At 39.5% G+C, this 136757-nt stretch overlaps 3 protein-coding genes across 10 annotated transcripts; 1 reads left to right on the top strand and 2 right to left on the bottom strand.

Moving 5' to 3' along the window:
* Nucleotides 1–35158: 35158 nt before the first annotated feature.
* Nucleotides 35159–40424, bottom strand: HHEX (hematopoietically expressed homeobox). Its single transcript, XM_053983646.1, has 4 exons — nt 40027–40424; nt 38247–38425; nt 37967–38017; nt 35159–36383 (listed from the first exon to the last, which is right to left on the bottom strand). The coding sequence occupies exons 1-4, from the start codon at nt 40403–40405 to the stop codon at nt 36150–36152; spliced, it is 843 nt and encodes a 280-aa protein (XP_053839621.1). The 5' UTR covers nt 40406–40424; the 3' UTR covers nt 35159–36149.
* Nucleotides 40425–59019: 18595 nt separating this feature from the next.
* KIF11 (kinesin family member 11) lies at nt 59020–82838 on the bottom strand. 3 transcript variants are annotated; one of them, XM_053984008.1, is made up of 25 exons: nt 82700–82838; nt 81337–81482; nt 78916–78990; nt 77749–77902; nt 72758–72890; nt 72564–72661; nt 72404–72482; nt 71889–72074; nt 71684–71808; nt 70217–70307; nt 69731–69973; nt 69522–69617; nt 68796–68884; nt 68213–68300; nt 67265–67453; nt 65885–66092; nt 65464–65636; nt 65068–65190; nt 63880–64038; nt 63334–63473; nt 62416–62695; nt 61078–61300; nt 60699–60853; nt 60268–60384; nt 59020–59584 (listed from the first exon to the last, which is right to left on the bottom strand). In XM_053984008.1, the coding sequence occupies exons 5-25, from the start codon at nt 72797–72799 to the stop codon at nt 59462–59464; spliced, it is 3027 nt and encodes a 1008-aa protein (XP_053839983.1). In that variant the 5' UTR covers nt 72800–72890; nt 77749–77902; nt 78916–78990; nt 81337–81482; nt 82700–82838; the 3' UTR covers nt 59020–59461. The 3 variants fall into 3 exon arrangements, with proteins under 3 accessions (XP_053839983.1, XP_053839984.1, XP_053839981.1); XM_053984009.1 differs by having other exon boundaries at nt 81337–81383; XM_053984006.1 differs by lacking the exons at nt 77749–77902; nt 78916–78990; nt 81337–81482; nt 82700–82838 and adding an exon at nt 75944–76253.
* Nucleotides 82839–82890: 52 nt separating this feature from the next.
* Nucleotides 82891–135791, top strand: IDE (insulin degrading enzyme). 6 transcript variants are annotated; one of them, XM_053984407.1, is made up of 26 exons: nt 82891–82995; nt 83278–83394; nt 91376–91560; nt 92925–93132; nt 93953–94122; nt 95051–95173; nt 96598–96710; nt 97112–97274; nt 97892–97984; nt 98516–98607; nt 100173–100253; nt 102257–102360; nt 109082–109184; nt 110148–110270; nt 110906–110988; nt 115037–115181; nt 117785–117895; nt 119190–119310; nt 120823–120914; nt 123178–123289; nt 124348–124515; nt 126473–126745; nt 128700–128761; nt 130135–130207; nt 131891–131958; nt 133132–135791. In XM_053984407.1, exons 3-26 carry the CDS (start codon nt 91401–91403, stop codon nt 133225–133227), a joined length of 2937 nt encoding a protein of 978 aa, XP_053840382.1. In that variant the 5' UTR covers nt 82891–82995; nt 83278–83394; nt 91376–91400; the 3' UTR covers nt 133228–135791. The 6 variants fall into 6 exon arrangements, with proteins under 6 accessions (XP_053840382.1, XP_053840381.1, XP_053840377.1 ...); XM_053984406.1 differs by lacking the exon at nt 83278–83394 and having other exon boundaries at nt 82925–82995; XM_053984402.1 differs by lacking the exon at nt 82891–82995 and having other exon boundaries at nt 83013–83300.
* Nucleotides 135792–136757: the final 966 nt, after the last annotated feature.

Raw genomic sequence — 136757 nt, 5'->3', positions numbered from 1 at the left:
TTTTTCCTGAGCCCCTCAATTCTTCCTTAGCTACAGGGGTCATTGCAGCACCGTTCCAGGACCAACATCCTTCACCTGGGCATCCCCAGCACAACCTTCTCACCTAGACAGGTGTTTATTTGGGGAGGCTCTGTGGGCACAACACAGCTCAATCCACACATCCAGTGTCCTGCTGTACTGGGTGGCCTCCTTCCTCCTGACCACTGGGACCTAGCATGGCTTTTGCCATGCCCTGGGGCACGCCCAGGCTTTGCAGCAAGGAAAACTGGTTGGTACAGGTGACAACTGCCAATACAACAAAACAGACATTGCAAGTCTCTGCCCTGTCCTGGTGCTCAGCCCACATGGATGCAGGCAGGCAGATGATCATGAGCTCAGACCCAGCTGCACCCAGGATACTGGTGTGACCACTGTCACTCACAAGTACAAATTTTCTAAGGATCACAAAGTTGGAAATCCACCAACAGGCACCATTTCCCCAAGAGTGTACTAGGAAGGATCTGCTGAAGATTCACCCTTGTAATCCCTGTCTCTAAATATCCCACCAGGTCAAAAACCTTCCCAGGGTCTCAGAACAAATTAACCAGGCTCTCCTCCCTCAAAAACTTTGCTGAGTCAAGTCATGGGGAAAAAAAAAGAAAATATTTTCTCAGTATTTAAAATCCCCACACCCAGCTGTGGGAGATGCCTATGAGGAAGGTAAGGAAAGAATCAGGAGAAGCACAGGCCTCCCTCTGCTGCATAGGGAAGCCAAACCTCCAAGGTGGCCACCACGTGCTGCTCCAGCCTGCGCTACATGTGTCTTGAAGCTGGATTTGGGAATTGTGTGGGTTTCCCAGGCTGAAGGACTCAGCAATAGAGGAAAGGCTCTCCCTGCTGTGTCTCTTCCTAGAAATTCTCATTTTGTACATTAGGACAAGCTCTTATCTTACAGAAAAAAATTAATTTTTGTCACTTCTGTTTTCTATCATGAGGACAAGGACATAATGCCTTCTGATTTTGTGTGATTACCAGGAAACTGCTAAATGACTTTGCACATCTGATGTTCCCAAAAGTTAACATGCAAATTTGTTGATGTTATTAGGACACTGACTGCAAAGAATCATATTCATCTTCTGTCCCTTCTTTCAGAAAGTTATCCCATCTACTTTTCCCTTTTTTTGCCTTATAGATTTTGAGACAGTGGAGTTCACATTTATAGGCCACTGGCTTCTTCTGGTTAATTCTTTTTAATGTTAATTCTTAAATTTCTTAGGACAGCAACATGGAAGTACTTTGTTGAATTCAGAAATGCCTGGTTAAGAAAGCAGAAACTTTGCATTTCTCCTCTTCACTCCCTGTATGATCCCTTGAGAGAATCCCAGCTATATTAACTGTAGCTGTGATCTTCTCATTACACAAAACAGTGTAATGGTGTTTCTGCAAACTGATTGTTCAGATCCATCCAGGGAACTTTGAAAATACAGAAATACTTTCCAGGTAAAACATTCAGATTGCATTAGTAATATAACTGGCATCAAATAATCAAATGTATTGAAGCATCTGTCAGTAAAACGAAGATGCACAATTCTCTTCAGGTTAATGGCATTTAACAAACAGGTTGGCTATGTGCATAGAGCTGACATCTTTTAGACAAGATCAGAACTGTTCTGCTCTGCCTAAGTCCCTTACAGGTTGTGCATGAGCTTTTTAATTAGATTGTTTTGATGTCATGGTTACACACAGTGGTGCAAAGGGACACTGCTGGTATCTCATAGCTGGAGGGAGAAAAGAAAGCCCTGCACTAAATATAATAAAGCATAGCTAAGGGAACCTGGGGCTCCTGGTTGATGGCAAATTGGGTAAAAGTCAGCAGTGCCCTGGCAGCCAGGAGGGCCAAGCGTGTCCTGGGGGGCATCAGGCATAGCATGGCCAGCCGGGCAAGGGAGGGGATTGTCCTGCTCTGCTCTGGGCTGGGGCAGCCTCACCTCGAGTGCTGGGGGCAGTTTTGGGAGCCACAAGATAAGAAAATTATAAAGATATTAGACAGCACCCAAAGGAGGGCAACAAGGATGGTGAAGGGCCTTGAGGGAAAGCTGTATGAGGAGTGACTTGAGTCACTTGTTCAGCCTGGAAGAGACTGAGGAGGGACCTCATTGCAATCTACAATTTTCTGGTGAGGGGAAGAGGAGGGACAGACACTGATCTCTCTGGTGACCAGTGAGTGACAGGACCCAATGGAACATTCTGAAGCTGTGTCAGGGGAGGTTTAGGTCAGATATTAGGAAAAGGTTCTTCACCTAAAGGGTGTTTGGGCACTGGAACAGACTCCCCAGGGAAATGGTCACAGTATCAAGCCTGACAGAGCTCAAGAAGCATTTGGACAATGCTCTCAGGCACATGGTGTGACTTGGGGATGTTCCTATCCAGGGCCAGGAGTTGGACTTGGTAATCTTTGTGGGTCCCTTCCAATTCAGGATATTTTATGAATCTATGATGATTCTGGCTGGTGTACTTGTATTTAACTTTTGATAATGGCACAGTCCAGCAGACCTGGTAAGAGATTCCTCACTGCACTTGCTCATTAATTTAAGAGTAAATCATTCATTGACTAGTGCCAAAAATTCAGAGTTAAGGATTGAGATGGCATTTATGCAGTTAACCAAGTCTATACACACACTCAGCCATCAGTTGTTTAAGTGCTGGACACTCCCAATTTCTAGAGGTCTAGACAGGCTGTAAAAAAGGGAGTGTTTAGCAGAATCCTGGTTTTTATAGGCTTAGAAGCACCATACTCAGAAACTGGAAGCAGAGAGATCTACACAAACAGGAGTACCCTCAAAAACCAAACCAACCTCCAAACTCAGTTCCTCAAAACGGCTTTACAAGAAGATTTTGAAACAATGATTGGTGTGAAGAAAGTTTGTCACCCACAAAAACTCTTGTCTAGCATAAACCCCCACATTTTCATAAATCAGACAGTTCATAACCATGCAGGCATATGTCTTCTATACACAGTTGACCAGATGTGAACTTACTCCGACAAGGACTACTGTCAAACTCTTAAAAATTGTGGAACTAACTTTGAACTTCTCAATGTTGGTTTATATTCAATATCAAATCCAATCTTAGGACCTCAGCCAACTACTTCTGTAATGCAATGCAACTGTTCAGAAACACATGTGGCCTATGCATCATATCCAGTCACAGTCCAAACACGTTTGCTTAGGTTTTCAAAGGTCTCGTGTCAATTATACATCACAACACCTTGGTAACCAATAATTTTTTTTTTTTTTTTTTTTTTTTTTTTTTTTTTTTTTTTTTTTTGTTTCTGGCAAACATTCATCTAAGAATGATGAGTGTGCCAAGTACTGAAAGCTACATCATCTTAGTCCAGCTTACTCAGCTTCTGGTTTTCTTAGTGCTTCTGAAGCAGCTAGTAACAATTCCAGGTTCCAGGTTTTGCATCTATGACAAAAACACTCAGGCTGGATGTCCAGTTGGGTTCAAATTCAAAGTAATCTTTAATTTGTCATTAGAACACATTGCAATGAAAATGCCTTTGACCTCAACTTCAGTCTTTTTAAACTCACATGTGCATACAGATGTTCTTTCTTGTAGACAGTTTTTCAAACACCACATAGCATAAAAGTGGACAATACTATGAAAATTTAAAAACAGAATAATACAGTAATTCTATGATGGTAATATATTCATACAGGTACATAGCTAAGATTCAAAAGATAGTTTAGTCATTGTCTAATGATGAAGGCAAATGACTCAGTGAGTACAGCAGCACATAAAGAGTTCAGTCATATTTTTGAGAATAATTTAAAAATTATTCTTCTTAAGCACAATGGAGAAATATGTAAACCATTACACAGCAATGTTATAATAAACTTTGATACTTGTCTTTTTTAACTGCTGAGGCAGCTGTGATTAATTTTTTTCTAGGAATCTACTTGTGAGGCTTTCTTTTGCAATGTGCTTTGCTGAGTAGTTTGCTGTAATTAGTTTTGTTTGTATTGTTTGAATTTCTAACTAATGGCATATCCAGGATTAAATGTTTTAATTTTTGTATTTATTTAGCCCTTTCAAAAATTTGACTCAGGAAATCTAGCAGGATATATTCAAAGTGCTCACTCATGAAAAGAGGCAATGTGTTAATAATTTGTTATTCATACCTGTAATAAGTTGCACCCTTGCCTCCTAGTATCTTTGGACTGATGAAAGACCATGGAATTTGATGTGGTCTTAATGTAATAACTGAGCATTCTTGTAGTGCTAAAAAATCCTTGTCAACACCTGGCTCTGTGCTACACTTCTATTAATTTTTGTAAATACAAGTTCTAAAGAGCAAAACTTTCATTAAAACTGGCAGGTGAATTGATTCATAATTCCCCAAGATAACAAGCACATTCTTCAGATCATTAACTGGAGCCAAGGTTGATTGTGGCTGCCCTGCAGACATTCATTTATGTCCCACTTTTCAAATGTACTGTTCTCCTGTGCATCTGGGAATACAGCTCTCCATGTGCAGAACACTTAGACTGGGTCACCAGAAACTGAGTATGTGAGATGACAAGTTGATCTACAGAGCCAGGATCTCTAATCTTAGGGTCAGATCATCCCTTCCCTGCTTGAATTCAAAGCCAAACATGTAGCTTATAGATGCACTGCCCAGCAGGTCACTGCTGAATACAAAAATGAATATACTCTTTGCTCAAGATTTGGTGACTTTTAGATCTTAAAGAAAAATTACAAACGTCTTACTGAAGACAGTACATCTCCAGTGAGTCCCTATAAAAGGCCCACTGAAGACAGGCTGTGTGGCACATCCCACTCGAGGTCACCTGGCCAGGAGTGACACTGTCACAACACACACACAGAGCTGCTTAGGACTGGGATAATATGTCTCCAGAAACAAACATTACAGCTTGTTCTCCAGCAGGTTGAAACAAGATAAAAATAATGATTTGGGAAACAGAAACTAATGCTATCTTTATTTAAATGTGACAGCATTTTGTTGTTCTTAAAGAGCCTCTCTGTGCTCACAAACAGCTCCAAGCACCACAGCAGTGTGGAACCACAGATTAACTGCTGGGAATCACAGAATATTCTGAGTTGGAAGGGGCCCACAAGGACCATTGAGTCCAACTCTCTAGTGAATGACCTGTACGTGGATTGAACCTGTGATCTCCCTGCTCCAACCAACTTATTGCTCCTTTGAGGGAAGGAGATATCAGCTGTTTCACACATGGGTGCCTGAAGCATAGACTGATTGCATCAAATACCTTATCCGATATCAAACGGCAAAGGAGTGGCAAAGCAGAAAATTGAACCCAGATTTCCCAAGCCCAGGATTCTCAGCACAAGTAGATCTATGCTTTGCAAAAGTGGGTGTCTCTGATTTATTTCTGGTACTTTCAGGTTCTGATGAGGCTGGAAATATTCCAGCAAAAGAAGGAAGTGGAGATGAGTATGAAAAATGAAACAAATACACATGTAACCAAACTTCTTTGGCAACCTTAAGCTTGGTTTAAATTTAGAAAGTTTTTTTTCCAGGACAAATTAATCTCTAAATAAAAGTCTATGACTTGTGATATGAATTTCCTTTTTAAAGCAGGTTAATAACTGTACCTAAAAATATGAAAGAGAAGAAAGCAATTTAGGAAGTCAGACATTTGAGGTTCAATCCTAACTTATTGCTGAGCACAATCTCATAGAGCATTTTGCCAAAATGTTGGATCTGTTGCCCAGGACAAAAATTTCCTGACCTCTCCATAAACTGGATCAAGGAATGAGAACAGCAGAAAATATATTGGATACAACTGCTTTTCTTTTGTTTGTCCCTCTCTTAGCTGGCTGGCTGCTGGGTCAGACAGCCATTGCTCCTGGTGCACAAAAAGCAGCAGAAAGTTGTGGCACAAAGATTGGAAGGGGACTGTGCTTTGTCATATCATGTAGCTGCCACAAGTCGCTAATCTAACACCAAACTCCATTGAGTGAGAAAAATGTGGTCCCACGTTAAGGTAGCCATTTCTTTCGGATTGAGATGTAGAAGGGCTTCTGTCCTTTCCTCTTATTTACCTGAAGTATTTTTCCAGACTGGTACCACCATGACTGTGCAAATGTTGTGGTCTTCTGAGTAGCTACAACTTCTGTAGGATAGGGAAATCCATCTCTGACAATCATTGAGTAAAAACGGACAAACTGAGGTCGTGGGTCCACCATTAGGCTGTGTTGTAGGGTAAATTCAGACCTGATCAGGCATGATGTTTATCATGATCACATACATCTTGGTAAATCTGTTACATTTAATCTTTTAAAAAGAATAAAATATATTTAACATTTACAGAAACACTGCGTGCTGTGCTTTATGTTATGGATCCTACATTTGTAATCAGGTACAAGGCTCCAGGAACTCAAATTTATCTATTGGAACCACAGACAGAAATTTACACACATTGTATAGAAGCTTGTCTGCATACTCCACTGTAATTGCTTCAGCTTCCAGAAGGCAGCAAATTGCTAAGATAGGTGCTTTTCAGTTTAGCACCATGCTCCCAACAAGATGAAAACAGCTTGTGGTAAATATAATAGCTAGCAGCCAGAACAATGGCAATTAGGACAACAGCCTGAGTCCTGTGGTGGCTCTGGAAAATGTGTGAACGGTCTTGCTAGTGTAGTGATAAGAAGTTTAAATTAACATTCATTAGCATCTCTGGGAGTCCTACAGCAGCCCCAAGCCAAGAAATCATGAAGCTGGTGTTTCTTCCTCCTGGCTAGCTTTGGTTGGATTTAAGCAGAGCTGACATCACCTTACATGCTTCTCCAAGCGGAGACGTGGGGCTCTGAATCAAGACCGAAAAACCCCAAACTGGATGACACTAAAGCTATGCCCCTCCCCCCAAAACAAATACAACCCCTCTAAAAATAAAATTAAAATAAACTTTCTATTTAAAGGCACTGGCTTAATTAGAACGATTAATTAGTAATTCACTTGTTCAGACCTTTCATGCCCACTCGAGACCATGAGCCTACAAGCCATAGACTCTCCAGAGACGTGGACCTGCTGTACATCCTCAGTGACATAGGGTACCATCTTCTATTTAAACACTTAAAACTTTATGAATAAAAAAAAAAATTCAAAAAAGGGGCAGGGGAGTTGTAGAGTGCAGTTGTAGGGTAGTGTGAGATTTCACAAAGCAGAACTACGCAAAACTTCCAGTTTTCACTGTGCAAATGTGTGTATGTGAAAAACTATATGGTTGATTAGTAGCTGTAAAGTCTTTTTCACAGCACTGATTATCCATATTGACTAACAAAAGCAGGGTTTCCCTCACGCCCAGTGAAAACAGACATATTCTTCATGAGGCAACAGTAACAGTTACTTCCTGCAAAGTACTGTTATTTTCGAAGTAAAACTATTTTGAAGAACAGGACAAGTTTTTTTTTTTTTGAGGTAGGTTCCTGACTTTCACTTTTGCTATATAATCTAACTGAAAGAAAAAGGGAGAAAAGTTCAACTTCTAAAAAAAAGTCCTTGGTTTTATGCATTTCCCTGTTTTCTGGCCAGCAGTGAGAGTTCATTCCTCACAAAGGACTGGCAAGGCTCAAAATTACAGCACACAGCAACATGTCCTGCATTTTTCAAAAATTTCCTTAGCTCTACTGAGTGCTAAGGCCCCCACCATCCCTTCTGTGGAAAAAGTGGTAGGAGGCAGCAGCCAAAGGCAGGAAGAGAAAATGAAGTGCCTCTCAGGGTTTCCTTGGCATAGTGAGGCAGAGTGGAAACCAGTGGAATTAGAAAACTCGATTATTTCCTAGATTGCATTTAAGGATTGACAGGATTCTACCAGCATCCCTGCAGGTTTGGGCTTTGGGGCTCCTTTGTTCAGATGGGATGGCTCTGCTCGGGTCACATTGCTGACTGGCTCCCCCAGCAGCTGCCTGATGGGATTTAGAGCAATCTCCTGATCACGTTCATCAACTAATACACAGTTAAAATAATTGGAAAAAGGAGAAGGAAAAAACCCTCAATCAGTTTCTGTGTCCACTTTCTAATAATAACAACTTTTTTTTTTTTCTTTCACAGGTAAAGAAAGAGATATGAAGAGAGACTTTTACTTTGTCTTTTACTGCTGAGTAATTTAAACCTTTTCTTCCTCCCTTGTATAGTAGTAGAAGATTTTACTAACCAGAGGGCATGTTACATCATGGACCTGAGAGTGGATACTGTCTTAATTTCATATTGTCATGTTTGCATCTATCACGTGGTTAAAACATACACCAGAAGTGTGTATGGGAAGGAGCAGAAGTGGATCTGAAGCTGCAGCTTCCCAGCCTGGGCTGTGCAATGCTACTTATCAGCCAGCATGGAGCCAACTCGTGTGGAGCAGGAGGGCCAATACAGCTGGGTAAGATACTGCAAGGGGCGTGGGACAGGGTGGTGTTAAAAACCAGAGTCAGCGCAGAGGAGCTGCTGCTGGGAGCAGAAGTATTGCTCCACAGTTTGAATAGACTTCCTGTGGCTGCCCTGAGACAACATCTGGCAGTGCAGCCTGCTCTGCTGGAAAGGGAACTCCTCTGGCAAGCCTGGAGAAAATAGAAACAGAGCCACGAAGGTGGAAAGCAGGTTCGTAACCTGTAACCAACCTCCTACAGTAACTGCTGGTATTTGTTATAGCCTCATTAAGCTCATTTGACACATCGTTGTCTAGATAACCATCTACCATTTCAGATTTGTGGGAACAATAGCCAGCTGAAAATACAAGGGTTCAAAACTTTAGAATTCTTTATTTTGTAACGTAAGCAGATACTCCAACAGTGTACACCAAGTAAACCCCATCTGAGTCCGGGGTTTTTGAGTCTTTTTGATTGTAGAAGCAATATTTTTGTTTTCATTGTAGTTTACATAGTAAAAACAGACAAACCATGCCACTGTTTAAAAAGTGGTAAATTTAAAAACAAGAAGTGAAACAGTGCAGATACCTGAAACTACACCAATTCTGCTAGCTTTGCTACACTACCAACAGAAATAGTCCTGTCCTGTTTAGATAGACTTTGTTTTGCTACATGACTGCATATGCAGCGAAGTGATATCAAGTCCTGAGGGTCCACTCCTTTGATGAGTTAAGCACACAAAGGCCCACATTTTGATGCAATCTGATATCATATATTTAAGTCCTAGACAAACTGCAACTGTGAGGAAGTGATAAACAGAACTTCCTGCACAAAGCTGCCTGAGATAACACTTTCCATGGACTGGAAAAAAAGAGACATGATTGCTACAGAACTAAAAGGGAACTGTTCTGCTCTTAATAAATAACCCTTTCTTTTTCACGTGGCTGTTGCAAAAGCCAAAGCACAAGTGACTAAGATTCAGTAAGCTGTGAAGCAGTTCTACTCACACATTGCTGAAATGATTCTTTGAGGAACTACACTTAATTCTGAGCTCCACATCCATGTTCTCCCAGAGGCTTCTGTGCTGCAGCTGCTGCCCTGCAATTCAGAAACCTCCTAGCTAATATTTTTACTTACATTTTAAAGAAAATTTTAAAGAAAACTAAACTAAAAACTTTAGTCGAATGAAGGAATAAGGAGGGACTGTTTAAAGAATAAGGCTAGATTTGTCTTCTATGAGGGAAAAACCCTGTAGGAAATAGGATTAATTCCTTCTCATGGAATTTCCTCCCAATTTTGCATCAATGTCACCTCAAACTCCAAGAAATTTATTATATTTATAATCACTTTGAATTCATTTTGTGATTCTTTGAGCAGCCAAGTTTTCCTCATGCTGAAAGTCATGAGGGAAATGAGCTTCAAATGAAAGTATTTATCATACACCAGAAGTTGGGGTTTTTATTAGAATTTAGAAAATGTTTCAAATATGGACGTATTTCTTCATATACAAACTGACTAGAGCACAAAATAGAAACCCATGGAAGTTAAAGGTCCAAAGCACAAGCAATTTCTAATACAATGTATCAAGAATTCATAATAAACTCTTCAAGGGTGAACCAACACTTGAAAAATACTTACACATTATCAAAAGCACAGAGAAATCACTGAATCCTGGAAGATTTTCCACAGGTGCTTCTACAACAGCTCACCTACTATGCAGACTCTACTCTCACTTTACACGGGGGTGTCCTAGAACCAGCCTTGACATCGAGTCCTTCTTCTGAGACACCAGAAGGCTCCAGACTCCATTACAACCTGTTCTTTATAAAGTATTTTTGCTAACATTCATCAGTTCTGTGCATTTCTTTTTAACCTAATGTTTACACTATTTTTTTAGGAGCTCAGATTGTGTTACAAGTGGGAAAAGCAACTGCAGTATATTAAAAATCAATCAAATGCTACCTATTTTTGAAACATTTAAAAAACTTCTGCTGCTATTGCAAGTTTGAGAAGAAATAAGGGAAGCACAATCATCAATTAAATTAATGTGACATCTACTAGTGATATTCTCAAGGACTTGCCCTGTACAGTGTTTCTTGACACATAAAGAGCCATAATATCATCATTTCTTCTGGTCCCTTTTGTGCCCCACACGCTGCTGGCTGCGCCTTCCCAGCGTCCGTGCAGGCGGCTCTGAGCGTGCAGAGCAGTGCTGAAAATGCCCACAGCACAACCGTGCTGAGCCCAGGCAAAACGAGGCAGAGCTATGCAGGGCTTTCACTCTGTGAAACACCAAGTTATTAAAAACAAACCACCCTTTCAGCAGCCTTTTCATTTGTCCCCTTTCAGAAGGCTGGGCTAGAGCAGAGCCACAGCGATGGGGCACTGCCCTGGCAGTAATCGGTGCGGCAGGCAGGGAGGGGAAGAGGAGATCAGATTTACTCTGGAGAATGTGAAATGAAAGCACAGTCCAGTGATTGCTGATAACTCTGCTGTCAGGGTGTGTGGCTGCAGAAAATAGCAGGCCTCGTGATTCTTTTTCTGATAGCCTCTTAGCCACACACTTGAGCAAAGAACCAAAAGCTATGGATGACTACAGGCTTCTTGTGATTTATGAGACAGTAACTATCATAGTGGCAGCAATAAGTAAAAATTTTTAATATAAATAATAAAATACACAAGTGCTTGTCAATTTAGGCATTTTTCCATTGTCTCTACATCCTATTAGAAATATGGAAACTCACTCATTTTTAATCAAATTCAAAATTGATTGCTTTCCCTTTAAACTTGCACACTTACTAATTTTATTTTGAGCTCTTGTACATTCCCTTTCCTGGAAAGATTTATCTTGCAGATAAATTAATGTAATCAGTTAGATAACAATTTATATGTTTCAGGTGCAAGTTGTTTTTGAATAAAAAAAAATTAAATTACTTTTTTTGGGGGGGGAAGTCCAGGGCTGCTTATTCACTTGGGAATTATGGTAAAAATTTTTGAACAAACATTTTTATCGCTGTCAAAACAAGTTTCATTTTCATTATACTAAGTTATCTTGAAACCAATATTTAGTATAACACTTGAGTGACTAGCTTATTGTTACTTAGATAGCACAGTGATAGGCACCTCAGAAAGAGCAAAAATAGATAGTAGACTAAACTATAAGTGGCAAACATTCTCAGTCTCCTCCTCCTTTACTATGAATACAACTGAAAATCTTCACATTGGTGGTAATCTCTTAATGGGCTTGAGCTCTTTATCTTGGCTATGAATTAATTATTGATTTTTCAACTGCAAATATGAGCCTGCTGTGCAGACACTTGTGACTACAGAAAGAGTGCTCATCTGATGTGAATCAGTGGACAGAGGAATATTGTGCGTCAGCAACCAATCCTTAAAATAAATAAAATGTCACTTAAATATTGTAAAAACAACAAACAAAAACCCATTTGATTTTTAGTGTTGCAAATGGAACGCTGTGCCAACTTTGCTCTGCATAACAAGTCTCAAAAACCTCTCCTGGGAATGTTTATATTGTGTTTCTATCCAGACTTTATATTTGCTTTGAATTGTGACAACAGTTTGACCGTTTTCATGTTAAAAGTTTCCTGCCTTTGTCATGAAAGGCGCTTTTCATCAATATAGACAAGAGTCATAACAGGAACTCAGGGATACCGCTGCAAACTTTATGAGCACCTGCCTGGAAGTGCTTGAGCCCCAGTACCACCCCTACATCCCCCTCAGTCCATGTCCTCAGCCAGTGGCAGGACCCTAAACGCCCCTGAGAGAAAGCAGAGGGCACCCAGACCCAAATCCTGCTGCTGCTGCCCCTCTGGCAGGGGCAAGGGCCGGCGGGAGGCGCCGGCTGAGTCCGCAAGTGGAGGGACAGAGAGAGCTTGGAGCAGGAATCTGAGTGCCAGGATGGCAGAGAAAGGGCTCTGCTAAAATGCTCTTGGAGATGTCTGTCCCACACCCCAGCCCATTTTGGTCAGCATTTATAGTTATGAAGGTGGTTCTATTAAATATAGTCTGACAAAGGATTTTAAAATGGACTGTAACTGTCCTGCTAATCTTAACTGCACATTTCAGAGCCACTGACAATGCCACAGAAATGCTGATAACTTTAACTAGCTATGCTATCAGTTATTAAAGATAGCTACGTGTTTAAAAATCAGGGGAAAAATATTGTTAGTTTTCTGTTCTGGTATGATAGAATAAGAACTTTGGCAGGCATGATCAGATCCTTCTGCACTGGGAAGAGCAAGCAGTACAAAATATTTTAGAGAGGTTTTTATGTACCTCAATACACATACATTTGTATGCATAAATGGAAAAATCTTGGAAATGAAGAACTCTCACACAAACTTGCGTACCAGTTTGTGTTTTGATTTTTTACATTGAACACTGCAGAGCAGTTTGCTGTTTCCACACATACACCCCAAGTCAAGTAAACTATTCATGTCCCAGTATCTTGAAATATATTGACTTCCCCTTATGGAAAATTCTACTTGAAAGATAAGGCCATGCACAAGACTGAAATAATACTGATCAGGCAGAAGTCACAGTGTGTTTGACTAGAAGAATTAGTAACCTCAAAATTCCATTGCAATGAAGAGAAATCAGAAAGTATGATTGGCCTTTTAGGTTGTTTTACTTGAGTAACGAATAGACTGAACTTCCTTTTTTTTTCAAAGTGTAGTCAAATAGTGATTATGCAAAGTGTACAATTCTAAACAGCTAATTAAGCAGCAAACCCAAATCTTTACAGCTGAATAAGCTGCTTAAAAAAAGAGAGGAAAAAAAAAAAAAAGAAAAAAAGCCAGAAAACCTGTGTCTTGTGTACAAGTTTTAAAAAAAAAAAATCATCAGCTTCTCTAGCAGTTCATCTCTCCACACAGTTTTATCTGTACAAAACCCAGTGATCTACAGGATTCAGTATATTTTCCTGTCAAAGCACTCTCTGTCTGAAGCACCCAGGGGAAACACTGTTTCCTAATCAAGAAAGTAAACCATCAAGAAGGTAAAAGAATAATGCAAACTACTGTGACACAACTCAGCTTTCCAGTATCTTTGCTCAGGACTAAAACCTAATTACGTCACAGCGAAGAAACGAGAGCATCTCAAATTTTCCAAAGGTCATTTTAACATGACCTATGATTTGTGTATACTTTCTTTCCATCATATACATACAGAAAAAGGAACAAAATATAGAAATAAGTTCAAATAATATTCACATAATTTGGGAGACATTTGGCAGGATCTCCTAATAATTGCATAGTAAAATATAATTTTGAATATTTTCCTTGAAGTAGACTAGACTTCTAGAACCATGTCATTCCACTGGGTTCAGAGAACTATTCAGCACAGTGAAAAAGCATACTCCAAAACTGGTGTATTTGCCTATGCTTCCTACACAGTGACCTTTATAATGTTATCATAGACTTACTCTGGTAAAGCCAAGAGTAGTGGCAGGGTTTGTTTTCAGTGCCTACTTGAAAAGTCCTGGAATTCTCTGGACATTGATCAGTCGAGTGTAGTTTCTTTAAACTTCAGCAAAAAGCTACCAACTGTCATCTTGTAGTACTTTTTTTGAAACCTGAAGAGAACCTGAAGTGAATCAATTCTTGGTCAAGCACCACATTAGTCCGTCACAGAAGTTTAGCCCCTCAACTGTGTCATTGAATGCCTTTAGCTGCTCATTATGCACACTAATGGACACACAGCTATGAGAAAGCAGCCATCACTACCCAGGACCTGTTTTAGCAGAAATAGCATTTGCAGTACTTTCTTTTTAATCACATGTGGACTATTTCTTTCTAGCTACCATTGTTGTAGGCAGTTGTGTTCAAAGCTGAACAAAAACTAGCAAGCTTCACACAAAGGCACCAAAACCCCTTACCTCTCTCTCTTACTTTATGAGGGAGCACTTATTAATTTCTTGTCTGGATAGGGACACTTAGTTATTAAACCTATTTTATCAACTTCATTTTCAGAAACCTCCCAGCATTTGTTTAAATCTTTTATTCACATTTACATTTGTTTAATGGTGCACTAGGTTATGATGCAAGTCATCCATTGCTGTTAGAGTATATACACTTCTAAACAAAAAAAACAAAACAAAAACAAACAAACAAAAAACCCCACAAACGTAAGTCTGAAAAAAATACTTCCGTAATAATAAAAAAAAGATAACACTTTTCCCATCTTTTATGATAGAAATACCACTTTGGATAATGGGCACTATTGCTAGATCTTTACCTTAGCAGCCAGGAATGCTGATTCAAGTACTTTGCTTATATTATCCTGTTATCTGGGACTGGGGGTCTTCAGCAATACAGAAAACTATGTGAGACATTCTTGATACTCTATTTAACTTACTTTACTATGTCTCCAAGGTGTTAAGTGAAGTCTGTCACTGTCCCAGAAAAGTTCCTTAACTCTGTGGCTTTCACAAACTTATATAACCCATTTATCTTCCAATTCACCTGGGGATTACAGAAAACCTCAGCTGAGTCGCAGCTTTTAATGAGCTTACCCGGAGCACAGGGCTGAGATATCGAGATTGCTCCTCCTCTGCAAGGCCATAGCTCAGACAGGGGTACAAAGACAACAGTGTCAGAGCACAAGCCAGATCTGCTTCCCTTCTTCCTCTAGCCAGACAGCCAGGAAAAGGCTCACTATACGATTTGTGTGTATCACTGTTTCCTAAACATGGTGGATCACTGAATAACCCACAACAAATTTTCACCTGTGCTGAAGGTTAAGATGCATGGTTAACAGGCGCTGTGAGGTTACATGCCTCAAAGGGCTTGCTCAGGTTACCTAGCATTACCTGGAGAAGTGTTGCTGAGAATTAGATTTCCCAGCAAATTTAAGCTAACCTGAATGCATGCAGTGACTGAAAGATGCAGCCCTGTACCTGCTCAGAGGAGAGTTCTTAGCGTGCCTCTTCTGAGTATGAGCAGTCAGGAAACGATGCAGCCATTTAGCTCAGGGAACTTCTGCTGAAAATTAACCTGAAAAATACAAATAAAGTGGTTAGTTTTCACTAGCGTGAGCCTTCACAAGGCGTGTGGGAACAATGACTGGGGAGAAAAGGGCCAGAAAAACTACTTTGGCTGCAACTTCTTAAAGGAATGATGGTACCATCAGAAAGGAACTGAGAGCTATGCCCGGGCTTAGTGGGAGCTCTTTGCCATGACTTAAAACTGGGTTGTTTTGAAATAGTATGTTTGCCGTATGTTTCTACGCTGCCTCCTGCTGAGGATGCTAAAGAGCTCAGCAAAGCTCACAAACAGCTCCTTGGTAGGTATTATCACTCCTATTTTACAGGATTGAGGATGTGGACAGACTTTGGATCGTTTGCCTGAAGCAAAAAAGCAAGTTAGTGGAAGGCAGACAAAAACAAAGCCACTGATCCTTGATTCCCACCACAATGTTAATTAATAAATCGATTGTGACCAACATGCAGAACATTAAGAAATGCCCCCTGAGCATTTACTAGCAGGTTAGGCAAATGAGCAGCTGCATAGCCACACCAGTGCTTGCTCTGCTGCACAGGCAGAGAGAGCAGAGCGTGCAGGACCAGCACCCATGGGGCTCTGCACCCTCCCTGTAAGTCTGGCGAGAACAAACAAGGGTAGGCAACCCAGGAAAGGCACAAGGTATGATTTAGACATGGATATAACCCCAGCAGATCCTAACATCAGGTTCACATCTTGAGGGTGCAGGGTATTGGCAGGTCTCAAGCTTGTCCTGCCCATGGTGGGGCTCTGCACCCTGCACAGAGATACAGGAGAGAGCCACAGTTTTGTCATCCCTGTCAAGTCAAGAGGAGTGTGCATAGCCCTGTGTGGCTGTTGTTAAGTTACACCACTCCCAGCTGGGAAAACTACTACAACTATAATGCTATTGAAGGAGGAGGAAGTATTTTATTTTATTCCGTTTTACAAACATACATTACGAAAGGGTACAAAAATCTTTGCCTTAGCTTTAAAGCCCGTATGAATCCTTGCAAAAATTTATATTGCAACGGAGAAAGCAATACTTCACTGCTTTTATAGAGTGGTAACAATCAGATTAACACCCACTTTATCATAGTTTCTGACCCTGCACTTCTGCCTTTCCTTCACACCACTTTGTATTGACATGAAAGATGGCACACACTGTGGGTAATGGATATTCAGATCTCACCTGTTCAAAAGAGAGTTGCTAGTTGGCTGTTAAGTATTTTTATCTTGTGGTTTTATAGCCTCCCCTACAACAAGCAAACAAGATGCTTCTGCCCTTGAAACCATGAAGGCTGCCCATTGAGGTGGCACCAGAGAGGTAACAAGAGCTGATGTGCACAAAGCATGTGTCCACCAAGTAAGATTTGGTGTGTAGTGACTCATTTTCATCTGTTTTAAGTATTAATAGTGGTGTTTGTATGTATTTTCTTCTTTTTGCAGAAGCCATCTTAACATCCTAATGTCCAAAATTCTCTTTTCATCTCTCAAAAATTTTCAGCTGAGGACCCATTTATAACCCATATGCTTAATTAAAAAAAAAATCCTAACTCTTCTTTCAGCTAGTTCCAAATGTGCTATATTTCATTCATCCAGACTTTGGGCAATGTCTACAGTTCATTTTTGGAAAAAACATCACACACAAGAAAGACTTGGGCAGAAAGGAGGCATTGAAACTTAAAAGTGTGTAATGTATCTCCTTCCCCTAACAGTTGGGGCAGATTTGATTTCCCTGGCATTGACCCTTTGCTGTGTGTATGAGCAGGCAGGCCTTTCCCAATCTGACCACTGCTGCCTGCCTCAACACATCTTAGATATCTTGTCTCACAAGTTTTCTATCTGATGCTACAGGAGGGCTTTTTTTACTCCTCAAAAGCATTTCTAGACACTAATAGAAGTGCTGGTTTATTGACCCAGAAAACTGACTCATCAGAATTCAGGTATTTCTGTGAGGACCTTGCAGCAGGACAACAGTGATGGCAGCCATGGGGGATGAGGAGACTACCACACAACAAACCTGGGGGCTCCAGTGACACATTGCATCAGGACATTCTCCTTGTGTCCAGCTCGTTCACAGGGGCTCACAGGTTTCTGCCGTTGTTCTGCTTTGGCAGAAGCCCAGGAGTGAGAGCAGTGACAAGGATGGGACAGTGCTTTGGAGGAGAAAGGTAACCTGTGTCCTGGCAGACAATAGTTCAGTTCTTCATCACTTCCCAGACTCCAGGGGAACACCAGTCTGGAGATCTTAATCAAGGAAGCATCTGGTTGTCCAGTTTTACTGCCTTTCCCAACTAGCTAGCATGCCAAGGGCTTCCTTTCAGTTCCTACACCAGGATGTGCATGAAACTGACCCATGACATTTAGACAAAATAAAGTCATAAAAGGGAGTGGAGCAGTGTCAGAAACCATTCAGTGGGCATGGATTGCCATTGAAAATGATGTACATTATGAGAGCTTTTCCAGACAGGAAGAGGAGCTGAAAAGGTAGGCTCCAACATCTCTCAGTGCCACAGGGTTTAGCAGCTCTTCTTTCTTTAAGTTTCCTGCTGCATAATACCCCAGGCGCAGACACTAGCAAACATTCTGAGAGGAGTGACAATAATAAATAATCTGTATTAATCACAGAACTGTGTAAAATAAAATAAACACTGTAAGAGTAATAATTTCCTATGTCATTTTATCCTCTGAATTTTCTGGACTTGGTTGAACTGGCATTTAACAAATATTTGCTCCAGCTTGATTTCCGATGCATCCGCATGGATTCAGAATAAACAACATAGAAACAGCACAGGAACTTTGAGCTTCTCTACCATGACCAAGAGCAGAACATAACCCAGTGAAGGACATCCTGAGGCCAGACTTGGGAAATGCTTAGAAGATCCAACACAACCGAACCCTTTCAGGCAGGAGTGCCATGCTATAAACAATATATTAAAGGCAACTTCCTAAACCTTTCCTGGAAAGAAATTTATGTCATAGTTAAAGGCATTTCCCAAACATTTTCATCTTTGTTCTTTCAATCTTTGATAGTGTGGGAAGGAAATCAGACAGCTTGTGGATATTGCTGCTACCCTTCAATTCTACTGATAATAGTTGTGGAAACATACACATAAGAATAACTTCCTGAATGAAACAATATTTAGCGCATATAGAAGTCTTTGTTCTTGCTGCCTAGAGAATATATAGTTATACACAATTATAGTGACTTTTACATGACCACTAGGATGTGTGAATGCTCTCTCTGAAAAAAGCAAAGCAGCCAAATCAGGTGGGTTTTTCCACACAGAAGGGACAAACAGATACGTGCTAGCTGCATTTTTCTTAAGCTAGTTTTATCATAACAGGAAGTATTGCTCATTTTAAAATTGATGATGAATTATCTGACAAAAAAACTATGATGAACAGTGGACAGAGCTTTCTCCTTTTATTTTAATACCTTGAACAGATTATTCAAAAGAAGCAGCCAATGTGTCACTAGCTGAAACACATTCAGTCACAGGACTGAAGACATAGGAGTTTGATAATCCAGCCCTCACAATTATAGAGAATCTACATGATGTTTTTTTGACTTGAGCATAAAAAGAAGAGAAATTTATGACAAATATACCTGTCACAGCAAGATGATAAAAAATACCAAGCAGTTAAGTTTTCCCCTGTGTTTACACTTTCTAATCTTGTAAGACAGTAATAACTGGGGAATATAAAAATGGCCATATTGGGTCAGACCCAAACTCCACAGAAGCAAGTAACCTCCAGCAGTTACAACTGTGCTGGATAATTAAGAGGGCAAGAACAAAACAATGGGAAAATAATAAAACTAAGCAAAACAGAGCAAGGTGAAATAACTTCTTACAACTGTATACACTTACCTACTTATTTAATCAGAAAAGCTGAAGGACAAGAAGGACCCAAGCACTAGTCCTCATAGAAGGTCTCCAGAAGGAAAGCAAGGGAGCAAACTGGACCAGAAGAAGTAAATTAAGACAAAAGGGACAACAGGTGTTCCTTATTTTTGTTTGAGGCAGGTCAGTAGTAGGATTGTCGTTTCCTGAAGCAAAACTCAGATCCCATAAGAAATTCTGGGGGGTGTAATATTAAGCTTAGCTTTTCCCTCCTCTACACTGGAATATGAAGAGATTATTATTTTCTCATGTTTCACCTGTACTGTATATTCAGCAATTTTATTTTCCAGGCTACATCATTTTGACCTCACACATGTTAATGCAAAGTGCTGTTGTTATGCCTTTTTAATTTCAAATCAATACAAAATTCTGATGTTACCTAATGGGTTAAAACCCACATAATTTTCCCCTTCCAAGCCACTATATAACATAGTTATCCAACACATCTCAACAGAATGACTTGAGTCTGACATTGAATGGAAACAAAGCACAGTTTTCCAAGTTTTAGTGTATATATATATATAATATATACGGTATTTAAGATTAAGTGCTTTTTTTCCCTTTTTTTTCTCCCTTTTTTTAGTTACTTTGTTTTAGTTCTTTGCTTTAAAGAGGGATTTTATTCACTTTATTTCTGCTCTGGCTGCCAAAGTTAAGAGAAGTCTTCAGTTTCTTATATCAGACATGACAAATTTCAAGTACAAAGATTCTAATTTCCCTCACTCTGCACACCTTGCATAGTTATTCACCTTTATCCTATGTCTGAATTCATTGCATCTGATATTTATCAAATTAAATACATCAGAAATTAGACCTGCAGATTTAAATCTACACTGTTTTAAGGTACTTTATGCCTCATCAGAGAACCATAATAGACTTCACCATGTAACGAAACCAATGTTTTATTTAATTTATTTCGGCCTAAGATGACAAGGACATAATCATATATGTTTCTCCATCCTGCCAGTTGCCTGGGTAAACAGTAAGCATTTAAAATATTGAGGCATGTGAGGAACAGTGTCTCTCAGGGTTTAATTAGAGAACCAAATCAAAAATAACCCTTAGCATTAAACGAACCTAAGTGTTTTTATATTGAGGTCTGTAAAACATCCTGATGACTGTTCCTTTATTCTTTCTGAGTATACTTGAGATTATAACCTTTATCTATATTTATAATTTTATTCTAAATCTTAACCTAAGGATGTCTCTTCCTTTGATTTCCTGACTGGAAGGCTGACTGTGTTATTATGGGGATGAGACATTGCTGACACTCAAATCTTCAGGAGGAAGCCAGGATGGCTTTGTCCACCACATAGGCAGGGAGGGATTTTATTTAGAAATTCAGTGGAGGCAGTTAAGCTAAAACCAAATACTTTTGAAAATCTCATCCTAGTCAGACTATTTCATCCTCTGTTTTGCTCTATTAGGTGAGTAGTAAATAATACACTGGCCAGCCACTACGCTGGCTCATCAGCCAACGAGTATGGCACCAGCAGCAGGGGTCGTGTGGGAAATCAAAGGAGACAAGAAGTGAAAAAAGAAGTTTTGTGAGTTCTTCCTGCCCTTGGTTTGTGTCTTTTTTTTTTTTTTTTTGGTGACTCCACCCACATCATTGCCCTATTGAAGCTGTGGCCAGGGCAACCCTGAGAACTGTGCATGTGAACAGGAGCATCTTCAGCACATTAGAGGACTTCAAAGCATAACATGCACCATTTCCAGTAACAATGTTAAAACTGTGAGTTGCCCTGTTCCAGAAAAGTCAGAAAATTGAGAAAAGCATATTTGTTTTACACATCACATAGGTTCTTGTTTTCATTATGATACTTTTAGTCCCTGGCTGTACATTTTCTAATTTCTCTTTGACAGTGTTACAGGGTTTTTGCACTTCGGTTGTTTTGTTTGTTTGTTTTTTTTAATGAAAGTCCAGATTATCACACAACAGCAAGACACGAGACTGAAAATGAAGTCTAAAGCCTGGTGCAATAAAGAGTGCACTGCAAAGAGCTGGCGACACCTCTGTTGTGTGACCCTGGGCAAGCCTGTGCCTTTTTGCTCCCTTTCCACTGAGTAAATAGATGCCAGAGGGGCAGCTCTCTGTGTACCAAGCTCACATGTGAAAGCTGCTGAGACAGTGAGATCACAGAGACCTTTGCTTTGGTGTCATCATCCTGGAAAGACAGAAGTACTGAATCAAAGGCATCAGGTCTTTCATGTGAATAAAGTGCTGATCCCACAAGCTCTGAGGCCTCTGCTGACTGGCACTGCTGAGCACAGAAGAGCTGCCTTTCCACCAGGTCAGCAAACAAAAGGTGCTGTTCCAGTGGTCCCAGAGGCTGATGCCACCTCTGCAGGTTCCCATGAGAATGTCAATCTCCACGGTAGCACAAGTGCTGACCTCAACCTACAGCACAGATAATTTTGTCTTGATGATGACCCAGAAACATGTGTTATATTAGAGAATTTGTAGCTCCAGTTGGGCCTGGAGCACAGGAGGAAAGCAGATACCTGGACTTGCCAAACACATACCATGTGAGTTGGTGTTTGTAGAAGGGAAGCTCTTTATATCACTTTTAGCTACACAGATGACTCCATTTCCTAGCTGGAGGAGGACTCCTGGCCCCCAGAGCATCTCTGCCCCTCCTCCTAGACCCTGCAGGGAGGACAGGCTCTCTGACAGCCTCTGATGCTGCCACAGCATCCAGCAAAGGCAGAGCCACTGCACCCCTGGGGACAGCGCAGAGGGCGGAAGGGTGAGCCCAGGGAAGGAAGGAGTGGGTGGACTGCAAGTATGCACAAATATGCATGACTCTCCTCCCACCTTCTAGTGGGTCCTACTAGAGATTTTTTTTAATTCCCCATCTTCTGCCCTTCCCAAAGCAGAGGGAGAAACTGAAGCCATGTGGTCCAAATCGCCACTGGTCGCAGGGGAGGATTGTCGTACCCTTGGGCTGGTCACACTGAACACTATCAGCAAGGACAGGCCAGGAACAGAGAGAAGTGGCACCTGAATTTCTTGAAATAGGTTGTGTCCTCAGATTTCTGACATCTCCACAGAGTATAAACTGTCAGTGCTGGAACTATTTTTCCTTCTGTTTTGGTGGGGAAAAAATTAATTTATGCCCGTACATTGAAAAGCACTGTTTTCAGCATCCTGAGTAGCTGACTGCACATACTTTCCTTACCAAAATCCAGCCACCAAAGGTAAATGCTCGTTTAGCTCATGTAAATGCTGGCATTGGCTTCAGTGGGATCAATCAGGGAAAAAAAGGAAAAAAATGCACAGGATGAGTTGTACTCTTTACAAGTCAGCGACTTGACTGTCCTTGCACTTCAGGAGACAGGGCAAAGTTCAGGCTTGACCTGAAATTCTCCAATTCATTTTGTTTAGATAATTGTAAAAATATGCCAGTGTTCCTAAACAGACACACGTATCATATTTCTAATGGTATTACTACACTGGACACAGAGGCTGTTGTGCAACTCACTCACTAATTATCCAAGAGGGCTTCAGCCAGTCCTGCAGGAAGCCATTCCCTGCCAGTGCAGGTGAGGGAGCAAGCACTGCTTGTTTGAGTAGCCCTTCTTGCTGGTGTCACCCTTGGTTTTTTATTATTAGTTTACTCATTTTGAAAGGACTAGTAAAGCTCTAATTCTGTGAGCAGAGCCTGATGAAATGGAAGGTAGCAGGGGAGGAACAGAATTCCCTGTCTCGTTTTTAGCTCCTCAGGCTGTCCCAGCTGTCCCAGCAGTGCTGCAGCCCAGTCAGCAGATGGGGGACACAGCATCCACTTCTGAGCCCACAAAAGATGGAGGTGGATTAGAAATAAGTGTTAAATGGTTCTGCTGCATTTATAACAAGATATTCCCAATGCAGGTCTTTTGAGCACAAGGTACCTGGCACTGGCGTATCCACATTATATATAAGAGCTGGGGGCAGGGAATGTGTTGTCCATTCTGACAGCCCTGCCTGGGTAAAAGCACACACCTGGAGGGGGGTTTAGAACTAGAGAATTCTCTGGAATCATCTTGTCTGGTCAGCAGGGACCATATAATTTGGGCCATTTCAGTTTTGCCATTTTTTGTGGAAAACTTTTTTTCTTACTACCAGTGCATAAAGGAAATTTTTAAAAATGCCCAAGCAAGGGGAAAAAAAAGGTCCTATGAAGCAGAAACTAAAAATAAGGGAAGAAATGAAAAAAAAAAAGTGGTAGTTTTAGCTCCAGTTTCAGCTACCTTGACAGAAAGAATGCAGTATTTAGATAACTTTTGGCCACCTAGTCAATTTAAGCTATTTTTATACCATTAAAACCTGATCTATAGTCTAAAACTTATCTACTGTAATAGGGCTAAATGAACTTTAGAGATCAACCTGTTATAAAATTATCAAAACCAAAGGTTTTAGGCAAAAGACAACTGATCCCTCTCCATAGCAGCACAAGTGCTACAAGAGGCAGCTGTAATGGCATAAATGGACATTTTATCAGCTTTCTGTCAGGGACCGACAAAATCATGTCAAATGAGGCATTAAAACTCTAGTTTTGAAAAGTGTGATAAATACCAGCCAATCTACTGACATAATATATAGTGAGTCAAATATTTAGTTTTGCATTAAATCTAAATCCAACATTAGAGCATTTCCTCTTGATTAAAAAGGATAAAATGTAGATGTTATTTTATGCTTCAGTTCCCACATGTAATTAATGCTCAACATTCAGAGCTCTTTCTTACATTATAAATGTGTTAGTAAACATGTCAAGGAAAGAGGGGAGGCACAAAGGAAACAAGTGCAAAATCTATATGCTTAATTCATATTCCTCCATTTGCAGTGGCTAATATGTTATTGCAGAGACTATTTGCAGACACTTGCCCTGCCAGTGAGCAGCTAACTTCCCTGATTGCTTGTATAAACAGTCTTCCAGATCAGGAGACAGACGTTGTAAGGGAGTTCATAGTTAATTTAATTTTAGTATCATTAGGAATTAAAAGCAGGGCATCAATAGATTCACAATAAATGTTGGCTAGGCAATATAAGCATTGCATTATGTGATTATTAAAAGCCTTAGTATTTGTGAGTAATCACATGGAAAATTTATTGTCTTGAGAATAAGATGTACCAAGTTAGAGAAAAGATTACTGCTGAGATATGATGAAACATTTCAGTGTTTTTGTATCATATACTACTGATCGTAGTGGGCAAGGGAAAATTCTGCTTTTAAATGTACACATATGTATAGGCTAGTTAATGACCTACTCATATCTAGAAATAGAATGAGACAAATCCTCATGAATCACTGAAATATCTTTATTCATTATACATTTTATTCCCAGCATTATGCTTTAACTGATTCTCGGAAGACAGAAGTTTGAGAAATGTGTTTTATAAACAAGTATTATGACCTCAGACTCATGTAGTTTCAGAAAACACTGCACTGTAATTGCTCCTTTTCTAGAGAATATGTTTTAGAAAACTTAAATGCAATCTAGTGCTGTATAAGCTGGCATGAGCTCAAATCAACTGAAAAACAAATGAAAAACACAAAATAAGTAAACACCTGCCAGCTTCATTTTAGGAAATATGCTGATTTATTTTTTAGGGAAAAGGTCTCCCTAGGCTGACACTCCTTGCTAAGTTTGACACATAAATCAGCATTAAGTGCAACCTGCAGGATTTGATATAGTTCATGCTACCAGAAAAATAGTTCTTCCTACTCTGAAGAACATGAAAAGTCACTGAAAATAAGAACAAAATAAAAATAAATAAACACACAAACACAACAACAACAACAAAAAAAAGAAAAATAGAAACTAAGGAGATATTAAAACTACTTCAGAATTAAGTACTCATTACATTGAAGAAAATTACACCTTGATTCTTCTGTTTTACTTCAAAAATAGAAATTAAATGGATTATTAAATGGATGGCTGTGTATCAATGTGTAATCTTCAGGGTGCAGGTTACAAGATATTTGGAATCTAAGAAGCTGCATGAACTTTAATGCCAGTCAAACACCTCAAAAGTTGTTTACCAAGAGTAGCAAGGCAGCCTCTGCCAGTGCACAGGTCTGCAAGGGGGAGGAGACGGCGTACAGAAGTGATACCCTCATACAAGTCACCCTTTTGGTGGGTAGATGTTTTTATTCAGTTTCCTCATTTTCTTATCTCAAAACCACAAAGACCCTAAGCAGAATGATAGTTCAGAACAGTTCTGCAAATATTTGGCCCCAGGCACTTTCCTGAGCTGGCTACTATAGCTTTTCCCTGCAGGATCTCCTGGTGCGCAGGGCTCTGCTCACAGGAAACCTTCCAGGCTCTCCTTTCCACCATGATGGCTTTTCTGGCCCACTTACCAAGTAGGAAGTCAACCCAGTGTCGATATCAGCTATCACCAAGAATTACCTTTGAATCAGTGCTTTAAATGTTTTAATTGTTCCTGTAAAAAAGTCACAGTCAGATTTACTATCATTCCAAAAACTGCAGCTGTAAACCAAGTTACACAGGCTCTACCCCCATCCAAAAATGAGTTTGTGCCATTTTAACCTGAGAAAGGTTGCAGCACCATTTTGGACAGACACAGTAACACTGGCACAACAAACTTCTCTGGCTTGACAATATGAGTGCATCTTGGAACAGCTCTACACATCTTCTACTCTTTCTGCACAATTCCACAGTCAATAAACAACAGTGCAGGGCCAAAACATCCCCCTCCCCACACCCTAAAAAGGCAATATCCAAAAAAATGGAAAACAAACCCAAACTCCAGACCCTGAGTAATTTTGCCTTCTGAAAGACTTAAATCAATGTTGTTTTCTTTAAAACTGGTTTTTGTCGTTTTCATGCCCATTGTCTTGTGTTACAACACAAAATACTTTCTGGCACCTACCTAATATTAAGGAAGACTCCATGTGAATGTCCTCAAATTTGGGTTGATCTCATAATTTATATCACTGTCTTGTGCAGAATGTAATTGCCAATTTACATGACATCAAAATGCAACACTAGCGATTTTATTTGCCTTGCACTTTGCACTTCAATTCAAGTAACTAAAAACCTAAGTAATAGCCATGCCAGTAGTTTAGGAGCTACTGATGTATGGGAACTCCAAGCAATAATAGGTAATCATAGGAAGATAATTATATTTCCTGAGAAGTTTGGAGGCATGTGCTCTAAGGCTGGGGAACTGGCACACTTCCTTGTCAGTGCTGTGTGCTTTTGTCCCCTTTTCATATTTTGACAGTCATTTTTCACTCCAAAGAGATTTTAGATGGCATGTGGACTGGCACAGTACCAGAATCAGACATCAGTGGGAATATCCCAAAAAACTGGGAAATCTTAGTGCTACTGAATTTCTTCGAAATTATTTCTCTACTACTACTATGTCTAATTAACCCCCTCATTAAGTGAAGGGGGAAAAATACAACCCAGGTCTTCCCTCTTTCTCATTTTGGGACTTGTTCATAAACTCGTTACATCTTTGCACAGAGAGAAAAACATGTCGAGCTCCTTTCTGAGAGTTCATCAAGTTCATGTGACTGAAGTCACATTGCTTGCAGGAATAAAGAAATTCATCCCAGATTCCTTCTACATGGAAACCAGCTGTCTTTCTCTGAACTGATTTAAAAACCAAACGAAGTACCCGAGGACAGAACCCTCACCACACAGGTTTTGAAAAAGGCTTCCTACATAACTCTATGACTATTGACTGATCACTTACCTTTTCTGGGACAGGCATCCTGCAAAATGAAAATGCGTTAACCTGAAAGAATGTCTTCCTATGATGTTTGGAAATACAAAAAATGCCACTGATTGCTAGCAGTGATCACGTCTGTACTGTGCACACTGGCATATAGAATCCAGGAGGTGCTATGCAATGTCCTGTACCAGCAACTTCCAAAGTAACAAAGGGAGGCCCAGGATGAGTTGTCCTTGCTGCTCTGGAGTCCTCCTTGTACTGCCAGTCTGGCATCTTCAGCCTTTTCACAGCATGGGGCTTCTTCCTCCACAGAGATGCCAAATGCTCTCTTAGTTTATATTTATTCTTAAAACAGCCTCTGTTACGTGACATGCACTGCAAAATTTCTTGCATTTATATTTGAAACAGCTTTAAATTTTTATTTTTTAAGCTTTAAAAAGTCGTTATTTCCTACTTCTATTTTCCACCCTGCTGATAAGGTTAGAATAGAAGAAACCTTAAAATATTTAGAAGTTTAAGGTTCATTTAAGCAAACATAAAAACACATTTCATATCCTTCTTTGCCCTTACATACCTGGTGCATGGTAGTAGTTCAAAATCTCTCACATGGAGAAAGCTTATTCAGATGCTAAAAATATCACATGTTTACACTTGTAAATCGCCATTAGCAAATGATTTTCCTAATGCTTTAGACAATATAGTAGCAAAGTGCAGCTGCTTCAGCCAGAACGGTATTTTAGTGATTTTTAAGAACTTAATGAGATCAGGTAATTGACTAGTGAAGCTAAAAATTTTACTTTCAATTAAACAATCAACAGTTCAGTGCATCAACATAATCATCTTTGCCCCTCCACCTCTCTGTTATTAAATCAATATATGGGTAGCAGTTGTCTAAGAAACCACTTCCTCTGTGTTTCTAAACCAGTGTTCAGGACCCATTTTAAAGCATTTATTCAATCTGTCTGGTGTAATTTGCAAATAATGGAAAGTATGTAGTAATGCAGATTCCGTAATCAACTAAGAAAAAATAAGGCCTTAATCAATTTGCTATTTAATGGCATTATTTATCCTACATTTGTTCTGGTGCAACCAACAAATAACTTAATACTTTACATACATTTTTAAGTATCATCATGTGTGCCTCATTTGCCAGTACTAGATTATTCCTCATATATATAGGAAATAAAATTGTACGGGTTGTGTTAATGAATTCTTTGATTGATAGCTCAGGAGACAGTCATGAGGCAAAAGTATCAACTTGGAAAAAAATACAAAATAACAGAAAATAATTTTGTCAGGAAAACACTTCCAAAGGTTATATAACAACACAGCAATCTCATTTTGGAGTGGTTGATGATGAATCAATATAAACCGTCCTCTCCAACCACAACTGTGCATTCAAGGTGTTTATTACTTTAAGCACAGGGAACTTCTGCTATCTTGCAAAAGACTCTGAAGTTGACCAGTTGCATCCTACCACACACAACTTTCAGAGGAGTTCTGGTGTCATGTCATCCACAGGCCTCTGTGGCATAATTCTCTTCCCTAGAAAAAGCATTTGTTTCCATGTGTAGGTAGCATATATTTTGCTACAGCAAAAAATATCAGGAGAAAGTTAAAAAGGGAGAAAAAACTGTACTTTTCCATGTAAGTTTTTTTTTTTTAAATTAAGACATAAATATATTTTAACGCATACTGATATTCACCATCTGAACTTTCTGTGAGTATACCCTGACTGCTCAGACACACCCAAAGGCTGTGGGGTCGGGGTAGCTGGTGGAGCAAACCAGCACAAAGCAAGAACAATATTCATTATGAGAGTAACACGGGCAGAAAATGGGTGTCTTTTATTCAGCTATTGCAGTGTCAGCATTCTCTTCCCGTACCACAGTATGGGAAGTGGTGAACACAAAGACTATCTGCATACATTTCTGACTGAGCTTTTCAAGAGCAACTAGTGATCTGATGGGGTTCAGTCCTCCCTAAAGCAGAGTTACCATAAAGAGAAGTGATTTTGGGGAAGTGCTGTACATCTTCTGCCTGTTAACAGAGGTGGGTTCAGGTGGCAGAGACTGCCAAGAGCCGCCATCTTTGCTGCTGCCACTGTTGCTGCTATTCCACTGAATCAAATTAGGCTGCTTCACTTGGAGTAAAATGCTCATGAAGTTGCAGGGGGTATTGCACCACGGGGACAATATTATACCAGGTGCATTACTGGTGACCAAGCCAATGTCTGCGTCAGCCTCCAGGGCCAAAGCCACAGGAAAGGGTTTAGCTCTGCAGGGCAGACCCGATCCATCTCCTAGGGATTGCACTGACCAAAATCTTACTTGAATGGAGAACTTCAGTCTGGTCCCTGACAGACTGTCAGATCAGTCTCTGCCCTTTACCCAAACCAATAATTTTCCATTACCTGACAAACTTCAGAAGAAATTTTTGGTTTTCTCCACTGCCTGCATCAGGATGCCATGGGGCTGCAGAGCTACTGTCCCATCCCATAATTTTTGCCTCTGAGCCCCTGAAGCCTCTACTACTACACCTCAACTCCCTTGGCTGTCCTCACCCTGACTTATACAGCCCTGTGTTTGTTTTCAGCCAACAGAGCAACTCATTCACAGTTCCTGCCCACATCTAACTGGCATTGACATGCTCAGAGATAAATTTAATCTGGTGTCTTACTACCATGGAGCCCAGAATCAACCAACGAAACGCCCTCAATGAGCCAAACTTTCTCTGAAGCGCTGGCAGGGCTGCAACACCCATCAGCCAAAATGAACCAAATTAGTGCAGACCTTTTCCTTAAAGCGTTATTGTCTCTAAACTCCTTACAGCAACTTGGGCTAGTTCCAAGGTACCTTTGGGAAGAACTTCCAGGGTAAGTGCCTGGAAAGTAACCTCAGCCACCGGTCCATCCTTTTGCAGAACTGGGTCCTTCGATACCTTAGGACTACAACAGGTCTCTCTGATTGACTTTGTGTGCTAGATTAGGTTTTTGGCTGTGTAAGAAGGTTCCTTATTACACAGAGAAGGAAGTAGAAGAACTGATGTGTGTAAAATAAAGTTACTTCTTCCCCTTTTAACCTGTGATTTTTATCCTGATAGCTGCCATAAGTCATTGAGATACAATTGCAGGGTAGTGGGCAGTCCTGACTCATTTTAAAACGGCTCTGCCCTCATGTGGGTGTATTCCAGGACAAGAACTCTCAGTATGTCTAGACTAGGATAAAAGTTGTGTTTTTAAAGATACTAACTAACAAGGTTTGACTACCATGATTTGAAACCTTGCATAGACAGGACAAGTCAAATGCTAAAAGGTGTTTAAAAGTGTTTGTTAAGTCATTCTAAAAATACCGCTTTTATACTTGTCTAGACAATGACAGAATACTGCTTACAATGGCATGCCCACTGCAACAGCCAAGGACTATAGGAAAGGATCAGCAAGAATTTTCTCCACATAGGTCTTCAAAGCAATGGCACATATTGAAGTGCAGGGAAACCCTGAAGGGTCTGTCTAGAGAACAAGGGAAAAAGGATCTTTTTTTTTTCAGTAGATTTAGTTCAGTCAGGAACTCTTTTTTCAAAAGCAAGACCTACTAAGAGTCTACTGATATAATCTGCCAAGTTTTAGCAGGTCATATTCTGGGCTCCTTGCTGACTGCAACTCAGCCTGCTAAAATCGTGTTAAAAGTTTTGAGGTCTATGTGTCTGTCAGATGGGAATTTTAGTCCTTAAATAAGCTTGATTGAATTAGGCCTCCTGGAAATGGCCCCTTCCCTAAGGCTGATGAGATGGCAGCTCATTTTTCATGCCCATTCAATCTTTTAACCCAAATCATTTGCCTAAACTGTACAATAAATGCGAAGTTTGTCTTTAGCGTCAGTATTTCTAGCTGACTGTGAGCATCGATTCATTTCCTACAGGCCACCACAGCAATTCGTTTTGACTTTGACTTTGTTTTCACTGAAATGTACTCAGACAAAACCCTTGAAAAATCTGCTTCTTTGAACAGCTACTTGAAAATGTCTAGGCCACATTCTTGCATACATACCCACTCTAACAATTGTCTTGTAAAAAGTCAGCAGATAAATTCTTAGTCATTAATACATATCCTTACACTGGTTTGCTCCTACCAAGTTTACTGGAGAGTGAAAAAATCAGAACATCTCTTTCCCAAAATTGTGGTAGTATCTTTGACATCTTGAACAATTCTTTCAGGAAAGACAAAAAAAAAAAAAAAAAGAATGAAAAATGAAAAAGTCACTATGACAAGTATAAAACAAGCATAAGTACAGCCTCTCAGACTGTTTAATATCAGGCTCTGTTTTGCTATGTAAAAAAAAAAAAAAAAACAAACCAAAAAAACCCAAAAAAAAAACCCAAAAAAAAAACTCCACAATGACAACAAATCGAAACAAACAGAAACAAAACCAAATAAACAAAGCAAAAAACCAACAAACCCAAGCAAACCTATTACTCTATTACTTCTATTTATTATTAAGGCTTAATGACATAGGTGCGTATCAATTTGTCAGGTAAAAAGATCTACCTCTCAATTAGCCCCATTAGAGATTATGTCTTTAAAACATGGGTGGGTATCTAACATTCAGGGGGAAATTCACTAGTCACCAACTCAATTGAAAGACTCCACCAAATAATAATTTGCTGGTATAACTTGAAGTGACCAAAGTAACACAGTCTGGATGTGCTTGAGACTCCCGGGGTTTAGTAGTCATTTGTCAATAGCTCTCAGACAATGGAGTCGTGAAACGCAGCCACTTAAGTTAACATGATAAGGCTTTTACACGACTGTCTGAAGTTTTTTTGGCCTTGACATGCACCATCTGAAATATTTTAGAAATACACATTGATTTCCTGTTTTGGATAAATAGGAATAAGCAAACCTCCTGTGCCCAGGTGGCCTGGAGCCAGTCCATGATTCAAAATAAGACAGAGATTCAACTGTCGGCAAAGGCTTTTTGGTAAGCTGTTGTCACCTGGACAAAGTCCTTACTAAGCCCAAACCACTGCTAAACGTTAATGAGAAGTTGATCTGAATCAGATCAGCATGCTCTGACCTGCTGTTCATGCTTCTTTCAGGTTTACAGCTCTGTCTGTCTTGATACTTTCTCATGTGCTAAAATAATGTCTTCAAAAACTAACATTTTGCATATATATGTATACATATATGTATATACATACATACATAGCTAAAAGACAATAATACCCATGCACAAATGTTATTGTTTGACTGGTGGGTTTTTTTTTTGTATATGTTTTGTTGTTGTTGTTATTGTTGTTGTTGTTTGGGTTTTTTTTCTTTTTTATCCTCTGAGGAGACATTTAAGAGCAGATGTCTTCCAGGCCTGATAACATTTCTTGTCATCCACTAAACTGAATGGATGAATAAAACTCCTTTTATCCCATATGACCAGAGGAAGGTCCTTTTCAGCGAAAGCAAACAATTAGCAGCCCTAAGTTATTATTTCCTATTATTGTGCAATAGAAGAGGCTCTGGACATTTCAGTGTGAAGGATTAAAGTGACCTGCTTTGCAAACATCGCGTATCCGCCTTCCTCCTCTCCCCGCCCCCGCGGCAGCGCTGGCGGCGGGCGCGAACGCGCAGCCCCACGCGTGTCCCGGCCGCGGGACGGGCTCGGCTGTCCCGCCCGTGGGCCGACTGCGCGGGCCGGGGCGGCTCCGGCCGCTGCCACGGCTGCCCCGGCCGGCCCCTGCGGGACGCGCCCCGCCCGGCCGGCGCTGCCCGCGCATCCCGCGCTGCGCCCGCCGCGGGCCCGGGGACCGCGCTGCACACGGAGTCAAAGTACACAGCGGCTCGGTCGATAGCCTATTAGGCTAGAAACAGTTCTGCATATCAAAGGCCGACGAACCTAATGACTAAAAATATAAGTACCTGACCCGGAGGATTAATCACACACTGTCAAGCTGGAATTGGTGCAATTCTTCCAATCATTAACGTTTTGCTTACAAAAATGTGCTTTTCTGTTTGTTTTTCTGCTAAATGATAACCATTTTCAAGTTGAATCGGCTGATAAAAAAGTCAAAAACAAGACGGGAGTTGTGCTGGAAAGGTCATACGTGCCAGTTCGGCATGGAATAGCCAACGGGCAAATAAACAGGACAGAGCAGGGTGGCACGGAAGGGGCTCGAAGGTTTTCCCGAACGGTGTAAAGTGCTTTGGCTGTTTTTCTCCTGCCAAAGAGAAGACACTGCCCTTGGAGGGACACTCGTCCGCCCTACCGTGGTCATCCCCACGTGGGTCTTCCCCGCGTGGAAACGAGCCGGGGGAATTAGGGACAGCTGCTGGGGGATTACTTCTGACCGGCAGCTCGGCCGGCCCCGCCGGTGTGTTTTACCTCCCTAAGCCCACCTCACCGGGTGGGCGGGTGAGCAAGGGCATATCGACTGCCCAGCCTGGGTTACAGCGCTGTTTGTCACTTGTCGCGACACCCTGGAAATCCACATCCCTGGCCAGGCGGCTGCAGACGGCGCATCTGCGCTCCTCACCTGCAGGGAGCCGTCAAATCCCTGCCACGGCGGGGAAAGCGCCTGGGTTGGCGAGCCCGGCTTCCCTGGAGCCCATTACATCTCCCGGGACGCGACCCCGCGCAGTCCCTCGGGCAGACCTCCCGCCCCGCCCATCGCATCGGGCCCGGCTGGCTCCCGGCTTCTCCCGGCCGGGGAACGCCGGCATCAGCCCTCGTGGAAATGGGGCTTGCCCGGCGTCCACTCTCACGGGCCGCCGCCGGCTGCCCACCCGCACGGCCGCTCTGTTCCACGCGTGTTCTCATCCCCACGCCAAAGTACAACCATTACACGAAGTCGCGTTGAAGAGGTGACGCCAGTTTCGTGCACCTTGATACCGGTCGAGACAGATAAACAGATAAAGAAGAGCAGATGCGGACGGCGTCTTCCCGCGCGCTCCCTGCTCTGCTCCGGCCCTCATAACTTCATCACCCTCGCCCCGCAGCTCCCGGGACTCACGGTGGGCTGTCCCCGTCCTCGTCGGGACCCGCGCTGAGACCCGGGACGGCAACCCAAGCGAGGGAAAGCCGAAGGATGGAGAAGGAACCTCCTCAGCGCAGCCCCGCTATTGAGCCGTCTGCGCCCTCAGCGATTCCTCGCATGGCGCTCACCGCGCTGGGGCTCGATCCCGGCGCAAAGGCGGAGAGGAGCCCCAGGGACGCCCCGAAGCTCCCTTTGTCACGTCAAACCAGGGGCCGGTGCCCGCGTCCCCGGGGCCGCCCGGCCCTGCCGCGGCCCCGGCCGGAGCCGCTCGGGGACGGCCAGAGCCTGTGCACGGCGTGCACGGGCAGGGGGCACAGGACCACCCGATCACTTCGTCTTTTTGGGCCCCGTGCATGAGCGCGGTTTTCGGGTAAACCAAAGTTATAGCCACTTATTCAGAAAACTCAGCTGATGTTTCTGAAAGAATTAACTCACTTAGAAGCAATAGCTTGTCTGCTCTAAGGGCCATTTTCCCTTGCCAGTTGCAATATGTTGCTATCACTTGTTCCTATCTAAAAGCATTTCTTTGCACTAAAAGCCTCTGTGACACTTGGCCGGGTGTAAATCCCTGGTCCCTGGGTGTTCACTGTGGCACCTGGAGGGGCTGAATACCCACGCGGGTGCCCACCCAGGACGCCCGCTCCTGGGAGCAATTCTCATATCCCGGTTCCATGCTCCTTCCCCGAGTCGCCGTAGTCATTTCGGAGCAAAGCCGATGAATAACCACTGTTGACTCAGGTGGGTCAGCGTCTGCCCCGGCTGGGGTCGATGCCCGGCCCCGAGCAAACCCTGCCGGCCCCGCTCCTCCTCCAGCCCGCACACCTCTCCGGCTCCCAAGGTCAGGGCGACTCGGGGGTAAATACCCACGCTTCCAGCCTGGGCTTGCCAGCCAGGTTTTCCTCCTCCTGCCACAGAGCCCGTTCCCGTGTGGGCACAGGCACGGGCAAAACCGAAACGGGGGGTGGGAGGTTGAAACACAGAAAAAAAAAATAGCAGAGAGCCCACACGAGACTCCTGCAACCAAGGGTGCCCAGAAAGCGGCGGGGGTGGCTGATGGCTGGCATAGTACGGAGGGAAAAGCTGCTTACAACACACCTGGCAGAGCAGAGGTTTGCGTTTTCCCCTGCCAGTAACTGGACGGCCAGAGTGGCGAGTGTTGCAGAGTTTAGGTTTATTTCACAGATATGTCCATCAAAAATTAAATACCAAGTTTTGCCTTTTTTTTAAACACTGAACAAATATGTACAAAATATGAACAATGTGAGGTATAAAACCACAAGACTTTTAAAGAAAACTAGTATGTACAGAAGCAGATACGCGTACGATAGGCATTATCTTCCCACGGCTGCGTGCCTCACTTATGCCCTGCAGCTGATGCCAGTTTCTGTCCTGCAGCAGGGCCCTATCACTCCCTGCATTTTCTTCTCAAATATGAAATCCATAAAAAACAGTGCTAGAGATTATTAAAGGAGAAAAAAAAAATTTTCTGCAAATAAAACCATCCAAACTGTGAGGCAAAAATCTCAAAAATCTGAGAAGGCACATTTCATCTCACACAAGAAGAAAAAGGAATCTGTCTGACAGCTCTACCTGACAAACAGAAAGATGTCTCAGTAGAGAGCACATAAAAGCGTGTGAGTATAAGGCACTTCTCGGGATGGTCAAATCCCTCCCTATTTCACAGAACATGATTCTCTGCTTACAAAGGGCGTTTAAATTTATCTATTTGAAGTACATTTGTTTGCACATATAAAGGGCTTAGTTCTGCAATCCATACTCACTTCCACACTAGATAGAGTTTTGCCTGATCACTGACAGCAGCTGATTCAGACCCTCTCCACCACCATGAGTAAGGACCCGGTGCAGGATTATATTCCAGTTAGAACAGTGATTATTGTACAAACATATCTTACAAAAAATTAAATACAAACCATGGTCCTTTAACCAAATTAGACATGCCAAAACTGAACTGTTTGCAGAAAATACATCTTTCTTTCTTTGCTTGTTATAAAATTAGTCTATTTGGTGATGCTTTTTTCTTTCAATGCAACGGTGAAAGTTTTCTCCTGGAGCACAATATTCTTTCAAACCAGCCCTTGGTAAAGTGCAAGCCGAGTTAGGTCCGCTCTCTGCATGGGACTGTTAGTGGGCAGCAGTGTAATAGCCTTTATCGCCTTCAATGTCCACTTCTTGGTCAGAGTCATCAGAGACATCTGACTCCAGGTCCTCCTGTGAGGCTGGTGAGGGGGTGTACTGTGAGCCATCCAGAGAGACCTCCTTACCCTTCTGCTCAGGGCTCTGGCAGCTCTCCGGTCTTTGGTCACTGTGACTGTCAGCACCTTCTACTTCTTCTTTTTTGGTGGCCTGGGGGTTCTCCTGCAATGAAAGAATCCTGCTTGGTACAGAACTACAGGCCACAGAGACAGGAGGCCTGGGAATTCCAGCTGTGCTGTGTGGGAAAACCACCTTGCAGAAAAAGGCAGGTGTCCTGCTACCTCCCTGGGCCTCCTGCCTATAAAGCTGCCCAAGTGGGATAGGGCCGGGCGAGGGCTCTGATCCCACTCCCTCACAGCCACAGGGGCTGCTGCCGTGAATAAGGCTCCTTGGCGATGGTTATCGCAGCCACTTCAAAAGAGTCAGGAGCTGCTGGAGCCCAGGAACCTCTGAACTTTTGTCTTTAGCAAAGCAAATGTTTATTATGAGTCTACAAACACCGACACACAGCTTCCTCCTGCCCTGATCTTTCTTTAATTACACCCGACAGCAAGAGGAGGGAGGTTGAATCCATCAGTGGTCCAAAAGCAAATGGAAAAAAATTACTAATTAAGCTACAACTCAACTTTAAAACACTCACCACTAAAACCAAACCAAAACCCTGTTTGTGAAGGCAAGAGTAGCCCTGTGTTGGCACCTGTCTGGAGAGCCCAGTCCCCTAAGGGGGCATGAAATGCTACGTGAAAGAAAAAGCACGCAGAGACATGTACCCATGATATAACCGTGCGGGCTTGGAGAAATGGATGTGACTGAATGAAAAGGAGGAAATGACTTAAAATGGCCGAGATCCCAAGCGAGCTCTCCGGACACTGTGGCATGGGCTGGGCCCTAGGTGGCCACTTGCCAGAATAATAGGACTTTATTAAAAAATCAACTGAAGATTGAGTTAAACTCAGGCAAAGGTCATAGAAAAGATTTATCTAGATCATGGTACTGTGATTAGTTTTCTTTTCTTTTTACTTTTATTTTCAAGGCGAATTTGCCAGTAAAACATGTGCATCCATGTCACACTTAACTGAAGTCAGACTCAGGCCAAAATGTTGGAATTTTTCAAACATATTTGAACCAAGGGACCTCACTTTTGCTGAGTCCCTATGTGCCATAAAAACCCCTAAATAATTATCTGCTTGAGCAGCATGATTTCTAAGGGAAGGGAAACTGCTTTAACTTCTTACACTCCTACGCTGTAACTGCTTGTGAAAGAAGGTTAAAAACTACTCAATTTTCCATGTGGCTCCTCAAAACAAACAAGGTATTTGTACCTGCTTTCTCTCAATGTTAGCAAAATACATCGACTTGTTGTTTATTAAGAGAGGGCATTTTAAAACACCAGTTAATATTCTCAAAAAAACCTGCCTAAGTAATTTACTGACAATTACTTATCTTCTCCACGTTAATTGGCTAAACAACATATGGGTTTACAAAACAATTACCGTGGAGTTTTAATAGGTGGTGTGTGAAACTCGGGCATAATTGATATAGGAACTGCATTAGAAGCTTTTAACGTTAGTGCTGCCTGAACGAGCCCTCATGGATTCCAGCATGACTATTTGTCTTTTTAATCAAGGTGAAGAGGTTAAACAGCCTTTCAGATGACTTCTGCATACAACCTGGAATAGGCGAGCACGGCGTAAGATAAGACAATTAAAATACTTATTTCTATAGAAACAGAAACATCTACGTACCTGCTTTAGACGCCTCCATTTGGCTCTGCGATTCTGAAACCAGGTTTTGACCTGAGCAACGACAATGAGAAAAGGTGCGCGGTAGTCTTGGAGCTAGTTAGTGCCCGGAGCCTTACCCAAGCCACAAGCAAAAAGCAAGAACCTGCCAAAAACCCCTTCCCCGCCAACCCCGAGCCGGCCAGGTGCCCGAGAGCGATGCACCGACAGCAGCTGCTGCACGGCGGGGCCTGGAGCGAACGGGAAGGGGGTGCGGTTCCCCGGGGCGGGGGCACGGCCTCACCTGCCTCTCGCTGAGCTGCAGCATCTTGGCCAGGCGCTTCCTCTCTGGCGGGGAGAGGTATTTCTGAGTCTCGAACTTCTTCTCCAACTCGATGGTCTGGTCGTTGGAGAAGCGGACCTGCCCCCCCTTCCTCTTGTGCAGCGGCCGCTGGATGAAGGGGCTCCACAGCAGCGGCTTCCCTACAAACACAGGCACAGCGCCGAGGGTCACTGGCCGGCCGCGGACACGCGTGACTGGGGGCGGGGGGGCCGCCCGGGTCCAATAGCGTACCAGCGTAATAGGGTCCAGGGCTCGCTAATTTCCTTCGCCTGATTTTATTTCTCTCTGTTCCTACTTTGATCTTTCCCCTCTCTGATTTTTTCCCCTCCGCCAAACGGAGAGACCAGTTAAAGTCACTTTACGGGCTTTGGCAACATTTCCGTCAATGTGTTTCCTGTTGGTCTATCTCGCAAAGAAAGAGACCAAAAAAAAAAAAAAAAGACCTTTGCTTCCTTCTGCTCTTTCACTGCGATGCCCTAAAGAAACCGTCTCCCTTTCTCTGAGCCAGTGCCCGGGTCCCTGCGGACAGCGGGGACATCGCGGGGCTGGGCAGGGGCGATGCGCCAACAGGAGGGCACTGGGCTTCTAGGAAGAAGAGCCCGCATGTCCGCCACCCTCGGCTGGGGGTTTGCCCGCCAGAGGCCGCGGGGTGCCCGCCAGGCTCACCCGGGGCCGGATGAGGGGCGAGGCGGTGCAGGCAGTGACACGCCGGGGAACCGGCCCCGCTGCGGAGCCGCGGCCGCGTCCCGGGGCAGGAGGCTCCGGCCAGTGCTACTGAGTCACGCTGTTTGTCTTTCTGCCTGCACCCTTTGCAATTTGCTGCATTGTTTTTCGAGATTTTGCTTGCGTCAGGCTTTAGTAATTCTGGTGCAAAACAGACTCAAAAAATAGGAAGCAACTGGTTATTTTAGCTGTCATAAAGTCACATCCCACACAGAGGAAATGAACAATATCAGAAAAACGGATCCCGGCTATCAGAAGTCGAGTGTTTCCTGAATTTGTCTGTATTGAGGATGTCGATAAAGTAATCAGCAATGTGCACGACTCCCGGGGAAGAGCCTGCTTCAGGCGGCCAGGAAAACACTTAACAGCTTCTGAAACCAGATTTACTCCTATCGAGAGCTCAAGGTTTCCTGTATGAACGGAAAGGGTCAGCCTCTTTCACTGCACAAATGTGGTGAGTCAGGTCCAGTTTTGCAATCACTAAGAACAAGTGCTGCAGCCCGGGCACGGGGCTCAGCCCCCGCAGAGGGGTCGCTTCCCCCGGCCAAGGGCGCGAAGTAGTCGCCGGGGCTCCCGACCCGGCCCGAGCCGACCCGCAGAGGAACCTCGAGGGCCCCAGCGAGTGGAGCCGGCCTCCTGACTGTTTTTCAAGTCATCCGCAGGAAAGACTGAGATCTGCCATGCGATCTCCAAGCACAATTAAAACTCCCCACCAAAACCACACGCGACATTAATAAGGACACTCTCAGAGTCACTTGGTTTGAAGGAAAACAAATCTGAGTCACCGCGGCCGCGCACTGTGGTCTCGCTGTCAGACCCGGAGCACGGCACGTCTCTAATTTACTGTAAATCAGACGGGGACCGGAGAGAGCCGGGGGAATACAGAGAAGCGGCAGGGTGGGCGGGAAAGGGGACCGCTTTCGGGTACTTCCCATTTATCCCTGCCCCGACAGCGGGATGGGGACGGGACGAGAGCTGCGCCGCAGCCGGGGAGGGCGGAGGGGGGCACATGGCTTACCCAGGGGGTCCTGCCGGATCAGGGCGTGCGCGTAGTCGCCGACGGCGCGGGGGAAGGAGTAGAGGGGCCCGGCGTAGGCGCCGGTGCCATAGGTGGCGGCGAGGTGGTGGGAGAAGGCCGGATGGACGGGGGTCGGCTCGTAGATGGGGGTCCGGTACGGGGACACCAGGCTGGTGAAGGAGGAGTTGGGCGACGGCAGCGTCGGCGGCGGCGGGGCGGGCAGGGAGTGGGGGGCCGGGGCGGCGGCGGGGCCGCGGCCCAGGATGTCCTCGATATAGAAGGGCGTGGGGTGCGCGGGCTGGAGCAGCGGCGTGGGCGCGTACAGCGGGACGCCGACGCCCAGGGCCGCCGGCGCCGCGCCCGGCGGCTGGTACTGCATGGCGCGGTCGCCGCCCGCGCACCCCCCGCGCCCCCGGCCGCCCCTGCGGAAAGCCGGCCCCGACCGCGGCAGCTGGGTGCTGGCACCGCCGCCGCGGGTTTCTCTGGGCTCGGGTTACCCTTCGATAGGTTTCTATTGGCGCGGGGCGGAGCCCGCGTGGTCTCTGTCCCCTTCCTGCCACGGCGCCGTCTGGCCAATGAGCCCGGACAGGGAAGGGGGAAACCACCCCCCGCCGGCAAACACTCTCCCGCCTCCTCGAGCGAACTCCCCGCGGCGCCAATCAACCACCGCCGCAGCCCGGAGGAACCCGCGGCAGCGGGGCGCGATCTGTCACCCGCCAGGCCCCGACGGCGCAGGGGCCCCGGCGCTTCCCGCAGCGGTTCCCGCTCTCTGCTGGCACACGGCACAGCGTCAGCCGGGGCTCGGGCTTCCCCGTGGGGGTGCGCGCTGACCCCTGCAGCGTGGCCCTGGCGCAGACCGAGGGAGGAGGCAAGAAGCGGACGGCCACCCCCCGCCCGGTCCGGGGACCTCTCTCTTGGAAAAGTCCGCGCGGGCGCTCCGCCTGACTGCATGGACCGGGAACGAGTTGTGGGAGTGCGTGGGCGGCGGGGCCGCACCGGCTCCTGCCCCGTGCTCAGGACAGAGCCGAGAGCACGGCGTGGCGAAGCAGGAAGTGGCGCCGCGCTGCTCGCGTCCCGCCTGGCACCGACGGCCAGCACCGGGCGGCAGACTGGGGGGCGATGTGGCGGCCGAGGGCCGCGCGGGACTGGGGACCCAGTGCCCGACAGCCCGGGCTGGGAAAGCGGCATGACGGCCCGAGCAGCGCCACCTGGGCTCCATCGATTAGATTTTTAAGATCCCTCCGGGTGATGCCCCCTGCCCCGCAGCCCCCAGCGGGAGACACGCGCTCTGTCTGGGCGTCGCCGACTCCGCTCCGCAGGGCCGCCCCTCGCCAGCACCGCTGTCGGCCAGACTTGGGCGAGGAGTGGTGGGAGGTGTGAGGAAGGGGCAGAGACCCCCGCTCTGCCCGCAGCCCTCAGGCACCCGGGGCCTCGCCCCGGCGGCAGCGGCTGGTGCCGCCTCTCCTCCCTTTCCGTGCGAGCGGAGGCGACAGGTGCACCCTGCGTGTCCGCGGACCCCGCCGTGTCCCGTCTCCCGCACACGCCCCCGTGCTGACAGCGAGCACGGAAAGCTGTTAAGGAATAGCAGGTGCTGGTATAACTCTGCTTAAAAAAAAAAAAAAGAGAGAAAAAAAGAGAAAGGTCTCCAGTTCAAACCCACGAAGATCTTAATAACTAAGAGGCTCAGAGCGAGACGAAAGGGTGTTGGTGAAATGAAAAACAAAACAAAAAAAATCTATTTTAATAATACAGAGAGGTTGGGTTTTTTTTTCTTCACATTGTTAACAAATGCCAAAACTCACCTTTAAAGCGTGGTCTTGTGTCTTGTAAATATCAGGTACACGTAAAGCGAGCTGACAGTTTTGATTATTTTTTCTCTGTGTTCAGTCTCCCAGGCATTGCTCTTTCCAAGGGGTTTAGTTAATGTTTTCATCTGGAAGTGTTGGATTTGCAGCTTGATTTACTTAATAAATGTACAGTAAACCGATGACCTGTTGCCCTCTGGAATAACGACGTGCATGATATGAGGCAGCAGAATGGAGGGCCCCCACAATATTTTACAAGCTGTCGATTCAAAATCTTGAGAACAAGTTTATGCAAAAAGAAAAAAAAAATTTGCTGTGTTATTGGAAAACAAATAAATAGAGGAAGAGATTATTCTTTTCTGACTTTTATACAAGCAATAGGCCTTGTTAAAAGGAAGTTTTAATGACACCGTTATTACATTCCACTACCACTGCATAATCCCTAACAAGAAAAATGAAGCACTTAATTTTGCAGTTCTACAGAACCGCCCCTTTCAAATTCAATTGTTAGACCTCAGCCTTCCTCTTTCCACGGGTTGGAGACTATTAAATCCGCATTCATGAAATGTCACATTTATTGAACTACATAATTTTTTAATATCACTAGTGCAGGTTTTATAGTTGATTTTATTGTTTTTATGGCCATTCGGGGCTCTAAACCCGGATTTTTTCAATGTTGTCCTTATAATTTTTTTCACACAGTCAGAACTAATAAAATAGAACAGTTGTGACTTTTTAATGCAAGGGGTCTCGGAGTTTCAATATTTTCACTCTGCTGGATACTAAAACCAATAAAAATACATGAGATTTTAATTATTTTCTGGATTAAATAAAACCTTTTCCTTTTCGCTTGGAACATATATTTTGTTTGTAGTTTCTGTCGTGAGGGAGACAATGCAACATCAGACAAAATACTTTATTACCAATATTGTTGCAATGAATACAGTTTTGACCGGATTTTACAGTCTAACGGGCATTTAAAGAAAGGTACTGTAGATCGGGGCAACCAAGACAGTGCTTGAGTATTTCTATTATTTCTTCTCCAGATTCCCTCTGGAAAGCTCTCCAATTTATCTGGAAAACCCTGAGCGGGGGAGGGAGGGAAGTGGGGGGGATAGAGAGAGACGCCTTGGGAGAGAAGAGAAAATATACGCCTTTCTGGATTAAAAAAGGAATGCTTTCACATTAATTTTCTTGGTATTCACTTGAAACACCACCAAGTTTTCCTGCTAATCTGGCGATTTCTGGAGGGCGGCGGGGCGAGATGCGTGCATCCCCGCACTGGCACGGTCTCAGCCCGGAGGAATCGGCTGGAGAACTCATTATTTTGTGTAATAACTTCGGGGCCCCGTCTTCCCCTTCACTTTCCGTGAAATCACCCGCCTTCGAGGAGTTCTGAGCTCAAGGAAAAAATAATAATAAAATCAAGGCCCCCACTTGCTGCAGGCGGCGCCGCTGCCAGCCCCGACGGCGGAGCCGGCCGGGACCCGGCTCCGCCGCTGCCGCCGGGGCGCGCTCCTCGCGGGGCGGACAGAAAGAGCGGCTCTGGCCGGAGGAAGCCGGCCAGGGAAGTGCTGCTTCGTGTGTCCCCTCAGGTCGGGGGCTGGCGGGCAGGGGTCGGACGGGCTCCCCGGGGGAAGCAGCGGGGTGCTGGCTGCCACCCCAGGAGTGATGTTGCCGCGCTGGCCTCGCAGGACGGTTGCACCCGGGGCTGCGCCGCAAGCCTGGCCCAGCCTCGCTCACCGGCTGCTCTGAGGCGATTTCCCTCCCCTCCCAGCCCTTGTCCTGCGTGGAGCCCCGGGCAGCTTTCCCCAAGGCCAGCGCTCCACAGGTGCCTCGAGTGGCGGTGAGGGAAGTCTTTGCCGGCGGAAGCGGCACCCACGGGCTCCGGTGGGGCTCTGGAGCCTCCCGCCGGCCGCCGCCGCCGCCGCCTCCGTCCCGGTGCTGCGGGGAGTCGGCGGCCCCGCGGTGACGGGGCCGGGGCCCGGTCCCGCTCGGCGACCCGGCTGCGGGTGGTCGGATCTGCCTCTGCCCCAGCCCCGGGGCGGGGGCGCAGCACCGCTTTAATTTAGCGTTTATGTGTCACCGTGTTCGTGAGCGGCTTTTACGGGGCGGCGGTAACGCGAAACACCTGGACGGCGGCACCGCGGGCGTGCACGGCGGGGGTGGGCGCGGGCGGCTGCGGCGAAGGGCGCTGAGCTGTGCTGGCCTGTCCTCAGGCCGGTGCATTAAAATAAAATAAGAATAATTTTAAAAAATCAAAACCTCAATCCCCCCCACTGTCAGAAAATCAGGAAATGAAAGCTTCCAAAACCAGCGACACACGCCAGGCTGTATTTCCACCGCACCCATGATTATCTATGATAAACGCCCCGATAAACAGAATATTCCTGATTTCTGGGGTGGTTATATGGGGCAATACATAAGCCGGTCAGCAATTTATAGGTGAGTGTGTCTGGAATCACAGAACACTTTCTTTTGCCTCACGGATTGTTGTCACTAACATGTACCTAGCCGGTTTCTGCTCTCCAAACTGGGATTTTCACCCACAATCGCACCCTCTGTGACACTACAGCCTTCGGCAGAGTTACACCAGAGATGGATCATTCCTAGCTGCAGTAACTGCATTTGGCTGTACAGAATTAGTGAGCAAATCAAAAAACTCCATCTTTTTTAACAGCTGGAGCAGGCTACCAGCAGCGTCATTCCCTAATGCTACAGGGCGCTTTCCAAGAGGATCCAGCCCACAGCCATCTCACCCCTTCTCATTACTGAAAATATTTCAAGACTCTTCCAAGAGAGGTGAGGCCACAGCCTTGAACATCTTCCAAGGAGGAAATAGGAGGGAGTTCACCTCTCTGATTTTCTCTAGCATCATGGAAGCCAGACTGCTCCAGACAGAGGCACTGCATATTGCAGGATGATGTCAGTAGGTGCTGCCTTCTTCCAGATAACTCATCTGTTAGATAGTCACTTCTTACAACTTCCTCCTCACCATCATCATTTGATTTAATAGATGAGTTACAACTGTAATAAACATTAAGGCAAGTTTGTCTTAAAGGCATTCATTAGATATAGCAGAACAAGACAAATCTTGGTCTAAAAAGGGGTGGACAACATATAAAATATTATTCTAGGCAGAGCTAGCAGGAGCTTAACAGTTTTTGTTCTACATCTCTATGATTTTGCTAAATTTAAATCATCCAAGTGAAAAAAAAATCTGTTGTGAGGGAATCTCCATCATGCTGAGTACATTTAAGGTTTCAGCAAAATGGGATCAGCTGTTTCTGAGCATTGGGTTAAAGGAAAGCAAATTTTTTCCCCTGGCATTTAGACATCTTCGCCTTGCCCTGAAAACCTGCAGAGCCCCATCACAGGGAAAACTTCAAGAGATGAAAGCAACTGGCAAAAAGTCAACCGGGGGTGTCTCTTCAGTTCCTCCTTTGCTCTTTTACTTGGGGTCGTGGTTTAGAGTCGGGCAAAATAAAGACCCCAAATCTCTGCAGAGAGACAGAGGGACCTCAGGAATGTTTAAACAATTCATTAACGTTAAATGAATATTTGTGGGTATGAGAGATGTGCTGCCACCAGCAAGGGCGTTTTTCACCTATGCTGTCACAAGCTCTGATGAAAAAAAAAAAAAAGAAAAAAAAAAAAAAAAAAAAGAAAAGCAAGCTACAGAAAAGCTTTAATGGTGCTTTTGAGTCTTGTCAAGGATTTCCAAGGCAGCACATGCCAGACCCTCAGGGGAACAGATTGTTAAGGTGCTTCCATTTCCTGTAGCCCCCAATATCATTAATATCTCTTCTGGGATACCTTGACTTGCAAAGTGGAATATGCAACATTTATAGCTCTGTGGTAATAGGAAGGAACACATGGCCCCACATTATAAACATAGTTAATACCACTTTCTTTCTGGACTGGGCTGTCTTGTGACACAGTATCTCTAAACCAGTTTAATTCAGCTGAAATGTGAATTCACCATAGTTTTTTTTCTGAATTGCAAAGAGGCATCCTATTAAACTACATAAATTGTAATGTTTTTTGAAATGCACTTTTCTAACCCTTCCTTGGTCTGAAAACTTTCTTATCTGACCTTTATGAGAATGTGGTGAACAATGCTATGAAAAACAAAGCGATATATTTTTCCTTATATATCCTTTTCCTATCTATCTGCCACCAAAAACATGAGCTATTCTGGATCCTGCCTATAAGTGCAACTGAAAGCTGCTTGTTTAATTATATTTATTTGGGGTGATGGCAACAGTAACATGTTAAAACTTCTCTATATTGTTATGTGTTGGCTACACACATAAAGATTACGCCCAAAACCATATATAATTCCCAGGGGCTAGATTGCCTCTCACATCTTGCACAATCATTTACGTAAGTGCAAACTGAATCTAAAATGCTGCTAACACAGACTGCTGGCTACTGTACACCCACTCTGTGTTGATATAAATGACTATAACAAGACACCAGACAATGGAGAATCTGCCTAAACTACAGTGATGACAAAACTTTTTTTTTTTTTTTTAACAGAGCAATCGGAACACAAATATTATATGTTTCAAAGAGGACTTGTGCAGCAAGATTTTTCACAGTAACAGTTCCAATGAGTCCAAAGTACACACAGCTAAATTTGATGTCAGTAGGAATTAGGTATGAATAGGGAGTGTTACTTAGTTATTTTTGTTAATGTTTTCCAGAGCTTACACATTCACTCTACATTTTTTAGCAAACTTTATCATTTTGGCATCATAAAATCAATCCCTAGATAGGTTTGTTCTATATGGAGCAGAGACACACAGTTGTGGTTAACAGTCAAATACAGAAGCTTACAGTAACCATCTAGCTAACTATTAATGGTTGTTTAACAGAGGAAAGGAAAGGAAAGGAAAGGAAAGGAAAGGAAAGGAAAGGAAAGGAAAGGAAAGGAAAGGAAAGGAAAGGAAAGGAAAGGAAAGGAAAGGAAAGGAAAGGAAAGGAAAGGAAAGGAAAGGAAAGGAAAGGAAAGGAAAGGAAAGGAAAGGAAAGGAAAGGAAAGGAAAGGAAAGGAAAGGAAAGGAAAGGAAAGGAAAGGAAAGGAAAGGAAAGGAAAGGAAAGGAAAGGAAAGGAAAGGAAAGGAAAGGAAAGGAAAAGGAAAGGAAAGGAAAGGAAAGGAAAGGAAAGGAAAGGAAAGGAAGGAAAGGAAAGGAAAGGAAAGGAAAGGAAAGGAAAGGAAAGGAAAGGAAAGGAAAGGAAAGGAAAGGAAAGGAAAGGAAAGGAAAGGAAAGGAAAGGATAGGAAAGGAAAGGAAAGGAAAGGAAAGGAAAGGAAAGGAAAGGAAAGGAAAGGAAAAGGAAAGGAAAGGAAAGGAAAGGAAAGGAAAGGAAAGGATAATTTTTCCCTAAGGCAGATGTCTCCCCTTCTTGCTCCTGCCCCTGAGCTGAGGTCTCCCTGTAAAGGAAACTGCTTAGCCCAGAATCAACTGAGAAAACACAGCAGGATCAGTCACAGACAGTACCCAGCCTCGAGTCTCTGAGTCCAGAGATCTCATCATTTCAATTACACTGTTAGTTCATGCCAGAGGTGTCAGGAGAGTTAGACAACACAACTTCCACTTATTTATACTGCTTCTCATAAAAGCCAAGAAAAAATAAGTTATACTTGACATGAAAATAAATATGCCAATATAAAATCTGTATATTTTATATATATACAGATTTTACATTTGCATATTTTATTTTCATAAATATGTATTCAAAATATTACAGTACCTTCCAAATACTTTAAGTATTGAACTTGACTAACTTTTTGGAACAGCTGTTCTTTCCTAATCCTTCCTTAGTTTGTCCATCTCACAAATTGACCTCATCTCATTACTGGAGTTGGAAGTTGTAGGTGTAGACACAGAAGTTTTTAGTGTTGAGTAGAATCTAAACCATAGCCCAGATGTTCTCTTGAAGTCAAACCATGACACCAGAGTCAAACCTGATATAGATGCTTATTGAAATCTTGATCTCTAACCATACTCTGTTTATTTTAAAATGCTTACTTTAAAATCTTACAGCAAAACTAATATGAAAAGATGTAAATAGATGTCTGAATAGTATCCTCAGCAGACACACAGGTGACACACAGCTGCACTTCAACCCAGAGCTTAGTGCTACGTCCTCAAAGGGACAGCTTGTTACCTGTGAAGCTCAGCTGTAATTCAGTAATTCAGAGGCAGATCTATAGTCCACACTTCTGCACCTAACTCTGCTGGAGCAGACACATGCAGGAAATGCCTGGAGGAGGATTCTGCACTACACTGGGGATCCCCTTCCCCAGCACTGTCAGTGAATCCCCACCATTCCAAAGCATTTTTGCTGCCAAGGTCTGCAAGGCAGCCACAGACAGTGCAGTTGTGGGGGTCATTCACACAAAGAGCAATGAGAAATGTTGTGCATATGGGGCACATGCCAGTCCACACAGTTCTTCACATGTCAAGGTACAGCCAAAGATATAATCTGTACAAAAATGGGCTTCTAAAAATCTGTTCAGACTCATAGAACATTTGGAGAGGAGATGCAGAAAGCAGACTGCTCATCAGGACAGACTTCAGAGATCCTGTAGATAGTGGGAGAGGCCCCACTAATTATAGCATCATAATCAACCCAAAATTATTCCTTGTATAATATCTTCATTTAGAATAACAGATTCCACACTGCTCTCTGTGTAGCTGTGTGTTTTGATTTTGTGTAATCTTTGGGAAATCTGTGCATTTTTCAGTGATTTTCTTAAGAAGGTAGTGCAAATTAAAGTTTTGGGATTAATTAACATTATATAACCAATTAAAACTGTAGTAAGGGTAGCTCACATCTGTCCTTTGAAGAACATCCACCAGCCTGGGAGGAGCAGTATGAACTCTTTCTGACTTTTGCCATTACATTACCTTCTAAGAGATTTGTTCTTGAAGAAAAGAGATCTTCAGTCTCAAATGTATTGGCCATAAATAAAGGCAGGTTTTAATGGACCATGATTACAGAATCAAGTCAGAATACTCTACTTTTGGAGATAAATAATTAATTTCATATTAAAAGGGTGTCTAAACTAAGTCCTCTGTATCATTTAATTTCTGTGGCTTGCCAAGGTGTTTTTTCTACTGTTTTTGTCTCTTCCACATCATGTTACATTTCCCCTCAGGACTGAATCTATTGGTAGACATGACATTGCTCTTATGTAGCCTTCATAGCTCCCATGTGACACCTGTAAAATAATAAACTGTAAGAATGTGGGTTAAAGTCAGTTAGCCAGGATAAGTGTGTTCTACAGATAAATGGGTTTGTTTGGGAGAGAGAAGCACAGCCTTCTGTCTGTATCACTGAAGGGTAAATTCCTAAAGAGTCAGGATGCTGTAGATAACCATTAAATCACAGAAAGCAGCAGAAGGAAGTCCTGTCACCCACAGTGCACCCTCCTCAAACCCTGCTGCAATTGAAACTGTTGCAATACAATGCACTTTCAATTTTGCCTGTTGCATTTTCTACAGTTTTCTTCATATTTAGTTCACATATGGGCTTTGACTACTTAAGTCTCACTGTCTGGAGGTTTCATGATGTGAATAGTTTCTTAGGGACTATCAATAAAGCCCAAGCAGGATCAGTCTTTCCATGTCTGCCTATACCCTAACTTAGATCCAAACACAGATCCAGGGATCTGCTTTCACCAGAGAACACCTGAACCAAAGTTCTGCCAGCATTGCCAGAGACAGTAATGCAAAGGGGACATGAACTGTGCTTCTGTTGCTTTTGGGACATACAAGCAACTCTTGAGCCCCTCTTAATAGTGTGGGCAATGGCACTGCTGAGTTTGTGGCCACAGTTCTCTCTGCTGGGCAAGAGCATCACAATGTGTGTGCTCCTGGCAAACATTACATACTGAGACCAGGAACACCCAGGTCAAACCCACACATGGGGCAAGGCCAGGGATGATAAAACCTTATTATTACATTTTCTTTCTGTTATGTTTGTCACTACCTATGCTAGTCTCTTGTCCCACACTAACCTAGTTCCTCTCATTCCTGCAGGTTTACGATTAAAACATTACTTGACAGTTATTATGTCATCTTACTCCCTAAGTGTTGGTTAGCACTGTGCTGTCAGCTCTTTGTACTTTTGCAGCTCTTCCAAGCATATAGCTACAGTTGGCTCTTCTTCTCTGAACTTCCTCCAGCTTGGCTTCCCAGTAATGAGGTGCAGAGAACTGCACTCACCTTTCCCAGATGCTATCGCATGTCAGTTCCAAGAAGAGAGACTCACTCGCTCTTTCCCTGTGGTGTGTCTCCATGAGAGCCCCAAATCATATTGATGTTTCTAACTGTCACATCACCTAGAAAATTCAAATGCAAATTCAGAGGCCCTCCTTGTTCAGCACAGCAGTCACCATATCTTGTCTTCCCTAACAGAAAAGGAAGACCTCATCTTTCTAACAAACATTACTATTTCTGTAGAAACCTCAGATTGTTTTCTAACTTTTCACACTCATCACGTGAATTGGCTTATTTATGACAGGGAGAGGAACAATAGGAAGTATTAACTAACCCTGTACTGGTGGTCAGAGTAAAGCAAAAACAAAGCTGGTTTCCAGTTCTCTGCGCTGAGACTGATTTTCCATTGTCCTTCCACATTATCTTCCCATTTAAGTCTGCTCATGCAATTCTGTTGTGCATCCTGTAATTCTCTTTTAGTAGGTTTAAAACAAACAAAAGGAAGTACTTTTTCACACAACGCATAATTAAATTATGAAACTTGTTGCCATGGGAAGCGCTGGATGCCAAAATCTAAATGGGTTCAGAAAAAGAAAAGAGAAATTAATGGAGGATAAGTACATTGATGAGTATTAAACATAGTACCTTGCTCACTGTGTTTGGCTCAGGAAGCCCTTTCAGAGATGTTTGATGAAAGCAGGAAGGGATTTTTCTGCTGGTGCCTATTTCTCCCACAGCTCCCCATAGCAGCCTCTTCTGGTCACTGGCAGGAAGAAGACATTGGAGTTTGTGGACTTAGCAAAGCAGCTCTAGTGCTCCTCTCCTAACGAGACACACAGATGCCTGCACGTTTAAAAATTAGAATCTTTAAGCCAAAAATTGACTTCTCTTTCTATGTTTTTATCAGATCTGATTGAGCTAACTTTAATACATGCTGTTTACAGCAAAGCATATGACTGAAATGGGGAATTTTAAGGTTTCAGAATGGATAGATTTATTGGCCCAGCCAAAAGTTTGATTTTGCAGATATTATAGATTGGATCAACTTCACTGGGGACTGATGGCAAGAGGCAACCTGTTATCTGTACTGTGAAAGTTGTACCTGCTCCTGGAGCTCTCTCTCCTCACTGAACAAATGCTCCCACCGCCCATTGTGGTGCCATCTCTTCTTGTTGACTTTGCTCTGTAATTGCTGCTTTATCAGTCCCTCCTCAGACTTCTCAGTTTGTCCTGACTGACACGCAAAACGAACAGAGCTCTGTGTGCACACACAGGAAGGACAGGAAGGCAGGCTGGTGAGGAGGGAGAGCAGGGCAGGCTGCTGAGACAGGGAATGAGCCCTGGCCCTTTGGCTGCCACCCTTGCCTGGGCAAAGAGCCTCACCCCACAGGCTGCACCTGCTGCACCAGTCCATGAGGGAGCGAAAATTGGCCCTAATTTTGATATTATTGTGGGTTTCTTTAATTTCTTCTGTGTTTGGCTGCAAAACATGTTGTCTGATTTAATCTGTATTGCTTTGTCATGGAGGTGTCTTTCTTTCATCATTTAGAATGACAATATCTCATTTTGGTCACAGCCTTGTTTCCAAATGTCGCCTGCATTAGCTCAGACTATGTGTAACTGCCTTAGTTACCGCAGAAATATTCACTTTGGCATTGTAATGAATAGACTGAAGTGATTTATTTCTATTGTTCAGAAAACTGTATGTGTTTATCTACATTGTGTTCTCAAAATGCACATGGTTAAAAGCCAGAAAACAGTCTGTTGGCTGAGGGCCTGCCTCACTTGGAAAGTAACGACAATGCAAGATAATCAAATTCAGAGGCTTAATTTTCTCTTTTTCACTAGAAGCCCCAAAGTACAAAACATTGCCTTTGATTTTGTAGAATATTTCAGATCCTTTGGTTGCAGGAAGGAGGTCAGACTGCGCAATCTGACTGAATTAGCCACCTGCTGCTGTAGCTCCATCCCATAGTACTTTAGCATCTCAATGTTATTGACTCAAATTTCCTAAACTTTGCTATAGTTCATCATCTTGTATGACTCCTGGAAGTATGAACTTGCAGACTTCATGAAAAGAAAGCTTACATTCAAGCAAAGTCTTAGGAGCAGCACTGATTCTCTTTTTTTGTCTGAGTGGTACCAGGATGGAGAGCATGAGCTCCCTGGAGAGATGCAGCAGTGACTCCAGCAGCACTGTGCTGCCAAGTGAGAGGAAGAGAACTGTGGTTCAGCAGCTCTGGATTGGAAACTGGGGGCCTGGACACCTACCTTTGTCACATTATGCTGTTGGAGTTCATGTCACCACATCCATGCCAGTTTGTGCATGTTCACCTGCTCCCCAACTTTTAGACTAAATTCTTCTACAGGTATGATCACCATTCAGTGTATCTGGATGGGAAGCTCTTGGAATGTCCATAATTTAAGCATTAATTAAAACACAAAAGCAGCGATCTAAATGTTCAGGCCAAAGTCTTGAAAAAAACTATTAAAGTACTTATGAACCCTGCTTCGCTAACAAGTTAATATGCCCCCATGAAAAACTATGATCAAGCTTTAATTCTGTCAGTCAGTTATTAAAATGCCAATCCTCATTTTTTCCAGTGCCAATTATTATGGTGTCTGCAGACTGGGGTGCACTGCTCATGCTGCAGAATATTCCTTAGAAATAATAGGTTAAAATAAACAGCCAACCCAAGCCCAAAGGCAAAGAGCTAGTCCTGGACAACAGGCAAGATAATCAGGGAATAACTAACATGGATAATCAGCAAATCATTCAAATGAATTGATTTGGCTCTGGCTGGCGTCCCTGTTTCTGCCTGAAAGCTTCAGTGAAATCTAAATAAGTGGCAGTTATCTTACTGTCTCTTCCTGTTATCTGACTCTAATGACAGCAGAGGAGAGAGGGGAAATCATGTCTTTGAATAGGATCATGGCCTTTCATTTAAAGTAAATACTGCATCAAAATGGAAACTGCCTGAAGAGTAAGTCTGTCTTGGCTTAGTCCTGAGCAGATTAAGTAATGTATTAAAACAAGACAATATCAGTTTCTTGCAATGGCTTCAGCACCTTCACTGCAAATGTGCACACAGAGAATCAGAAAGTGCTATTTATAACGACCTGAAGGTGGCTAACAGTGTGAGGTAGCTGTGAAGAGTTAAAATTCAGCCAAGGCATCTGTATTTCATGTTTCAATAAATGCCTTTACCATTGGAAAAATCACAATAGGAAAATTTAAGGGGAGTGATGCTTATCCCAGATTCAGCAACGCACTTGTAGCATCCAAGTTAAAATCACTGCCTCCTTAGGCTCCCATATAGTTGATGAGAAGCACACAGGGCACCTAGCAATGAATCATCCCCTGAGGTTCCTGTTTGCCTCCCCTGGCTGGAGAGATCAGGGTATCGAAGGTTCTGACTTGGGTACCTCCATACCAGAGCCTAAATGAACATAGAAAGGCTGAATTCAGGCCATACCCTGCTTTGGGGGGGAGAACTGGGGACCAAGAGGTGGCGTGACCACAAGAGGACAATGTCCAACAAAGCTTCACCTGGACTGCTGAGCTCCATCAAAATGAACCACAGCTGTTGAAGAGGTGGTGAGGACTGGATCCTCTGTCACACCAAACTCCATATGGGTTTGAGACTGGGCCCCTCAGCACAGCAAGTGGAAATGCTTGCAGCTCCATGAATATAAGACCGAACTGTGGTGGCATTGGAAGAGGAACATGGGCTGTGCTTTGACAGCAGCTTTTGCTGGCAGGCCAGGGAGGCAGCTCTCAAAGCATGGCAGCATGAATTGCCATCACTCCTGTGTTCTCACCCTTCTCACTTTCACCAAGAGTGGGTACTCACTTGTCAGGGGCTGCTCACGCAGCAGGAATTGCCACAGAGAGGAGGAATTTCTCTGTAATACTTGGATCCTGGCCGTGCAAGATTTGTACTTTCCCTTAGAGCAAGAAGCAAAGGTCCAAATTAACTTCCTGAATAATACTCTTTTTAATTCTTAAAACCCCCTAGGTGTACAATTTTATTGTAGATCCAACATCTTTTTCAACAGAGTCTGAATAATTTCATGACAAATATGAGAAATGACAGGATGACATCATACATTTGTACTTAAAGATTTAATTTGTTTTATTTTATTTCTACAACTGTAAAAATGTTTTGACCCTGTTTTATTGGAAAGAAAATAAACTTTTAGTTTATTATGAGGTTTCAACCAAAACAGTTTTTCACAGCAGTAGGCATAAACTCTGGGAAATAACATGAAGGCTAAAAATGTTCAGGGACTATTAAATGTAATGGAAAAAAAACCATCTATCACTTAACTGAATTTTTGCTGCTAAGGCAGTTTAATGTTTGCTATTGTCAGGTACTAACATTTATTATAGTAACCTTTATAAAGTCAATTTAATTATCTTTATCTTTTTACAAATAATAAATTTAGTTGTCCTACAATGAAAATCAATTGTCAACATAAGCTATGGTTAACATCTAATAAAACAGCCCTCTGTAAATCCATGATTAATAAGATTGGCTTCTGTATTAACTAACAGACATCATAAAATTTTCTTCCTTGCAATAATTTGTATATTCAAGGTTCATCCTGCTGGACTGAGTTTCCTAAAATAAACTGTTAGAGTGAATGAACAAAATTTTGGCACCTATCATTATTATATTATAACCATTTAAATATATATCTGTAGCTGAATGGTTTCCAAATTCATGTCATATTTTAATTAAGTCAGAGAAGATGGTGGCTATAGCAAATGATAAGTGATTCACTTCTTTGTTTCCTTTACCTTCTGAACATAATGATAATGTGGCTTAGGTTTTAGCTTGAGCGTTAGAGGAAGCTAATTGAAATGTGAAAAGCCAATTTCCCAAAACAATCTTTACATATGACAGGGATTACTTAAGCTCTTCCGTGTCACCAAAAATACCCCAAACCAACAACAGAACAAAACAATCCACCCCCCCCAAACCAACCAACCAGCAAAAAAAAACCAAAAAAAACCCCAGCCACCAAACTCAAAATCCCTCCAACACCCAAAAAGCACCCTATTTGGAATTTACTCCCTTAGAAACATGTTCACAAATGTCTACTTCCAAAGTGGGAGCAGGTGCTCAGATTCAGCATGAAGTTCTGTACCATAAGCCAGAGGGTATCTCTGCCCTCCCTGTGATACACCCTTTGCCTAAGGACTGGTGGGATACAGTGGCCACTGCAGGCAGTGCTAAGATTCAGTTCAATTAGGGTCTAGTTTTTAAGAGCAGAACAATAACTTCACACCAATCCTGAAAGATCCCAAAGTCATTTTACAAAGTAGGATAAGTAGATATGCTTGAAGCATCTGTAAAAGAGCATACAGAACTAGGCATGAAAACTACTTTCCCCTTGCCCAGAAAAACCCTTCCAAATGCCATGGAATCTTTTGGCCATAGAGACCTAACTGGGCCATGATAGTATTGTGGGGTTTTAGGCCTCATTTTCACTCTCAGTGTGTACTTTGGAAAACAGAGATTCTGATCCTTCATCTTACTACTTTACTGTAAGTCAAGTAATTGCAGCAGAATTAGCAAGACTGGACTTGTACAGTGGGAAATCCGTCCTTGGAGAAGCACCAGTCATTATTATTACTTGAACAGAGGAAGAGAAGTATCTCACCGTGTATTTAATCAGTTTTAAAAATGCTTTAAAATGCATATATTAGCATATATTAGTTAGCATTAGCATATATTAGTTCCTAGTTGTCATAGTTTTCTTCCCAAAGCTTCCATGTTAATTAGGGGAAAAAAATCTTTAACATCTTTATTGCCATGAAAATTCTTTATCACATAAAAAAGTAGCCTTAGTGCTCTGGACATTCTCAGAATAAAATGTTATATATATATTTATATATGTTGACAAGAACTAAGAAGCTCTGAAAAAAAATCGAGTGTACTTTTATGTGATATTTCTGTTCATTTCATTCCTTTATTTGATCATTTTTAATAAAGGAAATGCACTTATCAAGCTCAAAGTTTTGGTCATTTTGCTTCACGCTCTGAAGTATAATGATTACATTATAAACAGACCAGGAGTGACAAAAGCATTTCAAGTATAACTAAGGAATTTATATTTATATAGGTTTAATATTTTGGAAAAAAAGAAAGCAATCCAGTTGACTTCATTATTTTACAAAATTTAACTTCATGCCACCTGGAACCTGACAATCGTCTCATAAAGCTGTAGAAAGCTGAAAAAATTGTACCATTTTCAGACCTAATATAAAAGAGACAGCTTATTTCTAACCTCTTCCCTGATGAGAGACTGCTAGACCGAGCATTTGCTCCTTTTTATCTGTCTGAAGAGCACTTGTGTAGCTCTCTAACCATGCCCTCCTATTGGTAGCTAGCCCCTTTTCTAGGGAGCCAAAGAGTATATTAGAAGTATAGAAATATAACAGAAACATAGAAAGGTAAACATTCACTTCACTGCATTCGCTGTGCTCCTACTTTTAACGATTTCAAGACTGAGCACAGCAATGCTGCTTGGATTGAGCTTGTGCTCACCCTCCAAGGACAGCCTGCTTTGCTAGGTGGTCTGCATCTCACCTGTAGAACCCTGTCACTTAAAGCCTATGAATGCAAAGCATAGCATGATTTATTGGTGTTTCACTTTATAAAGTAACTGCATGGGTGGGCATGCAGTTTATAGAGCATTGCCATCTACCATAAAAAGTAGTTTGTAACAGGGAACGAAAAAAATTAGTAGTCAAATGGTTGTAAACACTTGTTCAAAATGCATAAATTAAAAAATACATAGTTAGTGAAAATACTTAATTTTCCTGTTTTTAATGCTCTCAAACATTAGAAGTTTCTTTTTTCCCCTTAAATCTCTTTTTTATGAAAAAGGAATGTTAACTTTATTTTTCCAGTTCTTCCTGGATTAATTTTTCTTTTATCACTCTAAAGAGTTAAAGGCTTCCTCTTGTTTCCTCTACACTTTTAACAGCTAATTGCAATGCTGACACCTAACAGAAAAAAGAAAAGCAGTCTAGCAACTCTGCACCTTCTCCTCACTCCTCTCTAGCCCCATGCAATTGTTTGATACTCAAAATAAAGGCAGTCATCAATAGCAGCCAGTCAGCTTAGTCTTCTTTTCTCTCTTCAAATAAACATTGCATCCCCCAACAAGTCTGATGCAGCAAGTGCTGCAGCTCCCTGATTTCCAGGCGGAAGCAGGAAGTTTCCTTTCCTTGCTTTCCTCCTGGCTGCTCATTTTTCACTTGAAAAGGAAGCTGGGCTGACTCTCAACTGTCTGTGCTTCTTGTGGCCCTATTATTGTTGTCTGCATTTCACCCTTCACATGCATTTAAACTTATTTTTCCTTACTTCACTTCCCCACATTGTATCTAAATTTGTTGTTAAATCAAGAGCTGTCTCACTTAATCGTGAATCTAGAATCCAAACAGTACTCATGAGATTAATTAGAACATGGCCACACACTACAGCCCCAGTCACTACAACGCTCCCTCATGCTCAGCTGGCTTGAGTCCGTGTGGGTGTGACCTGGCTAATTATTCTCTGGAAATGGCTTTGTACCCTTCTTGTACAGGATAAAATCAAAACACCAATAAGGTAGTCTGGACAGTGCCATTTCTTCTCTCTGGGTTAGATATGTGATTACAAGGAGTGCACAAGAAACAACTGTTGCTTTGTTTTTCTTTCCCTTCTTTTCTCCTTGTCATACATCATACGTGTAATACCCCAAAACAAATTAGTGCTGCTTTCTGCTTTGGGCAATGCCCACATGGTAGGAAACAGAGAGCAGGCCAGGACAAGAAATTGGTTAACCAAGAGGGTCTAGCAGCCCTGAAGTAATGCAGACATGCACTAGATCATCTTTTATACAAATGTAACTCCACGTAAAGTAACCCCCTACTTAAGCTTGAGTATAGAATTCTCCATATGGAAACATAAATTCAGTATTAGATTGTGAAACTTTTTTTGACAGATACTTGAGGAAAAGCTTGGCAAAACCCGTATTTCCCAGTCCTGTTTAGCAGTCAGTACCTGAGCTCAGACCAACCTTTTGTGTTAGGGCCACCTAGTGGGAGAGGAGGCACAGACAGGGAGGCCAGGACATGTTCTGCATCTGGATTTTTCATCCTATTCAGCTTTGGTGTGGCATCCAGATGCCTGGGCCAACAGAACAATGACCAGCAGATCACTGCCAGCATTGCAAACAAAGGATGACACGAGTTTGAGGGCTACTTTAGAGAAAGCGTGAAGCAGCCCCTGAAATTTGTACAGCTGCTAAGGAAAGCAGGCTGTCCCCATGCAGCAGGAACCAAACAGTCAAGGCAGAGAGTTTCAAAGAGGATAAAGACAGGGAACACAAAATATGGCATGATTTTGTGGATGCAAGCCTGCTGTTACTGGGTATTCCAGTTTGTTTGCTCATACTAATCCAGTCAACTCCACAGGGAAAATGTAGTAGGGTGAAGGGCTTGTGCAAGCCTCTCCCACTTGGCTTAGGCTATTCAATACAGCTGTGGGATCAACCTTTAGGGCTGATTTTTAGTTAATAAAGGATTTCTTGAACCATTGTGGAAGATTATGTTAATATCTAGTCAGAGTTAACAGGCATATAGTGCATGAAAATGGAACCTAGAGGCTGGAGAATTAAGCCCATTAAGTTTTAGGTGCCAGAATTTGCACCTGCAAGTTAAGAGGAAGAACAGTGGGGTTCAAACAAACAAAAAGCCTTTACACACAGCAGTAAGACTTCACAAAATGAAGAGGCACTGAAATAAAGCAATTGTCTTTTGTGAAACAAGGGAGAGAACCATCCTCTTCTGACAGCACAAGACTGATGACATAGCAGATCATGTTTTAGCTAAATTAGACCTCACACCATAAGAAAATTAGGTAAATTTTTACTCTGAGAGAGGTGCTTGTACACTTGTTTTCCATGTATTAATTTATTTGAAGTATCACAGTAAAAACAGAAACTGGAATAAAGAGCAGTTATAAAACCAGAACACTTATTTACAGCTAATTAATACATAAAATGGTAACTTATCATGTTGACAAAGCATATTTCCACATCCCTTTCTGGTATTTTAGATCTACTGAGAAACAGAAAATTTCTTGCTTGACCACATATATATATATATATTTAATATAACAGCACCATAATCTGCAGGGTTTTTTTTTTCTTAAAACTTTGCAAGCTGCAACATATAAAAACGGAACCAAGGCATGAGATTGAGTAGGTAAATATTTTGATTCAACTTTGCATCACTATATCACTACATAGAGACACTGAGAATACCAAAAAAAGTTGTGGCTCAGTAAGACAATAAGATAGAAATATCTGAAAACAGGGATCTGCAGAGGATATATCTTAGTTCAGCAATCTTAAAGGATGCTTTGATTTCTGAAGAAACTCTTCTGTCATATCCTCCATTTTGTTCTCCACTGGAGCTGCAGATTTGTTCTCTTTACCCTTTTTGAGACTTCTTTTGTGCTGGGATTTAAAAAAAATACCCAGTGTTAAGAGAATACAAAGAAATCAAAGACTTACTGCTCATGTGCAATGCAGTACATAGTGTTCTGAGGAAAAAAGTTGACGTAACTCCTGAAAAAGGTTCCTAATATATTGCATTTACTTAAGAGATTTGACTGTAGACATACAGAAGCTCAGCAGCTATTTTTAAAGGGTCCACAACAAGAAAATATGCTCTCCCCAGCAAAAAAAAAACCCCTACAATAATATATAAGAAGTTTACACTGGTACATTGGTAGAGCAAAAAGGCCAGAATCAAGTAGGTAAAAAAAGCCAACCCCATGAAGACTTAAGCATGCAAATATTTCTGCCAGGCCTCTAAGAAAATACTCCATGTACTTTCAATTCTTCCATTAACACGTCTAGCAAATTATGACAATTTTTTTCATGGAGGATTATTTGCTGAGAAGTTTTCAACTGTCTGCCCAGCTTGTCAGAAATCAGCATTATTTTATCCACTATTAAACTGCTATCAGAATCTGCTGTTACTTTAGCACAAGGTTAACAAAGCATTATCTACAGGATTTGAACAAGTTGTGAGACTATCCTAAAACGTAAGAAGTGACTAGAAACCACAGCACTGTTATGGAACAATAGCATTTCTTCTCAAATGCACAGCTGTTTTGCTTATCTGGGGAAGTTACCTGGAAAAAAGGAATGCCACCATTTGTGTGGCAATATACATTTGTATCCATTAAGTATTTGTCACAAGCAAGGCTTTCACTGGGTTCTCGCAACTCTCCTTCCTCTTCCAGCACGTCCTAAAACAGAAGTTTTCCAGAAAGATGTATTTAATGTCTGAATTTCCTCAATGAATGTATTAAGCATGATCCTACCTATAAAAGACATGGAACTTCTGTTTTTGAAAAACAAGAATGAAATCTTAATTATTAATATCATTGCTTATTTTTCAACAGATGGTTTATGTCAAAAGCTCAGCATACTTGAGTCCAAGTACACTGTAAAACACAGAGGCTACAACAGCCCTGGGGGTCCAGTCAACTCTCCAAAAGGGAAAAACCTCAAATATGTGAAATATTCATTCAAGGGCCTCATTTGCCATTTATATACATACCTGACCTGCATTATCCTCCATCTCTTTTACCACACTGCTTAGCATAGCATCAAGATTTGGTTGCTTTTGCCTTAATTGCTCCAGAAGTAGTTCCCGGGGCTCTGTTCTCACAAGTGTGACAGGATAGAAGTAGTCTTTTCTCTGTGGAGTTGTCCCTTTAATGAAGATGATGCACTTTTCAGTGTTTGCTTTAATTTCAGATCCTCAATGTTACATTGACTCGTTACAGAAATCATGCTTTGTTCACACACCATTCTTTGGATACATCTTAAAAAAGGTGTAAGGCTGCCAGGCTATGTCCCCAATAATTTCCACCTATGAATTCTGGAACTCAAATTATTTTCTGTAAGACCATTCTGCCCCTGACCTGATTAAATACCTGTTGGAACATCCAGTTTGAGATCCTCTTGCAGGAAACCATTAACCTGAGTTAGTCCATGCTGTACTTCTTCCTGAAGTGCCAGCTTCTGCTCCACAAGTATCTCCTGATCCACCTTTATCTGATCCAGAAGGCCATTTAGCACTTTCCCCTCAGCAGCCTTTTGTCTGCCAATGTGGTCAGCAATTTCAGCTATTGCTTTATCACAGCTTTCTTCATTTTTCTGAAAATGAAACAAAAAACCAACCCAACTAAAAACACCAAGTTAACAGGAAAGGTAAGACTATGGCCTCTTTTCTAAGATGTGGTGCATGATTAGTGACATGACCTGAAACGAAACAACTGAGACCTCAAACTGAGAAGTTTCAGTGCCAGTTTTACACTCTCATTTTGAGAGCTATCTTCACAAGAGAGTCAGTTTCTTAGAAAGTATGATCATTTTAGAAAGCTAGTCACAAGAATAAAGATGATGCCATCTAGCTCAGACCAGACTCCTCATGCTTCTATGCACAAACCCTGCACAGAATTAGGATATTCACCTGAATATGAAAACCCTACAAGCACTAGAACCTTTATGCATTTGTAGGGGAAAAGGAAATTGTGTTTTCAGCCATTCCCGCTGAAATGAACCTCCTGAAGTATTCAGCAGGTACAACAGATACAGAGGTCTTGAGACTACAAATGCTTTTAGTTTAGAGCTGGACTTGGTCCTTGGAGATCCCTTCCAGCTTAGAATATTCTGTGTGAAGAAAGTTTCTAGTTGAGTTTTTCCTTCTGAAAGTTCACAAAATATTGGATTTGCCTATTTTATTGCCTATTACAACAACAAAACCAGGGTGGATATGAAGTTTGTGGTGGAAATTAAAAAAACCCCAAAAACATGAGAGAGAAATTTTTAGATAAGAGGCCAGAATTTGTATATACTTAGAAGGAATACTTTCTCCCATGTTGATTCAATCTGACCAATAAAGCCATATGCATCCTCCAGAAAATAGCCTGCATTTGATCACTGTGCATCTCCCAAGGACAGTACTGTTTTAGAATTAAACACCACCAAGATGATATAAAACACTCAGATTACACGTACAAATTTGCTCTGTGGCATTAGCCATGACACCGTTTTTTGAGGTTATGGGCACTTGAAGTTCAAAGTCTTCCTCTTAATTTAGGTTTCTGATTTCCTCTAATTACATCTTCTTAAGCTCAGTAACATGAGTCTGCTATAAAAAAAAAAATATCATAGTTTTGTTTTGACTAGAACTTTTTTCTCCCCTCTACGAATTCTGCAGTAAAGTTTGTCTTCGGATGTTGCATTAGACTACAAATGACTATAAGTACCTTTTGTAAATACTGAAATTGCTGTTTCTCATCCCTGAATGACAACAGGTGCTGATTAGTAAAGTTGACCATCTGAGCAGTTGTAAATTCACCCCATGTACTGGTATGTTGAGACACATTCTTGAGATTGCTGAGAAGATGTTGACAGTGGTCATTGGATTCTTCCAGCATTGCCTTGTTTTCAGCATTTATGCTCCTGAGCTCTTGAGAGAAATTATCCAGAGATGCAGTAAATTTGCTGTGATTGAAATTTGTACTGCTGACTAAGTCTGTAGTTTTCCTGCAACAACATATTTGTAAGAGTTTAGAGATTCTGAAAGGTAGATTTCAACACAGTACACTTTTAGAAATATGAAACCAGAGCCAGTGAAATAGCACAGTTCTATCAAACCAGTTAATTATAGTATTATTGTTCTGCTTAGTAAATTCGCAGCACTTGCAGCAGTAGGTTTGCTAAAAAACAAAAATAACCCCCATCAATCAAGAAAACCCCAAAGAGAACAAAAAGACCCTAACCACAAACTAAAACCAACTTCAGCAAGACCTTAGTTATTCAGTCTGCAATTGACTGAAACATATTGCAACAGATACATTATTATGCTTCAAGCTAAACCTTTATAATATGTTTTGAAGTCCAGACACTGAGGGATACTCCTTAGCATATTGCTCCCGAAGTGATACTTTCTTATCACAACATGCTCAGGAGACAAGTTCAAGGGCAAGCCTTTTAGAACTACTGTTTACTCTGGGGAAAGGTCAACTATGATCTACTTTCTGTGGCAGAAGCCAGCTCTAACATACAGGCCATGCCCAGCAGGCTTTATAAGCACATTTATATGGAGAGCATCCAATTCTGAAGTTCTCTTCATATAAATTTTATCTTGCGTAGGTGTACAGCAAAAAGATCGTGCTCCTTACAGGTGAACGTTTTCTTGCATAGCAGTGATGGTGGTCTTCAGGCTTCCATTTCTTGTGAGTACATCAGTTAAATTTTTCTGAGTCTCCTGAGTAAAAAGGTCAAGCTGGCTTTGCAGTGAAGACATCAATTCGGCTGCACTCTAGCAAGAAAATTACCACAAGTTTCACTGTTATTCTGCACTTTTTTAACAGTCTTAAAGAGTACTTGAATGCCTGAATTAAAAATGCAGAAGATGCAGAGTTCTGCAATTCTAAAGCATAAGGTGTAGTTTTTCATTTGTGTAGTGAAGATACAAACACTTTGCTTTTGGAGACATATGTAAATGCACATGTACTGGACATGCAGCAAGGGGAAAGGGGGTTTTGCTACATTCCTACATAAACTACTTAAAGCAGCCTAACAAAAGCTGAATAGAATTAGGATCAAGTTACTGTCCTCCTAACATTTTTTCTGAATCAAGTACAATGGTTTACTACCACATAAGAGTTTAAATCAAAGCAAGCAATCACACTTGGTGTTAGTATGTTTTCTTACTCTAAGGATACCTTTCTATGTGCCAACCTCATCATTTCCACTTCTTCTTTTAAACTGTCACAATTGTGCTGGAGCTGAGCAAAGCCAGTGGCTGTTTGTTCCTGTATTTTTTTCAGAGTGAGAAAAAGATCTCCGAAGAAGGTATCCATTTCCTTTTTATGGCCCTCCATCTTAAAAAAAAAAAAAAAAAAAAAAAAAAAAAAAAAAAAGTTTTACTTAGTTATTTTTTTTTATCTTAAGAAACGGATATTTTTCCATAGCATAACTGACATAGAAACAAACTCTACCCCAAGGAAATTGTCAAAAGGCATTAATAAAGCATTGTGCATAAAAGGCAGAAAGTCACACTTGGAACAATCTAAAGTTAGAGACTGGAACTTAGTGTGGGGGCTATTCCAAACACAAAATTTGACATGCAAGGTAAACAAAACAGAAAAGTAGACAAGGAACAGCAAGAGCTCATAAGCCACAGACTATCTACTGTCTAAGTCTGAAAACCAATAAAAAGCTTCCAGACAAGGGGAGTTGATTTCTTATGAGCTATAATTGACAGGAGGGGAAAATGTTTCAGTAAAAGCAACAGGTCATCAGAAACCAAGACTTGTTTCTGAAAAAAAAGGGAAAAAAAAAAAAAAAAAAAGAAAGAGGCCACAGTTCTACACAAGTATCATGAGATAGACTAGAACTCTAACTTGAAGCAAAGGACTTCAATAAGTGCAGTATTGTTTGCACTTACAGTTGTTAACAAGATAAAGCATCACGATCATGTTCCCCAGGAATCAAACAGACTATGGAAAAAATTTGGTATGAAGGCAGAAAATTTTTGGAGTGGTAAAACTTGCTGCCTAAGTTGACTTTTTTTTTTTTTTCAGATTTCTAAAATACAAGGGGAGAGTATATTAAATGTATCATCAAATATTTGTTACATAAAGATTTAATCATCCATGTTTTACCATTCTACTGTTGTACTTAGGCAAGCAGTTGTGCCAATATAGAGAACAAACAAATTTACCACCCTCAGGAGAGGAAAAAAGTCTGAAATAAAGTTAAAAGATGGAACTCATGGGACAAGATAAAGGGAAATAGGCCAGACAAGAGGTGGAAACACTCTGACATACTGCAGAAAAACAAAGAGCATATTATCTGTAAATTAAATAAAAATAGAAGAGCAGAAGGTAGAGACAGGTTATGTGCATTACCTGGTCAGCCACAGCAGAATATTTCTTCATGTTACTCTGGAACTGACAGTTTAAACCCAAGACAAATTCTACCATTGGTGTCAAACTATTTACTGCTCTTCCTAATCCAGTTTCATGTTCCTCCTAGGAACAGAAAAAAAAATTAAACCAGAATATGGCTGTTCCTTCATCCACATTTGTAGGAAGTTACTATGTACATATCCATGTGCTCTATTATGGCAGTATATGCTATTTAGTACATTACAGCTTGTGGGGGTGACATGGGAGGGACAATCATGGTCAGGTGGTGAAGCAGATACAGGTAAAGAGCATCAAAAAAATGCTATACATTTACAGAACCCCTTTTGATCAAAACCAGTTTTAAATATTTAAGTAGGAGTATGCAAATGTACTAACAATTAATCTCAGCAGCTCCGCTTTACAATCAAGCGATAGATTCTCATGCTGTGTTATTTTTTCAGACATGTGAGAAACTTCAGTAGACACCAAGTCTTTAAGAGAGGCAAAAGATGCTGATACAACTGATGCAAGAATATCTGCTGTAGAAGAACTGGTAGACAGGAGGTCACCTACAAAAGAAATCCAGAGTTACAAACTTTTTAAAAATTCCCCTGTAAGATAGTAACTCTTTTTATTACTCATCACCTTATTGCCCCTTACAGGAAGGCTGTGGATCATCCCAGACACATTTTTACTGGTGCAACTGTAATCATTATGTCACTTAAATAAAGCCACATCTTTCCTAAAACAGATACATTTTAGGATGTGGTCTTTGAGATCACTACAGGATGACTACTAATACAGGTATTACACTTACCTATAAAATTTGTGTAATATGTCAACATCTGTTGCTGCTTTAAACTGTTTTCAGTAATTGAATCTTGTATTTTGCTGAATGAAGCGTTCATTTGTCCTGCAAATGTATTTTGGACAACAGCATTGTGCTGATCAACAGCTTTCTTACGGTCCAGTTTCGCATGGAGCCCAGACACATCTCTTGTAGTTTCTTCAACTGTACTTAGTAACTAGAATTATTAAAGTTATTTCATTAAGTCTTTAAACAAGAAGTCCAGCACACATCATATAAGGAAAAGCAACAACAGTTCTGAGTTAAAGAAGTTATCTCTAGGAAGACAGGTATTTCCCTTTACATCATCAAAGCACAACTGTTCTGGACCCTGGTATTTTGTCATTAATGCTTTTAGAACATCGGAAAAAGTTACCTACTAGAGACCATTTGTTCTGCTTTAAAATCAAAGCATTAATGAATGACTTCCTCAGTATTTATGGAATAAAAGTATAATTTATCCTAGAATAGTAACTTAAAAATACCTGAGTACTTCAACTTTTTTCTAAACAATCTGACAGTAAATATATTCTTTATTATAGTACTAAAGCAAGAGGTTTTTATCACTAGTCCTGTGATAAATAATTTAGAATTCATACAAATAGTGGAGTCCTGGTTTGTACTGAGCATATGTAATTTCTGTATCTATTTGTCACAAACACTCCACAACACACATGTAAAAACCAGGCATTCCCTCCTAATCTTACAGGATACAGACAGCAAGAAATTGTCAAGGTGCTTGAAGATACAAGTTTCATCACTTTGCAGTTTAAATAGCAGGACACACACTCCCTACCTCAAGTCTGTTTTGATAATTACAACTAATCTACAAACACATCAAAGCCATACCCTAAAACACAGAGGTGAAAGGACAACATTACTCAAAGCTTTTTCCTATTTTCCTACCTCAGTTCACAGAAAGGTTTGGGTTGGTAGGGACATTAAAGACCATTTAGTTCTAAGACTCCTACCACGGGCAGGGACATGTTCCACTAGACCAGGTCCTTCAGGTATGTACAACTTACTGTTTTGCAGGACCAGTCATAAGATTTTGAAAGAAAACGACTTATTCTGCAAAAAAACTCATGATAATAGATACTGCAAAGCACTGGCACTCCCATGACAAACTGGCCTGAGGCAAAGTTTGTTCCAGGTGAACCAGAGTGTTTAGCAGTCAACTGTCAATACTACCACAGAGAAAGGCCTGCAATCTAATCCTAGTTTTCCATCTTAAATTCAGGTCTTGTCTTACTCGCATCACGCTTTAGCAACAATTGGTTTTCTTCAATAGCCCATGAAACTCCCAAAAATAGGAAGCTGTTTTACAGTAGGTATAAGAACTGTGACAACCTTGCTAGCTGTGCCAAGAAGCTTTTGTTCAGTATTTTCCAAAACTGAAACCACATATTCCTCTTCAGCCAGCTGAACCTTGGTTTCTTGCAGATCTTTTTGTGTTTCTTCCAGTTCTTTCTCCTTGATCTGCAAATCTGTTTTACACTGTTCGAGTTCATTTTTACTGACTCTGAATAGTTCAGTGACCTAAACAGGAAGACAATCATCAAAAAGGCAACATCACTTTTTATAAATGTGACAGTCTCATTTCACATCTCTCAAATTATGTGACAATGACAGAAGGCAAATTGTCATCTAGCAATGTAATCTCAGCTGTAGGACTCAGGTCTTAAACCTAAACTACAGCTTTGTAGAGACCTTGTAATCACTGAAAATATAAAGCCAACACCATTCTCACTGTAATAATCACTTGCTTCCCCTCTCAAAATATAAGAGCAAACTACCATTACAGCACAAGGAAAAGAATTCCACTGAACATATATAACCAGATAGACTGAGAAGAGCCAGTAAAGCTGATTACATATACCAGCAAATTAGTAGCTACATTTCTCTTAAACATGGAGCTCCAATTTTTGTGTAATTTGTTAAAAGGAAGCTCATGACCTCTCTACCCTCATTCTTTGTTTGTAAGCAGATAGATACCTGTCAACTGAGATATCATTTTACAAGCAGATTTTTTGCTGAAAATTCAGCAAAGAAAATTATAGTAGTGGACATGAAAACATTTTAAAAATAAGTACTGCAACCTGCAATTTTATATACATTATTTCAAGTTCCTAACTTCAAGGACTAGAAAGCTTCCATTCTTGACTAATTGGGGAACTTTAAGACCAACAACAACAATCTTCTGACTGTTCTTTCTTCCAATTTTCCTCCTTTTGACAGGAGGAATGAATTTCTTACATTTTTGGCAGATTTAAGCCACAGTTGAGAAACATCACTTACCCTTTTCATTTCTTCTTCCATGACACTGATTTTGTCAATATACTCTGTAATTTGTTCTTCCTGAACTGTCAGCTTTCCATTAAGGGCTCTCAAGCAAGGATTAAAATAAACAAACAAATTAGTCTAGTAAGAGGTAATTTCAAGATTTACACTACATTTTCAGTAATTTTGGAAAATGCTATATGAGTAGCAAGTAATTTTCACTTAAGGCAGAGAAGATTAAAGATAATTTCCCCTTGTAAACTTTCTGTGCAAACTAGCCCTATTAAAAGTGAAGTTAAGTATATCAAGTTTACTTTCCCATATTAGCTTCCACTGATCCTTTTGGCTGCATGTGTAAATCTGCATGCTGGCTAATGTTTATGGTAAGTTCCACACAACCATAAATTCCTCAGTGCAAGCCTATTAGATTTTATCTGTATAATCATTAATTTTGAAAGAACAAGTTGACCAAACAGTTAAGTTTTCCTAAGTATCTTCAACTTCCTGGATTAAAATACATCTGAAAGTATTTCTGTATAAGGCTAGGTACCAGTATGTGAGATTTGTTGCTAATTATTTTAGAGTAATTTTGCAGACATACTCATAGTTCTCAACAGAAATATAGATTCCATTTTTTTCTCGAGCAGCAGCAAGGTCTCGCTTCAGACGTTCAATCTCTTCAGTGTATTCCTGCATAAAGAAACAATCACATGTAAACACGAACATTTCTATTTTGGTTTTGATATTCAGCTTAACAGATACTTCACAAAGTTAGTGCTCTACAGAAGTCTGGCATAAGCACAAGAGCAAAGCACTTCAATTCTGTTCTAAATTCAGTACAGCACCATTTAAATTCATATCATTGGATATATATTGGCTATATGTAGAGCATTGAAACCTTCCATTTGAAGGTCATACTTGGTTGCATTTAGCAGCTTACAATGGGAATCACAGCTTGCTTAGGGGTAGAGCTACTTTACACTGGTCCTTCACTTGTACTTACTGACAAGTTCCCTTTAGTTCAGGCACTTTCCAGAGAAAGTGCAAAACTGCAAACATGTAATACCCACAGTCATAGCTAGTAGCAATAGCCCTCTGTTCAACTTTACTTTTATTAACAGTTCCAGTCTCTGCAGGGACCACTGCTATATCAATGCAGCTCTAGTTTAAAAGCATCAGTTCAGTAATTAAAATCACTTCAGAAAAGCACTGCTTTCTGTGTTACAGCTTCTCCCATACTCATAAACTCCTGCACAGCAAAGGCTACATTAACAAGAAGTCATGCCTAAACCTGTAACTTCATTTTTTAAGAAATATGTCTAGTTACCTTAATAAGAGCTTTTTTTGTTAGTTTCTGATTAACTTCAGGCTTGTTCATGATGTTCTTTGCTCTATGGGCATATTCCAGTGTACTCAATGTTTCCTGTGAAAAACAGATGTAACACTAGGTCAAGCTGAGGAATTAACTCATATTTTTGTATCATTAGCAAAATATACTACTTATTTTAGGAATAGGTTCTCAGACTTTAAATTTACCTCAAGATTTACAGATGCAGGCGAAATTGTGGCAATTATTGATGTTTTTGTCCGTCCTCCAAGAGAGTCTTGAAGGATTCTTGTGAGTTTAGATTCCCTGTATGGAATATGAGGGGCTCTTTCCACTAGAGCAGTAATAACTCTTCCTAGGGTCAGCAGAGATTGGTTGATATTTCCAGCTTCACGAGCTCTTTTGTCAACAGCCCCAGATCGACCAATGTTTTCACTTCCTGCAAGATCAACCTGAAAGGCAGGTTATGCTTCTGTCTCAATTGCCCTGAAGAATGCTTGCCCCAAAGTCTTCCAGAACACATGAAAGAGATTACCAGTTTTTTAGGAGACACTGGGGTGACAAATGGGTCTGATATTTTTCAGAGTGACAAACATACTTAGTATCACTTTATGAGAACAATATCAGGAAAAACTCTAATAAACTCTAGTACATGGCTAAAAATTCTATCAATGACTCTTAGTTCAAATACTTACCAAGTTTAGCTTTCCAATTTTAACAAGTTCTTCTCCATCCACTGTTGTTTCTTTCATATGGATGGTAATTGAAAACACAGAGTGGGAACGGCTGCAAAAGAAACCAGTTTCAGATGTTCTATTACAGCCAAATATCTAGTTGTTATATGACTGCTGCAAGTTCTGTGCTCTTGATAGAGAATACATTTAGCCCATGAACTACAAGTTACATTTTCAATACACAAAGTTATTCTGCTAAGTATAATTTTGTGTGTGTATATATGAATATGTATTTAAAACCAGCGATGAAGCAACTGGTTGACATTTGACTCATTCAATCCTATAGATTTCCTCTTATTTCAAGGAAAAGCAAGAGAAATGTCTTGGTTTTGCTTACATTTGAGTATTCTCAACACACAAGCATCACATGAAAACTTACTTGCAGATTTCTTTTTCAGTCCTATGTTAAGAACAGTTTCACAGAATGTGAGATTAAAGAACATAGCTTTCTTTATGCAAGCTAAGAAAATTCAGCAATTAGCTGAATCCAATATTAAAAGTTTAGAAGTTCAATTAATTTTGCAATCAAAAATAGTAATACACAGAAGATAGATCACAGAATCATAGAATGGTTTCATCTAGCTCCAACCCCCCCTACCCTAACCCCACCATGGGCAAGGACACCTTCCACTAGGCCACGCTGCTCAAAGCCCCATCCAACATGGTCTTGGACACTTCTAGGGATGGAGCACTCACAATTACTCTGGGCAACATGTTCCAGTGTTTCACCACTCTCATAGTAAACATGATTTTAGGTTGAGTTTATTCCTTTAATAAGTTTTTACTACAGGAAGCTAACATATATAGAAAGCCATAGATGTCAAATTACATAAAACAACACCTCAGGCACAATAAATTCTCAAAATTCCCTGGAATCTCAGACAAAATGGGTTCTGTGTTCCAATCAGTGGTGTAGAAAATACCCATTTCCTTCCACCAGTAGACAGACATGCTCGGTATATCTTGAAATTAAGATACAATACAGACAGGATACATTCCTTACTACTGCAGCACTGGATCACTACTTGTTCACAGTGATACAGATTTCACATCTGCAGCTCAAGAATGTGAAAGCAGTAATAAAAAGAATGCTATTTCTGACCCAGGTGCCCCTATGACATTCTATGACCTGCACCCATATGAAGCAGCCCTTATTGCCATAGAATCTTATCCCCAACTTCCACAACCCAGTTTGCAAATTTTACAGAAGCTGGCTGGGGTTAAACCATGACAGCCCTTCATACGCCTATCGCAATCATCCCACAGCATGTGGTAAAGAAGAAATGGAACTCTGGCTTTCTAACCAACGTTTGACAGTCTGCACTGTGATAGATATGATGTCATGTTTGCACTAGCTGCTTACTTCTTCAGTAAGATTCTGTTTAAGAAAGAACAAAACAAGGTTTCTGAAATGGGGAAGATTTTTACCTGGAATATGCATTCATGTAAGTAGCTGCAGTTGTTCTTTTGGCTGCACCCCTTTCCAGGATTTGGTAAACTTGATTTTTGTTGTGTACAGTTACTTCTTCCAAGCCTTTAATAATTACACCCCTCTGTCAGAAATTAATACATGCTTATTATACATCTCTCAACAATCCTGAAAGCCTCAAGACAACAAATTTGTAGCACTAACCTTGTTTCGAGGATCATCAAACATCTGCAGTCTTTCTCCAACATCAGGAGTAGGATTCAGAAGATCAAAAAGCTCCTCATTATAGATTTCCAAAAGAGAGACTTTCACTGAAAATTCAGTACCATTCTCTGTGAGTTTTTCAAATATTTGATGCAATGTACGGGGTATGATACCTGCTAGGGGATCCTATAAATTAAAAAAAAAAAATTTCATTTATAAATGTACTGAAAGATCTGAAGCTAGGGGGTAGAGTTTCAACTAAACAGTTTGACTGGATATAAACAATAAAGATGACCTTCCATATAAATGTTGCCAAGAGCTGAATGCAATATATTAAAAATGTTAAATTGTCCTTTTCATATAAAGGAAGGAAATTATTTGTTAATCTACAAACATTTAAGGAAAGTCAGCTTCAGAATTTGAAAGGCATCAACTTTTGGTTTTCTTTAGCCTTCTGCAGTTTCCAGCTTTGAACTAGAGTACAGACAAGAGAAATTTCACAAGTGATAATATACCTCTTCCCAAGTATATTCTTCATTGGGTGACCGCTCCCCTTCCATTGTGAAGGTCTTACCAGTACCTGTTTGGCCATAACTGTGAGAATAAAAATAAAAATGTAAACAAGAAACTAAAATACAAATAAAATTTCCTAATACTATTTATTGGCTTACTTACGCAAACACTGTACAGTTGTAGCCCATAATAACTTCATCCAAAATGGGACACACAACACTCCGGTACACATCAATCTGCTTTGCCTGAGCTCCAAAAACCTATTGACACAAGGACAATGCATCCCATTTATCCACACAATAATGTATAACATCACACTAGCTTGTAAGTCCCCAGCTGGACAAGCAGTTACTAACCATATCAAACGTGTAAGTCTTTCTTGAGGACTTATCTGTCATTCCCCCAGTGCGGACACTGACTTCCTTTCTTGCTTGATCACAGTCTACAACAGCGTAGGAGCTCACTTTAAGTTCCGAGGCATTAAAAGGCCTAAAAGAAGAGGAGTCAGAAATATCAGATTGAAATAATTCCTAACAAGAACACAAATAAATGAAGCAGTAATGTCACTCAGTTTAAGGATCTAGAATAGTATATCTGGGCAAAAAGAACAAAGCTTTTAACTTTATCTGTTTAATAATTGTTTAAGAAAAAAGGCTGCAATTTGGCAGTTTACAGACCCTGTTCCTCCTTTTTTCCACTGTGAAACAACTCAGGCATCCATAGCTTTTTGTTTGTTACATACATATTTTTAACAGGCCTATAACCACTTTCAAGATCATATAGATGCACACACAGCTAACAGGCACCAGAACACGTTCAATTGCAGGGGGTAGAAGGTTAAACATAGCAAACAACTATCTAAATAAGAGCCTTCAAAAAAACCCCCACACTTCTTATATTATATGCAGGTTAATGCAATAGTGAATTAAATGCTGATGACACAGCACTCTAAAGCATGAAAAATACCAACAGACCCTACTAATTGCAGGACAGTAAGCAGCAATACCAGAAACTTTGTAATACTGATGCACCTGAATAGTATTTAATAAGACAGAAAAAACATCAGATTTGAGAAGGCAAAATCCACATTAATTTAAAGTGGATTAGTAAAAAGTAATAGTAAAAGGTTTAATAGAGTTAAAAGGTTTAATAGAGAGACAATAAAGTTTTTTAACTTTATGGTGAGCATCTTGTTTCACCACTAAGTTAATTCAAATTTGGTGCACATCATTTTCCTTAAAAGGACATTTGCCACTGTTTCTCCTGAAACATATGGAAATACCCTAAAAAGTACAAAATCCTATTTTAGTCTTTATTTAGTAGTGCTACTGCACTGAATGCCTATGCTACCTATATAGGTGACATGAGCAGTCAGCTTGAAAATATCACTTCTACAATCTTGTACTCTTTAAAATATCTTGACACTAGAGACACTTCAGATGCTCTTTCAATTAAAATGTTAAAGAAGAAAAGCAAAACACAAGAAACCTCAAGCATATGGCAGCTTGAGTTTTCTGAACCTTGTGGCTAACATTTCTCCCTCAATACATCACTGAGGCTGAAGTGTCAGATTCTAAACAGCCCATGGGACACTTGGCTGGAATATTGACTGATGACAACAGGAGATCACTAAAATCTTGTGCAGAGGAGCAAGTTACAGCTTCAGTCTCGTGATTTTGAAACTAACAGAGCAATGGACATAATTTGCTGTGTAACCATGAAACAATAAACCAGTCCATGGCAGGAGGTGCAAGAGCCCACAGCTGTGATATTAGGGGAACAATTGAGCTGGGCTGAAGCAGGAGTACAGATCATCACCATCACCACTACACAAGCAGCTGCCTGGTGTGCCATGGAGACATTTGATCTCAGGTTCATCTCCTTAGGTATGAAGCATGTTATGCATATTAACAATGCTAATGCATGCATTTTGAGTTTCCAAATTCATGTTTTACCAAAGCTCAGTAAACATGCCGCTTGAAAAGATTTGTTTTATGTTCAGACTGATCAGGTGTTTGGAACAAATCAGGACACCAAAGAACACAGTTGCATCTACCTTCACATCTGTAAGATAAGGAAAATCTGACTTGATGCAGAAGAAAAAAGAAAAGTGGAAGAAAAAGTGGAAGAAACTAGCTCAAATAAACTGAAGCTATTAAAAACAAAGCTCTGCAAAGGGCACAAACAGGGTAGGCAAGGAACCTTTAAGAGGTTAGAAACCAACTCTTGACATAGCAATTAGTCTGTGAGCTACAACAAAAGCAGAACACTCCACCATGAACAGTCCTAACGCTACTTTCACAGTGAGCATTATATTTAGTTAAAACAGATATTAATACTTGATAAAGCTATTGCAGAACAATTAAGAATAAAAAGAAAACAGCTGCTCTTGACAGTATTTCAAATCCAATTGCTTCAATTACTTTATTCTCTTGCAATAGCCTTGACTCACAACACTTTCACCAATCCCACATTTGTTTCAGAAGTCTTATAGTTGCACTGCAAAGATAAAGCTAAATTGATTTTAACTTCTATATTCATTGTGCATCTGTAAAAGCAGAAGTTGCAAGCTTGAGAATATGACTGCAAAAAAACATTAAATCATAATACGTAAGCTAATATTTGCAGGTCTAGCTCAAAAAAACCCCAACGTCTATAGGTGATTCAAACACAACACATAATACATTATCAATATTGCAATTTAAACATACAGCTTAAGATTATTTAAGATCTACTATTAGTTAGCAGGTCTTTAAAGCCACCTCAGAATTACAACGAGAACCTGATTTTATGGTACATGAAATTTATCATTTCATACCAAAAAGCAAATTAATCTCATCAACCGAGACATTTGGTCATTTTTACTTCAGTAGTAGACTCCCATCCCATTACTTGTCCCCTGGAATGCCTGCATCAATGAAGTAATGTGACAGATATACCACAGTGGGAGTAGCAACAATTTTAGCTGTTAAAGCTTAGTGGCTTCCCACAGGAGCTCACAGAAGGGCAAAATAAAGCCTGGGTTTTTGTGCGTCTCGAACATCATACTGCGTAGCTCTTCCTGAGCTTCCAACGCAGCTTTCATACTGGCTGTGCACTGAATGAAGATCGGAAACTGCAGCTTTTTGCCTTTTTAAGCTATAAAAAGTCGCTCATAAGGCTTATTCTGCGGAAGCGCCTCTTCCCCGCAGGCACACGGGGCCGCCTCAACCGCAGAGCGCGCCCGGACAGGCAGCGCCCAGCGCGGTGCCGAGGCCGCTCAGGGGCACGGGGGGCGGCTCCCTCGCAGCGATCGCTCCGGGCGGACACAGCGATCGCCCAGAGCAGGTATCCGCAGCCGGACACAGCGGCCCGGCAGAGCCACAGCTGCACAGCGCCTGTCATACGGCGGCGGCCTCGGCCAGCCGGCCCCGCGGCCTGTCCGGGGCACTGAGCAGAGAACGCCTGGACCCGAATCCCGGACGCACCAACGCGGGACCTCCCCGGGGCTTGTCCGCGGACCGGCCCCCAACGCTCGGCCAGAGAAGAGCCGCCGCGCTCACCTGCACCGCACCACCACCTGGATGTTCTTGCCCTTCTCCTCCTTCTTGGTGCCGCCGCCCTGGGAGCCGAAGGAAGCCATGGCGGGACGGGGACGGGACAGAAGCGCTGCCGCGGAGCCGGGACTCGGTTCGGCCGCGCGCGCCCCCGCCAACGCCGCTTTGAACCGCGCACGGCCCGGCCCGGCCAATCAGCGGCGGCCCCGGGGCACCACGGGACGGGATTTCAAATCCTGGGGGTGGCGCGCGCCGGAGCAGCGGCACTGCCGCGCCCCGCTGGCGGCTCTGGGAGGCCGGTGGGTCAGAGCGGCTCCCCGAGCTGCCGGTCCCGCTGAACCGTGACGCGCTACGTGATGTCCACCCGTACCTGCCGTACGGCTCGTCTGCGCCGCCAGTACCGCGAGAGGCCAGCAGGACAATATCTGGCCTTCTCAGCGGCTGCCGCTGACATCCACGGGTCTGAGGGCAGCCAAACTCCTCGCCTGCCATGAATCGTCCACAGTCACATAATCCATATAACCCTTTCTCAAGGGTTAGCCCTAGGGAGGGTCTAGCCATCCGTTCTTTTGTCCCCCCTAGCTCTCCAGGTGGCCTACGATTTCCTTCAACATCACAACAAATAAGCACACCTTGCCAATGCCTTGTGGGATTGTAACGTTTCTCGCCCTGTTTAAAACAATGCCCAGGTTTCTATTTACCCAGCGGGGCACAGCGCTCACCGCTCCCAGCAGGAGCCCGGCTGTCCCCTCGGCCGGAGGTGCCCCAGTGCAGGTTGCCAGGCAGACCCTACCCCCGGCTGTGCGCTTCTGGCCACGCTGCAGAGCTCTGCTCTGCTCCCTCTGTGCCTTGTGCCTGCTTCAGCTCAGGCAGGTCTCCAGCACAACTCGTCTGTGTCAGTCTGAATTCCATACCTAACTTTCCACGTGTTTACAGGTTGGTATTGCCTCATCGAGTAGTGAGGAAATCCTATTAAGAATGAAAATAAGTAGTTATAGGCTCAGGACAAAGCACCACGGTGCACCGCATCCATCCTTTGAAACGACATCATGTGAACCACTTTGCCATTTATGTCACCCTGGCTTCCCTGTGAGAGCTTCCTCTGGGGCACTATTAAATGCTTTGCTAGGTGGAGATCTGTGACGGGATAACAAGTTTTCTGGGTAGAGGGGAAGAAGCAGATGTTAGAGGAGATTCAATTCACCTGATGTGCTTTTTTTGTTAAATCTCTACTGGCTCCTACAGACTGTCATCTACCTGTTATGGCCTGCAGAGCTACAGTACTTTGCTCCTGTTCTAGGGCCTTCACAATTTCTGAAATTTAGATTGCCCATCTATATAATTTTGCAGGTGTCTCAAATCCTTTTTTTTTCCCTAAAGTTAGCTGCTTTGAATCTTATTATACTTCTCTACTCTGTGAGTTCTTAAAGTTAATAACAAATGAATTCTAACCCATAAGGCTTGCAGTAATTTTCCTGACAGAGATATGAAACAATACCCCATTATGCTCCTCTAACATTTATCTGAAGAGTTAGAACAATGTCAGAAACAATCAATCCTATATTAGATGCAAAGAACAAACCATAAACACAAAAAATCACAATAACACATTTTGCTTCAACTAAGTAAAGACTTAACCAAGCAGGAAAATAAATATAATCCATGGCAAACATATTGAGACTACCTTCATTATTTGCTTTTTTGTATGCCATCTATGCTAACAGCAAAAATCACTTGTACTGACAGTTGTGTACTAGCTACTACTAGACTGAAAAGTCAAATGCAGGTATGCAAATAATCTAAATATTTACCTTTTGCTCTACACTCCTTCATATGGATCACACAAAAGAAGGCAGTACTGAAACACAAGAATTCTTCCAACTTCTGCTTGTTCTTTTCTAGTATGAAAGCCATATTTTTCCTCAAAACATAACATCTCTCAGACACAGAAGAGATCATTAAAATCTGCATTAAAACAATAAGAATTTATTTGATTACTGAAAGTTAAATTTGGCCGATAGCTACCTTTGCTATAGCAAAGGTAAGTGGTAAGTGGAAAATATGTATTTCTGGTAATCAAATCAGCTTAAAAAAGCATACAGTTTACTGGCTGCAAGTCTGTTTTACAAGGTCAGTTTTTAGCATCAGTTGTACATTTTCTTAGACTAGGTAGAGCCTAATGATAATAATACACTATAAACACAAACTGAGTAACAGGGAGCTAGTATTTCACAAGCAATAAAAATAAATATGAGAAAAAGGAAACAAGAATATTTAGGCCACAGTCTTAACAGTTGTTGGGAGAATGACCTTTAAGAAGACAGGTACTTCATCTGTGACAAATGTTTTATTTTCTTTAAAGGGAGGCAAAAACATTACAGAAACATAAATTACATAATAATACACACAACAGCAAATGTAACAATTTCAGAAGAGGGTGTTAATCCCCACATATGGATCAAGAAGGACAATTTTAAACTAAGGCTTGCAAACAAAAAGTCACTGAATTGCAGTGATATTCACAGACAAAACAAACACTGTTTTCCTAGGGCCTCTATCAGATCACCTGGGGAATTGTAGGTATGGAGGTTTGAAAAGCAGTATAATTGTTTACATGGAACATGATTACCTACGAATGAAGAAAGGTTATATAGGGTATAATAATGGAGAGATATAATTATTACAAATTATAAGGTTGGGTGAGACTTCTTCAAGGCTTAGTAACACCTGATTTGATTGCCAACATGCTACACAAGGTGTCAACTGTATTGAGCATGTGGAGAGTTTAATATTTAATACTATCAGTGACATAGTAAAAAAATTGCTGATTAATTGCATATTCACATTAAAGGGGAAATCACCTGCACCTCAGATAAACATAAAGCAAATTCTAGCCTTTGAACAGCCTGATCAGTTGGCCAGTAATATCCTAAATTCTGTGTTGTCCACATACAGTAAGTTAAACATCAAGGACTTACTCTCAGAGAGTACTGGTATATTCTCAGCTGAGGACAGGGTTCCTCTTCAGTCAAGGTAAAAGGACAACTATGTCACTTTTAAAAGAACAGAGAAAAATATCTACCTTATTGTTAAAAATTAAGGACTCAATGCATATAACAGGATTAAAACCAGAACTGGCTTCAACTAACCAAGAAAATACACAGAATAAAAGAGTTCCTTTTTTTTTTTAGGCATGTGTGCCAGATCACTGTCCAACACAGACAGTAGCACTTCTATGTCTTTTTATAGGCACTGTAATAAAAAAATAGCAGTAACATAGGGGGATGTATGCATTTGTGTGATTAGCTCAGAGTTAAGCTAGTAATTTTCCAGATAGTTACCTATTTTCAGTTAAGATGTGCAGCTGGATGACATCCTTTACACAACAAGAAAAGAAACTATGAATGGGAAAATTGGAAACACAGACTTGACAGCACTGACTGAAGTCAACAGGAAATGTCTCTTTCGCCTCATTATCTTCTAACAGAATTATTTTATTAATTTAATTGTATTCATTCAGTATTTTTATACTGGGAACAGCCAATGGACAATCCTTTTTTCATATGTCTTGTCATGAAACTGAAGCTATTTATTTTGGAGTAGAAATAACAATTGTAAGTTATGCTTTTTTTTCAGACCAAGGCCAGTTTGCTACAAAGCTCTATTATATACAATTACAATTTGAATTTAATCCAGAATTTTATCTATGTGGAAAAGACATGCTTCCATTAGAAGCCTAACAAGACTGTACTTAAGAGTTTCACACTTACTGTCTCTCAGCTTTCAGGCCATACATAAAATACTGTTTTATTCTAAATTATTTTTAACCTACCTACTTAGAAGATCACTTTCCCTCACTGTACATTTATCTCACATATCCTGAAGAGGGATCTCTATACTGCAACTTCATAAGGTTTTTTTTTCATGGGAGTATTTGAATAATTTCCACACTTACTCTAAATTATGCTTAGGTTCATTTGGTTTTTAGGCAACACCTATTTTTCTACTAGGGCAGATGAAGAAGGCAGGACCAAAAACAGCAATTGTCTATGAGCAATTAAAGTTTTACAGGGAAGAAATCTTAGTTGTAGGACCAGACTGAGAAAGGAATTTCACTGAAAGTCCTCTTTACTTTTGCTGAGGGTGTCCTATTAAAAATATATTTAAAACACTGAAAAGATATCCAAAGCAGTGTATGACTGTAATTTTGGCTAGTATAAATGGACATAGACAGGGGTCAGAGTATAAGAATACAATCTAATTTGAATAAACACCAGTGTGTCCTGGTTTTGGCTGGAATATAGTTAATTTCTTCTCAGTAGCTGGCACAGTGCTGCGTTGTGGATTGTCAACATAAGAATAATGTCGGTAACACACTCATGTCTTGGTTGTTGCCAAGTAGTATTTATCCTGCATCAGGGATTTTCTTGTTTCCCATTCTCTGCCAATGAGGAGGTGCAGGGGAAAAAAAAGGCTGGGAAGGAGCATAGCCAGGACAGGTGACTTGAACTGGCCAAAGGGATATTCCACACCATAAAATGTCATTCCCAGAATATAAACTGGGTATTTATATTACCAGTTACCCAGAAGGGCCTGATCGGGCCTGGGGGCAGGGTCTGGCTTGGTTAGGAGGTGGTGAGCAATTGTATTGTGCATCACTTATGTTTTTCTTTTTATCACCATTACTATCATTATTTACTATCATCATTATTATTATAATTTTTTTTCAGTTACTAAATTGTTCTTATTTCAACCATCAAGTTGTACTTTTGATTCTCCTCCCCATTACACCAGGATGGGTGGAGGGGAGGAAACGGCTGCCTGATCCTTAGTTGCCGGCTGGGGTTAAACTAGGACACACCAGTGACTTTGAACAGCCGCTAAATAAGCTTACAATGGATAAAATAGGTGTAAAGTACAGTAGGTGTGACCTCTATTGCATACCTCTGCTGCACTAGCTATGTTAGATGCATGAGGAGGTGTGATCTTTCATCAGACCACAGAAGCAGAAATGCTTGTTTTAGATTCACGTTTTAGCTGACCACCAGAGTTTTGCTGGCACAGTCTACCTTGCCTCCCCAGGATTGCCCCTGTATATACTAGGCAAGATTTATAGGAAAAGGCAGGATTTATTAGAGCAGCTAAATATAGATCAGGCCAGCATTAGCTAAATATATACTACATTAGGCTAACAAACTCGCTGTCGGGACCCAAAAAGAGTAAATTGCCTGAAACTGTATAATTCTATAGCATTCACCCCTACATGACAACTGTATTAAAGCTAAAGGCAGAAGTATTTCTACTGTACATTCAATTTAACAGAACGACTCCAACTTTCAACCTCTTAATCCTCCAGCTGCTCCTGAAAGGGAGGAGACAGATTGTGAAGGGGCACTCACCCTGCAGTCCTTCTGTCAGACACCATGGGATGAGCCTCTCTGACGCACTGGCAATAGCAACAGAGTAGAATTCAGATTTAACAGCTCACAATTTATCCTGTCCTCTTTCTGTCCAGCTTGGTCTTCACTTTTACATGCACTAGGGACTGGAAAAAACCCAGACTGCCTCAAACTAGAATCTCATGAGGACATTTTCACAGGAGTTAACATACTGTGTTAAAATTAGGCACCCACACAGTTCTAAATCCAAACAGTTGATTGAGGTGAAAACTACCAAATGCCTTGCTCCAACCAGGATGAGTTAACTTGAGAGACAGTTCCGTGTCTAAACTGAGGCCAGAAGTGTGGGTGTACTTGATGTTGGCACAAATGTTTTAAACTGGATAGCTTCAGGTAGGGGCAAGAGCATCTCTATAGCAGCACAGACCTCCCTGGAAAACAGCAGATGAATGTCTACCCAAATTCCCCGACAGATTTTGTTGATTCCCGGTTGATTCTGCTGACCATATGAAACAGTGTGCTGTCACTTCTTAACAGCAATTTTAACCAAAGCTGACCAGTTTAAAGTTACTTTTGATACCTCTTCAATTGCATCTTTGAGTACAGAAAGATGCAATTGAAGTTACCTTAGGTAACTCATCTGGCCAAGTCTTCCTACATTTTTATGATAGGAGGGTTGTGTGAATTTCCAGCTGTAAGATACCACCTTTTATAGAAGGCAAAAAGTGGAGAAGCTAAAATCAGGCTTTTTTTTTTTTTGTCTTCTTTTCCCCCCTCATAACTCACAGAAAAATAAAGACATGTGAAGAAAGCATATTACCAGAACTTCAACCAGTGGGTTTTTTTATTTGGTTTGTTGTTGTTTTTTTTTTTTTTGGGGGGGGGGGGGGAGGAGACTTGTTGGTTGGTTGGTTTTGTGGTATTTTTTGGTGTTTGTTTGTTTTGTATTTTTGTTTGGCTTTTTTTTAAATATTTTTTTTTTTATTTGGGCGTTTGTTTTTCCTAGAAAGGAATTAAAGCAACCAGCCACATCCACGACTTTCCCATAAGGAAATATACTAAGGAAGAAAAAGTCACCCTAGAATCCCAAATCTACGGTATTATAACACAGGTTCATCCTTATCCAGCGTTTACACCTCGTACACCCATCCTGCAAGTCGAGTCCTGTGTCCGGCGCAGCGGGGCCGCAGAGCTCCACCGCAGGTGAGCGGCGGCCAGCGGGCTCAAAGGGGAGCGCCCGAAGGACGGAGAGCTGCCGGAGGGTGACCTCTCCCTGGGGGACGGAGGATTTTGACACCCGAAATCTCTGCCTCTCAGGACGGCACTGCACCCACTGTGCTCAAATTACGAGGCGTCTAATTACCTTTTGTCTTGGCAGACGCCGCCAGGGACGCGGAGCGCGGCCACCAGGAAGCGAGCGGGCCGCGACACGGTCCCTCCGCGGCTGCAGCCCGGGGCCGCCCCGCCGCCCTTCGCGCCGCAACCCCGTCCGCCTCCGCCGGGCGCGGCCCCCCCGCCGCGGCGAGTGTCGCCCCGGCTCCCCGCCCAGCCACCCACCCCCTCCACCGCCTCCGCCTCCTCCCAGAGGCCCCCAGCCCCCTCCCCAGCCGCAGCCCCGGCCCTCCCGGCGGCAGAGGCGGCAGCTCCCGGCACTCCCAGGTACGGGTCCCGCCAGGCTCGGGCGCGGAGGGCGGACGGGACCCCGCGGGCGCCGGGAGGGATTGGCCGGGCGGCGAAGGGAGGCGGGCGGAGAACATGGCGCCGGGGAGCGGCGCGTGCTGAGGCCAGCGGAGCCGGGCCGGGCGGCGGCGGCGGGGAAAGGCCGGTGCTGGCGGCGGGGCCGCCAGGGATATGCGGCAGCGGCTGTTCCCTGTGCTGAGCCGGGCTCTGCCGGGCTGGACGCGCCCCCGGGCCTCCTCGCTCTCGCTCTCTTTCCCTCAGGGCTGGCGGCGGAGCTCTCTCGGGTACGGTGCGGGTGCGACGAGGGCCGGGACAGGGCCGCGGGTCCCGGGGCCGTGTGACCGGGGCCGTGAAGCCGGAGAGCCCCCGCGGTGTTGTGTAAGAGGCGGCGGCGCGGCCGGGCGGGGGCACCTTGTGAGTCCAGGGGAGCGCCCGCCCTGCCCCGAGTGCGGCGGGGTGCCGGGGGAGCTCGGGCCGCCGAGCGGGGCTGGCGCCGGAGCCTTCCGGGGAGGCGGTGGGCGAGATCGTTGTGCGGCGGGGCCGTGTGTGCCGAGGAGGCCTGAGCCCTGCCTTGTGTCCTGCCCTGCTGCCCGGGAGAGCCCGGACTGACGTGCTCCGGTGTTTGCAGCTGCACCTCCTTTGGCAAAGCAGGCTTGGTCATCAGCCGTGTGGCTTTTGTTGCCCGGGGGCTTGCTTTGTTCTCCTTCCCTCTCAAAAAACCTCCGTGAATTGTCGTGTTACTTAACTTGCCATGTCTTCCTAAGGCATAATTATGAAGAAAAGAAAAAAAAAGTTTAAAGTCTTTAAGAAGAGACTGCTACACTGCTCTCAGTTACCCAAACTTGATGGGAGCGGCCTCTTGACGAGTTATCTGGCAGTGGCATTGTGCGGGGCTTGTTATTGCGTGTGTGTGCTACCAGTGTCACCAGCTCCGGTGGAGAGAGCGCGACTGACCTCGATGCAGGGAGGGGCGGGCGGGAGGCTGGGCACAGCTCACTTGTAGGGGCAATTTAAACTGCATAACAACTCGGCAAAGTTTGTCCGGGAAGGGAGCTAGCGTCAGGGACAAAGGCCAGGTTGTTTTTTTTTTTTTCTTTAATTAACACTGTATCTGTTACCTTAGTAGCCAAACCTATTTTTAATACTGCATGAATTAGAGACGTCAAAAGTAGCATCTTTCCGGGGAAAAAAGTGAGTTATGATGACTCATACTGTCGGTGCTCGTGTGTCAAAATTCAGATGCGCTGCTACTGTTCATTATTGCTATTTATGCTTCGGAATTGTAAAGGTAATCCACAGTGTATATTCGGAGCCAATGCTTTCTCAGGCTGTAGTTTGTCTTGCTAGATTACTCCTCTTTATGCATGTGAATATATGCAGTATTTGGACTTAACTTTATGTATGTGAGTAGGCCTGTTATGTTTTCATACTGCCTACAACCATGATTTAATCATCCATTTAATTTTAATTGTGAATTAGGATTTACATAAATGATAATGAAATGAGAGCAGGCGTAGTTCTTTCATGCAATAATTTTTTTGAGATGTGAAAATTTAAGAATCTTTTTTTTCAGTTACATGTTCCCTGTTTCCATCTTTGTGTTTTGTTCATGCTTGAACTTTTTCTTTTTGTAACACTTTTAACCTTCATCTCTACATCAAATAGGAGATAATTTCTCAGTTACAACTTACCTCCTTTTCATCTGATGTACAGCATTAAAATGATCTATTCTATTTGGGAAGTCCTTAGAAGGATTCTTATTTCTGTGTTTGCCTGCTTTTTTTTCTTGCTTTCTGCTTTTTGTCTTCAGTCAGTGTAAGGCTGTGGTCTAATCCCTTGGATGAAATAGCACCTTTTGGAATTGATTGAAGTTTCAAGTATATAACTTATTTTGCACATGAATGCAGAAGCACTCCCCTCCCCTTGTTAGATCCAGAAGAAAGAGGGAAGGGACAAGAAGTTCATTACCTCTGGTATTTCACTGTACTGGAAGGTATTAGGCTCCTAGCTGTAAGGGTCACTGCTGGTTTTTGTAGAAGTAATTTACTAAAAATACAGTTAGATCGCTTGAGAAGTGGCATGTGGGATTGATATTTCTAATATATTAATTCTTTTGTATTTGATGCTTTTGTAGTAACTTTGGTGTCCAATCTTCTAACAGCATAGAAACCAAAAAGTTCGTAATAAAAATCTAGAGAAATTGCTTTAATCGGTTTAGTGTCTGGTTGTGTATTTGTATATGCATGGTCCGTCAGTGAGTATCTTTGCTTTCACCTTTTATGATGCCTGTAAATTGCTAAAATGTTCTTACCAGATAGTACTGTATGTATATAATATGATTTTTGATGGATCCTATTTTAAAGTTGCTTCACTACAGCTTTCTATTAAAATATTACCTTCTGCAGCTTGTTTTTGGAGTGAGTAAGAACTATAGCTTGCCTGAACAATTGATATGGAAAAGAATGCTGTAGAGCTCAGAGTTTATTTATCATTTTAACAGTAGAACTAGAAATGTCCAAAATTGTAAAAACTAAACGACAGAATAGGTGAACAGCCAGGACTTCATTTGTTGAAACACACCGCTGACTCTTGTAAACTGCTCATTGTTATGGGTTTGTTGCTCATGTCAAAGCTCTAGTGTTAGATAAACAGTTGCTTTTAATGTGGGGTTACAATGCTTTTAATGATTCAGAATTCTGAATTCTCTCTGGTTTGGTTGCTAGATCAGATTTTCTTACCAGTTCTCTCATCTTTCTGTGAATTTCTTGTTGTTATGCAGTATAACTGAAGTTTTAGTCTCATCTTGTTTTTTGTTTGATTTTGTTTTTAATTCAAACCTCCCAAGTTTTTCTTTTTGAGGGTATAGGACAGATGGAAGCATAAAGCATTAAGTGAGTTGGCTTTACAGAGAGTTTTGGGCAATCTGATGTGCTACTTGAACATAAAATCTATGAAATACACATCAGAACACAGTTAGAATAAAGCACAGAGATCTCTCCTGTAGCATCCACTTTAACATTTCCTGCTGTGTGTGCAGGGCCACGTGCTAGACACCAACACATCCCTGGGGTTGTGAGGCAAGCCCTGCAACTGTAAGGTGATGGAAGAAAAATGTTATGGGGAGGAAGAGAGAATGAGAACCTCTGGTCTGCAAGTATTCAATGAATAAAGCAATTGATTGAATTAATGAGTACATTTTTTAGGAAAATCTGTAAAATATGCTTTGAAGCAGTTGGTCACGTAGCACAGAAACTAGTCTGATCAGTCATGTTCTTAACATGCAATTTGAAAATACTGATGTAAGCCTAATTACTATGCCAGATCTTTGAAAATTTTAATGGTACTATATTTTAATGACATCTAAAGATTAAAACCAGATAATTTTACTTACCCCCTTGCCCCCCACGTCTTCCAAATAATCAAACACTTAAAACACTTTTGGAATTTTGTAAACTATTGAAGCAGAAAACTGTTAGGGAAAGATTAATTGTTCTATTTCTGGTGAATGTGGTTAGAGATTGTTTACTTTGGAGGTTTGGATGAATTGTTTGGGGCAATTTTTGAGGACATAGGAAAAGTAAGCTCAGGTAATTTAGAGATTAAAAAAAACTTGTTATCCTTTATTGCTCTATGTAACATCAAATTGTATATAAAGTCCTGCCTTTTTGTTTGACTTTTTTTACGCAGTGCTTTGGCAACTGTGGAGCAGTCAAGTTAAGGACTGTAGATTTAGGGCAGTAAACTAGCTTTATGGTGTCTGATTGTATATCCCATCTTGTTTGGCCAGCATGTCATTGTAATTATCAGGCCAGTTGCTCAGCTGGGGCCTGATCTCACATGTGAAACTACCAGGGCCCTTGTTTTTGCCAAGGTCACACGTGGTGTGGTCTCATTAATGCTACTGGTAATTCCTGTACACGGGTGTTACACACCAGTGTTTCTGCTGTCACGTTGGCAGTGCAGCCTGTGGCAGACCAAGTTTTATTGCTGTGATCTAGAAGTTGTAGACCTGGACTCTGGGAAACAAAGAGCATGGCAGGCATCTGCCCTGGCCACCATCATTAGGAGGGAATTTTCTGAGTCAATTACAGACTTGGCAAAAAGCTGCAGACTGAGGTTCTGAAAGTGCTTTAATTGTAGTGAGACTTTAGAAATTCTTCAAAATGAACTACATAACAAAACCTTATAAATATTCATCATCTTCAGTCTTGCCTGATTTGGCATGATTAGTTGTTCTTAATAACTTGGGAACGCTGATTAAATCATTGTGGGGCTTTGTAGTTGGACCTTTTGTGTATGAAGTAGTATGCTGAATTCCTGATGAGTTTAAAAGTGATAAAACATGTTAGCGTTTTGAGCAGTTTATCTACTTACACAGTCTGTCTGCCTGTGCATGCAATCAGAATTATTTAGATCAGTATCAGGAATGTGTTGGGATATCATACATTCTCTAGGTTCATGGCAAGCAAATTCACACAAGAATGATGCTTTATGGATGTTGAATCATGAGGTATTTTAATCTCTAAGAGTCTAAAAGAACGATTGATCAACATTTAACCTGAAAGAGTATAGATAGTCTCCTGAAGAATCCCTTTTGGTAATGTTCAACCTGAATTGATTTAACTTTCCTGCCTACAGTTTAGTCTAAAAAAAATTTATTGTAACATACAGGTGAATGGAAATGTTAAGAGAGTAGGTAGATTCTTGACTATTTTACTGGTAACATAATTCTACTGCTGTCATGATCAGAAGAAGGTGCAAGAGACTAAGAGGAGAGGTGCAGACCTGTGCAAGAAAGCAGATTTACTTGGCTGTTGCAAGGCCGTGAGCTTGCGACTGAAGAAGTTCCTGGACTCCTCCAGAGTGCTCAGTATGGTGCTGTCATCCTTGTCAGAGGTGAGGAAACTCTGGCTGGTAGTTCTGCAGCACCAGGCCTCCTGCCAAAGCACTCAGCACTTCTTTCACTCCATGCATTGGCAGCTGGAGAAGTCTTCATGTAAACCAAGATGGATTAGTAAACAGCACAGAGAACGTGTTACCAATGGTAACTCCCTTGCAGGACAGAACAGAGGTTCACACTCAGTGAAGGTTTCACTTCACTCTGGTAAATGCTAAGCAATTAGTTGCATAAAAACTTCAAGCAAGTGTGAATTTTAAGGCAGCTGATAGAAAGCAAGCATCAAAATCTGCTGAGATGGTAACTTGGCTTTCATCTGGAGCAGACCTGTGTACCTAGCACTTTACTTCAGCATGTGCATGCTGTCATGACAAAAAAAAAAAAAAAAAAAAAACAACTTGAGAAGCACTTTGTAGTTTATGCCTTGGGGGTCATATTTTTATTAGCTAGTCACATTCTTGCATTGAAGCAACCCTCAGGAGTTTCTGTTAATTGGTTTTCAAATATGGTCCTTTAATTGTTCAAACATTGGACTTGGATTTGACTACACAGGCTAATTTTTAATTAAAGTAACTTTGCTAAAATAACTCGGAGAGATTAAAATAGTGAAGCAGAAACATATATCACTTAATCCCATTCTGTAATACTCTGTTTGCAGGTGAAACCTGGCATCCCCCAGAGAGCCTTGCTGCTTCCAAGGGACTGCCTGCCTAGAAATTATTACAAAAATGGAACCTCAAAGAATAGAATATAATTTCACTATAAGTGCTGTAATTGAAAATTTAGTGTTGGTTTTAATTGATACTTTTCTTGTAAAAGTGAAGTAGTTTTGATGAGGAGGAAGAATATTTCCTATGCCTTGAATAGGGACACTGTTCTCAGCTCAGACATCCCTATTCTTTTTTTTTCTTTCTACTTTTGTAATCTTTCCACCTGTAATTTTTGAGCCAGTGGAAGAATTTCTACTGCCACAGTAATGCTTCGTATTGTTTCTGCTGTTTTGGCTTTATCGGATCTTTCTCTGTTGCTTCTGCTTTGTGAAAGTAGTAAGGCAATATTTCTTTTAATGTTTTTGTTAGGCTATTATCTCTGCAATAAACATAGCCCCTCCTTTGTGGAAGAATTGTTTTGCTACTGCCAGCAGCATCCAGTGCTCGCTGTAGTGACAGTACAGCAAGTAGCTATAGCACATGGACTTTAGGACAGCTTCTGAACATAGCCATAGAAATTAAGCTACTTCTCAATAAGTACAGGATTTCTGGTTTTCTTACTTTTCTTACTTTTTTTTTTTTTTTTTTTGCCTGTGGTTAAAAGCAGTTATATTGTCCAAAAGTAATCACTTTATAGAGTTTTAGGATTCTGGTGTGAAATAATGGAGTGTGGTATTTTATAACGCAATTGCACTTACTTAAAAGCTGCATAAGAAAACAGTCATATGAGGAGGGAATGTTTAGTACTGGGTTATTGGGTCTTACAGTTTACTCCTTAAGAAAATGTAATGATATAAAAGTTCTCTCTAAAGTGAAATTTTTTCTTCTCACTTTTGTATTGTAGTAACATATCAGCAGGAGGAACAGTACGTAAGCAGGAAGGTGTTGATCTTGTCCTCTTGACGTATTTGCCTTCCAGAAGTATTGCATAGTTGATCAGCCCTTGCTTTTATTTGAGTTGTCTGGTACTATGATTCACTTCGCAGCAAAATAATCGTAGGTAATCATGCAAATCCATTTGAAGTTAGAGAATGTTGTATTCACAATGCCCACTGAAGTAACAGTGAAGGTGGAGAAACAAATTTCAGTCGTTGGTTTGAAGGCTTAATTACCGATGTTGTTCTTTTGAAAATTGTAGGTTTTTCCTGTACTGGAATTTCATTACCAAGCTGAAAGTAGCCTATGAAGGAGGCAGAAGTAGGGAATCATAATAAAGTGAAGTGGAGGTGTACAGCTTCACAAGACACCAGTTGAAATCTCATACAGTTTCACAGCTGTGTAGTTTGATGAATCATATTGGAAAGATGAGTCATCTGAACAAACAGTAAAGTTCTGTGCCTTAGTGATGTGGTATAGAAATAAGAAGGAGATATCAGATGATAAGAAAATTGTAGAACATTTAAAAAAAAACGACAACTTGAAGAGTTTATAGTATGTATGTGTCTTCTGACAGGCAACTAGTATCTTATTGAGCTAGAATATTCTAGCTGAACACCAAGGTATAGGTGTTCATTGGCAGATATGGAATCAGGAGCTTAAGGGACGTCCTTGTTCTCCTGCATACTTAGATCTGTCAATCTAACCTGTATGCAAGTGAAAAACAATTAGGAGCAGTTTAGTTACTGATTTTCATATATGAAAAGTATCTACACTCACTTCAAAAATTTTACACAGTAGCTTAAGTTTAGTAGAGTATTTCTTAAAACTCTGAACATGGAGGCATCTTTTAATTGTTAGCATGGCTTGTATCAATGCTGTTGATGCAGAGAAATAGAGATGTGGTACTTGGAATAATCTTTGTATTTCAATGGTATATGCAATTTTTCAGTGGCAGAAGGCCTATAGACATTCCAAGCAGGATTAGCCTGAGCAAAGGATTAAACTACTGGATAAATGACATGAGAGTGTACACATTTAAATTTAAATTCAGCATTTCAGCTACTGTTTAGTGATTACATTTGACTGCAATTGTGTTTTTTAAAGTATTTAATAGTAAGAGAATCATGTTTTACTAGTTTATATGTTTCCTTCTAAAATGCATTGAACTGCACATTTTTAAAAGTTACTTGGTATTGTTTATAGATTTTGCTTGGAGACATTCAGTTTCTGAATCAGTCACACTTAGTTTCTTAGCATTTCAGAATTATGCCTTTAAAGAAGGGTATCTTCTAACATCTGTTAAACTAATGGTAGAAGTTTAAATAGGTGAGACAATCTATTCCTATTTATCATGGCAATTCTGCAGTCTTTGTATTTTTATGGCTGTATTGTAAACAGTGTTACTGTTGCTTGCTGGAGTGTACAAATCCAGTGTTAGTACAATTTTGTTTATTTGACAATCAGAGTTACAACACTCGTAATATAATCAACAATTCAGATACATGAAATGCTTTCCTGAAGTGTGAAAGTATCCTTGAGCTAGCAGTATATGCTTAATTTGATTTAATTTTTATCATAGTCTAATAAGGGGTTGAAATTTATTAAGTTTGGGTTGTTTCAATTACAGTTAATGTGATACTTGAAGCATTCAATTAAGTGATCTATGTCTTTATTTTGTTTCATGGTCTTCAAGGTTTCTTTTTTGTTTTAGCAGCAGTATCTTTCAGGATCTGAATTTTAGGCAAGTTCAATGAATTTTGCACGTAATAGAACTTCTAGCTGATGGTATTGCCCTGTATTGTCTAATATAATATTAAAAAATTAGCAAGGCTTATGTGAAAATAATAAGAATTTTTTTCTTTTTTTCTTTAAGGTTTCAGAAGGAGTCAACCAACAAAATGAACAATCCAGCTATTAAGAGAATAACAAATGAAATTATTAAATCACCTGAGGATAAACGGGAATATCGTGGACTGGAATTGGCAAATGGCATTAAAGCTCTTCTCATTAGTGACCCCACCACAGATAAGTCCTCAGCAGCACTTGATGTCCACATAGGTATTCAATTCATATTTTGTTAATAATGTCATTAATAAAAATGCTTCAAGTTCTGGTATCTTGATGCAGACAAACTGACAGGAGTGGTATGCAGTTGGCAGCCTAGCTTTTTATTGTAATTTATAGTTTATTTAATTCTTTGACACATCAAGTTCAAAATTATTAGAGTTAAATGCTCTTACTGTACTCTGTGTTTACTCTAGTGTAGCTCAGTCAGTTGAAAGACTGCTTTTAACCATTAAGTTTTATGTTATGAAAGATCTTTTGTAAGCAGAAAAGGGGTGGGTGCAAGTGCAGTTATTTCAGACAGCTCCATCTGTCATGTCAGACTTTTTTTTTATGCTAAGTTGTTGATGTGTAGAGGTGAGAAATGCTGTAGTGCTAGAGAAGTTGGAGAGGCACTCCTAACTTCAGTGGTGCTTATGTGTGCAAACAGAAATATGGGAAATAGAAAGGGAAGGCAATTACTTTGACTTTTTGGAATACTGGAAGCCTTTTCTTATATCTGAGGTATAGCTCAAGCTTGTGTAGTTCTTCAGTGGATTGGAAAGTAAGATGTAATGTGTGCATAACCTAAACACCCTCTTGCCATGTCTGTAGTTGGGAGCTCTTGCTGCTCTGTAAAACTTCTGGCCTTTTTTGTTATGAGGATGGCTGTCCCAGATCATTATCTAGTTCATCCCAAATGTGGTTTTGTTTAGGTCCTGTGACAATGATAGCCAACTGCAGCATCCAGTTCCTGCACATGTGCTGGAGGAGATGGATCTGTTGCCTTCATCTCCACTCTCCCACTGCACATTGCTGCACACTTGGGGGTGGGACTGCTGCTCTCAAACTTCTGCCTTTCCGTTTTCCATTCTTCCATATCATTGTTGTCTTTTAATCTGTTTGTCTTCACGCCTACTAGCTGGTCATCCATAGCTGCATGTGTTCAGGCAATTACAGGTTATCACTCCTCCTATAAACCACAGGATAAATACCTCTTTAATTATGGTTGGCAATTGCTGCCTCTTAACACAATACATTTATTTAAGTCAAAGTATCGATTTCAGAACAGTGTGATTTGCCAGGTCTTTACAGATTATGAGTCATGGACTTCAATTGAAAATCATCTCTATAAGGAAGTGCAAGCTGATCTGGAGAGGCAATTTGAGACACTAACCGGTTCAGTTACTAATTCTAAATTTTAAAATATTTTTTTTAAGATTAATTTTAGTTGACTGTAGTTGTACAAGTGTCTTCTTACAGCCACAGAATTGATATAATTGCCTGAAGTAACATACTATAATATAGAGTACTTTAAAAGACTTAATGTTTTAATATTACTTTTTATGAATGGCTACATGAATTTTTTTCTCTTGCAGGATCCTTGTCTGATCCCCCCAACATTGCTGGGCTTAGTCATTTTTGTGAGCATATGTTGTTCCTGGGAACCAAGAAATATCCAAAAGAGAATGAGTACAGCCAATTCCTAAGTGAGCATGCTGGGAGCTCAAATGCTTTCACCAGTGGTGAACATACCAACTATTACTTTGATGTGTCACATGAACATCTAGAAGGTGCTCTGGACAGGTAAACATATTTTTTAGTATTTAATTTTTTTGTTACAGAGGTTCTACTTGAATTTATTAGTGTAAAAGTTTTTTGATAGTTCTATCATTATGATATTAAAAAAAAGGTAAAGACCATCTTTTGTTAAAATTTATAACCAGATATTTTTCAGTTTGAAAATCTTACTCAGATTTTTTTCATCTAGGAGAGTTCTTCGAGGCAGAATTTTTGAAATTTAAATACTGTATTTACACTGAATAATTTTGGAAATGCAGGGCACAGAGTATGATCATGAATTTACACATTGTGCAAATACTGGGATGGTGCAATCAAATTCTGTGTTTCCCATGGGATCCTTGTTGATGGCAAAATAAGGGTAAAGTCTAGAAATATTTAAGGATGCTCTTAGTAGAGGGAACTTGCTGAAATCTCAGTGTTTTGTAGGAGGGGACAGAAATTGAAAGGTATGTAGTCAGTGGGGTAGAGTGAGTTTTGTCTTTGGCTTTTCCCTGGATGTCTGAGAAAACTTACTTGATGGGTGAAATTAAGAGCCTCTTGCAGCTAAACCTCAGAATAGGAGAAATTTTCACTGTGGGAATTGTGATGTAAGGCCATTGATTCTTGTACTACCTTACATGATGAACATGTTGCTGTCTGCATTTATAAACAAAGAAATTGAGAAATAAGGGTACTAAATCAGTGTCACAACTGTTAAAGAATTTGTAAGTTCTGCATTAAAAAACAATGTATTCAGCTGTTCGCAGGAGGAACCAAGCTGTAGACTTTTCTGTTACAATTTATGTACAGTACTCGTGACTTGAACCAAATTTTTTCTCTTTAGATTTGCCCAGTTTTTCCTGTGCCCCCTGTTTGACGAAAGTTGCAAAGATAGGGAAGTGAATGCTGTTGATTCTGAGCATGAGAAGAATCTGATGAATGATGCCTGGAGGTTGTTTCAATTGGAGAAGGCTACTGGAAATCCCAACCATCCCTTCAGTAAATTTGGAACAGGTTTGTTGGAATAGAATTATCCAGTGGCATTCTGTGTAACATACATAGTAGTATTGTTTATATAAAATTGCTAAGACAGACTGTAACAATTCTCTTATTTATCCTCTCCATACATGTTTATTATGGTGCTTTATGGCATTTTTCACATCATAGACCAAACAGAGCTAGACAATAGCATAGGAAAAAGAGTGATCCAAGACTTTGAGTACAATGATGAATCAACCTTTATGATTCTGATAATTACTGCAGAGAGTGTTTCCCTTTCATCAGATGAGATGTTGTTAATCTAGCACAGTATGGGAATTACTCCATTTGATGCTTCAGGTTACTCCTCATTGCTGTGCACCCAGTTTGGTCAGCAAATCTTCTATATTCCTTGTCTGTCCACAGAAAGGATGGACAAATGCATCTTGCCATTTTCTTTTTAAGGGTGTGCATTTTTCCCAAAATATCCTTCACTGATCTCCCTGAATTAATGCTTGTGATGGTGATTCTTCTCCATCATTACCCTCAGTGTCAAGTAATTTTCCAGGCACTTCTGCACTGGCTATTGTCCATTTTCCTACAGCTGCAAGGTGTCTGTCTTCTGACTGTTGCTTCCTAATGTCCTCCAGTACTGTAACAGCACAGTTACTGACTGAAGCATTAACAATGTTATTTTATTTTATCTTATGCATTGATGCTGTGGGAGTAAACAGAGTAGGGTGTCTAGAACTTCACCATTTGTCTGCATATGGTGAGGAATATAGGCAAAATATTTAAAAACAAGACAGTATTGAGCCAGTTTTCTTATTATGCATATTGATTATTTTAAAAATTAATATCTATCCAAAGGCAAGCAGACTGATTATATATTTATTTTTGATTTGTAAGTTCATAACATTAAATATTGTTAAATGTCACATATTCTTAATTGTTTTTGTTACAGGGAACAAATTCACTCTGGAAACTAGACCAACCCAAGAAGGAATAGATGTAAGGCAAGAGCTACTGAAGTTCCATTCTACTTATTATTCATCAAATTTAATGGCTATTTGTGTCTTAGGAAGAGGTGAGTTTGTTCTCTTGGTTGAGTAAGACTTTACATATATACTTGAAAAAAAAATGGGGGTTCCAACTGCTTAGAACCTTCTGCAGCTGAGATGATATTTTACATAGGTTTGCCAAAAGCTTAGTAACAAACACAGTTTTCAACACACTGTTTGCTTTTTGAAAATGCGCTGGCAGACAGTATTTGTTTGGTGTTTCACAGTAATGCTTTGATGGTGAGTACGAATGGAAGAAAGTGAGCTTTTTATCTGATCAAGAGCAAGTTCACTGAGGAATTTTGCATGGAAACTTTTTCAGTAAGGATCACATTGGCAATTGTAAATCTGTACTAAAGAAAACTGTCCCTGCAAGATTAAATGAATGTTTATTTTGCTGATATGCATAAAAATTGGTGGTTTTTAATAGAATAACATGCAGTTCACAAAATTTTCATATATAGTGCACCCTCTTCATTTACATTGTTTGTTAGTTTTTTTCCCCGGCACAGTTCTGGTAGTGTAGTGTAGGAGCATGCATATATTGGGCAGGAAAGATTCTACTTTCTCAGTCTAACTGGGATTGTTTGGATAACAAGGTAACTGCCTTTAGAAATCGTTCAAGGATTAAGGTTATACTTTGAGATGTCCAAGCAATTGATGTTTTGTTTCTTCCAATGCCCACCCTTGGAAGTCTTCCACTAAAAAATTGCGAGAAGAATATTTTTTATCTTATGCTCACTGTGGGAAGTGCTCCAAAATGCATTTCTTGAGGCAGAAAGCAATTTTGAAGGCAAAATTTCAACAGAAATGGTCTAGGTCAGTTTAGGTGAGTTAATGCACATCATTGTATTCTTTCTGCAAAAGGTCTTCTCTCATTCTTGCAAAGTACTGCACTTACAGACTGAAATTAGAATGGGTGGAAAATGAGAAGTGCTTAAAAAGGTGATAGGTGTGTGTGTTTTGGGTCCTAAGGACAGACCTGGCTCATAGTGTACTTGGAAGTACTGGACATGAGCTGAGGCTAAAGAAACTTCAAGTTTTGGCAAAGCTACTTTCACTCTAGAAAATTTGCAAGTGTAATTCCATGTCCCTTAAACTTTTGTGGACTGATTTTTTTTGTAGGTGTTCAATATCTGGTGTAGCTTTCAGTTCTAGCTTTTGTTTAATATGTAAAATAGCAAAATAGCAAACTGTAAAGATACATTTTCAGTTACAGGATTTATTTTATTCATGATTGAAGCCTTCCTTTAATAAGCATGGTGCTTCTAGCATGTTACAGTTCAAAATTTAAAGATGAATATTTGTTTTCTTTCTGAAATTAAAAATCATAACACCATTAACACTACTTTTCTGTATAATTCATGACTCTCCCAAACAATATTTAAAAAAAAGTTTGTTGGAATCCTTATATAATAACTGTGGTTTTCCTAATGTTTCTTTATTCCAGAATCCTTGGATGAGCTGACTTGCTTAGTGGTAAAGTTATTTTCAGAAGTAGAGAATAAAAATGTCCCTATACCAGAGTTTCCTGAACATCCTTTCCAAGAAGAGCATCTCCGGGTACGTATAGAGATACGTCTTCCATCCAAAGGATATATTTTAAATGTTATTTTTTATGTCTGAGTAATACATTGTGCACTTCACTACTCTTTTATCAGTGTCCCTGTTAAATTCCATATTTCTTTATTGATTTCCCCCCCACTTTTCCATGTTGAGTATAGTTTTGTGTAGTTTATAGTAAAGGTTGCAGTTGTAAGCAAGTGTGAGATAATTAATTTTCTTTGTTTTTGTAATGAATAGCTGAAGTGCTGCCCTAAGTTTTAGATACTTTTCAGATTTGGGAGATGTGTTTATAATATGTATGTGTGTGTGTGAAGGGAGCATGATGCATGCTCCTGAGATGAATACAGTAAATGAGTTTCCCTGTGTTTATGGGTCTCCTTGTTTGTTTCTCTCCTCAGCAACTTTATAAAGTGGTACCCATTAAGGACATTAGAAATCTTTATGTCACATTTCCTATACCAGACCTTCAGAAGTACTATAAATCAAACCCTGGCCATTACCTTGGCCATCTGATTGGGCATGAAGGCCCGGGGAGTCTTTTGTCAGAGCTTAAAGCCAAAGGTAAGTCCTTCAAGAGTAGAGAATTGAAAAATATTTGATCACACAGTTTTTTAAAGTTTAACTATGTCTCACTTAAAATAGACCTCTCTATGTTAAAGCCTTATCTATGTGAGTAATTGGAACTCTTAAGTCATTTTGTGCTTTATTTTTGTTTCTGCAGCAGGTAGGAATAAATAGATAACAGTCACTCAGGCTGCTGAGGCTATTATTTCTTTGACTTCCCTTTATGTGCCTTGTTTAGAGAGTTTTTTGAACTCCAGCATAATGATCTTGTCTCTATTCTGTCACTAACTTTGAGGTTACTGTCAGGTCCCTTAATGTCTGGAAGATTATAATGGTATATCTTTTACTATTTTACTTTATGTCATTCTGTTCCAAACAGAAGTAAATTATCCAGTAATCAAATGATCCTGAGTTTGTTGTATCACTCTGAGTACAAAATCAGATGGAGCTGACTTGGGTTATGTTTAACTTGCACTGTTGCTGTAGGGATTAATGAAGTAAAGGAAAACATGTAAATGAATAAAAATGGGTTTTAATGTTGCTGAAGCATGCAAAAAGTTGCATAAACTGTTACAGATTTGTTTATGTAATATAGTTTCTTTTTAATGACATAGGGTGGGTAAATACTCTTGTTGGAGGCCAGAAGGAAGGTGCTAGAGGTTTCATGTTTTTCATCATTAATGTGGACTTGACAGAAGAAGGACTTTGTAAGTGAAGCACTGTCTGTATTCCATGTTATTGCTGATGTAATGGTTTAGTGTTGTATCTGAAGGGACTACTTGTTGTTACAGCTTGAAAGCCAGTTTATTTTAATTAACTTGTTATTATTCTGTTTTTAGTTCCTCTAAGTATGCTAACACACTTCACCTAACATAAGAAATCAACTTATTTAAGCTTATAATATTTAATTAAATACTTTAAATAAACTTCTTTAAAATAAAAACTTTTAATATCTTTGTGTGCTACTTATTCATACTATTTAGACCTGAGTTAAATTATATTGTAAATCAATATTTCACATAAAGACATGTTCAGTGCAGTTCTTGGAATTAGCTGGGGACATAAGCACCTTAAATTCATGTCTGAGAAAGGAAGTTTAACTTTGTTGGTGGGATTGCAGATGTACTTAAAGATCTTGAGGTATCAAAGTGTAATTAAAAATAAAACCATATTTGTGTTCATTAAATTTCTTCTCTGTGCAGAACTGAGTGAATTATTAAGTATTTTTTTCTTTTCAGTGCATGTTGAAGATATTATTTTGCACATGTTTCAATATATTCAAAAACTACGGACAGAAGGACCTCAAGAATGGGTTTTCCAAGAGTGCAAGGTAAGTAATTGGGGCTGTACCATGTGTACCATATGTGGTGGTTATCTTTTTACAAACCTTCTTTATTATTAGATTATTTGACTTTGTAACTAGCATTTAATAATCACATGGTAATTAAGTTTATTAATTTTTAAGATGCAGCATGACACACATGACAAGTACATTCAGAATATGTTGTCTTAACATAGGTGTGGAATGCTCTTATAGAGCTGGGAGTTACGATGGCATAATGGAGGTGGAGGAGGAAGGTCTTGCTCTGTCCACAAGGATTTTACATAACTTTGCAAAGTCTTCACTGGAGAAAGGGGGGAAAATTTACTGTGAGGAGTAGCATGCAACTGGAAGTTGAAATGGCTGCTATTCCACCCCTCCCTTCTTTCATGTGTCAAATTGTATAATTGAGATTGTAAAGGCAATAGGACATTGAATCTGCTGTTTGTTCCCCTCATCTTTTTGAAAAGTCAACTAAAGGCTTTTCATAAAGTACTTTGGCAGTACACATCAATCCTTGCTGAACTGTTCATGCTTCTTACAAGTCTGGATAGTTCTGTATGCACAGAGCAAAAATGTAGCGTCCTATTAGACAGCACTGCTCTTCTCAGTGTCAGTGTGAAACAAACCCAGTTTTATTTATATATTTATAGTCTCATTGGTTCAGTAGCTATGCTTGGGTAAGGATTTCTTTTCCCATCTCAGCTTTGTTTGATCCAAACTGTTGAGACTCTATGAAAATAGAAATTCTGCAGCTGGGTTAGCTTTGTTTCATACACTTGGATAACATGTCTTGTTATCCTCTGCTAAAAGTCCCAATGGATTTGTTTCACTGACAGAGTAAGCAGATACAAGGTTTGGAAAAGGTAGTTCTATCCTTCTGTTTCATCCCTGTGCCTTTTCCTTCCTCCTCTTCTCTCAGTCCCAGAACTCCTGAGACTGTGGGGTGAGTCAGAGAGCTGGCAAGCTAGTTGAAAAGAACCTTTGAGTTTACTTTCAGCTGAATTGTTGAGTTAATCAGTCTCTCTGCATGCTTTCATGGAAGGATGGCCTGTCCTTTTCACTGGCTTTAAAGTCTTAGATCTCTTTAATTCACCCTTGCCATTGTATCCTAAGAATTATGTGTTCTATTTCTGTGGCTGAGACAGCAAAAAACCCCACACTTTTTCTGTCTCTAAACATACTCTTGGCTGACTGAACAAAAGGAAGAGAAAAGGAAGAGAGAGAGGCTTCAGTTCGTTAATATATGACAAACACTGCACTGGAACACTGTGTACTGGTTGGATCAGAGTTGGTGTGTTTTCACATTTTCAGGAAATTTAAATATATGAGAGATGAAGCAGATCTCTTAGTATGAAAAGGACTTGGGTAACACTTCACATTATGAGACTGTCACAAATTGCTTGTGAGTTTGATGCAACTTGAATATTACTGAAAACCTATGTTAGATACTTGTCTGCTATAGCATGGATACAGCAAAAGTACTTTCTTTCATTATAAAAAGGAATTATGTAGCCAGTAATTATTCTTAATCTTAATTTATGATCTTTAATCATTCATACATTGTTTTCTAGGATCTAAATGCTGTGGCATTCAGATTTAAAGATAAGGAGCGACCACGAGGTTACACATCAAAGCTCGGAGGAATGTTGCATGTAAGTGGAGGGGGTCATTTTTGGTTGTTGTTTTTTCTAATAATAATTCAAGCAGTGTGTTTGATTATGTACTTAATAAATACAGGCATCTCTGAAGGTCCTTTGCACTTCTTGTATGCTGCATATAGGCCTTTGTTTTGGCAGTCAATAAGTCACATTCTGTTCACTCTACCATTTTATACTTCTGTACTTGCTAGAACTGATTATACAGTAACTGGCGGTGCTATTTGATCTGTTTCAGTGTTTCTAAAGACATATGTACCTTGCCATTGCATTTGCCTGGTAGCTAAGTGTTCTCTAGGGAAATATTAGACAAAGAATATTTTATCATAAACGCTGTGTTCCTTAGTTCACAGTGTTGAAATACTGCACTAAGCAGAAATGTTTGTAGTAAGATTGCAAATTACAAATGCTTGACTTCACAGATGTGATTGCATATTGGTACTGAAAGAATCATGTAGCTTTTACTTGGTCTTTTCTTCTTGCAAAATTCCCTCATTTTGTGCTAATGGAAGATTTAGGGGCGTTTGCTGAGTTTTTTTTTGTCTAGTGAAATTACACAACTTTTATACAGTGCAGCCATTCTTCATTGCATAGCTAATGTCTGCATCTATTCAGAGAAATTTTTGGTTTCTTTGCAGGAATTACTGTTATTGGTTGTAGACCTTTAATCTGTAAAGTCTAAAATAATGATGTTTGATTTTCAAATTTTCTTTCTGTATGCTAAAAAGCATTAGACTTGGCAGAAAACATGTAAATGGATATTTAAAGAGCTCCTGCATGGCATGCTGTCTCTTGCTTTTATTCTGTCCAATGCCTAAAATCTCTAACAAATGAACTTCTGACTTCTGAAACAGTCTTTCAGTATTTGTTGGATTATTTCTGATTACAATTGCTGTCTCCAAAAGTCAGGGCAGGAAGTTGCCAGCAGTGTTCCAAAGAGCAGGCTATTGAATCGGGACAATTTTTTTTTTAACTGTCTTTCCTTTGCTTTGCTTTGCAGTGTGAATGGTAATTTTTGTTCTGCTTTAGTAGTTAAATAACCATCACATTCTGAATCTTTAGCATTCACACTTGAATTTTTAATAACACAAGTTTGGTTCATTGTCCTTGATCTCCACCCCCCACCACCCTTTCTCTTTTCCAGAATCCTTTTTGTGAGTTACTCTCAGTTCTGGAAGTCATTCCACTGTAATTTTTTGTATAATACATAATTCAGAAAGCCATTTTATAATAATTCTGGTTGAAAAAAGTACTTTGGTATGGCAAAGTGCAAGAACTCAGCATTTATGTCACCTGGTAATTTTCCCTTGGTAAACAGGTGTTTATCGAGAAAGTTTTCCTGTCAACCACATTAATCATTTTCAGATGAGTTTTAGCTTTTTTTTTTCTTCTTAAGTTGCCATGTACCTTAAGAAATTTTCAGGTTGACCCTAAATAAAAAATGTTAGAATTAAATGTGTAAATTTTTATTACACTTTTAGATATTGAAATACAATTTGCTTTAAATTATTGTAAATAAGAATTGAACTGTTCAAGAGTCCTAAAAAAACCTAGGTTTTTTGTTTCTTTGTTTTATTTTGCTTATTTATGTTCTGTTTTCCCCAAATGCACTGTCGTGAGTACTTGGTTTTCTTTTATGTTCAGAAGTATCCTGCAGGGGTCAGCATTTACCATGTTATTTTTACTTTAGTCAAAATAACATTTAAAGGTGGGTGACTTTTATATTGAGACATTAAATATTCCAAGAGAGAAGAATAAATATAAAGTATGTAAAATTGCCTAATACTTGAGAAATATGATTGCATAGTTAGAATGCTACTCCCTCTTGTTTCGTTTTGAGGGAGATTTTAAAACATCTTACACATTCCTAATCTGAAATTACAAGGTAATACAACTTTAGTGGCCAGAAGTGTTTGCTTTTGTTTCCTCTACTGAACCATAGCTTTTTCATGCTTAGTTTTGTTAAATTCATCTACATATTCCTCGGCTTTGTTTTTTAGTATTATCCCATAGAAGAAGTATTGGCTGCTGAATATTTGCTTGAAGAATTCAGGCCTGATTTAATAGAGATGGTACTGGATAAATTGAGACCAGAAAATGTTCGGTAAGTTAAACTGTATTTTAACACAAACATCATAAGAAGGCAGATGAACTAATGGAAGCACAAAATCTTAGGTGTCTCTTGCAGCTCCAAAGTAAATGTGATTGAAAAATCTTCACTATGTTTCTTTATATGAGAAGGTCTTAGATATATGTTAATTTATTTTCAAAGGTTGATGTATTTCAAATAATTATTGGATAAAGTCAGATAAACTTGAATTATGAACTGTATTTGCAAATGTCATGGGGTTCTGGTGTTTCTGGGGACATGCAAGTAATGATAGACTAAATGGAGTTGCCTGTATCAGCAGCAGTAGTTGCCATAGTAATTAATGCCCTTTAAAGAAGGGCCTGTATCTTTGTGTGTGGGTGTGCATCTGTGTGTAATGTGTGTGGGATACTTCAGCTGAAGCTTGACTATGTCGAAAGATCATATTTTGAACAAGCAATACTTTAATGAAAATCTCCAGTTCTCTTTTCCAAAGTATTTAATACTTCACTCTTTTGAATGTATTTTCATCTTACTTTACCACCCAAGTTCTTGAAAATTTGATACGTCTAACATATAAGCACTGTTTTTAGTAATTAACATAGAGAACATGTAATTACTTTTTCTCTGTAGAAAGCTTAACCAAATTCCACATGAATGTGAACTTTTAATTGGTTTTAGAATTGCTTACAAGCAATAGGTAAACCTGAGCTGATGCTGATTTAGTAAAGAAGCTGCAGGTGTTAATGAGATCTGATGTTTATTATAGCTTCACATAGCTTTGAAGCATAGCTCTTAACATTGCAAGAAAATAGTCAATATTATCTGATTCATAATGTAAATTGGGTCCTTGTTACTACCCAGAGGACTTCCAAAGCATCTTCTTACTTAAACACTGAAAAATTGCTGGAGGAAATTAGTACAGGTACATACATTGATAGATTCTTTAGTTTGTCAGATGCTGTTGCATGCTACAGACCACTCACCACTTTTCTGTGTTACTCCTGTTGCTGGCTGTGCCACTCTTCTGACATTCTTTCCTGCTGTCAGTACTTCAGCATAAGACAGCCATAATGAACCTAGTTCAAAAGCTGTTAGTGTGAGAAAGGAAAGTGTAGAGAATACCAGTAGAGGGAGAAAATTCAAGTCAATGGAATATGGCCAGAAGCATAAGAATAGTGGTGATGGTGTTTAGAAGAATGTGGTATGGTTTTTTCACCGACACAGCAAACATCTATTTCACGATGTTCTTTTGCTGTAGGTAATGTAGGCCCATATCTGCACTTTGCAGTTCTGCATTCCTCTTTGTCCATTGCTGAAATAAAGGGGGCTTGGACAAGAAGAGCACAAGATGAGCAAGAATCTAATTAGAAAGGAAAAAGTAATTCTTAAAAGATGCAGAATTTAGGTGTAGCATGCTTGAAACATTAGTAAGCAAAGAAGATAACAGCTTAGCATGATCTGTATCTTCCTATAGTAGTTTTGTAGGGTTACATCAGTCTTCTCCCACTTGATGAAGTGACTTCTGGTAAATGGACATTTTCTCCACACCTGGTAATTGTGGATTAATTTAAAATAAAAATTAGATTTTTTTTCAAGATGGAACATACCTAGAAAAAATATGAACTGAAGATGAACTTTAGTATATTTAGTATATTAAGCAACTAATAATAGTTTGATACTTCAGATAATGGAGATGGGTGTTTCAGAATTGGTCTCTGTAATTGTGGGCTTCAAATGTTGTGTGTCTTACCTTCCTTTCTTCTAGCTGGTGCTTTTTGGTGCTGTATGTTATGTTTAGTCTTCCTTCAGGACTTACTATGTTGTCTCTTCACTTTACCTGACTTAAGAAATAGATGTCATTTAATAGATGAAGAAAAGTGTAATTTTAAAATTTTGTATAAAAAAGGTGCTAAATATTGGGATAAAAAAAGGACTTTCAGAACTGGAATAAACCTGTTTTTATGGCCTCTTCAGTTAACTGTTAAAGATATTATGTTTTGTCTTTGTTGCAGGGATTTTAGTAGGGCTTCAAGATAATAAATACAAGTGGGTTACTTCTCTGAAGTTTAAGTGCCCACAGCTATGCTGACAGCTGTCCACTAAGGCTTAAATATAAATACATACAAACTAGAGTCTGATTCAGTGCAGTTCTAGCAGCCAAATTCAGCAGAGCAGTGCAATTCTAACATGGGTGGAATGAGGCCTGCAGGAGGTCTGTAATGATGTGGCAGCAGGCATGCTCTGAGCTTGAGTGGTGTATGGTCAGAGTAATGGTAGCTGTGTTGCTTTACTGCAACTGTGTGGGCTAAGGCTGTGTTGGTTTGTATTTGCCACAACAGCTGGACATTCACATCTTAGTTCTCTCCATGTTCAGACTATTTGTATTTTCAAGAAGTGCAAAACCATCAACCCAGATTTAGGATTCCCAGTGTCATGTTGCTTTTTCCTGCTGCCCTGGATGATACATTTCTTTTCAGTGTAGGCTAAAAAGTTATGGTTATGCTTCTGTGTAGCTTCTGTAATAATACTGGAAGCTGATTTTTGTTGGATTTAAAAGTATAAGTCAATTTCAGTGGGAATTAAATTTATTTGGGGCATCAGATATTCTGAGCTAATTAGACTTTCCTGCTTTCATTTGACTGAAAGAAAATACTAACTTGTATATATATTCCTTTTAGATATATTTTAAGCACTTACCCTGTGAAATTAGAAGTAGAATGAAATGCACTGCAATTAAAAAAAAATATTTTATATAACTAAGATCCTTCAAAGTATAGTACAATATAACAGGGAATATAATTTTATAGTATCTTTTATTTTAAATTGCTGGCAAGATACATTATTTTGGGTAAGGGGAAATTTACTTAAGCATTACTAAAAGTGATTACATGGTAAATGAGGAAGATTCAAAAAAGCCACTGTGGATTTTGTTTTTAGTGGGCTCTCTTAAAATAATGAGTTGAGATTACAGATGTTAATAAAAGGGTCCATTTGTGATACACTTTTTAAAAAATTACATCTGTATCTATATGAATACAATTAATTACCAATTCAGTAGCCTGCTCCCTGCTTTTGTTTATTTTGGGCAATTTTATATGCTTATAGAAAACTTGTGCACATCTGCTTTCAATATCTATATTGTTTGGTTATCTACCATTTACTGATATGTATGCTCATGTTTACCTTTCTCTTCTCCCTTTTTATGAAAGAATTATTATGTGCCACATCCTAACTTTGCCTGTTGTTTGGCATTGTTTTCCTGTTTTTATTTTTTTTTCTTTTTATGTCTTGCATACATTCTGTCTTGAGGTGCTTTAGTTGGCACTGATTTGAATTTTTTCTTTGTATTGTGGTCTTATTTATAATTTCTTTTTCATTCACCTATATTTTTTATTTATAATTTCTATTTCATTCACCTATATGCCTCTTGGCATAGCTATATTGTAGTAACTGCATTCAGTGTCTTTTTCAAAAGTATAGCTTTTCAGCTATTATTTTCTTAACAAACCTTGAGTTTAAAAAGTATGAAAAAAAATCATACTCACAGATGGTATCCATATAAGTATGCATGTGCTTCCATTTGACTGACCCGTAACAGAAAGTGTTCATATTTTCCTCCCACCTCCACACATTACTTGTTGCATTTAGTGCCTTAATTTCCCCAAGAGAGAAACTTTAAAATGTAAGTATTATTTTTACTTATCCCAACTGTATTGGGTCTTACCAGCCATCTGTGAAGATAAGGGAATAAACTTGGCATGTGTCTTGGCATCTTAGCTGAAAAATTTTCCTATCATTTCCAAGGCATTTTTTCCCTTCAACATCTGCAGAATAAATGCTCTTATTAAAATTTAAGAAGATAGTGACTCACCATATTAAGCAGCTGAAGAACATTTTACCTTGGATAGTAAATGTTTTTTTTTTCCTCTATTGATAGCAGAAGTGCAGCACTAGTACTGTCCTAGAGGGAAGAAAAATAAAATGAAAGCCAGAAGTGTTGATAGAGAAATATCTAACTACTGAATTTCACAGACTCTCCGCAGAGTTATCTCAGTGCAGTTGGTGATGCTCACCTTGAAAACATGCTGGAAATGTATCTGTGTGATTTTAATTGCATTGGATCTGAGCATCCATTTTGAAAATCACAATTTGTTCACTTATTTCCCCCCACAAATCCTTGGTAGCAACCTAGTGGTACTGAACCCTAAGAAATAACTTGTGCTTCTGCAGTGATCAGAGTGCTGCAGCCCAGCAGCAGCTCTGTGTGTAGTTTCCCCTTACTCTGGTTTCTGAGGGGATTTATATGTGGGGGCCTTTGAGTAGCATGTGTTGCCTCACATCAGTTTTACTCATGCTTGTGAGGGAACTTACGAACAAATGTAGGCTTTTGTTATTTTTGTCTCAGTCATGTTGTGTTATGTATTTAAATGAGAGAAAAGTAATTTCTTCCGTTGTTTGACAGTATCATAATTTGGAAGACAAAGTTTAGGTTCAAAAAAAAATCAATCCTTCATAAGAATAGATTTGCTTTGACACATTTGTTACTAATGTCACAAATACTGACTAAGTATTCTAAGTCTATTACTTTTCCACATTTTGAACCTTGAGTTTCAGTATGTAAATCTGGAGTATAATAATTGATAATGTTTTGTGGATGTTCATTTTACAGCACACATTCTCTTCCCAAGTAACACTGTGCTGTGGACTTCTCACCTGTAGCTTCAATTTCGATTTCAGGAGGGAGAAAAACAGGATAGTATTTAGTAAATATGTATCACATTCTAGAAGCTGTGAGTGTTTCCAAAATTGAGTACTACAGTTTGCATGTACAGGAATGTATATACAGAAGTAAATACATTTATAGTTTGTTGTGTTCCATATCCATTAATGCCTCAAGCCTGAATATACTTAAACAGGTTCTATTGTAGATTACCTGATTGCCTGTCTTGATTTCCCAGTGCATTTACGCACTGTCCTACAACATATGGATGTACATAATGCTATACAGCACAACAGAGAAATGAAAAGCAAAAGTAATGTTACATAATTGGTGACTTTAGAGATGGATTACAATATATTGAAATACCTGCATGGCATAGTATTTCTACCTGCTGTGCTACTCTTCCCCTCTTTTTGTGTCCTGGTCTTCATTCCTGTTGGTCTTAAGTTGTAATTCTTGGGCAGACAAAATGCCTTTTGATTTGTTTCTGTTGTTGTGGGTATGTTTCTGACAACTCAAAATGTCAGTAGTCATTCCAATAGTGATTTGGGATAAAGGGAAGGCAGGAGGATCTGTTGAAGTAGAACTGCTTGAAGAATTACGGTGTTGGTTTCTACAATTTTGTTTTCTGTACAGTGAGTAGACAATTATTTTTAGCTCTTGAATTTTAGTATGCTCCTGTAGGAAATGTTTGAGTGCTTGGATTGTCACTACTGCTTGAGCGTCAGTATGTTGGAGAAGGGTAGGAGGAGGAAAAATGGTGAATAACAGACATATTCTAACAGTATATTCCAGCATTAAATATCTTTATCTTGCTGCTCAGCCGTATGATTATTGGAATTTAATTAAGATAATTTTTTCACTTAGGACTCTTACTTCTTCTTCTTTTTATTTATTTACTTCACAAAAAGATTTGGTAGGTAGGTTGCTCTGAAATTCTAAGAGACTTTATAGTTTTTGTAGTCTCTTAGCAACTTTGTACCTGTGTTGTGGTTTAACCCCAGCCAGCAGCCAAGCCCCACACACTTGCTCACCCAGCTACCAGTGAGATCAGGGAGAGAATCGCAAGGGTAAAAGCTGGAAAACTCGTGGGTTGAGATACAGTCAGTTCAATAGGGAAAGCAAAAGCAAAAAAAAAAAAAAAAAAAAAAAAAAAAAAAAAAAAAAAAAAAAAAAAAAGCAAAGCAAGGAATCAATGTGCTGCTTCCCAAGGGCAGGCAGATGTTCAGCCATGTCCAGGAGAGCAGGTAATGCTACCTTTTTTTACCTTTTTTGACCATCTCAAATTTCTTAGAAACATCTATTTACTCTTGAAGCTAGCCACTTCCATTTTATAGTCTTCTGTGGTGTTCACTGTCCAATAGAATTAAAAGAACTTTCTTGATATCTATCACGTAGGCTACTAACAAAATACTGATAAGTTTGTCATTTTCTTTATTCTGGATTTCTTCTTTTTTAGGTGTGTTCTTTAGTTCAGTCAGCACCTAGATTATGCTCTTAGTCACATGGTTTAGTTTTAGGGAGTCTTGCAAGAAGCAGGGAGTTGGATGTGAGATGATCCATATGAATCCCTTTCAATGTGAGGTTATTTACGATGCTACGGCACTAGGACTGGAATAAAATTTCTATAATCAGTATTTTCACGTATTTGGATGTTCATGGTGGTGGTATAGAAAATGTAATCACTTCGTCAATTTTCTAGAAGACTGCAAGAACTGCTTTGTTTTCTGTAACAACAACAGAGTCTTAAAAATAGAAATTGCATGCAGCACTAATAAGGTGTAACCCCAGGTTGTAACACTTCAGAAAAACAGTGACATTCAATGACTGTGGTAACCTGATTTCATGGTTAACCTTAGCATGAAGTTCAGTATACTTATACTTGCTCTATAATTGTCTATGGACTGTTTGCAGAAATAAAGGTATTCTGGTGATGGAGCAGAAACAGTGCTTGGAATAATGTCTCAGTCTTTTCTCAGACACATTCATGCCAAAGTGTCTCTTTGTTTTCAGAGTTGCAATAGTTTCCAAGTCTTTTGAAGGAAAAACTGATCGAACGGAAGAGTGGTATGGAACACAGTACAAGCAAGAAGCAATTTCTGATGAAGTTATTAAGGCATGTTAAAATTTGTAACATTCTAATATCTGCAAATGGAAAGTCAGTGGTAAATTCTTTGTCCAATTTTCCATATATTTGAAGGGAGAACTTAAATCCACTGCTTTTCATAGCATGAAAATCATACAGTGAGTCTGTTTAATGTTACATTTTCAAATATTTATTATATAGGAGGGATATATTTTAATGGTTATAAACCATGTTAAGTGCAGGGAATGTTACACTGTTTTTCCTGTAGAAGATCCCTAATATGCAGTGGCTGAGTAAAAATGTAAGCATTAACTTTTAAAAACTTAAAACTCTTTATTAGATGTTAATGAGCTGATCAGTACTTAAAAAAGGAATTTTTAAAAACTGTTCTATGTTCTATGTAAAAACTGTTTCTGAAGTTGATTTTTGCAACATAGAAAGCAAATATGTTTTGCCAGTTAAATGAGATTGTAAAAAATCAAGACTCAGAAAAAAAGGAGATGGGCAAATCCTTGTTGAAACTTGTTATTGTTCTGATCTTCTAAGAAGAGATGGCTGTAAAATTTACCTTAGGGCTGAATTGGACCTTCTGGTGTGCTCTGAACAGACAATGCATAGGATCACTTCCTTGAGCTTGACCATACCTATGTTCTTGATTAGAATTCTTGGCTAAATGTTTAGTTTAATATCTTCATTTATGGTTCACGGTAACAGAAAATATAAGATATAAACCCGCCCTTCTCTCTACTGTAAACTTTTCAAAATTATTTATCTGTCATTCTCCTTCTAAGAGCAGTTCATCCTGCTGATAGCCTAATCCACCTTTTTTTTTCCCAGCTATTTCTCTCTTTTCCTGTTATCTTAATAATACTTACACAGAAGGTACTGGAATACATTTTAAAAACTTTTGTTTTAACATAAAATAAATAAGCCCATATATGCTTTAATTAAGCAGAAATTGTCATAGCTTCATTGTTTCTCCTACTGATCTAGAAATGGCAAAATGCTGACCTGAATGGGAAATTCAAGCTTCCAATGAAGAATGAGTTTATTCCTACAAACTTTGAGATTTTGCCATTGGAAAAAGATGCAACGCAGTACCCTGCCCTTGTCAAGGTAAACTGTCTGTATTTGTCCTGTTTACTGCCTAACCTTTTGGGAAGTTATAATTTAATTCCTCTGATTTTTAGAATACAGATCATCTCATATTCCAAAATATAGAAAACAAAAAAACTACAAAACTTGAATATTTTGCTACAAAGACAGTAGAAAGTTAATTCTTGCTGAACTTCGGACTGTCACAATTTGTGCTCCTAGGAAAGTGAATCTAGATACAGCTTGAACTCTCTCTCCCCTTTTGAAAGTGTGTCAACAATTGATAAAAATAGCAATAGAGCTGTTTATTCAGCAGAAGGGTTACTGCTGCTCTTAATTTTTTTGACCAATGTTGAGTAAGTGGAGGGTGTAGGGAAGGCTGTTGTTTTGTAACTGTGTACAGAAAATGCCTGTGATTGCATGGAAAAATGAGAGAAATGTCATTTACTGATCTCAAAATATAGTGAATATATATGCAATATATTGAATATATCTGTATTCACTATATATACTGAATATAGCAATTCAAGCAATTTGACTTTAAGGGGATAATTCTAAGTGGCGATTTGAAGTGGTGAAGAGACTTTTTTTAAAGTAGTGGCACATATTGCAATTAAAAGTCAGATCACTTAACAAAACCTCTTTTCTTGACACAGGACACTGCTATGAGCAAACTATGGTTCAAGCAAGATGACAAATTTTTTTTGCCAAAAGCTTGTCTCAACTTTGAATTTTTCAGGTATGCAATGTTAAGTATATCACATAAAGTTGTCTCCAAAAGTTTCTTGTTATTGGGAATCTGCATTTGTGCAGCACTTTCTTGCATGTGTTGACACTTTAGAGTCTTTGTCCTTACTTTGAATATGTAATAAAGCTTAGATGCAGGAAGGCACATCTAAGATATGCAGTATCTGCGTAGCAAGAAATTTTATGTGCTCCTTCTATATTAAAAGGAAAAATTTACCTAAAAACACTTTTAAACCAAATTTTTATTTTATTTGCTATACTTGAAATATACCTGCCAATAGAACCCACTATATATTGCAATATCTCTCTTTAAAAATAATTAAGTATTTTTAAATTAATTACTGAATCACAGCTATTTTAACATGCGTTTTCTTTATGAAATGCTATTCTGATAATAGTTTCAGGGTCAAATTCTATTTTCGTTTGCATAATGCAAATCAGTTTAAAAAGTGCTTAAAATGTTGGGATTTTACTTAACTGACACCCATAACTGATTGTACTTCTTTTTTAGAAGAGCATTGTCTATATTACCAATGAATGTTTGATTCTGACCTCAAGATGTATGATAAAATGATGTAATGTTAATTCTGCTCTTGCATGACTTTCATCATAGGAAGATAATCTTTTTTAAGTGAGCATGACAGTGATGGACTTTCTTAATGTTCCTTTCAAGAAATAAATTTCTAACTTTTGAATTAAAAAAAATACTGTTGTTTTTAAAGAGCAGCTGTTTCTGTGTTGAGCTACTGAAAGCTAGAAAAAATTCTGGGACTCTGCTTTTGCCTAATTAAATTATTTGGTGATATTGCTGAAAGGGCCATTGTGAGGGCTCCCATAGATGCACTGTTGAATTCTTGTTTTGAGAGACCACTTGAAATTTTTCTTGCAGGGTATTATACAGAGTTTTTTTTCAGTGTGTATGATGTCTTGGTACTGGTTTTCATACTAATTGGGGAAAATAGGTTGCCTGGGCATTTTCTCTTTTTGCTTTTTGAAACCACAGGCCAGATGTTACAACTGTTTCAACTTCCAAGTGTCAGGAAATGGAGGATCAAAATGGGAACTCCCCATCTCTTATTTAGAGAACAGCCATTGCAGTGCTTTGCCTTCTTTTTAATTCTTGGTGGCTTTCCCTTGTGCTATGTTTGGCCAAAATCCAAAATAGGATTTTACTGATGGACACTGAGTTTACAGATGTGGTGGTTTTTTAAATCCATTCCCGTGAACTATAGTGAACTATAATATCTAACAGTCTGTGAATGAATAAAAGATAATAATTGGGTTTATGTAAAGCACACAAAGGTATAAGTGTATGCAATACACACAATATCTTAGAATCGTTTGTGTTGGAAGTGACCTTTAAAGGTCTAGTCCAGCCCTCCTGCAGCAAGCAAGGGTATCTTATCTAGAGCTGTGGAGATGGTATTTCCCAGTTAGCTTTGTGCTTTCATCTCAGTGAGCCCTTATAAAAAGCCAGAGTTACTTGAGCTTTGCTGACCATTGTAATGGAATGATTTGCCTCTTTCCTCCTAGGAACAGTTCTAGTTGAGAGCGGGCTTTTTTTTCTTAGGGCTGGGAGCAAGGGTTCTTCTCTTTTCCTTAAAAATGAGATGGTAATTGTACATGAGCAGGAGCGAGGAGATTTTGACAATATTGGGTGCATCACCTCTAAAAGATGTTGTAAGCAGGTTTGTCTAGTTTTGATACTTAAAAAAGGTTCTTGGAGAATCTGTGTCTCTGTGGTCATGCTGATGGTCATTGAAGGAAATGGTGAAATGTAAAGTGTTTATTCATGAGACTTGATGGAATCACTCATATCTCATGGGACCAAGTTAGCTGGTGAATAAAGCCACCTTTATGACATAGGTTTTCATAAAAAGTCTAAGCCTCAGTTCTAGATCAGAATATGAAGTCTGTGCTGCCTTGTGGTAGATTACAAGAGTTTGTTCACACTACAGGCTGCTTTGATTTGATAAAAAAATCTAGGAGGATTTTTTCTGCCTCTAGCTGATCAACATGAAGGAAATAAAGAATCCTGGTCCAGATGTTTTAGCAGCAATTGCTGTGTAGATAAATTAAGAGGAGGTTGATGAGGTTGGTTTCTCCCTTAAATATACAGGTTGCACAGGAACAATACGTGCATGAACCTCTTGAAATCACCTTGTTCCAAAACTGAAGATCCTTACAGGCATCCTTGTGTTAAAGAAACATCGCAGTAAAAACATCTGACTTATTGTCCAGCCTAAAAGAGGTTGATAAGCTTTTGCATTTGTATGAATTGCAACTTAAGAACTCAAAAAGTGTCCTTTTTTAAAAGGAAGTAAAACAACCATGTAATGTAGTGATGCTTTGAAAATTCTTTTAAAGGTAGTTAGCAGCTCAGCACTTCAGTGTTGATTCCAGATATGTCACAGCTGTTTGAAAGGGGAAAGGACTAGACTTCGTTTTTTTTTTTTTTAATGCACCATTAGTGATTGAGTTGTTCTACTACTTTTAGTCTAGTAAAAAAGAGTAAACTAGCATGTAAACAAATAAGCATTTGTTTACAAAACTGTCAATAATAGGAAGCAACTCCCAGAGCAGTGTTGTAATAATTGTTTTCTGTTATTTTTCACTTGAAGATTAATGATATAGTAGTTGTGATTTTTTCAAAATTCCCAGTTGTCCTTTGCCAGCTAAGTGAGAATATAGAATCTAAACTGATACAGACATAGTAATCACTCAAACTCATTAAGTCTGTATTATAGTATCAAAAGGAGAAAGACTGTAATGAGTCTGAAGGAAGGTTTATAGGATTGACCTACATCTCACTTTGAATTTGGTCTTAATTAAAAAATTCAATAGTAATTGGATTTATATAATTTGGCATGTTGAAATTGCTCAGTTTTGGGAAATTCTCATTGTAGGGAGAAATGCAAATACCAGTTATTTTGTCTTTTTAACTGACCTGTTTGTTTAATTTGGGCTAAGATTTCAGACTATAGCAGACTCTGCTTCTCAAATGTATATATTGGAAATTATTAATTTAGTTTGTTAAAATATCTTCCTGTACTTCCTTTTCTTAACTTTAAAGGAAGGAGAAGTTGAAAGCTACAAGGAACCTTCTTAAAAATACCTTTGCCATATGTTTTAGTTATCAGTTTGTGTGTTGTGGTCTTGTTTTGCTACATTAGTCTTGATATACGCAGTGAAATACACTGCTGTATAGGTGTAAACATATATAATAGCCTGAATATATGACTGCTTAAGGAAAAAGTCAGGTTTGAATTGTAAGCCATATCCTGTCAGCAAATGCTTCAGATACTGTTGATCGTTTTTGTGACATTGGTCATGAATGTACGTGCACTTCAGAGATTTTAGCAATACATACAGTACAAATAAAAAAATAACTTGTCTTCTCAAATCTTTGAAACAGACAGGTGTTTAACAAGTAGCACAGTTGAAGCATGACTTGAATCCTTGAGTTGTATTTCTCTTTTTGAGAAATTTACAACAGTGCTGTATGTGATCATGTGCTCCTAATGCATCAGTAGATTTTGGAGAGTTGTTGCCATTGAAAAAATAACAGTAGTAAGAAAGTGGATACACCAGACTTCTCTTCTGAGCTGACCTTGGCATGTACTGCATATTGTCATACAAAAAATTGTTGATCTCCTAATTTTTGTAATAGTGTATGAGTATTAATTAATTAATGTTCAGTACATGGACTTTCATTTTGGTCTGCTAAATAATGTTGGTATATTTAGTTTCCTTTACTCCTGGTGAATTCTGACTGTGCAGCCAGGTAAATAAAGCATGTCTTGATTTATGAGCATAACTAGAATATGTCTTGAGTGTATTTAGTCATCAAACCATATGCAAGCTAAGTAACTCTTTTCAGATGTGTTCATATTTGGCTTTGAAATAGGAGTCATTCAGAATGGGATCCATCAGCAGAAACACACAGAAAATACTGTTTCCTTCAGATCAAACTTAAACGGCCGAAAGAAACAGAGAAATAATTTTAAACTGCATATTTTACTTTCAACATTTTCTTCCAGCCCATTTGCTTACGTGGATCCCTTGCATTGTAACATGGCCTATTTGTACCTTGAACTACTCAAGGACTCCCTCAACGAGTATGCATATGCAGCAGAACTAGCTGGCTTGAACTATGATCTCCAAAATACCATCTATGGGATGTATGTAAGTACTCAAGTCAAGGAAAAGCTTAGAGCCTTAAAACTACTTCCACTCATCAACATTTTTATATTGATTTGATGGAAGGATTTTTAAATAAAAAAATAAAGGCTGTTAGTACTTTTGATCTTGGTTATTAGCCATCCTTTCTTTGATTTGAATTTTAAGTTGAATTTTGTTAAAAGTCTTCAACAGTCTTTTAGTTCACATTAAACAAATTTTCTTCTTTATTTCTTTATCATTCATGAAATTAATTAGTTTGTAAGATTTCTTCCTCCATCAAAAAAAGCCACAACCGTAATCCAAGCTTATATATTTGTTGGTCAGATGTCTACTAAAAACTTTCTGACTGATGGGGTAAAAGATGCCCTTTTCATGCTATTAAATAAATAGTATACTTCTGCTTTCCTATTCAAGAACTACTGATCATGAGGCTGCATATACATACTCTTCAGTCATGTTTCTTCATCCATTACCTTGTCACTGCCGGAGGTATCAAAGCATTTCTTTTGTTTTTCTTTTTGTTAGTCGCTACATTTATGCTGATCCTCTCCATTGCAACATGACATACCTGTTTATCAGGTTATTGAAGGATGATTTAAAAGAGTATACATATGCAGCACGCCTCTCAGGTTTGGTCTATGGCATTGCATCAGGAATGAATGCAATACTTGTAAGTAAGAAAAGAACACAGGAGGAAATGAAACAGCTTGGGAGTTGTTGAGCTTGGAGAAAACATTTGACTTCTGCATTTCTAAATGAGATGGTTAATGGTTTTTTTTCCTTGCATATATCTCATGAATTAAAGGCAATGCAAGACTGTATTTTAATCAGTACTGAGTGACCTGTTTAAGATTGCAGTGTCTTTTGAACATGTGTGTAGTGCAATTGTTGCATTCTGGTTCACATTTTTACTTGCTTGCATGATAAGTTGGAAAGTAGTATTGCTGGTTTCTGTATAAAAATATTAACTTTACTGTTGAATGAATCCTCAGCTTTACCGATTTTGTTATAATTCTCTAATTCTGCTGAAGAGAGCTGTGGAGATGGATTGTGCATGTGTTCATTAGAATGCAATGCTGGATATTTATGGCTTTTTCTTTTGTTTTTATCACGTTTTAGAATCTGTTACAAAGCATTGACAATACTTGATAAATACTGATATTATGATAAATTCTTATTTCTTATTCAGCTTCTCCTATGAAATTTATGATAGGAGATTTTAGTAGTCTTTCTTGAAGTTTGGTTAAAAGCTTTTGTTAACCACTGTTATATGCCAGAATGTGTTTTGAAATTTCCTGTAGAAGTGTTATTTTCCAAAGCATTTTGTATATTGTCTTTACATTTTCTATGTGAGAGAGTGCTGCATTTTTTTAAAATTAAATGCAAATATAATTTTCTTGTTTCATTCACCTGACTTACTGCAAACTTTAGGTTATCCTCAGTTTCAAAGCTTGCTGATGTTTCTATGATCAGGGTTAATTCCTTTAAAAAAAGTGTGTAATTTTCTTAATTTTCAGTCACAGTTATTTTAAATTTTATTTGAGAACTTGTAATATTATTTTCCGTATTGTAAGAAGTTTTATAATTAATAAGTGTAACTTATTAATGACTATATTGATGCTTTGAGCAAGGGCAGATGCTACTCTGAGAAGTCACCCATGGTGATTGTTGAACTCTTTGGGTTCCTATGCTAATTTTGGATACCAGCCTTTGTCATAAATCTATTTATGATAACTTTTTCTTCAAATTCATTGTTCAGCTATGTTTCAGCAACTATAGAACAAAAAAATTCTCCCTACTGAAAAGCAGGAATTCTGTATGTTGGTTTGTGTTCTAAAGTTTAATTTTACTCTAATTAAACTGCACAAATCCAAATTCCTGGCTCAAGATACCAAATTTTGAAGTTTTTCCCTGCAGAAAAATAACTTTTAATGCCTTTTTGCCAGAGAAATTTTCTGTAGGATGATGAAATCATACAGTAATTTTAAAGTTTATGTTATTTTTTAAATTAGCAAGCCTATTTAATTTATACTTTCAAAAATATGTATGATCAGATCAATGTGTCATTACCATTCCAGGATGACTACCTTGGTGTTTTAGCTCAGCAGCATCCTGGTTATAAGGTGTGCTGCTGTTTATAGCACCCCTTTTCTGTAGTACTGCTTACTTCCCCTTAAATATTCTTTGATCGACAACACAGCTATGAACCAAGGGTTAAAGTAAATTGGAGAGAACATTTTAGAAGATTGTGAATCCAGACTTCATTACTAAAGTGAGAAACCTAGATTAAAACATTTCTGTATGCCAAGACTCAACAGTGTAATCATTAAAAATCTGTATTCTGAGTACAGTTTACTTACACCAACATGACATTACAATAATTCTGTGCATTTAGAACTCCTGTGTGAATATGCAATACTCTATTTGTCAGTTAGTTACCTTTTGATGGGTAAAGGGATTTAATTTAAGAATGATTAAATGTTCCATAGTGGTGAATTTAGCATAAGTATTGAAAAGTGCATTGCTCATTGCATTGTACAAGACTTGGTAAGGGTTTTATTCTTTTATCTTCCACATTTAAAACAACTTATGCACTTCTTCCGCAGCTCTCTGTAAAAGGCTATAATGACAAGCAACACATCTTGCTCAAGAAGATCATTGAGAAAATGGCTACTTTTGAGATCGATGAAAAGCGATTTGAAATTATCAAGGAAGCGGTAAGCTGCATGAGAAATTCACATTTTGGAGTAATTGAAAATTGAATGCATTGCCCTGATAGGAGATCTGAGGGCTGACAATCTGTGGAAGTAGAGAGTGAAAATCTGCTTTAGTGGGACTTCAGATGGTTTTTTTTTTCTTTTTTTTTTTTTTGTGGCTGTGAGCTTCTCAGAGTTGTGTATGTAACATTCTTTGGTTAAAAATAACTGGTCCTGGAATCTTTTTTTAGTCAGTCTTTCTTATGATGTATCAAGGAAGCACAGCTTGCTGTGGTAGGAATAGAAATCTAAGTAGGGGGATGGAGGGGAAAATCTTAGCTTTAAATCCTGTTTTGCAATTTGGGAAGGCTGCAGCAGGACCTAGCCATAAAAAAAGTGGGAAATAGATGAAGGGGGAAAGGAAGTGTTGAAAAAGTTTGCAACATTTGTTTTCCCTGGATTTGTCTTGGCTCCTGGGCCTTGATCCTTTGGTGCAGTGTAACCACCTGGTTTAGTACATGCCGATTTCTAGAAGTAGCATCAGCTGGGGGAGATTGCAGTTTTCTCCCCATATCTATGCCAGACATATAAGGGAGATACCAACTTCTGGCTTCTGTTTGGAGCAGACAGAAGGATACATCCTCAGCACCCTGAGGCATGCTGTTGCTCACTTGTGCCCTGAAATGGGTTGCTTTTTTCCTGCACTGGAAATGCTTGCCAAAACTATTAGTTTGCACTTTCCAGTTTCTCTGGTAGAGGAAAAAGGTTTTGCTTATTTTGTAAAAGCGCAGCTGGACTAGAAAGAGTTTTTTTGCAGAAGCTCTCTGGTTCTTCTCTCATACATCCTTTATCCATGAAAAACATGCAGAGAATTTTCCAGATGCTCCAGATTTTGTGTAAACAAGTCAGCCAAAGTAGGTGACAGGGAGAAAAATACATTTTCTATTAGCAGTGTTCTCACACCCCCTGGTCAGTCATCATAGAAGGTGAATTTCCTGGATAGAACAACGACCCAGGATATTTGATCTAAATTCTTGTTTACTGAAATAATTTAATTTCTAGTCATTAATTTTATGAACAAGTTTGATTTAATGCACATTTCAACCATCTTAATGGTTTCTGCTTACTCCAAAGGCTCAGAAGCCTGCAATATTACTAAGGTGATATAACACAATTATTTAAGAGTTCTAACAAGCAAGGGAATCTTCTCAATATCTGAACTGTATCTTTTTGAAACAGAGTTGAGAGTACAATGTTAATATGTTTAGAATTCTGTTTCTGAATTTCTAACTTGAGCCTGATTTTTCTGATTTAGTACATGAGATCGCTTAACAACTTCAGGGCTGAACAGCCTCACCAGCATGCAATGTATTATCTCCGACTCCTGATGACTGAAGTTGCTTGGACCAAAGATGAATTAAAAGAAGCTCTAGATGGTAATGTTCTGCCACTTAATTTTTTTTTTTCTTATATTACTTAATTATTAAGAGTACTCTGCTCACTATTCAAGGGAAGACCCTGCAGTGCCAGGCCTGAGCTGATGCTGGCCGTGCTGCTCTTGCCCTCCAGTTTCAAGAAAGTAGAGTAGTTCATGGAAAAGGCCTCAAATGGCAAAACTTGCAGATAAAAGTTCAGGCAAAACTTTACTAACATCAGGGGTACATAAACCTGGATATGGTGAATCCAGTATTTAATCAACATTGGTAAAATCATTTGGCTCTAGTTGACATCTTACAGGCACACTGGAGTGTATCTGCATTGTGCTTTCCAGTGTGCAAACAACTTTGTTTTTTTCCATGATCGGGGAATCCTAGCTTATGTTTCTGTAGATAATAAAGAGCTGTAGCTAAGAAAGAATAAAGACGTACTTTCTGTAGATAATGACAACAATAATAAAGAACATTGTGGCTCTTAACACAAAGTAGGTGCCCCAGTATATTTGAAGGAAGAATAAATTTCGAATTAAGAGACTGAAATGATTTTTCAAGTCCAGATGGAATGGAATTCTGAGCAATGAGCCTAGTGGACAGTGTCCCTGCCCATGGCAGGGGTGTCGGAACTACGTGATCTTTAAGGTCCCTTTCAACCCATGCCATTCTGTGGTAATTCTGTGTTTGTAGTAATAGCTGAAGAACTTTTGCCCACCTGTATTTTACTGTGTTGTATTAAAAGGCTGTTCCTGGGACAGTTTGCAAAATGTCTTGCAGTATCTTCTTGGAATACAGTAACATTCTTTTCAAGAAGAATACCTGACTTCTGTATTTATTTGAGGGGTTTGATTCAGAACACACATCCATGAATATCCCATCCAACCATCCTTCCTCTTACTCCATTGATTCTGTATGTGAAACTATATTTTGCACTCTATATGAAAACTGCTTTGCAAGAACAGGCTGGATGGAATGTGTGTGTATGTGTTGTGCATGTGTCCTCTAGGATATATTGCCAAAATATTTTCTTCTGTAGCCTTTGTTCCAAAGTTAATATCAAAACACTATATTTGAGTTGAGGTTCTTTTTGTAGTCTGGATGGTAAATGCAAAGAGTCTTTCTTGAGCATTATAAACTACATGCTGCTTGTTTAGTAAATAACTAAGGCTTTTCCTTGGAACACCACCTGAATGATTGCAAGTGTTTTCTCTGGAGAATGAATGTTCAGCATGATTGGAAAGGCAGCTTTTTTTTTATTTTTTTGGTTTTTTTTTGTTTTTTTGAATCTGGGTCAAGACAGCCTGTGAATTCTAAGTGAAATAAACTATATGATGAGTGCTGCTATTTAGAGCTGGAAGCATTCCAATGTTGCATTTTTAAGGAGAGATTTCACTTCTTCATAATGACAGATTTCTCCTCCTCTGAGAAATGCACTGTATCGAATGATGATTTAGGCCTAGGTCCTTCATAATTTAAAAATGCATTTGAGTGATTTAACTGTCTAAATATGTATTGTAGATGTCACCCTTCCCCGTCTCAAGGCCTTCATAGCACAGCTGTTGTCACGGTTACACATTGAAGCTCTTCTCCATGGCAATATAACAAAACAGGTTGGTTTGATACTTTCTTAATAAAACATTTTTTATTTAAAAGCAGCATAAAAATGGAGCACTAGTTTAATCTTTGCAGATCTTGAAGCAGTTATGCCAAATGTCATTTCATAGTTTAACTTTGTACTTTTTTATCTTTATAGGAGTATGAGAGCATAATTTTTTCCACTTCAGCTTTATTAGGCTAAGTGCTGCCTCCATATTGCTCTTGGAAACTTAATAAAGACAACTTAGGATCAATGGATTTGAAAGTCTGTGTTGTATGTTGTTACTGTGGTCAAGCTGCAGAAGGAATAATGTGCTGCAGATCTTGCTTTTTTCCACTGAAAACCTTCAGAATAACTAGCAAAGTTTTAAGAATCCAGTATCCTTCCAAATGAAGTAGTTTGCACATAACTAAACAAGAATGGCAGACCATGAAAAAGCCAAGTGTCAGCTCTCAGGGGAGTAAAACTCAGAAACCATTTGTTTTGTCTTCAGTTTGTATTTGCATACGAAGTCATAAGAAATACTTCAATATATGTACCAATACAAATTTTAGTACTTTTTTTGTATGTTTTTGCATTCTTTTTTCATAAGGTTTACAATATTTTGTGTCAGAACAGCTCTGGGATAGTTCTGCTAGCAAGAGCTGTTATAGATGCTGCTTGTGACTGATGAATGTATGGAGGAGAAAGTTAATTTGTAAAGGAAATAAGATAGGAAGGAGCTAAAAGCATGGAGAGACAAACTTTTCTTTGTCAAGAATGTCTCTAAAGTACTTGTTAAAAATTTTTAGAGGGTATTCTTCTTGCAGAGAAATTTAAAAATAGTCTCTTCTTCCTTATTTCTTACGTGTTGGTATACAAAAGTCAGTTGCTTCTGGAAATAGAACTGAATGCCCAGATTTTTTTTAGATTTTCCATGAGGGTGCAGTTGTGTCAGAGAAGTGTATTCTTTACTTGGCATAATGGGTGGCTGTCGAAAGTCCTACAGCTAAAGAACTGGGAAGGATATCCTGGTATACCCATAGCTGTGTGATATTTAGAAATTATCTGCAAACCTCCCTGAATAGAAACTACAAAAAGTTGTCTGTCCTTCAGTACCCATTATGTGATAATCACTGATAAAACTCAGCAATTTTAACCTGGACCTAAGAATTTTTTCCAACTAATATGAATCAAAATTTACATTGTCTTGTGACACCTTTCAATCATGAAAAAAATTTTCAGTGAATCTGGACTTGAAAAATTAATTTATCTAGCTGCTTGAAATTCCTGTTTTTTCTTTAGTTTCATTCTGATACTTTTTTTTTTTGACACTTTCTTTTATTTATTTGCTGCAAGTGGATGAAAAGTAAAGTAATCCTGTTCAGAACATGTCTGAGCAGTCGTGTTGTCAATATTTTAATATGATGACTTGACTGAAAGAATAAATAGTCTTTTTCTCTGAATTTTTAAACTGTTGTTTTTAGACCTCAATCTTTTGTCTTTGATGCTGCATGGAGCTTTTGGAGGTGTTGGTAGGGTGTATCTTTATTAAGTTTTCAAACCTTTTGCATGTTTTTTATAAAATCACTTGTGTTGTGAGTTTATGGCAATGCAGAATGAGATATTTTAGCTTTCAGCCAAAACTACTTTGTAACAAGTTCCTGCAATTTCCAGTGTGCAGGCTACAAGAACACATAACCCTTAAGAGATGAAGCTATTGAGGTTAAATCCTTGAATGAAAGTAATGACTTTGGATTTTTTTCACTCCTTATATTTTTTTAAAATTATTATTGTAATCCATCAAATAAAAGAAAATATTTGGGCAATGAGTCTTAACACCACCGGCACATCAATGAAATGCATCCTTGACCTTAACCATTTGTTTCCTTAAAATTTTCATCTACTGAAATGCCATTTGCTTTCAGACATACATTTGAGATATCTCATTTTCGCTTTGAAAGATGAGCACATCAAGTGATGGAGGGAAAGTGAAAAATAATGACCCCACTGAGCTTTAATATCAGAAGCACTGTGGAGAAGTAGGAGTAGTTAAATGTGTAGACAATTTAAACATATAGAAGACACAAACCAACTCTTGCCCTCCACACTCCCACTTCTCTAATCTACTTAACTTCTACTGTATTTGTATTGAATTACAGTATATCCCTGCTTTCTATTTCTGATTTTTTTTTCTTTTCTCTCACAGCACCATCAGTAATTGGAAAGTCTTATGCTGCTGTTAAATACAGAATAACTAATGATCATTAAAAATCCTCTTATGTTTTCTTTTCCAGGCTGCATTAGGAATTATGCAGATGGTTGAGGATACTCTCATTGAGCATGCTCATACAAAGCCACTCCTTCCCAGTCAGCTAGTGAGGTACAGAGAAGTGCAGCTTCCTGACAGTAAGTTAAATGATTGATTCACAATATTTAAGGCACATTAAATTGAGCTTTCCCTTGCTCACAGCATTTTAAAATGCATATTACTGTGCTGCTAGGAGTGTGTTTTGAAGTCAAACTTACTTCAAGTTACTCTAAACTTAAAATTCAGAAGTATAGTTAGGGTGTGGCTTTACTGATAAATTTCTGTACTAATACATGACCTTTCTAGTATACGTGACAATTACTTTGATTTATAGTTTAATTTGTGTATGTAAATTGGACTTCTTGGGACGACATGGACGATGTTTTGGTGACTGTCAATCCAAAGCCCTTCTATAATCATACAATTCTGCACTTCAGTTCCAAGTCCCTTGTTACAATTTATGGAAATAAGAGCCTTATCCCAGTCTGCTACACAGAGTATATACATTTGAGTAAACACCATTCTTTGAGCATTTCTGAGTATTAATTGACCATTAAGAATTCCATGTAATGACTCTTTGCAAAAACAAAAAGCTCTTACACAAATAACGTTTTTTCCCTACACGAATTCTTTTGGTCATGTAGCACTTGTATGCTTTTACTTCCATGGTGGAAAAAGTTTTTTGTAAAAAGGAGGTTCAAGGTATTGCTCGGAGTGGTGGCATATGTAGCTGTACAGACAAGATAAATTACCCCTAGCTGATCGTCTGTGGAAGCTACCATATACAAACGAGGTTGTTGGTATTAAAATGCTGAATTATTTTTAATGTTCATAATAATTTCTGGCAGATTGTCTTTAGAAACTGTTTACACAGTAGAGCCAATGTAGAATTTCACTGCAGTTCCAAAAATACTTGCTTGAAGAGAAGCAGCCAGTTTCAATTTACTTGCTAATATTTCCAAGTGGCAACATTTTGATGGTAAAATGATACATTCTTTTCTTCTCTCATGAAAAGTATGCTCCTAGTGGAAATCCTGTTTTAACAGTCCTAAACCACTTAGTATAAATCCACGAACCTTAGACCATTATATTTTTAATTGCCAACAGTAGGAATGTACACTTCAATGAACTTCAATGTTTTAACTTTGTCTTTTAGGAGGTTGGTTTGTATATCAACAGAGAAATGAGGTTCATAACAACTGTGGCATTGAAATATATTACCAGACAGACATGCAGAGTACTTCTGAGAATATGTTTTTGGAGCTCTTTTGCCAGATCATCTCAGAGCCGTGCTTCAATACCCTGCGCACCCAGGAGCAGTTAGGTGAGTTCTCAGGAGCGGTGGTGTCTGTGTGCACACGAGCTGTCCCGGTCACGCGCTCACACGAGACCTGAGGAGGAGCTGTTCTCCCCCTGCTTAGTGAATGCCATTTAAAGGACACTTGGTAAATGTAAATCATCTTAACTGCTCATGACTCAGAGAAATTCTACTGTGCACAGAGTCTAAAATAAGAACAAGCAGGCATGATTTTTAAGATGTCTAAAATATCTGAAATCAGCTCCAACTCAAAAAAGTGCGATCACTGTACAGAAAACGTCGTGTTAGGATTTACCAAAAGAAGGATCAGTCCCCTCAATTTCTAGATCTTCTTAAAGAATCAATAGTAGTTTGATGTTTCCTTCTTGTGACCCTACTTCTAGATGCATTGAAATGTGCTGGTGGCAAGTTTTGTATAGAAGTTGGTAGTAACAGCTAAACAGAGAGGGGGGGGAGCTGAGGAAGAACTAGTTTAGTCCAGCACTTCATATTTGCCAAATAATAGAGCTCACAAGACTTAGGAGGAGAGACAGTAGAAATACCATCAAAATCCAGTAAATTTCATAGAATTCTTAGTAAGATTTCTGAGAAAGCTTAGGGAAAAAGACGTTGAAGAGTTAGAAGTTTGCTAAACAGTAGAAGTAGTAACAAGAATTCTTTCAATAAATGGTTAAGCAGTACGAGAAAGTGGGGGAGAAAAGGGGCAATGGTAGAAAAAAAGTCGTCAAATCATTAAAATCAAAACATTCAAATCATCAGAAAATTCAGGATGGCTTAGTTAGTTTACACTTAAAATTTATCAACCGTGGCCAGATGATTTCCAAAATAAACACTGGGAATCAAAGTTCATGTCTTACTTTTGAACAGGAAAATAACAGATAATGGAAAATTTGTGGATGATAAGGTATTAGAAAGACACAGCTAAATGTTACATGTTTCCTTAAAAAAAAGGGAAGAGAAAAAGCAGGGAAATTATAGATTAGTCAGTTTAATTCAAATTCCAGGAAAACATGGAATATATTTTCAAGCTAGTTCTAAATTGATAGAAGGTATGAGAGACTGTTACTGAAGTACCTAGGTGGAAGAACTATACACATTTAGGTACATAGAAGGTCATGACTGGAGAAGAGAGAATAGTTAATTTGGAAAATGGTGTTCTACAGAGCTCTGTTGTGATCCAGTGTTCCATGCTATATTCATCAAAATTCTGGATGATAGAAGAGTGAGGATATTCACTGAATCTTCAGATAATACTAATTTGGGAGAGGCTGCAAGTGTGTGGGAAGATAGAGTTAGAATTTAAAATTAGTTTGACATTTTGGAAACATGACTTGAATGAAGACAAGATGCAATTTGTTAGGAACAGTTTGGCAGGAACAACCAATGGCACAGATACAAGTCAGGAAGCAACTGGCTAGGTAGCAATTTTGTAGAAAAAACTCTGCAGGGTACAGTGGATCAGAAGTAGGACATAAATCAGCAGTGTCATGCTGCTGTGTAAAATGCTGGGATGTATAAATGGAAGCATTCAAGATGTACTCACAGTAATACTCCTAAATTGTTCAGATAAAAACTCTGAAATACTGTAACCAGTTCTGACATAAGCATCAGGAAACTGTAAGAAAACTATAAAACAGCATTTAAAAGACTGAAATGTGATAGAATTTGTAATTAAAAGGGTGAACGAAGACTGTAACCTGATCCTGATGGCAGAATTGCTTTTGTTTTGTCATAGTGTGCCTTATCTTCTCCTTGCCCCTCCCCTAAATTGATATTGACTTCAGTGAAATAAAGATGTTCTAAAAGAATTCAGTGTCACGTTTTGAAAACCTGCATTATTTTATTTATAACACAGAATTAAGTTAGCACAGCATTACCTTCTTGCCAAACATGCTGCATTTGGCAAATTCAAGGCTGTTACGAAGGATTTCTTTTCATTTGTGGCTGTTCTTGTTTTGCCAAGGTTACATTGTGTTCAGTGGCCCACGTCGGGCAAACGGCATCCAAGGACTGCGATTTATTATCCAATCTGAAAAGCCACCACACTATTTAGAGAGCAGAGTTGAAGCATTCCTAAAAACTATGGAGAAATGCATAGAAGACATGACAGAAGAGGCCTTCCAAAAACACATCCAAGCTTTAGCAATTCGTCGTCTAGACAAACCAAAGAAGCTGTCTGCAGAATGTGCTAAATACTGGGGAGAAATCATTTCCCAGCAGTATAACTTTGACAGAGGTAAGACAAATGGTAATTCCTTTAAAACTGAATGCTCTAGTCTGGCTGCATTTGTGACTGTTGAGTGTCATATTCATTTGGGAACAACTTAAACTTTTATACAGCCTATACATAATTTACTGTCTATTTCCTGTGATGCAGTCAGATACACACTGACATTCCTGACAGTACACACATTCATAGGAACCCTGTTTCTCTTTGCATTGTGCAGTTATTTTGAGGGAGTGCTGACAGAGGCAACAGCAGGTATCTTAACTAACATGCAATGTCTCAGTTTAGAGTGGATTTGAAGAAATACTAATTTCTTTTGTTTTTTTTCATCTGTGGTGCTTTGAAGGTTATAGGTTTGTAGGAGACAAAATGAGATCCAGCTTCTAGTATTATTACTGAAAATAGACTGACATTTATTTACTGTGTGGTCCTACATAGTATTTAAGTTGTATTTGTTTAAATACTTCTAAAATTTATTTTAATTTTTAAAAAAATACTGAGATACATTACTAATACTGTTAGACACATTAGTAATACAGTTTCTAACATTAAAAAAAAAAAAATCAATTTAGGTACAGATCAGTTTTTCCTGACAGTTTAATGTCTCGACTCTTATTCACAGCTGTAATTTTCTGTCTTCATGCATAATATGCTTCCTCCATAAAACTCATTCTGTATTCTGTGACTTCTCTTCTGCTTTATGTGTACCATATTGCCTTTCCATGATAGCAAATACAGTCTTTTTGCTTCACGATGATTCACTGAGCTGTTTAATAATGAAGAGTTTTGACTTGTCATCTAGCTTGGTGTAGAGAGAATAAGAACTACTGAAAAGTTTCATGCCTGAGCATAAGAAGTGGAATGGAAACTTATCATTCAAGTACTTTTTTTTGTGTCTGATGAAATAGTGTGGTATTTCTCAGCCTTAAGTGTTTCTGTTTATACCATAATTGGATCAATAGTATCTCTCTGGAATTTCTTACTGCTAAGTCTAGCCATATTTTTAATACCTAAATCTCACTTATTATTTCCCTTGACTTCTATATCTTTTAATTCCCCTCTGCCCACTAGTAATTTTATATCATTAATGATTTTAATATGACTAGGATTGTCAAAATCCGAAATTTGTATTCCATCCTTAAGAAGTGGAAGGATTTTTTTGTTTGTACATTTTAAATATTACTACTTTTACTGTTTTCTCCCAAATCTTACCTAGTTTTCCAAACTGTATTGTTTGTATTTTTATGTATTATATATATATATATATACACAAAATACAATGTGTTGTTGATTTTTTTATTTCCTCCATATAGAACTTCATATTACTTACGGCCTGCATTACAGGCTTGTTCGTTTTCTGTTCTCTTGCACGTGTTTCTTCCCTGATCTTCTTGCTAATCCTAAGAAAAGCAAGAACGCCTACAAGAAACCTTTCTGCTTAAGCAGCAATGATATTAGGTGATTAGTCCGTGACAGTTTAATTAATATGAAGGAATGTAGCAACTGAAGCACATTGTCCCCAGATATCTTAAAGGTGTGACTACTTCTTAAGGGGTATGTAGGCACCATTCCTTGACATTTCTGTAAAAGTATGTCCTACCATCCTGTTTCCTAACTGTGAATAAAAACCATCTATAACCAGTCTGCATTAGATATGTGTAACTGATTTGAAGATAATATACAAGAGTAGGCATATCTATTTTAGCTGTGCAATCGGTATTCTTCAAACGTGCATTTTTCAGTAAGTCAAATCAAATAGACTTATTGAAGTATAATTTTCTGCCAAGGTTCTACTGACATTTTTAGTGAAGCAAGTATTAACTCAAAAGATAACAATGAAAAGCTTTTCATTTGCAGTCAGTTACAGCATCTGAATTTGAAAGAAGTATACTTTGTATAAGCAGGGTGCTAATAACCAGCTGTGATCTGCAGACTTTCTCTAATTTGTACTATTGTTGTGCAGATAACATTGAAGTGGCTTATCTGAAGACCCTGACCAAGGATGACATTATACAGTTCTACAAGGTAAGTTAGTCATGCAACTAAAATGTTACTTAGAACGAGATGGAGGTACAACTGAATCTTATTTGTGCATGCTTTGAAGAGATATACTGACACCTGTTTTAGGTAGATGATAAAATGAATGCAGGTATCTTTTATTTCCTGAATATTACTTAGTTTAATAGCAACTGTAAAAATTGCACAGAATTTTAGGGTTTTGTTGTGGTTTTTTTTCCTTGCTGGCTCTTATTCTTGTTTCATTTATCTTTTCTTTATGAATATAAAATGTGCTGCTCTATGACCAAGCCTGGACAAAATTGCAAAAATTTTTCTTTTATCTTTTTCTTCAACCAGTCAGTGATTCAACTTATTTTACAGGCATGAATTGTGAATGAAACAGATAATTTTAAAGCTTTGTTCAGTGTAAAAGTAAATCAGTAGGGATTTTTGTTCCTCTAATGGTTAGGCAGAGCAAAGGAACAGCATAATGATGCAGTAATTGTACATTTTAACTCAGACGGATATCCAATATAAGTGATTCAAATGTGTCCCTGTCCTGTCCCTGTTATCCCCCCACCAGTATAAAAAAAATTTGGACATCATTCTTTCTGTTTTTTTATATGTAGTAGACAATGGTATTTCACTATATTGCAAAGTGCTTATGGAGTTTATTACTTATGGAGTAGCTGGTAGCTCGGAGAGTTCTTTGGAAAATCAGATCGACTTAATTCTTCAGAATTTATTATTGGATGGAAAAAATTCTGCCCATGAAGAATGATGGGCATTTGTATGTCTGTCTTCTTTTTTCCTCTGCTGGGCAGAGGGGTTCTTTACTTTTAATTTTTTTAATAGTACAATAGCATACATGAAGTCATGCAGCAAATGCAAAGTTAGTAAATGGAATTTCAGTACCTGTTGTTTAATAAATGAGAACTTTTGGATGCGTATGCATATTCTGGGTTTGTAGGAATCTATACTATTTTGCTTACACCAATGCTCAGCATTCCAGAGCAGAAATAACAGGCTAGATTTGTGGGCTAGTCCAGCTGAATTTAATGGTTGTGTTCAGGGTGATGTGCTTCCAGAAGGCTGCTAGGAATTGAAAGTTCTGCAGAGATTTTAGGTTGCATTCCTGGTACTATGATAGTTAATGGCTGAATTTCTATTACTTACAGTTTTTCTGAGTTCCAAGCAGTACATGAATTGCTTAACTTGATGGTAAAATAATTCAAGAGTACTGTATGGATGACTTTTAATAACACTTGAAGGCACATCCCAAAATTCATCCCCCATTTTAAGGCCTAACTTAAAATTTAAATGCTCTCCTTCTTTTTGCTATTTTATAATGTCTAAGGAATACTTCCTACGCCTGAAGGACTTGATATTTTTTACTGTAGGTGCTGTTGGCAGTAGATGCTCCCAGAAGACACAAGGTATCAGTACACGTCCTTGCAAGGGAAATGGATTCCTGTAAGTATTGTGCTGAATATAATATTTAATCAATTTCTGTTCCTGCAAGTCATAGTTACAGATAGCCATGTTATATCTTACAAATCCACTGTAATAAAAACTCAGCTTTGGAGATGATATACTCTTTAGGGGAAAAAAGTGTACTTCACATGGGTGCTTCAGATTTTTTGTTCATTTTTTAGACAAGTTTTTCAGCTTACCAATATTTTGAAGTATGTTGATAATAAAACAATAAGTCCTAAAATAACACTTCTGTTTTCAAGCCAGTATTTTAAAGCAAACATTAAACTTTCTAATAGTCCTACAGGGGAGAAAAACCCCCAACAGGCCCAAAATTAGAATATACAGTTATCAATCCAGTGTGAGCATTTTTTTGCCAAGCTAGCAATGAATGTCCACAATAGTATTCAAGCACCCTCAAAGGGGAAAACAAACAAAAACAAAAACCTCTGGGAATGTCAAATGTTTTATTTAAACTTAAGAAGGTCAACTTTTATTTAGGTTTTGTTTTGAAGTAATATAGATTGGTTGTGCATTCTAAACTGTATTGTTCAGTTTTAGAATTCAAGAAGAAAAAGGCTAGAAGTGTTTCTGGTTAATATGAATAAACTGAGAGGAAAAACTTCTAAGGTTTCGTTTGTAAATCTTTTACCATTTTATACTGAACTTAAATTCCAACGTGCATTTGTTTGCAAAGTCAAAAATATTAAAAGCTTGTCTGTAGTACAGAGAGATGCAGATACTGCGTGCATGTCATGAAAACTCCCTTCTGCCTCAGAAGGATTGGTTTTTATGGTAGTGTAGAAATTACAACTTTGCAGCTGAGTAAGGAAGACTTGCTTCAAAGCACCTTTCCAGTTTTCATGACTGGTAATTGCTAAATAGAAATAGTTCTAAAACTTTTCCTATCTAGAGGAGACTTCTTAAAGTGTAGTAATTGCATTGCCAGATTGGGTATTACTTGCTTGGAATGGTACCTTCCCAATAAAATGGTGAGCTTGCAAGACAACCTGACAAGTGGTTACTTACAGAAATTATAACAAGTCCTAAAACAACTCCCCAATCCTAAATCTTTTAATCTGGCATTTGGCCTCTCTTATGCCACAAAAAAAAAAAAGATACTAGAAATGCAAAAATAAGTTTTGGGGTAATTGAATTGGAATAGGACATGCATGGTTATAGGCAGGGAATACTTGGGCTTGCTGTCCAGATTTTTGGTACCTGGAGAAACCTGTACACTTCTATAGGCATGTCCTTATCAAATGATGTGCTGTTCTTGCACTGCTCTTGTACGTACCACTGGCATTTGCTACTGTTCTCATAATTTGTACTGAGAAGCAGTTTTAAGTATTGACTGATCAACAGATTAGCAATTTTTATTTCTACACTGTCTTTATGTGTGAGTAAAATGAATAAAAGCCACTGCCTCAACTCATGTTTTCAGATAAAATAATGAATTAATATCTGTATTTCTACAGACAGACTTGTAATATAAAAGCAAAATGTTTATAAAACCTTATTTAGTCATACTTTAAATTTAAATATTTCAATTTTTTTACTTCAAATATTTAAATAAAGGTGCTTTGTTTAGATACCTGTCTTACAAGAGAAAACAATTTATCAGTTATGTAAGAGATAGTCATTAAATTATGGTCCCAAATTAATTTTGCTGATGTTAAATAGGCCCTGTTGTTGGAGAATTCCCATGCCAAAATGATGTGAACCTGGCACCAGCACCACCACTACCACAGGTAAAAAGAAACAACACACAAAAAAATTCTTAGCCTACATTCTTAATCTAGAGACTCTAGATTCTTAATCTGAATCTTTTGTATCATTAAATAATAGGGAGAAACAGACCTCTGGAAATTGTTGCTGTCATGGGGCTGATGTTTTAGCTCTTTTGTACATGCATTTTTGTCCTCAATAATAACGGGGATTTTCCTGATTTTTCTTTTTACCAATTTGACCATTTTCCTTGATTCTCTTTAGTCCTCTGAAACGAAAGCTAATAGTAGTAGTAAACTGCACTGGGTATCTGCACTGTGGATTAAATACAGGTGATTATTGTCTGCAAATACTGATTTCTATATGATCAGATGAATCAGGTGTCAAGATAGAGATGCATATGCATCAACAAATTTATCATCTTTGTTTAAAAAAACCCCAAACAACCCACCAACCCCAAAGCAACAGCAAAACCAACTACTTGGTCATTTTCTTAAAGTCTAAAATATTAATGCACATTCCTGTCAATGTGTTTAATTGAGGAGGAAACAATCTGGCAAATTCTGTTCATACAGTATTACAAATTTCTCTGTGGTTGGATAGGACAGCACTGGGCCCTTACTGGACCTTCAGTGACTTTTCTTGAAGGATGGCAGTGTTTGTCTCAACAGGTGATTTAACTTTTCATAGTGTGGTAGGTCTGTGTTCTTCATCAGACCTTACAGGTGAAATAATTGCCATGAGCAGAAATTTCTGTATGAATAGTATGAGGATATATTAGCCATTATGACTGAAATATTAGCTTACTTTGTTACTACATCTAAAAATAATAGTGCATAGAATAGCTATTGTGGTTATGATCTTACTCTGATGTTCAAAGGACAGGTTGGGTGCTCTGAAGTAGAATGAAAATGAAAAGATCAGCTCTGCATTTATTGGAGATTCTGATGTTATTAGCAATGCAGTTGCTGCATTATAGCTGTTTGAAATGATATAATTATCAAATCAGTTGTTTAATAAGAAGTAACATTGTGTTTTGGAGGTTCCTGTAATGTAATAATGAAGTATGAATCACTAATATTGTAGAAAAGAGCAAGACAGGTATATTTATATGTAGCTGTAGCAGCAGTTAAAATTAAAAGCAAGGAATTTGCCACTTTTCTGATAAAAGATACTGAGCAGACTTTTTCTTGCAGCCAAGTGTGATTGAAAATATGACAGAATTCAAGCGCAGTCTGCCGCTCTTCCCACTGGTGAAACCACATATCAATTTCATGGCTGCAAAACTGTGAAGAACCCCAATGGATGAAGACATGCAAATGATCAGTACTGACATGGTTTCAGGGGACTTTGTGATGAACAAAATTATTAAAGATCATTGGGATAAATGGTTCTGTTCATTATGGAAGTCCCGAATTCCTTCTTGGTTCATTTGACATTAGCTGTGTGTTAGGGATAGAGGGTATATAAAAATCAGTTGTGGTCATGTGTCATTTATATTACAGACAACCTGTTAAAAACCAAAATCAACTGAAACAACAATAATAAAAAAACTTGTAGATGCAGTATATTTTTAAAATAACATATCCCTTCAGAATTTCATTTTGATGAAATAACCCTCCAGAGCAAACAAAGTTGCTTGAAATGTGCTTGTTACTCCTGAAAAACACTGTTTAGTATCCCAATAATTATTTTATTGGGATTTGGAGGGGGTGAGATAAGTAAGTCCTTTTTGGGATGAGGTCAACAATTTTTATTGAAAATAGAGACTTTCACATTTTTTTGAAGTGACGTGTTGAATGATACTTTTTTAATTGATCCGCAATGCAACCAACATATTTTCTATTTAAGTTTTATGAAGACCAGTGGGGCTGAAAAAAAGGAAATTTGACAACACAATAATAGGTGAGAGAATTGTCTTAATGAGAATAATTGAAGATAAGGGCATGATTTTAATCTTTCTATACAAATTCGGGGACATTTTATATTAAAACTAGTAAAATGCTGGAAACACTTTATTAGTGCATCTTACTTTTGTTAACAAAGTGTTGTCCCAGTCTCTCTCTGTCAACATCCTGTTCAGTTTTACAGCATTACTGTGAACTGTCCATTTGGTATATCAAATACTTTCTTTGGTGTCATTTTTTGTTTTCAGTTGCATATGTGCTGATGGAGAATTCAGTCTGTTTTGCCTCAGCTGTTACGTTGAGTCTCAGTCCAGCAAAGCACTCAGCAGTGAAAATACCTTTAAAAACACACGTGTTCTTTACTCAAGAACAGATGCATGTCAAATAGAGGCACTCTAATGAGTCAGATACATCATTATTTTGATGCCTGTGTGGGTCCCTCTTGTCCTTCAAGAAGGTGTTTGTGACAGTGCAGTGCTGGGGCAGCAGTGTTACAGCACATCCTGTGCTTCAGGTTACATCACAAAGGGTTTGCTCCTGCTGCTGGGAAGAAGGCTGTGCAGAACTCAGAAGGATCAAGAATTATGCTGAAATAATGTTTATATTTATATATATATATATATATTCTATAACGTAGCAAAATGATAAAACAGTATAAGGTGTCTCACCAACTTTACTGACTTCTGCAGAGTGGTCTTGTGCTTGGGACAGCACCCAAATCAGAAAAGGCAAGGAGTATGAAGTTCTCCTACCTCTGTAATACATAAAAGAGATGTCACTTAGACAGGAGAGAGTTTTATACTGAAGGTATAAAATCTGCTCATCAGAGGTGTTAGTGAGAATTTGTTTCTTACTAAAAGAGCCTGAAAGTAATGCCCTGATGTGACAGGCATGTGTGTCAAACATCAGAATCCTGGTGTAGTCAATAGAGCTGTTCTGTGATTGAATCATTGTGGGTTCTTACATTGGCTCTGAGGCCAAATGAAATGAATGCTTGACAGGGAAAGGGCCTTAAGTTGGGTTTATTTGAGAGTCTCTTCTAACTGAATAAATATGGTGCATTTAAAAGTTGTTTTAAAGGTTAATGGTACATGTTTCAGTATCTTTTTAATAAATTCACTGAGAGTTTGTGATGTAACCTGTTGCCAAGGAAGGCCACTAGCATCTTTTTTAACCTGATGAAGAGTAAAAAAAAAAATAAATACAGACTAAACAAAACCAGTAAAGATGTCTCTGCTCACATTTTTCATGGATCCTCCACATGAGGATTTTTGCCCTCTTGCATTTCACTTTTGTTTATAGTTTTCCTTTAGTAAAAGTATTTGTATTATATATAAAGGTTTTGACAACATATTATAAAAATATATATTTTGGGATTTAGTATTTAAACATGCCACTCTTATGGTGAATATAATGAAATGGCTCCTATTGTGTGTAAAAATAAATATATATATATATATTCATGGAAGTACTATCAACTCTTAACAGATTATATAAATAAATTGGAATAGAAGAGTATATAACACTCAGCTCACAAATCATGTTTTCCAGGGGAAAAAATGTATATCCTCAAAATTCTGTGACTGGATGTGGAAACCCATGTAGTTTTCCAGCAACTCTTAATTGCTTTTAAGTGTTCTCCAGCATTTTACAGTTTCTGAGTTTGATATAGCAGTAAATTTTGATAAACTCAGGCATACTAATGGGTTCATTCTAATGGATCCAAAGCTGCAGTGTCTACAAGCAATAAAGAACTACCTAGAATACACTGTAATTCAATTTTAGTGCTTGTTAATTAGTTTATGTAAGAAACCATAAATTATTATTACATAACTGTAATTTTTGCAAGTGCTATTTTAAGCAGTTGATGTGGAATTGGGTGCATGTGACACAGCCAGTATGACAGAGTGCTAGAGTTATTCTGTTTACAATAAACAATCTGAATTTAATGTTTGGAGTTCTTAATTTGTTTCATTTTAATTTTTGCATACTGGTAATGTTACATCTATCAGTCTGTGCATGTTTTTTATTAGACATTAAATGGGATTTTCTGCTATCCAGCTGGACTAGTTGAAGCCATTAAATAGCATTGCTGCAGAAGTGCTCCCAGGCACTTCTCGGGGAGTTTCAGAGGACTTCCCCATGTGGCATCCCATACCTCTTAGGTAGATCCACCTCTGCTGCCCTCTAAGTGTATGAAAAACTTAGTAATATAAAAGTAGAAATATTTGCACAAGACAGAATTTTAATTATCAATTCTGAAACTGTAAATTTAGGACATGGCTGCAGCCAGACTGAATCTTGACTAGTGCAGCTTTATAGTGTTGGTTTGGAGAAATTACTTTGCCTGGTCATTTTCTTTGTTCTATGCACACCAAAAGACTGCATTTCAAAAGGTTAGGAGTGTGTGATTGTTAAAGTAGTAAATAATGTCAACTCTGACAGCATAAAGATACAAGTCAGCAGGCCCTCCTGCTCTTCTGAGCGGACTCCTTGAAGTAATACATGACAGTGAGCAGCCTTAAGAGAGACAGGTTTTGTCCTTGGCACTGGGAAGAGTGGCTGGTACTCTCAGGGGGGAAAGAAATTCCAACAGCCCACCTGGAAAATAACTCATCCCCAACACCAGGGCTTTGTCCACTCCCAGTTGTTAGGGGTTGGTGTAAGTCTTGACTTACTGACTTTACTGTCTTAAAAAAATGAAGCTATCCAAATCTACTTTAATACTGTTAGCCATAAAAGAATGCTTGAGCTTGTTCAGTTTATTTAAGCCCTTGGATGTGAGCAGCCCTTATTGATAATGTGTTCCACAGTGTAATCATAGCATCTGCAAAAGTGTTACACACCTTTTTAACTTCATTTATTATTATCTAGCTCTTGTTTTAAAACAGGATCAGCAGAATTTTACCTTTTCT

Source organism: Vidua macroura, chromosome 8 (assembly GCF_024509145.1).
Source record: "Vidua macroura isolate BioBank_ID:100142 chromosome 8, ASM2450914v1, whole genome shotgun sequence".
Classification (NCBI taxonomy): Eukaryota; Metazoa; Chordata; class Aves; order Passeriformes; family Viduidae; genus Vidua; species Vidua macroura.
This window is presented reverse-complemented; position numbering and strand designations above follow the sequence as displayed.

Bases quoted from the DNA above. Each gene is read 5' to 3' on its own strand.
- HHEX (XM_053983646.1), bottom strand. From the start codon at position 40,405: ATGCAGTACCAGCCGCCGGGCGCGGCGCCGGCGGCCCTGGGCGTCGGC. The intron at 38,018-38,246 runs GTGAGGCCGTGC...GTCGTTGCTCAG, and splicing joins TGCAGCTCAGCGAGAGGCAG to GTCAAAACCTGGTTTCAGAA. The intron at 36,384-37,966 runs GTACGTAGATGT...CTTTCATTGCAG, and splicing joins AATGGAGGCGTCTAAAGCAG to GAGAACCCCCAGGCCACCAA.
- IDE (XM_053984402.1), top strand. From the start codon at position 83,188: ATGCGGCAGCGGCTGTTCCCTGTGCTGAGCCGGGCTCTGCCGGGCTGG. The intron at 119,311-120,822 runs GTAATGTTCTGC...TATGTATTGTAG, and splicing joins ATTAAAAGAAGCTCTAGATG to ATGTCACCCTTCCCCGTCTC. The intron at 131,959-133,131 runs GTAAAAAGAAAC...TTTTTCTTGCAG, and splicing joins CAGCACCACCACTACCACAG to CCAAGTGTGATTGAAAATAT.
- KIF11 (XM_053984006.1), bottom strand. From the start codon at position 76,023: ATGGCTTCCTTCGGCTCCCAGGGCGGCGGCACCAAGAAGGAGGAGAAG. The intron at 68,885-69,521 runs GTAACTAGACAT...TTCTTTATGCAG, and splicing joins CAAAAAAAGCTCTTATTAAG to GAATACACTGAAGAGATTGA. The intron at 59,585-60,267 runs GTAACTTCCCCA...TTTAAATCCCAG, and splicing joins GTGGCATTCCTTTTTTCCAG to CACAAAAGAAGTCTCAAAAA.